We start from the raw sequence: 115,451 nt of genomic DNA, 5'->3' as shown, positions 1-115,451 counted from the left end.
GTGTAGCTACAAGCCCCAGGCTAGGCAGAACAAAGCTCAGCAGAGTTCTCAGCCTAAGGGAGCTCCACCAATGCCAACAGTGAGCGACTCTGCTGGCTTGAACAGATGAAGCAACAATAACGAATCTTATCTTGACACATCCCTATGGACATTAATCAGTCTCCTGAGCCCTGTCCTGACACTGCTCAATGAAGCAACAGCCTCTGAAAGCTTTTGCCCGGAAGGTTTGATTTGCGGAACACGATCATCTTGGGCTTCCTAGGAGGTGGAGTAAAGCATAACCCTGTTAGCTGTAACAGTGTTTTTTCTAAAGTAGCTTAGTGCCAACACATATTTGTCTGTGATGTAATTTTTTTCCATTAATAAATCTACAGACCCTGCTGGATACCACTGCTATTATGTTTGCAAAATGTTATGATGTCAGTGGAGCTCTGCTTGTTTCACATGTCTTCACAATGTGAAATACTGGCCTCCTAAGTGTAGCTTTTCCAAGGTATTTGTCTTCCACTCTCCTCCGACTAATGGATATCTCGTTAAAACTGTCAAACTTGATTTCTGGCTTGCCAGAGGCCTTAACGTTATGCTGATGTGGAGAGTTGACCCTGCGTTTTCTTTTAACACAGGCCAGGCCCTGCATTCCCCTGTCTCAGGGCTTGCCACCAATAGAAAGCTAATTACACATCCATTTTATTATGTAAAAATGGTCTATTGAGCATATCAGCAGCAGCAATTTCGACAGCTGACTGCTTGCTCTGATTCTCAGGAGTGAGATTTTACAAGATGCTTTACAAGATGGTTTAAGAGCAGCACAAAGGAAAAACTATATCTTTAGGATTTGCTCTATATGAAACTGCCTTCTTGTACACAGGATATTGGGGAATGAGTGTATATTATGCTCTTAATATAGAGCCCTTTGAAACTGGTGTGGGATACTGAGGCTTGTCTGCGTATAATTAATCGCAGTTATGACTCTCAGACAAAATGAACCTCCATTTCGTGTCACTTGTTAAAAAAAGAAATGGACATTTCAGTATTTAATTTTCAACTGCAGATGCTGTACTTTATAGAGTAGCCAAAACAGAATAGTGTATTTGAATCATTATTTCATATTTATTTATCCAATTCTATATGTATAGTATTTTTATGAGTTGGCTTATTTTCAGTCTATGAAAGGAAAAAAATTACCATAAGTGTCTGGAATGCAAGCAAAAAGAAGGATTCTTACACTACAGCATCTGTTCAATGAGTGATTTGAATTCTGACTGCAGTCACCCAGTAGCAGCTACTCTTCCAAGGTTTTTTTTCCAAGTTTTTTTTCCTCCCTTTTTAACAAAGCTCTCCCAATAGTAAGTTTTCAGACATGAATTTCTGTAGAACAAGCCTCAGCTTGGCTGTCAAGCCAAGTCTTCTCTGTAAGGCTTTCAGCCAGTAAGGCCAACAGCCTGAATGCGAATGATTGCACCAAGGAATACCTTGCAGAGGTACAATGTTGCAGCTGCACAGGTGGCTGAAATCCCTGGTTAACATGGACCTAAAAATAATGCATTACCCTGTGTCTTTAGCTAGAATTTTTCAAAGGCCGGGGGTGAATTCAAGGATAAAGGCTCAGGGAGCAAATTATATGCGGGGTCAGGAGCATGGATGGTGCTCAGCAAGGTCTTTGGGCAGTGCAGCTGGGATTGGGGAGGCTGAAGGTGGCTGGCCTGCGGGAAAGCTAGAGCCAGCAGTGCTCTGCCTGCATAGCAGAGCCAAAGTGCACTTGTAAGGACTTTGCACTGTCTTGCAGAGCAGGTACATTTTTTTTCACTTGTGTGGGTTTGGAGTAAACTTGGCTCAAAATCACAGGATGGGGCACTTTTGTTCTTACTGTAACGTGAGGAATCGTACATCTTCTGGTTGTTTCCTCTAAAGATAAATTGTACTAGACATAAGAAACCATACCAGTCCAGTACTACTCCTGAGTTACCCCCCAAAAATGATGGTTCCCAAAACAGCTGTGAGCACAGCCCAAAGGCAGCCTGTAGGGAAAAAAAAATGAGAGAGAGAGAGATGGCCACTCTAATAAAGCAGAGCTGCAGCAAAGGCAGTGTGAAGACAAGAGCTGGGCTTTAGGTTTCCTCTTGAAAGTGATGTTGAACGGGAGAAGCCCATCAGAGATGCAGTGGCTGCTGTTCAGGAGTCTGTAGATCCCAGGGCTGAGAAGAGGGTTATGCCTGAAGGGCCCAGAGGCGATGCACAGCTTTGTACCATGTCTTGCTGAGGTTTAGGTGGTAATATTTTTGAGCACGGCACTTGGCTGTGCAGGCCTTGCCCTGCACAGGAATGAAGTGGAGTCGTGCAGAGACAATAGATTCAGCACAGGCACAAATTATAAATAGTCACCTTGATGTCACTTGTGTAAAAGCAACAAATGAGAGTTAAACAGTTTTGGAAGAACAAGTAACAGAGGACATCTATACCCCTTGGGGGAAAGACAGTCTGCTAGAACTAGTGCGTGTGCATGTGTGTATAGTTTTCTTTTCCTTTCCTGAAACACCAGCCAGTTGCCTTAGCCGATAAATGCCCTCATGGGAAGGGGTGATATATTAAACTGTTTGACACATTTTCTTTTGACTGTAAGGATCATTCTTCCTTGAAAATGACCCAAATCTCAATCTTTGTATATGAAAACTTCCAGATAAACATTGGTGCGTGTGAACTGCAGGATCTGGTCTTGCTTAACAAACTGAGAAGAAACCCATAGGTAGTGGTATCACGGCACTCTCTGACTTTTAGCACGTCTTCTCTGTAATGTACAACTGCCCCTTGGTTCTGGAGGTTTTTCTTCCCTTCTAACCTTTGTGTTTACGCCTCAGAAATACATAAGACTTGGAAAAACAAAATTCTATGTATGTGAAATGCCTGTCTCAGTTTGGTTGGGCTGTGTCTGAACACTGCCAGCGATCTGGCACAGCTGTCGGGTCTCTGCTTCAAGGAGGTCTGCAGCACTGGAGCTCGGGAGACAGAGCAGGTCAGCATGAAAATTAAGCATTACCTCCTTAAAACCGGTCTGCACTCAGAGATGCTGGGGATTATCTGAGCCGGTGAGTACTGGCCTTTTACCTCTATCAAGTTTGAACATAGAGTGAAATTAGGTCGTAAAGATTAAATTTGACTTTCTGGTTTTTGTCAGTAGGGGGGTGGATTTTGCAATTCCCTTTGCTGTGACGCATCTGTGTAGCGTATTAGGTGTCCGGAGCTTGAGAGACTCATCGTTCATATTTAAGGAATGACTGTGGGTCAGCACAGAGGTACGGGGGCTGCGACAGGCATCCCGGAGCATACTTGTTCCTGTCAACGGGAATTAATCTCCCTCTCCGGCCAGCCCTGGTGTGGGTGACACTAGCAATTTGCTGAAATAAATCATGCCCGTTTTATGTGAAATTTCATTGTTGAAGAGGTTGCTGGAGGGTCAGGAGCTGGGGTAAGGCTAGAGGTAGAAGATGGGACAGCAGCGAGGGCTTCCAGCATGTTAGTCCTGGTTTCGTGACATAAAAGTGGGGACGGGAGGGGAGAGGAGAGGAGAGGGAGAGCCGGTGGGGGGCAGCCAGGCCGGGCTGGGGTGAGGAGGAGTGCTGGGGGAGGGAAGGCGAGGTAAAGTGGCGCCGAGGTGCTCAAATCTGCGCTCTCCCTTTCTGCTCCGTTGCCTTTTGAGGGGGTTGTGGAGGGATTTGCGTTGTTCCCCCTCCCCTCCGGCCAAGCCCGCGCCTCTCCCGCAGCCGCGGCCTGCCCGTCCCCCGCGGGGTGTGGGGGGAAAACGGAGGGGGGGGGGTGAATGGCGGCCGTTGCGCATGCGCGGGAGGGCGGGGTGGCGGTTGGGCGGGGGGAGGGGGGGGGGCGGTGACGGTTGGGCTCTTCACGCCGGCGCCGGCGAGCGGCAGAAGCGGTGTGAGGGCCGGGAGGCGGCGGGCGGCGGCAGCCGAGCGGGGTTAGCGGATCGCGGCTCCGCCATGGGGACGCAGGGGGCCGGGCGGAAGCGGCTGCCGAACAGGGAGCGGCTGACGGCGGAGGACGACGCGCTCAACCAGATCGCCCGCGAGGTGAGAGCCGAGCGCAGCCCCCCGCTCCTTCCCCCCCCCCCCCCCCCCACAATGCCCAACGCTCCCCTCAACCGCCCGGCTCGCGCACGCGCCGCGCACGCGCCGCGCCCCGGAGGCAACGGAAACCGCGGGGGGGGGGGGGGGGGGGGCAGGTGCTCCCGCCCGCGCCTGACAGGAGCCGCGGCGAGTCCGCTGTCAGCGCCTGCCGCAGCGCAGCCGGGCGCGGGGGTCGCTCGTCCCTCCCTCCGTTTTCCCTTTTGTTCGGCCTCGTAGGAGAGGTGGGGAGCGAGGCCGCTGCGCTCCCCGCGCGGACTCGCCTCCTTTCCCCGAGGAGGAGGCACCACGTGTAACTGCGGGGCGTGAAACGAGAAGCGACCTGCGACGGCGGATAAGCGGTTGCGAGAAGCCGAGCCGGCTTCTAGCTAGCGGCTTCTATCTCCTCATGATACATTCCGCGTGTGGCACGTGTGTGTGTGTTTAAAAAAAAAAAAAAAAGAAAGAAAGAAAAAAAAGAAAGAAAAAAAGAAAAACCACCCCTCCACCAAAAAAAAAAAAAAAAAAGAAAAAGAAAATCTACATTTTTTAAAAAACGTATTAATGGGCGCTAACTCAATTGCAGCAAGCTGCCTGCTGAGAAGCTTGAGGAGAATAAATGGCACCGGTTGAGTGAAAGTTTGCCTGCGAAACCTGAGTTTCTTTGCCCTGAACAGTGTCTCCCGCTGGTGGCTTTTCGGTGCTGTGCCCAGCTGTAAGTTAGGAGCGCTTCCGTGGGACGACGTGGGCATTTTTTAAGTGTGCGCGCTGCCCTTGGTTGGTATTTCCACAGCTTTGTAAAGCTGTGCCCTGAGGGGTTAGGGGACTTCCAGTGGTATTGCCTGCATTATAGAGGAGATCCAAGTGCAAGTCCAGCAACTCCCTGGCAAATTCATTAAATGTGAAATAAAGGTTACATTAATTTCAGAGGTGTTGATCTATTTATGATCTTAAGGTTTCACTTAAGTCTGAGGTACTTAAAGTGTTTATATATGAGAGAAACAGAGCCTAGTGCTAGCTAGTGCTGAAATACTGCTGAACTCTAGCTTTTTAGGGTAGGAAAAATTGCTTGTTTGTCTGCTCATGAGCTTGATATTAATGATTGAGAACTAGCAAATAGGCCATTTATTTAGTTATTTTTATGGAGGTGCGTATAAATGGAAAAAACATAAACCAAAAAAGCACAAAATGGGGTTGTCCATAGGCATAAATGTACAATCTAACTGGGAGTCTTTTGAAACCACTTTGCAGCACCATGTGTATGCACAAGGCTTGCTTGTATCAATATCTAATGAGTTAGATGTGCACCTCACTAGAGACTACATTGTAGTCTTTTCACTTGATCTGATTTAAGCAGTTAAGAACAGCTGATGACTGTCTTTTCCAACTTGTACTTGCTGTGCATGGCTGTAGTGGTCCACTGGAGAACACGGTGACATTGATTTGGTTTTACGTTGACTAAAACTGTTGCAGATTGCTCTGCGTTCTTCCTCCCGTCATCTTGCAAAGGGGGAGACTGACCACCCTGATCTGAGTTCAGGATAAGCTGCCCGAGGGCATCAGGTCTTCCCTGTATCTGGGCTGGCCTGACGCTAGCTGCCGCTAAAAGCAGCTGTCCTGTTCTGCTGAGGTGGGTTGTATGTGTTTGCTCCCTTCCTCGTGATGGTACTAGCACCAGTGTGATCCCAAGGAGGGTTGGCTGAGGCAGTTAACATGGCGGAAGATAAAATGCTCCTCTGAGAATGTTAAGAGATTTAATTCTCTTTTAGTTTTCTTTCCTGAATCTCAGCTGCTGCAGGATTGGATGAATATAGCATACAGCTGGTGATGAGGAAGGTAGAAGGTCTCCTTACTTTTGATGGTAACTAGCTGTTAGATTTGGGTAGTTTTTATGTCACATCCCTCAGATACTACCCCTAATGGCAGCTCTGATCTAGGATGTCTTCTGTTCATGCATCATTTTGAAAAAAAACAATTTTTTGAATATGTGCTGTGGATTAAATTCTGTGTGAGTGATTTAGACAGTGCATTGACAGAAATCAGGTTTTTGAGGCAGTGTGATGAGGAGATGCTCTCCGAGCGTTGCAAGGAATGGGCAAGTTCCTGGGAACATAGTTTGAGATAGGAGGACCAGAAATATCTCATGTCCTGGATATAAATTAGTGAGAATGAGCAATTGTACCATCTAGTAGAATTTTGAGTCATAGTATCACTCTGGGAGTTAGCTTGGGATGAGGGTATAAGTTCTGCAACTGTGTCCTGGCTGGTCTGTCATTTCGTTGGGCAAGGCATGCTAAATCTGTAACAGGAGACCTAAGTTGTTCTTTTCTTTTGCAAGTTTCTCTCCTATTTCCAGTTATCTTTAGCTTATATGCTGCTTTTCACTTTACCACAAAGTGCTTTGATACTTTAAACATTTGCTTTTTTTTTCCTGGAGACTGCATAAAGGACAACTCCATTTGATCAAAAGGCCCTCCACAAGTATGTCTTTTATCTTTTCCCTTGAGTGCTAAAACTGTGAACTGCAAAGTTCAAGGTTCAGGTTTTTCCTGTATTATTTTAACTCTTTGCGTTACTTTTTCTTGGTTTCTATGCAATTATGATTGGTTTGTAGTTTAACTGCCTGTTTTCTGCACAGGGAATCTGGGATGAGTCCTTCCATATGATCATAAGAACTCTTAAAAATGTCCAGTATCCCTTTAGCCCCTTGTAATAGTTACGCTGAGAATCCTCATGGTAAGATGGGTACAAGGATTGTTGAGATTTCAGCTCCCATGTCCCTTGTGAATGCTTTGGCAAAGCTTAGAAATGTTGCCTTCTTGTGGGTGGTTTTCACACTGCTGTTTCCTTTAGCTTTCACTGTGTATCCAGAAGCAGGGGGTGGGGGGGGCACAAGTTACTAGCAAATTCTAGGATGTTGTTTTGTCGTGTTCAGGTAGGAATCTAAAAGAGAGTCCAAATCAGGTTTTATTCGTGCAGGTACTTCTACCTTGAAGTCTCTGGCAGTAAGTTGAAACATGTGCATGTTCTCTAGCTTTAGTTTTCTTCCAGAAGAATTGTGCTTCTTTGACTCTTTCCTGTCATTATATTTTGTAATTTACAGAATATCTTGAAAAATAGACAATTTTTATTGCATGCTTCTTTGGGAAATGTTAAAACTTGAGAGACCCTCTTACACTCCTGCAATTTGAAACATGAGTTTTGTTAAACTTGCAAGCAGAATGGCTAACTGTATGTGCAGCCTTGCATGCAGTGAAGGAGAACTACTTGTACTGTGGCCAAGGCAGTCCTCACCTCTGCAGGATATGAGAACACAAGTTTAAGAGGAAGCAACTGTAAGCAAGCGGAAGGAAATTGTAAAAGTGAGGCACACTGTAGTGACAGGTTTTTAGTACTTGCATTAGTAATATTTAGCTGTAGTATTAGTATTGAAACGTTTGAGGTAATTTCTGAACTAGACTAGCTGCAAGTAGTTTATCGCCTTGTTTGGACCTCCTCAGAGCAGTGGTAGAAGGTGCAGCTGGTATAGGTCAGCTGCCCATCGGGAAGTGTAATAACATAGCACTGGATCTAGCTGTTGGTTACTGACTTGCATGGTAGTTAAATGGATGGCAATTATGTAAATACAGTTAAAGTAATACCGTGGTGTTCTGAATTGCTAACAGGCACAAATGGTTGCTGCTCAGGATTGGCTGTGTGCCTACCTAGCTTGTGTTGCTGAGACTCTTTTGTCTTTTTGTGGTTGTCGGTTCTTAGAGATGAGAGCAAAGCTGATCAATGATACGCCTCTCCGCTTTCAGACTAGTATTGATGCCAGTAGATTATTCTGTGTTTAGGTCAATGGAAACTTTCAGACTATTTTATTCCTCTCTGTGAATATGTGCCAGCAGTGTTTGCAAAATCTAGCTGTTTGGTACTCTGAGTTGCGTGCCAGCACAGCCATCAGTAATTGTGTGTGCATACTGTGCAGTCATCTGTCTGTTCTCTATGGCTAGTGCATGTGTGGTTTGGGAAGGCAGAGTGCTGGGCAATTAAACCTTGCAGGCGCTGGCTTCCTACTTTTTGCTCTTGTGGTAGAGATGGGATTGACATAATAATTTGAGATGTCATATTCTAGGGAATATTTTTTCCTAACTCTCGCTCTGCTCTTTGCTAGCTACCGTAATCATTGTGTTACATGAGTGGAAGGAATTTTACAAATACAGTGAGGAACTGTCATCTGTTTAAATAAAATGCTTCTCTTTATAGGCAGATAATATTACTTTTTTGGGGGGGGGGGACGACTAAGGAGAGCAACATCAAGGCAAACTTCTTGGTTTTATTTGGAAAGTCATTTATGTGTTGTTGGTGACATTTTGTAAACAAACGTGTTTTACACTGCACAGAAAGCCAGTCCTGGCTTATTTTATCTCTGTTCTAGAAATCTTACTCTCTTTTTCATCCAGTAGTTTACAGAGAAGAACTCTTTAAATTAAATACTAACTGAAAAGTTAGTAATTTAAGAAACATGCCATGTTCAAGTAATGGTAGAGAGTGGCCTCTGTGGTAGAGTGGCTTCTTCAGTGCTGGTATGTTGTTACTTGCCAAGTTTCAAGAACTCTGTCACCTATATATGCCCCTAAATTATTATTATTTTTTTCAGTGGCATGATTAGTTTATGGACCGTAAATTTGATGCAGTTTGATTGAGCTTTTAGTTTAAGTGTTGTCTTGTGTTCTATGTGATCCCAAAACTGTGATGTTACAGTTTACAGAGGAGCAGAATTGCAGTTGATAAGAAATAGCTCAGAATGCAGGTAAAACTAACCAACCAGTTTTTATTGGTAAAGCTGAAAAAGGCACCAAATAACTTAAAGCCTCTATTTGAGTTTCATGACTAATGAAGAGATGCTAGGGTAGCTATACGTGAAGGTTTTAAAGGCTGGCTTTTGAATTGTAGTAATAGTTTGGGGAAGAATTCTGATATATGCAACAGTTTGGATTACCTACCTAATAGAGGCGGAAACAGTTTGTTGCAACTTCAGTACTAAAACACCTAGAGCGGATGTTTATATACAGGAGCACACGCCACAAAAACTTTGTGAAACTGATGTGCAAATCAAAATACTTACTGTTTCCAAGGATGGTTGAGGTTAGGTCTGCGTGCCGTGTTATTGTAGTAGCGGAACCTTTTTGAGCGGTATTTGGCATCCGGAGTTCTATCAGAACTTTTGTGAGCCGTCTAAATGTTCCAAGAGAAGCACTTAGAAATAGTGTTTTATGTGACACCAATTGCTTTACTTATTTTTGCGTTGTATTACTCTTTTTACCTTTATGACGTTGTTAATGTGTCGGCACAATAGCGCAAATGCTCTGAAAAAGTAGATCTTTCTTCTAGAAAGGAAAGTTGGGAAGGCAAGGGATGTTCACAAGGACTTGATTCTGAGCCTAGCTGACCTAAGTATTGGAAGGATTGGTGGCCTTCATGGCAATCGCTTGCCAGTAGCACATGGAGAAGTGTTCCAAAATTAAGACCGTTCTATACAGCAGATGTGCTTTTCTTCATTGAACGTGCTCTTTTTCCTAATGTTTTACAGATATGTATCCAACAAATGGCGTTGTCTTTGTTCATAATCTTTTCCAAAGGGAATGTGTAAAAAACAACTTTGGATAGTTTAAGAAGCAAGACAAAAGCCTTGAGATCCGTATCAGTTTAGCTAAATGACTGATTGTAGCCTAGCTCCCAACTTGTCATCTGCCTCACAATATGCCTGTGCAACTACAAATAATTCGTTGTCTGTTGTTGTGTACATGCCTGGCCTGAGTCCTCTTCAGCTGTCTCCTCCCTGGCTGAGGAAACAGCTGTTTAGGAACCGTGATTCCTATTTCAGTCGAGCAAGAAACTAGTGTTAGGATTAACAACGTGGAAAGCCCAGCCTTTCTCTTTGCGAGGCCGGATGCTAAGCTTGTCTGCAGGAAGTAATGCCAATCACTGCCTCATCTAGAAGGCTATCTTTCCCAGCTGGTTGGTGAATAAAGTTGTAGCTCAAGTGCACTTGCAGTGCCTTCAACACTGTTCGTGGATTTTTTTTTTATTTTTTTTTAAATCCTTTAATTGCAAGGAGCAAATCCATGTACCTCTTCTCATAAGCCTGAAATGACACTTGTTACTCATGGGATATAGTCAAGAGAGCAGGTTGCCAGGAGCAGTGAATCTGTCCAGCTAGACATAAGCTCTCATAGGCAAGCCTTAAAATAGCACCTCTGAAGTATCAGCTGTTGTCCTGCTTCTGTTAAAATGCTTTTTGGGGGAGAAGTTGACCATTGGAATTGGGGGTGGGGGAGAGAGCACAGGGAACAATGGTAAGCCAGCTTTTACTTCAGATAGTCAGGAGGTAGCTTTGAGAGTTTTGAAATATAGGAGATGCTTCTGAGAAGGGAATATGGACATAATTGCATTGGCATTTCATCTTGGCCTCCTCTCTACTTGAGATGTTGTCCAGTACGCTTACATATCTGTCTGAATCTACTAAAGATGAATAGCTGGCTTCATGCATAGTGGAAAAATGGCTAATATTTGGGTTTTCATCACATAATAAAGATCAGGAAATGCTTAAGGGCTTCTTATGGAAAGACATCCATAACCCTCCACTCCCAAAATACTCTTATTTTCTTTTTCACCTTATTTTGGTTAGAGAACAAAAAATAAGCTATAAGTGCTTCTCAGCCAACTATGGAAAAAGTAACTGGTCTGGACACTGAAATGAGAATATTATGTCAGGTAAAAGTATGTGTACATACGTATGCATATATATAGCATCCATATGAGTAAGCTTGGTCTTCAGTTTTGCGAATTAGTATTGACCAGTTTTGGGGGAATGCATTTTTCATACCATAGGGTAATTTTGTTGTGGTGCAGCTCCTTGGTGTTTAAGATTACTGTTTTAAACTGTTTAATAAAGTAAACTTGCTACTGGTGAAGAACTACTGTATGCTTCTCCATCTGTTCTGTGGGTAGTTGCTTCTTACGTGGGAATGAGACAAGCAGCAGTGATCTCTTAAACCGACTGGTCAGATCTGCTAGAGCTTGCTTGAAGGAACTCTTAGATCACTTTGAGAATACAGAACAGCAGTGCTGCTGGCAGGTAGCAAGAAATGCAGGGCATCTCTTAAAGACCTGGCTGTAGAAGCTTTAACTTGTGAAATTAAAGCTTGGTATGGCAAAGTAAATATTACATAAAGCTATAATTCACTGTTAGTGTTTTGAAGATTGTACTTACCTAGGAAGATCTCAATTAGTTGTCAAGCAGTGCTTGCAGTGTGTAAATAACTCTGGTTAGAAGAGATCGTGAATGGCTATGTAACGTAACTTTATAAACTTGTGGAAGCACTGTTCAGGCCCTGGAAAAATTACTGAGTTCTGGAGGCTAGAAAGAGGGTACGAACATATATTTCAGAGTTTGCAAAAGAACACAGAAGTAATGTTTTCATTTTGGCGGGAATGTGGCATAACTCTAACCATCCTGACAGTTTGACATCTCTCCTTACCTACAGTACTCTCTGGCTAGACTTCAGTGCCAAACACATATCCAACGTGTATTTGGATGGATTTTTAGTTTTGTATTTAAACAGTCTTAAGTAAGCACTGTGAAGTGTGAAGGGCAAGGCTTGGGTGGTAATTCTAATGCACAAGACTAGAAAACAGTTTTATAGCCTACCAAGTTGAGAGTTTTAGATGCCAAGAATGGAGAAGATGTAAGCTGTATTTCAAATACTTCATTGTATTGGAAAGTGGATGTATGCTCAAAATGAAAACCGTTAGCAGAAGGGAGTGTATCACTAATTAAATAAAGCAGTGTTGCCAAGACAGATTTGAATTGTACTTAAGCATCTAGCCTACAGTCCTGTTCTCTGTTCCCTCATCCCCAAAATGTGTCATGTTTTCCTATAACTGAATCTCTGAAACAGTATGTTCTGCTTTAGGAAGGTGGAATTCTGTGGGTTTTTTGTTTGTTTTGTCCAGAACCTCAAACCTTCGAAAATGTTTTTTTTTATTATTATTATTATTGTCAGCCATAAAAATCAGAAAACTTTAACAAAGCTAGAATAGCTATTTCTGGTTATGGAAAGATGGATGTTTTAGGCAGTGACTATAATTGCACATAATTCCTGTGGCACAACTTCTGGTGTTAACTTTTGTTAATTTAGGGATTTGGAATACTGTTCAGTGCCCATAGAAACGAGTGTCTTAGCTAATTGCTCATTAAGAATTTCTGACCTAGGACTGTGAAGGTGATTGCTTTGTAATGTACTTCTGGTAAAATACCCTGGGTGTGATTTGAGAAGGGACGGATTTGTTTTGTTGCATCTGCTTTGCCGTTTTGTGCGCCTGCTTGCCTATGAGCCAGCTGCTTGCTGGGGGCTCTAGTTTTATCCACCTAAATGCTAGCACAGCATTTAAGAGTTGAGCTGGAGACAGTGAGGAGAGAAAAGTGATCTGCTGGTGCCAAATGCAAGCTGTGATCCAGTCTCAGAGGTGATGAGGAGGCCTGTGAATTTCCCATTGCTTCTAGCTTCTTGCAGTTTTTCTCACAACTCCTTTTCACAAGTCTTTTCTGTTGTGTGTGCAAGATGGGTTTTTTTTGTGTGTGTGTGGTACAGCTTAATCTTGACAGTATAATTGCAGATACACTGGATGCCTTCTGGTTCTTAGATGCTTTATGAGCCCCTATGATGTTTGAGTAAATATTTAGATTTTATTTTTGTGTTATATGTTTCTGCAAAGGAAATCAGAGCCTTTGGTAAACCAAAATTGCCAGGTGTGTCAACCACTTCTGCGTTCCTATTTTTGATACCGGGCAATTAGGTAGGGCAGTGCTTGTTGTCATTGGAATGCAAAGAAATACAAAAACAATAGTTAAATTTCAGAGAAACAGTTTTCTTTCCTCATAGCTGTCAGGAGGTTTGTTTTATGTGAATAAGAGTGAATTATGCTGTTTGAATACAAGTGGCTGCCAAAGAAACACACAAGATGATATCACCAGTCCTGACTTCCTCTAAAATATTTTCTCAGAAGTTGAATTTTTCTCTACCATAAAATGATTGCTTTTGCAGTCTTCAGATTCGTGTTGTATTGGACTGATGTATGTTCTCCAGACAGGAGAAAGTAGGTGTTTTTAGTTTACTGAAGGTAAAGTTTACTGAAGGATTTTGCAAAGGTGCTTTGTTTGTGCACTTGCTTGTTTAGCTGATTGATCAGTGACTTGAGTTTTAATATTGCTTGTAATGATGTGGTAATGCACCTCTCGTAGCCTCACCGGTGACTTTTTGCTGGTCATACTTGCAGTCCCATAGATGCCTTGAACATGGGAGTTTTGCTCTATGTTTTGAGAGAACTCAAAGGGGTCCTTCCTCAGTCTCTCCTCTCACATGTTTGGTGACCTTTCTCTTCACCAGCATCTGATTTGAATTTAATACTTTTTCTTTGCTACTTTTTTTTTTGAGTACTTTCCACATCTCAAAATATGCTTTCTCCTAATCTCATATTTGAATAACAAATTTAGATGAATCTGTCTCTTCTGTCAGCTTTTGCCAACCTCTTCCAGTAGACAAAATTGGAATACAGGAGCATCTGGCATGTAAAAAGCTGGCTCAGGTTTTTGAACTTGTTCCCTTAGGTCAGATGGATTTCAGGCATCCCCACTTGGGTCTTCTAATTATGGAGCATTTATCAGCCAACATACTAGGATGTCAGGAGTGTAAGGAAAGAATCTCACTGTGCTTCATGTACGTCAAAATTCCCATGCTATAGTCTCCTATCAGACTCTTCAACACATGTGTAGCTTCACATTTTTCCTTTTTTTTTTCTTTCTTTTTTTTAATGCATCTTTATCTTTGAAAGCGTATTTCAAGTGTGGCTCTTTACACTGGTGACAACGCACTACAGTCTTCAATTGGAAACACAAAATTGTGTTTACTCTTGCTGACCATGAGCAGTAAGGATAACGGTGTACAGGCTTTTTTTTGTCTGTGTAGTCACTTCTTGGTTCTCTTTGATTGCAAATTCAAAGTTGTTTTGATTGAGTTGCTAGGAAAATAGTAGAAAAGATGTCCTTTTAGAAAACAAGGTTATTTAAATTGGAATGGGCCTCTACCGCTATTGTTTTGCTTTGCAGCTATGCATTTCCCATACGCTTTTTTTCTTTAAAATAACCATTCTCTCGTATGAAATGTGTGCGTGCCAGTCTTGATTTCCTTGCTTTGCTGAGTGTGTTGCTGAGAACTAAGAGGATTTATATTGACAAATATTTTTGAGTCGACATCCGTTGAAAATTGAAGTGGGCTTTGGGGACATTCTTCTGATGCCCAAAGGTCATGCTGTTCCGTTGTCTATGAAGTCTGAAATTTAGATCTGCCCTTCTGCGCAGTGAGCACATCGAAATAGTGATGTGACCTAACCTTTACGTGAACTGTGGAGGAATCCAGGGGCTCTGGGAAGAAGTATGGTTGTATGTGGATAGAAGGGACAATATTTGTATATGTAGAGAATGCCAGTATTTTAGAAGGTTATAGAGTATTTTAAGTAATTTTCTGTACTGTATTGTCATTATTCTGGAAGAATCATTATTTGGTGAACTAGAACGAGGGGAGAAAGGTTCATTGTGTGCTGGGGAAGCACCTTTTAATTTGCTGAAGGAATGAGTATCTCTGTCAGGCTTAGTCTGGGAATTGTTCCTCTTCCAGCAGGAACGTATGTGGAAAACCAGTGTCTGTCATTGTCCAACCAAACAATCTACTAATGTAGCACAATAAAATAAAGATCGGTGGGGTTTGTAGTGGGCCATGCTCTTACAGAAGCCTGACTTCATTTTTGGGGTCCCAATCTACTAACGCAGGTATCTACATTACTCCGAGTTGTATCTCGGAGGTCGGATCCCCATGCTGAGCCTGCCCTTCAGTCTTCCCACTGCAAAATCAAGCCAATGTGCCTACCCTTCCTCTAACTTCTTGTAAACAAGCCCTCTGAGTACGATGATTCAGTGCGGCAAGCTTATCTGTAACGTTTCTAAGATTGCTTGGGCATACCTCAGGTGGAGGTTGTAAACCTGAGAGTTTTTCTTGTAATTTCTTGTAATAGGTTGAGATCCTCAGAAGGCTATTTACTTATTTATTTTGCTGCGCATTTATCCTGTTCTCTGAACACTCTTTGTTGCTGGCTGTTTTTCTAATCCAGCTGTTCCCCACCTTATGCCGATTCCTCGACGCAATCTGAATGTTAAATGAACTGTGAGACTGAGGTTGTAGCTGTTGACTAGTCTCCCTGTTAGGCGGAGGAAAAGTAGGGCCTGACTAGAGGAGGACTGCCTCTCCGTGTGTTATGGTGTCAGTAATACTGTTGATGTAGGTTCTAAGTAGTGTTCTTCGATTTCAAGAATTCCAGTAAATAGCTATTAATGTAATTTTTGTCATGCAACTAGGTTAAGTGTCTAGTTGGCTAGCAAGGGTTAGGACGCAAACGCTTCGGGTAATCCATTATAGCTCAGACCCAGTTTGGATACAGTAATCCTATCCCACCCCCACATAAAAGCTTAAAACAATGCTGCTTTTTTAGCTTTAATCTGAGCTGATGGGTTATTCAGCACCGTTGTGCTCTGTGCAAGTTGTTTGGATGTCTCCTGCCTTTCTAGTGGAATTTTTCTTAATGTGATAGAATGGGCCATAGCATGATAGCAAACATGAGTCTAATTCCTATCCACTGATCGGGTAAGAATATCTCATAGATCAAGATGTTGAATTAGTTACAGTGATGAGATACAGAGGATAGTGTGCTTTCCTTTTTAGATATTCTTTTAAAATTGCTTCAGAACTGTGCATTTTAAAAAACTTTTTTCTGTCTCTGAAATTTCCTGTGTGGTGGTGGGTGTTTCTTTTTGTGTGTGTGTGTGTGTGTGTTTTTGTTTTCCCTGTAAAATAACTGTAGAACTTGGCTTCTGTTCTTGGAGGTATGGTTACTGTTCTGTTGCAGAATATTTAAAGTCAATAATAGCATTTAAACGACAGAAAATCTGATAAAATCCAGGGTAGTAGTAGATGATAACTACACCCTTTAATGTAGGGCTGAACTAACATGAGAAGATAGTTAAGCCAGTCTTTTTAATTGGTTTCTCTGGATATTGACTCTTTTCTCAACTAACATTGGCACAACCAGTTTTTTGTCGTCTCTTTGGCCAATTTTTACAAATTGGGAATTTCAGCGTGTATTCTAAGTTTCCTGGCTCTTACATCAGAGTATAGATAGCCTGAGGGAGACTTACAGATTCTTTACAATAGAATATCCAGGTTAATCATCTCAGCAGGAAGACGATACAGTTGGAAAAACTGCACAGGAGTTGTTATTGCTAGCTACCTATCCCCTAAGGTATCTTTCATTTTTACAAATGTAACAAGGTTTCTTGTGCTAAAGAGAGATACAAACTAGCAGGAGGGCATGGGAAAAAGTGATACCTCCTTCCCCCAATATTTCTCTTTCACGCTGTAGAGGAGTGTGTGCATCTGTCTATATATATAGATACATGCACACACACTTTTCTGGTGATGTCTTGCAGAGAGCCTTTCATATAACTTGTGTACTATGCTTCTGACTTTCTCAAGTGCTTATGGTGAGTCTTGTTGTTTGCTCTTTATGGTATTCCATATGAAGTCAGTGTAGTTGAAGAGGTATTAAAAAAAAAAAAAAAAAAAAAAAAAAAAAAAAAGCACTTTGCAACTGGTAACCCTTATACTGCAATTCAACAGATCATAATGTTGTAAATACCGTAACATTTCTGACCAAATTGCTTCATTGACCCTACATCAGTCTAAAGAACAAAACTTTATCTAAATGTGTTTTCAGATGAGAAGATGCTGCCTGTGGAAAGATGTGTAGGTGATCTCTAATTTTGAATCTTAATGTTAAATATAGAAATCTACGCTTGTCATTAATTAGCTTGAAGGCAGGTAGACGTTAAGCTCTAAGGGTTTTTTGTTGATGATGTTTGTTTGATGAGGTCGAATCTTCCTGGCTTCTTGTTGCAGAAAACGGAAGTAAGTAATGAGGATGTTATTTTGTATATTAGATGTGGGTAGTTGAAAATGTTTCTTCCTTATTGAAAGCACTGTATAAATAAAGATTCTGTTCTGACTTGACACATAAATACTTGTTTTGACTTCCAGCTAGCTTTATGTGAGTTTTGAGATGATAAAAGCATAGAGTTGCTGTTCAACAAGTGTAGGCAACATATAAAATTTGAAATGTGGGAAAGGTACTATAGGAATAGAAATACGACTCATGAGCTCATGATCTACTGTATAACAGCAACCAGTTTAAGTACAGAAAGCAACAGCTATTGGAACGTGAAAGCACTGGAGCACGTTTTTGCCGTTAGGTGCCATTTTTCTATTGAGGTGATTAACAGTAAAACAGTGAACTGTTTTTTAAAGATCCCAAACCTTAGGTCAACTCTTTCTGATGAAAAGGTTTCTTAAGTGATGAAGAGAAGGAATATTTATTTTTGAATATATACTAGGAAAGTAAATTCCATAGAGTGTATATGAAAGCTTTTTCATAACTATGAATCTGTCTTGGTCTTGTTTTCTAAGGAAGTGCTGAAAGAGTACTGTAAGGTGTCCACGTTTCTGAGCTATAAGCAGTGGCTTCCATAGTACTATCACTGTTTTTTTAACGAGACTTTTTAATTATATTTTTAGAGATGGACTCTGCTCGTCTGTTGTGCCACTGTTGTGCCAATTTCTTTAAGTGAAAATGCTACATAGCATCTGAGATGAGGCTGAGGAGTAAATACCATGCTAAACGGACAGCGCTATCTAATGCTGGATAGGTATGTGCTAAAGCAGAGAACGGATATTCTGAAGACCTCACCAGCCATCATTTTTAAAAAGCGGAACAGGAAACAACACCTGTTGGCAGTGGTCAGTACATCAATTCACTTTGCTTGCGTTTCTGATGTTAAACTTCAGAAAGTTCCAAGAACTTTTACCATGGGCAGTGCAGGAAATATTGCATAGCATCCTTGCAAATCCAAGAGGTTAAATAAAACTTTCAAACTGCACCGTGGGTAATTGTGTCATACCTAGTTAGTCGCGGGTGGAAGTGTGATATATATTTGTTTCTATGTAGGATAAAAACCCTATGCTTCTATACTTAACTAAATAAATTAAGGCTTCTTGATCATAATTTTAGGGATGGTGCTCTTAAAAGGAAAAGGCGTGGGGAAATGGGAGGAAGCAAAGGCCACCGCGGGGAAAGGTCAGATGATAGTGCAGTGCAGAGGAGAAGCTGATGAGGTCTGGTGCTCTACTTCTCAGTATGCAAGATCTTAAGCGGATAACCCTCTTGGGCTAGCCAAGTATGCTTGAACTCTATAACTGCAAAAGGATTTCATATGCTGCCGTGCTCAAATCGTCAGTTTACCACTTCCAGTTGCGTGCTTTGAAATGCTTTTTATTGCCTCAGAGAAATAAAGTAATCAAATATTAAGTGACAACTGGCAGGAGACTTACCAAGGACTGGATCACTATTTCTTTTGTTTTTTTCTGTTTTATATGCACTCTGTTCTTTGCACTGTTTTGGTCATTGGAAAGGATATCTAAAGAAAGATTTCCCCCCCCCCCCCCCAAGAAAACTTGCATTCAATATTGGGCAGGCCTTAAATCAGACATAGAGTGCACCAGATAACTAGCTTATATATAGACACAACACACTTTTTCTAGCACTCTCTCTAGTGCGCTTAGCTTAACAGAATTCCATTTGAGATGCAGTAAGCAGTTACTCTGCCTGGATTTGCATGTAGATGATTACTGGGGAAAAGAGGGAAAGTCTGGCACAGCAAATAAGGGCAGTCAGGATATTTAACATCATATTTTGAATTGTTTCTTCCATAATATTATACTTACTTTAGAAATGGCTAATACAGTAGCTGCGTGTGTGTGTGTGTTGAACAGCCTACTACTTCAATTCTGTAGGATCAGGAGTGCCGTAGGCTGGAAGTGATGAGACGTCTTAGTATTGCCAAACCAGGAGAATTGTATAAATGGATTAAACTTCAAATTCTGTAGCTTCCAGTTAGTGTTCTTCTGAAGTGTGGCCCAGCTATACTGGGAGCAGCTTGAAAAGCACAAAAGTGAGATTTAGATTTGATATGACAAATGGATATTGTTCACAAAATCCTCTGTTAATTATTCATTTGAAATAACTTTTTTCTCCTGCAATAGTTTCTAGACATCTTTTTCTAATATGTTAAGCTACTTATGTTGGGTGGGAGACTGTAATAAGTATTTGTCCTGTCCCACTCCCCGCCTCCCCCGGTGATGGCTCTTGGCCAGCTTCTGCGCTCTTACTCATCAGCTCCTTGTCTTAATTCTTCTGAATTCAAACTTTTTATCTCTGAAGAGCAGAAGGAATTACTTGCACATGATTCTTACTCTGGAGTATTGTTCGTTCGTGAGATGCTGAGAATCCTTGGTTCTTGGAGGCAGTGGTGGCAGCAGGCAAGCCAGGCTCCCGAGCTGTGAGACATGGTCTCAACCAATATCAGTGCTAGCTACAAAATATACTAGCTTTTTCCTCAAGTTGCAGTGGAACAGGAGATTCTAGAAAGATTATTTGGCTGATAATGCTCAGTACAAGACCTGAAGTAGTTCATAAAACCAGAAATCAAGCTTTCCCCATAAAGGTCTCTCTTAAATGAAAGAGCTCCAAACTGGAGGTTGGCTCCAGTTTGTGCAGCAGAGTGCAGCGATAGGGTTGCAGCGTGGAGGGTTAGCTCCTCATCCACATTGGTTGCTTATACTGTGAGGTTACACTACATAAACCTGAAACCCCGAGATAAAGAAAAAACTTAGGGCTTCTAGGAAGCCTTTTTAGTTTGTCAGGCACTGCTTAATTTAGAAATGGGCTAGTTTAGGGGCACGAGAGGAAATCATGGTCATGCTATCAAATGCTTCAGTAGTTAGATATCGGAGTACTTGGCATTTGCTTTGCTTGAGTGCTTTTTAATGCTTCTGCTTTTAGAAGATAGCACGGTACTGTGCAACTGCTTTCTCATTTTCATGCATCTCATGCTAGCCTCAGCTGTCTTCATTATAATTTATGCTAAGTTTCTCAAAAGCTTTAGTCTTTTTTGTTACAGTTTAAAGAAATGCAGAAAACTACAAGAGCCTGTTTTATTCTACTGTCTGGTGGCTTTTTCTACCATAGAGTTGTTGGAAACTCCAGCAGAAAGGATAAGGATGGTCTGGAAATAGAGAGCGAGCTTTCCGCACTTGGAAGTTCACTTTGTTCTTGATGTGAGTCATACTGGCAGAGTACCATGGGAAAAGCTATGCTTCCTGGGCAGTCAAACTACACCTTTTACAACTGCAGTGCTTTTTTTTTCCCTTTTACTTATGAACAAGTTGGTGATCATGCAAAAGGGGAGGAGAAAAAGGAGAGTTGAGTCTGATGCCTTAAAATATCTCTGAGAGCAGTTGAAGTGGTGGCGCTGATTTTAGCAGGCTTGGAAATTGTGCCTCCTCTCTGGGACCTTCAGGGAGGAGGGGGTGCGAGGGGGAAGGGTCCAGCAGATCCCTCCAGTGCAGCAGACGGCTGCTGCTTCCTGCTGAGAGATGGCAAAGCTGGTGCACAAGCCTGGCCTGACCAGGCAAGCCTGGAGAGCAGAACGCCGTTACGCTTCGTTCTTTTACAATCTCCTGCTTCTTAACTCCCGAGCAGTGGCGTCTCTCACCTTGTTTTTTTTTTATTTTTTTTTTTTATTTTTTTTTTTTTATTTTTTTTTTTCCATTGCTTGAGAGAGGAAGAAACGGCTGCTCTTACCGAGGTTGCAGCCCTGCAGTGGCAATTCGTGTGGTTTAGCTAAAGTGGGTGTCGTAGGAATGAGCTTCCTGTCATAAGGGCTTGGCTCCTTGCTCTTCCCTTCTCTCTAGCTGACTCATATTTGCAATCAAATGACAAAGTTAACCCCTTAAAGAGAAATTAGTAACTTCTCAGTGAAGGCAGGAAGCAGGAAAGTTGCTTTTTCTTGTTCGTTTGCATTTTGCCGCAGCACTGGAAGCGTACTGACCGCTCCTAGGTTATTTAGGTTGAACCACGAGCTAAATCAGCCTTCCCTCTTTGGGCACAACAGACTCTGGAGGTTTGCTGCCGCACGTGCAGCTTGCTGACCAGTTTGGCATGCCGGTTTTGGAACAGATAAGTGCTCTGAGGTGCTTTTTGGGCTCCATGTAATGAGCCTTAGTGAGTGAGGCATTATGAGAAGGCCACTCTTCCTGTACAAGAGCTGCCTCTTCCTACCTGGATTTGGCAACACAGGAAGCTGAAAGTGAGGGGTTATTATTGACATGAATTGGCTAGATGATTAGCCTTGATGCTGGAAGCTGGCATTCACTTATATGCATCTAGCCTTCACGTCTCCTTCTCAGGATGGTTTTGGTCTAATATCGGTCTTTGGCATCTGAAATCCATTATAAAACGTAACTCCATCCAGTCTAATCACTTTATAAACCACAGCCCAAGATCAGGTAGAATTATGCTGGACCTACTCACTGTGAGCAATGCTTCAGTGGTTCCCCAGTGCAGCGGATGTTATACTATAATACTGCTAAATGGTAAGGTATACTTTTAGAAGCAATGTCAATTTATTATTAAAAAAAATGAAGGAAATGAGTTTTTGTGTATGGGATGTCACTGTGTGATCCCCCCCGCCCCCATTTTCTTCTAGTGAACGTTTGAAAAGTTTGCTTTGCTGGGGGAAAAAAAGGAAGAGTGAGTAGAGGAAGGAAAAAGGGGAAAGGGTTGTGTGGGGAAGAAGGAGGGAAGGAAAAGGGGGGAAAGGAAAAACAAAAGAAAAGGTTTGTTGACTTTAAACTACATAATGTTAAATGAATATTTCAGCTAAGAGAATTAGTAGAACTGATGAGTTCATGAATGACCTGAAAGAGTAGCCAGGACAAGCCAAGATAGTGGGTTTGGCTCTGTCTGTATGTAGTGCACCTTTTATCGCTGCATTTGGACTAGAGTCCTTTCATCACATCCAAGACCCTTGGCTTCCTGGCTCTTCTCCTGCCGTAGTTGTAGAGGGTTTAGGCTGTGGCTGTTTAGCTGGAATCTCAAATAGCCTTTTGAAAGGATGAACTTTAAGAGCATCCCAGTAAGGTTTGGGAGCATAACTCTCAGCTTGATCTGTTCTTCCTGTTCCCAAAGGAACTAAGCCAGATGTGGGTAACTAACGGGGGCAAATTTGTAGCTTGGTTGTTGACCTCTGCAAAAGGGCTGGAATCAGAAGTAAATTCATGCACTTACTTCTGGTAAAAAGACTGAACTGCAGTGAAAAACTACATTGGGTTTGTGCACTGTGGTCGCAGTTGGGTTTTGCCTAAGGAGGAAGGCTGGAAGCTTACCCGATTACTACTAATAAATTATGTCACTGTCACTTGCTATCTGAAGCTAGAACTTTGTCAAAAAAGACATCAACAATAACTGAGAGCTGAGAAAGCTTATGCACCTTTAAAAAGAGGGAGGGGACGCTCATTATACATGTCACGGTTCAGACTCCAGTCAAGGTTTACACAAGATTTCTCTGAAGATGTCTCCCTGCAGCCCATCATCATTACAGCTTTGATACTAGTATTATCATACTGTTGAACCAGACAGCAATTTGGCAAAACTTCTGTATGTGAGGTAATTTTGTAAAGTCTGGATGGCATAGAAAATCTGAGCCGAACAATTAAGAGCTGGACCAGCATCTGCACTACCAGTTGAGGATCTCTGTATGACCTCCCTCCTCTGAAGCTGCAGGCCCAACTATTTCTCCTCTCCCCCTTCAAAGGTAGCAGCATCTACTTTAGCTTTATGACTGGTGGCCTCCTTGCAGAGCTGGAATGCTTGCAGCTGTTTGGATGTCACCTGTGGATGACTTGTGATCTCCATCTGATGGAGAGGCTTCTAAGGCAGTAACTCTTTAGCTAGAAACTGGATTTTCTAGTTGTTACAAAAATGTCAGATGAGGTTCAGATATGTGAAAATAAGATGTATGTTAAAGGTTTAAAAATAGTGACAATTATTTTGACAGTTCATCAAGCAAAAGTCTGTTCTTATCTTCACGTGAGCTTCAGGATTTACTGGCACAGTAAAGGAAATCTAGACTCCATCAGAGCACTAAGAGTTGTCTAGAAGGATATTCATGTTTGCTTATTTGCAACTACTTACTGAATGGCATAGATCCATCATCCTCAGCAATTATCATGATGGATTATCAAATCCATTCATTTTAAAAAAAGTTACATAGAGCTTTAATTTGTACCAGTAATTGATGCTAAAGACCTCTCTGACTCTTATTAATATTAACATTCTTATAAGTATTCTCCATACATTATTAAAGGAGATCGTGTGTTATGGAGAGGTAAAGATTGTTATGGTGGTGGTGAGGAATAAAATGCTCTAGCTGTATTGTGATGAAAATGCAAAACCTAATAGAGAAAATGGAAGGTTTCTGGTAAAGATTATACTGATACTTCTGGTTTGTGGAAATAATATTGTTTGTATATTGCCATTAAAACTAATCATTTTATAGAATGTTTGTGTAATAGGGAATCTGTTACACATACTTACGCTCTGTAAATTCAACAACAGTTTTATAAGTAAAAAATAATAGTTATATTAAGCTCTCTTACACTGCCTAAACTGTAGCTTTGTAATATTCTAACATGGCAAGTCATTGCATCAAGGCTGCTTTTCGTATAATGATGTTTGTCTCAAACACTAGATTTTTGATGCTTTATGTTGTTTCTATAAATGTGACACCTCTTAATTGTCTTTCTTCCTCTATTCTTGCCGTTGGGGTAGGGTGGCTTTACCTGTCATGAAAGCTAAGGCTGTGTGTCCTTTGGCAAAAGGAGAGTGCTTTAAGCTTCCACATCTGCACATTTTCTTGTGATTCACAGGGGAGAGTGGAACTCTATTTCTAAAATCAAGATTTTATTTGGCTTTTTTCCCCCGTTCTTTCTCCCAGTGAATGGACAAGCAAGAAGTCCCTCTCCTAAAGGGTTTCGTAGCAGGACTGCTTGATGCTAATATCTTCATTCTGTGCTTGGAATTTTTGATTTTCATGAAGAGTAAGTCCCTTCTTGACATCTTGAATCTGCTCTGCTCTCCGTCCCCTTTCCCCTGTTGGAAGGGAAGGGTGAGGGTATGCTTCCCGCAGTCGGTCCCGCGCTCCAAGGTGGACAAATAAGGAAGGCTTGTGTTACATGCCGTAGCTATGAGAGTTATTTAGAGATGACTGAGTTGGTCAACAGCTGCAGCCCTCTGCTGTCGTGTGAATGGTTTGCTTTTTGCCCCACTGCTTATTTTAACGAACTCGCTCTGTGTGCAGTGTGGTCCGTAATAGAAAGCAGACTGCTATTCTGATGGCACTCACAGGACCCTCTCTACTGGGCTGCACGGGAAGGCTCAAAATGAGGCAGATGCTTGGTTTTGGTTATAAAATGTTTGAGTTTCATCTTAAAACAAAAGGAAAGGGATTGGGGAGGGATGGAGGATGAAACAGTGATTGCTTGCAGGGGAGCTGGTGTCTTTTCTGAAAGAGGCAGCTCTTGGATTTGGGCAACTTATTTGCAGCTAGGTATCCTTGCTCCCCCCTTCAACCAAGTCATGTGGCTTACTGCCTTGGATTTCCCTGCTGCTGACACTTTCTTCTGGAGTCTCTAGTTTTATTCAGGTTATATGTTAGTATAGAACATAGGAATTAGTGAAAATCTACAGGACAGGACGAAAGTAACAGAATAAACACAGCATGAGCTTATTTTAACAAAATGTCCAATGAAAGTTACCATGCTTTTCTTAGTTTCTGTCCTAATTAAGAAAAAACAATCACTTTTAGGTTAGACTTGGCTAAGAGAATTTAAAAAGCACTATCTTTTAGCTGCAGCTTCTTCAGTTAAAATTGCCTTTGCCGATACTTAAATATATGATGTATGGCATCCAAAGCCATAGCTGGCTTACAAGGAATGTATAGTGTAGCATATTTTCCTTTTACTCTGCCATAGGTTGAATATAAATCCTTAAACAGCTTACCATACCAAAAGTAAGGCTGTATAAATATCTGAGTAAATGGAAAAATAACTTTCCTCTTACCACCACACTAGAATTTAGAAGAATTGCTTAATTTTAGACTCATTTGGGACCTCTTAAATTAGTAACTATTCTGCGAACCCAAGCATCCAGATTTTAGGCAGATTTCTGGAAAAGAAAAAGACGTCGCTGGCACATGAGGGAGATGACCATTACCAAGTAGGATTTCAGAGGAAATGTCTGTCTGACGGCTTGTACTTCTAACAGCTGATACTTTTCAACCAAAAGCAAATGCCAAATTAGGCAACTTCTACGTTACTTCTTTTTTGCTCTTGCTTCTCCTTAGATTGCAGCTTTGACGTAGGGGATACTTATCTTAATCCGCTGTTTACATGCATGAGTTAGTCACCTGAGTACTTGCAATAAACTTTAAAATGCTGCTATGAGAGGGAAATAATGCCTTAGATGATAGTGGGATCTGTAAACTCTTCTCTGTAGCAATCAGGTCTGTACTGATCCCGAGGAAGAAACTTTGCAGCTGGCTTGTTTGCAGAAACACCTAGGACAACAGACACAGAAAAGCAACTGGCCTGGTAATCTTGGGCCGGTCCCTTCAAGTGGATGGAGGTTTGCTGGTGAGCAGGGGGAGGGATTTTACGCTTCCTCTGTCTAGGCGGTGTTTTTAATGGTGCTCAGAATTGTAGACCGTTGTGCTGCTCTTGCTTACCTTGGAATAATCTCAGTCTTTGGGACAGATTTACGCCTAGCAGGCCGTCTGCCAAGGCTTTTCCTGTTAATGAAATGCTAATCACCACCTACTCACTACCAACAGAGCCTACCTAAGGAAGGGGGAGTATTTTACAACTTCTTCTAATTAGGGTAATTAAGAAGAAAGTACTGGAGTTATAGACTGTAAAGATATCCTGCTCCTGTCCCTTAGTCAGTCATTTCTTCAGTTTAGATAAAGGTTAAACACACAAGTTATTTAATGTTTTATTCATCAAAATATAGGTTGTGCATTGCTAGATTTTTATCTACAAAATCTGGTGAATATGTTAGGGTAAATTTGAGATTGCTTTATTTGTTCGCACTATGAAATTACTACAAGTGGTAATCCCCTCTAAGGCTGTTTTGCCTAAATATCTTGGTCTTGCAAGGGAAGAGGAAACTTATCAGTCAGTCCTTTTGTTTTCTAAACTGATACATTACAATATTTTTGCAGTTCCCATTATCATCACCAGCACTAGTTTCATTTTTTGTTTACATTTTTTACTTTTGACATTTTAATGTTGATACTTGGATTTAAGGTGCATTTCTTATGTTATTTTTTTAAAGTAATAAGTAAGGCACCAAGATAAAAGTAATTGAGGTCTCATGAGTCCTGAGCTAGACATACGTGTGCTTTGCATTCTACCTCCACCTAGGCGTAGGTGGCTGAGGATAGTGTTGCACCTGTCCCCCAAAAGAATAGGTAGATTTGTGCAGTACTGAGGAGGAAGGGGTGAGAGTAGCTCCTGACTGACTACTGGGGTTGACTCCGTCTTCTTGTGACTTTGCACAAGTCCTGAATCTGCTCCCACTGAAGTCGGTGGGAATTATGCGGAGTATGGCAAGGCTTACAGTGTTGGAGAACTGAAATACGTTTACAGAAGAGACTGAGAAAATGAGTTTAAAAATGTATTTAGACCCTTGTGTTCACTGAACTGTTGTTGATTACTGTGAAAGAGTTGTATTTCTGTGGAAGAAAAAAAAAAAAAAAAAAGTGGAATTTAGGCCAGGGCTGCTATTCTTCCAGTGGAAGCAAGTGCATTCTGCTGTGCTTCTCAGAAGCTTTGTTACTGCACATGTTCTTTCTTTGCTTCCAGGCCTGAAGTTTAGAATAGAAACTCTCTTTCAGATGAAATCAAGCGTTCATGAAGAATTTAGCCAATATAGATTTTGCTTTGTAGGACTGAATTAGTTCTGCTGCTTCCAAGGTTGCCGATCTAATCTTCTGCTTAACAGATACGAGTGAGAGACTTCTTGTAGCACTCTAATAGCTTTTGCAAAGGATGCAAACCATTTTTTTTGTCCTGTTTGGAATATTAAATACTCCATGCATGCCTGTAAACAAATTGGCAGTGTCAGTTGACAAGTATAAAAATTAATACTAAACATCGAGTGAGAGTGAGAGGGTTCTGACTGGATTAACCAAGCTTTTGCTGGGGAACTGGGTTAGTGTGTCATGTGCCAAGATTTGCCTTGTGGATTTGCTGAAGTGATTAGCTTATAACTTGCAGAGATCCTAAAACAGTATTAAACAAAAACTCCACTTTACTGATGGTGTAGCTTTTTGTTCCTGTGTTTTTTTAAATGTATTTTTAAAAACATGCCTGAATATAGGCTCTTGATGATGTTGGCTTTGTTTGAATTTGGAAAAATTGAGGCAATGCCCATTTTTTCTAAATGTATAGCATAGTACATAGTACTATGTACTAAATACCTAGTATTCTGTGAATACACTTGCTTTCATAGAGCTTAGTAAATTCTTTCTTCAGAATGTTTTGCCCATGAGGTCTTTTGGGGCAGGTTTAGCTCAGTTGGTTAGAGCGTGGGGCTGCTAATGCCAAGGTCGTGGATTCAATCTCTGTACGGGCTACGCTGAGGGTTGGACTAGATGATCTCCAGAGGTCCCTTCCAACCTTACGATTCTATGATTCTGAAGTAGCAAGAACATTTTTGAGGCTTATTGACTATTAGTGAATTGGAAACGGTAAGCTTAAGGCTCAGATCTTTGAAAATACTTTCTTGACCCTATGTAGGTCTCAGTGACTTCAAAACCGCCTCTCACTTGCCCCTCTCTCTGCAGTTGTCTGTTTTGCTTGTTATATGGAGTTAAGCAGCAGGACAGGACAGGAGTGCTTATCTCCAGTGTGACTTGACTTACCGAAGCTCAACAGCCCAACCCACTGGTTCCTCCCTTCAACAACTAAGAATTTGATGATGAGAGCGTGGTGGAGATCCTCTGTTCTTTGGATGCTTTGGGTACATCATTCTCGTAGACTGGTGTCTTGGAGATTGAAAACTCGGCTTATAAGAACCTTCCTCCTTGGAGTTAGATACTTGTTTAAAAGATTCTCATCGTTTCCCTTCTGAGCAATTGTTGGTGACAGTGGAAAAGAGAAGAGATTCAGTGCTTTCATCCTAAAAACAAGTGAACGCTTCTCAACAGTTCCTTGGATGTAACTATTTCAGTTTCTTCTTGAAAGGGTTTTTTTGGAAAGCCAAGTAGTATGAGGATGGACCATCTCCTGGAGAGGTGGGACTGGGGATGCCTGGGAGGTCCATGCAGCATGAGTCCAATGTGATATTCTCCTAGGGTTGTTTCAGTGAACACATCTGAAGGATGAAAAGTGCAAGATCTGTATTCAGTCTAGGATGAGAGACACCAGTAGCATAAGAGGTTTAAATGTCACTCTGAAGAATGAGAGGCTAATTTAAGGAGAAAAGGCTGTTTTTATAAATAGCTTGTGCGTTAGCAAAAGCACAGTTGCATGCTGTCAATTCTGACACTCATTTAAGATAAGGGATGTAATATTCTGGTTATATTTAGCAGAACTCTGTCTTCGTACAGGCACTCGAACATTTCGAACGTTTTTATTTTCAAGGCCCTGAGCAGTATTGTGGATTGGGTGGTGCTGCAGCATTTGTACTTTGTATCACAGAGGTGTTACAAAGTTGGGATAGCAACATAGCTGAGTCCCTAAAAACAGAGTAATTCTGTATATAACTGAGGAGCATTTGTATCTTCTATACATCAAGAAATCCGGATTTGGAGGGTGATCTGGGCTGCAATTTGAGAGAGGCACAGCTTTCTAGAGTCCTGTCTTACTGTCACGTCAACAGAATGGCATTTGCTAGTAGTAAATGCATTTAGCGAAGCTAATTTTAGAACTAAAGGTCAGCACCTAAATTTGTTTTCTCTTCATTAGTCTCGCAACTGGTTCAGGTCTTAAATTTTATAATAAACAGTGCTTTATCTTCCAAAGTCCCTTTTTTTCCTCTCTGCTAGGTATGATCATGTCGAACATCTGTGTTTCCCTCTTGTGCAGTTTGACTCTTTTTTTTTTCTTTAACACTTCAGTCATATTTCCAGCACTAGATTTTCCCTTTCTTACTCTGTTTTCCTTTTGTTCCTGATCTTTTGTTTCTTTTGTTAGTTCCAGAAACACTGTTGCGCAAATCAGCTGTGTTGTCATGGGGAAGCTTTGCAGTATGGGTGTGATGAAAAATGCCTTTTTCTTTTTTTTTCTCTTTTTCTGTCTCCCCCTCTTCTTACTGAGATACCATAAGGGAACGAACAAAGAAATCATTTCCTTGCCAACCTGTGTGTTGGATAGGACAAGGAGTGATATGCAGTCCCAGTTCTCTCATTGCCCAACTACTAGATATGAAAGCTGATCAAAGCAACCGCAGACACTAATCTGTGGAGTATTGGAGTATTGGAGTATCCCTTCAAATCAATCCGAGTTCTTTTTTTTTTTTTTTTTTTTTTTGTGCCACAGACTTCTGCAGCACTGTGCATCTCCTGCAGAAAGAGAAGCACATGGTGAGTACGCCTTTGCCATCTGTCCCCTCGGCTCCGTTGACTTAGCAATGGCACTGTCATTTTTCCTCGGAGGAAAAAGCCGAGCGAGCGGGTGGGCTTGCCGCCTTGCGAACGGTGCTAGCGTCCGAAGGAGATCGGGAAAGAGGTGACTGCCCGCGGGCTGGCAGTGCAGCTTGTGAGAGGGGCCTGGGGCCTGAGGTGCGGATGCAGCAGGCGAAGAAAGCATGAAGTCCTCTAACAGCCACAGCTCTGGTCATGTAAATACTCGGATTGCACAGCCACCTCTGCGGGCTGATCCATTGATCCTCTGCGGCGAGGTTTTTACGGGACTGGTATAATCAGCTTGTTTAGAGTTCTTTCCACTTCAGTGAAACTGATGTAAGAACATGGTAGAAGCTCAATCCTGAATGTCATTAGAGGAAAATAAACCCTTCATCTGGCTTGATGGCAGTGAGGGGTGGCTATTATTTGGAGTGATGGACCAGAATTTAAAAAGGCCAAATAGCTAGTTTCTCATATTGGGCAAATGATCAATAGTGCCAACAGTAAATATGTTTAAAACTTGCAGTTTTAACACTCGCAGTGTGTGCGTCGCATCCTTTGCAGCGGGCATTTGGGTGGCAGGGCTTTCCTCTGAACTGATGTTTAAAAGTAAAACTGGGACATGATTTGCCTGCAAAACAAGTACTTGCTCTCTCTGAGCTCTATAGGATTCATCAAAGCTGTAGTGCTTTCATATCCAATGTGGAAATTAAAATGTATGAAGAAGCAGCAGCTGTGTAGCAAATGGAAAGATGTGCAACCTGAAGCCATTTCTTAAAGATCAATGTTTTGTAGATGTTCCCCACTGAAACCACTGGGCATCTCAGCTGCTGTTTGCAAATGCCAGAGGCCAGGAGCATCCTTCTCCCCACCCTTTATAGTAGTACGTGGCTGGGAGGGTGAGTGTCATCTTTGCAGGCTCTAGTAGAATAACTGGTGGCTTGACTGGCCCGGGAGCCTCGCTGCTGTCTGCGTGTCCCAGCTGCTGCTGATCCTGACCAGTGTTCAATATTTGTCTTCTGGAAAGCAGATTCTGATACGTGCTTAAAAGTAATGAGACAACTTGTTCCTCCTTCCAAACAAGACATTGCCCAAATTTTTCAGCGATCAGGTAATTTGCCCGTGTCTTGCACAGGTGAAAAACCATTTGCACTGGCGTAGCTCTGTATATATAGTTTTCTGAGCGTGCTGGTGGGCATTTGGCTCTGGAGTGATCTGTGGATGGATATTATCTGAACAACGTGATGGCGAGAGGGCAAAAACAGTATGTCATATGTAACAAATGTAAATTTAAAAATGTTTCTTAACATCCCAATTTCTAGGTACTGAGTATGCTTTTGCGAGTGATGGTGGTTGCTGGGTGACCCATTCTTGCGTGTAACACATCCTCATGTCCAGGTAGCTGCCGGCATGTTTGGTGTAGTCTCTTAGGTGTAGTGTGTCACATCACTGCTACCTAACTCTCTGAGCCCATGAGCGTCTCTGCACGTTTTGTTTGCAGCATTGGTTATGGTGGCGTTTTTGTCAGAGCTTGGACCGTTCATCATGCCTGTTTCTGTCATATAGCTGCATTTATGACAGATCTTCTCTCATTCGAGCAGGACTCGCCTGGCTTTTTCCAGCCTCGCTACTGCGGACTTCGAGTGAAGCCGGCTGTACTGACAGTGGCTCTTGTCAGAGAGCCACTAACTTAGCTGGGGAATGTCCTCTGAACAGTCGGGGTAGTTTTTGGTTGGTCCGAATTTCAAGAGCCCTGTCGAGTTAACAGCAGTGTAATTCTACACTGAAATTTCCTTTCCCCCTACATGAATGGAGCGGTGACATATGTGATTTTGTGATATCACTACCCACTGCAAAGTGGCTATTTCTTAGCTCTGCAGTGGTATGTAATCGTGCAACCCACATTTTTGTATTTTGAAGGAACTTTACATCCACAGTTGCCTAATGGGTAGTGTATTGAGCTGAATGTGTTCACATGCTGGCCAGATATTCAGCTCTTCTAGCTTCTGTCTTCCCTTTTTGCATGTGTTTTTCAGAGGATCAATGTATTGCTCTTAGTTTACTTTTTTTTTTTTTTCCTGCTTATTCCTTGCTAGCGGCTATATGAAGAGCTAGCTCTGTAGTTGGAAGACTGTATCTCCTAGATAGACTGAAGCTTGGTGACCTCAAGGTGTTTTCTAAAACCTTTCTTGGCACCTTTATCTCTGAGTATAAATAGCGCAGAAGCCTGTTCTGCAGCATTACCTAGACCTAAAGTAGCCTTAAATGCTTCTGCAAGTTAGAAATAGACTTTCTCAGATCCTTGTGGATGGAGTATGTTCAAGCTGGCTGCTATATTTACCCAGTTTCATTTCCTGACAAATTTTACTCTGTGGCTTCATGCAGGATCTGCAGATTCTGTACCAGTATTTCGAATGCACTTGTAACAAGAGACTGGTGCTGGGCTTAGAGAAGCGGTTCTGTGTTTTAGTTTATATCTAGCCATTGTAAGCAGCACTTTCACAAGTGTATTCTTACGTTATTTTAGACAATATTTTGAATAGCAGCATTTGGTGGATCTTTTGAAGAGTTGTCTGAAACGGTCGGGTAGCATTGCTTCTTTTAATGGTGTCGACTGCGAGTAGCTGAGTACGTAGGCCGTTCGTGCCCCTAAGTCTCAATCAGCAATACAGGAGGCAGCGTTGTTTTACAGCAGCTTTAAGTAAGTAGGAACAATATTCCTGGTGCGGGCGGACAGAATCTGGTTTGGAGTTTAGCAGAGTCAAACTGACCGAGTTATCTGTTTTTGCAGAGGGCCGCGAGGAATTCTTGGTGGCCTCGAGGTGCTGTTTCTCCCCCGCAGACAGTGTCTCTGGTTTCGAGGAACTCTATTGCTTTGCTGGTTAATTGGCGCTCTTGGGCCAGGCAGGGTTGCTACCTATTAAATCATCGCTGCCTCTGGTGATACAGAAGGCCCTTGAAGGTCTTCTCTCCAAATTTTAGTTGGTTTAGAAACTGGACTCTTGTAAAATCCAACTCTGTAAGATACAGCTCTAAGTGTCACTAAAGCCTTTGAGTTGTTGTAAATATTTTCCGTGAAACACTGTGAACTCTACTCAGATCTAAGAGGAAAAAATGGAAGTAACTCACCTATAACTCTTATGTATTGCTTTTTTTGTATAACCTAGAAGCCTGCTCCAGCTTTAGTAGCAAATTGTCGTGTGATCATTAATAATATTTGAAGACGACGTTCTTGAATTCTCGCTGGCAAAACGGTGAAGCAGCGCCAGGCTTGCTTCTAAACGCCGTTGTGCTGCAGCGCCGGGGCAGCCCCGGCGGTCTGAGCCCTGGGCAGGGCGGCAGGGGACAGCGTCGGGCGGCAGATTCTGGCTCTGAATAAGCTTTCGGCTGTGCCTGCTGCTTCTTTTTGGAGCTCTGAGGCACTTCTGCTTAAAAAGCACGATAGCTGCCAAAGAAATGCTGTTCTGCTCATTATTTGCTTCTGTTCTTTCGCTTTTTTTTAAGATATTCCACATTTGTGGGGGCCTGAAAAACAATACTGTGCCCCTTTCCAAACCATATTTTTCCTAATATGTTTTTCTGCTGCATCGAGTTGTGCTGAATGCAGAGGCCGATACCTTTGGAATGGCTGGTATTTAAAGAAAAAGGTTGTTGGTTTCAAAAGCATTGATAGTGATGCAGAGAGAGTGGATATAAAACACAAATTGCTGGCAAAATCGGGTTAGATAGCATTTGTGTTCTCCTGGGAGAAGAAATGTTGGGGAATCTTAACATGAACTGTAAATATCCTCTTCCCTGGTTTGCTTCAACTTTTTTTATTCTTTGCCCAGGCAGTTGAAATGCATTTAATAATTCAGCTCTCCTTTAATTTTTACCATTACCCTGTGTTCGTGCAGGGATACAGAGGAGTTTACCTTCTGCTCTGGTGTCTTACTTGATTTGTTATCCTAAGGTCAGCTTGAAGAATGCTAGTAATTTTCATCCACATCCTCAGTGACTGCGCTCAGGTAGTTAAATTCTTCTTCTTCTTTTTTTTTTTTTTTTCCCTACATTCTTGGTCATCAGTTTTTCTCTAAATTGTCATCTTTGGTTTTAAGACTTGCTTCGCTGCATGCACTTAGATATTGGATTGCTCTTTATTTTAAGAGGACTAAAGCTGTAAAAGCAAAAGCAGTTTCTTCTTACTTCAGGTACTTGTATTGCTGTCCTCTTAGAGTATAATGTATTTTTTTTTTTTTTAATAAGCAGAAAAGACTGCATCTTAGCACCTTTTGAGACTTGGCAAGTCTGTTTCAGACTGGTCAAGTATGGATACACTGACACCTCTCATATCTCTTCCCTGCCTATAGTCAGCAGTTTTGAGTTCCAGTTCATGGGCTATTGCTGTGGTCTGCCGAGAGCTGCTGTGCTGTCCTGCAAGTTGCTTCCAAAAACTAAATTTCCCCCCTTCTAAAGCCATGCTACTTTCATATCTACTCTCCTGTAAACCCAGTAAATACAAGTGTCATAGCAGTGTGAAAGATTCATATTTTTGTGTAGTTTCTTAATTGCTCTGCTTGCCTAAAGTCTCCGTACATAATACTTAGAAGAAGAAATATTTTGAAATCCTCCATTACTTCTCCTTCAAATGGAAGCATAATCCCTGATCTCTAGACAAACTGAAGCATAACAGCTTTCTGAATCGCTCATACTTAGCGGCAAAGACCTATGAAACTTCAGTGACTCGTTCTTGGCAGGAGCCACCTTGAAAATTTTTCTTTTCGACTGCAATGAGACAAACTGTTCTGACCTATTGCAAAATTGGGATGGTCCCACATTAGTGTGACTCTCAAATAACAGCAATCTACATGATACCATTATTTTAAAATGGTGCAAGATTGGAATGAGATCATTTGTCTTCGCACTGGGAGCTTCTCAGTTTCAGTCTCGTAATTGGGGTAGCAGAATTCTTGTAATGTGTTAAATAAAATTTGAGGACAATTTATTTCTGCCTCCGCTCTGACCTCTACCTCTTAGCTGTCCAAAGACTCATCACACAGCAAATTCAGAAATGTAATCCCTTTATGAAGAAGAGCAGCTCTTGCTACATTCTACCTCTTCTCTCCAGTTGACTGGAATGGCATTAGAGGTCAATTCAGATTTTTGTCTTTGCAAGTGAAAAATCCTGTTCTTAGCTCAGCCTGGCTGAGTCATGCATTCAGTTACCAAAAAAAAAACTTTTAGTGTCTTTATGAGCTACTGTTGAATACAGTTTCAAGACATTATCCACGTAGATATTCTTAGGAAAAGCTTATCGGACTGAAAAAATGTTGTTTGTATTGAGCTGCTTCTGCTCTGTTACCAGAGTAACGATATATGGCTGATTGTAGCAATGGCTCATTTTACTTTGTTCATGCAAACGTTTTGGCAAGTGGGAAGCAAAGCAGATACCTAACAAACAGGAAAGGGGAGGTACAAGTTTCTTCCATTCCAAGGCTAATCCCTAAAAGCTAAAGGAAGAACTGTCTGTGCAGGAACTCGAATACGGCTATTAAATCTTATGTCTCATATGCTTTGGCATATTTCTTTCTTTTTTTTTTTTTTTTTTTTTTTTTTTTTCCTTCCTGACTCTTTAATTTTCAGTGGTAGCTTGTTTCCCTTTGCTCTGGTGCTCTTTGTTCCATACTCATTAGGTGTTTTATCCCGGTGATGTTTTATGCGTTCTCCCCGTGTGCTTTGTGTAATCTGCAGTGTTTCCAGCTGCTAGCTCCTGTACTGTTATTCTATTGTACCTATTTGCATCCTTTCCTGATGCCCTGTAACGTTCATGACCAGGATCCAGATGTTTCCCCAGTGTCTGACCAAGCTGTTCCAGCTATTGCACATCTGATGACATCTGAAATCTGTTACTGCCTCTGTACTTCTGGGGGCTGCTTTTTGAACGGTAACTAAACCAGCAAGCAAGTGTCCTTGATTTGAGAAGTGAAACAAAACTTGATTTTGTATTTATGCCCTTTCTTAAAGCTTTACACCCTTTCCTGTCACTGGCCTGGTAGTCCTTAAAATGGTATCCGTAACCTTTGTGTTTTTTCTCTCTCTAAACTGGTAGTTTATGGATATTGTTTTGAGCAGTTACTGAGGTTTGTATCTACATTTTATTGTTGTAAATGGCGGAGTTGTGTTCAACAGCTGCCAGCTTTTCTGCAGATGAAATTTGCAGTTCAGTTTAGACTGGAGTGAGATGATATTGCTGATAGTAGAATATCGGCTGTTATTTATATTTCAACTATTTTTACACATCAGGGACAAAAACTCTGTTAATGCCCATGTGGAAAGGGTCCCAGCTCCAGAGCCTTCCCCGACCTGCGCTGATACCAGAGACAAGGGTTGAAATACTGCCCCTTGTCACAGGCTCCAGATCTAGTTATTGCGCTCACCTTCCCTGCGAGCACCGTCAAGACACATGCATTTGCTCTTTACTGACGAGTACCAAGAGCTGAGTTCGTTTTGAATTCCTGCTTCCTTGCTGACAGCTTTTCTGCTGGTATTTGTGTCCTGTGGGTGCCTGTGGGCGAGCGTGTTGTGGGAAATGCTGGCCAGTTGCAACTGTATAGCAGCAAAGTAGAAAAAACAGTGGATGAGCAAATATTAGTTGTTTTCAGAGTACAGAACCAACAAACAAAGGTGGCAAAATCACTCCAGAAGCAGTCGGGTAGGAGTTGAGATTACCACTGAGTTTTGCTGTGTGGACGATGGGACTGAGTTTTCTGGATGCAGCCATTCCGACAACGGCGGTCCAGCGCCAAGAGCCTGAAATACACTTCAGCTAATTGCTATTTGCACTACCATACTTCGTTACCAAAGCAGTGCAAATGCACTCCAGGATGAGGAGACCCCAGACGTGGCCTCAAGGGAGCCTCAACTGGGCTGTCTGACCCTGTGCCTTGCATGACCACTCGGAAGAGGCAACAAGTGGTTGTGGTGGGTGATTCCACGCTGAGGGGGACAGGGGTGCCTATCTGCCGACCTGACCCCTCCTCTGGAGAGGTTTGCTGCCTGCCAAGGGCGAGGATACAATATGTGTCCGAAAGGCTACCGAGGCTTGTTCGCTCATCAGACTACTACCCTCTGCTGCTCTTTCACGTGGGTGCTAACGATACAGAGAGCAAACTAGAGACAATCAGGGAAGACTTCAAGGCCTTGGGCATGGTGGTCAAGGGTCTGGGAGCCCAGGTGGTCTTCTCATCGGCCCTGCCGATTAGGGGAGGCATGGGAGGAGGAGTAGGAAGATTTCCCAAATCAACAACTGGCTATGCCGCTGGTGTTGGCAACAGGGTTTTGGATTCTATGACCATGGAACATGGTTTGAAGACCAACAGCTGGTGGGGAGAGATGAGATTCACCTCACCAAGTGGGGCACATTTGCCTTTGCCAACAGGTTGGCCATCCTAGTAAAGGGGGCTTTAAACTAGGTAGGAGGGGGGAAGAGGGGTGTCGTACAGAGCAGGTAGACATCAAAACACAAGTTGGGTTGGGAGGACTCCAACGGGTGCAAGCAGCTGGGGGTGTGCATTTGGGACATGGCTATGGGGGACCCAGGTATACCCTTCCTGGGAAACCTGCAGGCATGACCACCTCTTTGAAATGCCTGTACACCAATGCATGCAGCATGGGGAACAAACAGGAGGAGCTGGAGATCTGTGTGCGATCGCAGGGCCATGATCTCATTGCAGTCGGGGAGATGTGGTGGGATAGCTCACATGACTGGAGTGCTGTCATGGATGGCTATGTGCTTTTTAGGAAAGACAGGCCAGGAAGGCGAGATGGTGGAGTTGCTCTTTATGTGAGAGAGCAACTGGAATGCATCGAGCTCTGCCTAGGGATGGAGGAGGAGGAGGCAGTTAAAAGCTTATGGGTAAAGATCAAAGGGCGGGTTAGCATGGGGGACACTGTTGTGGGTGTCTACTACAGGCCACCTGACCAGGAAGAGGAAGTTGATGAGGCTTTCTACAGACAGCTGGAAATAGCATCACAATCTCAGGCCCTGGTTCTCATGGGGGACTTCAACCACCCTGACATCTGCTGGAAGAACTACACAGCAAGGCACAAACAGTCCAGGAGGCTCCTGCAATGCATTGATGATAACTTCTCGTCACAAATGGAGGAGCCTACGAGGAAGGGTGTCCTGCTGGACCTTGTCCTTACCAACAGAGAGGGACTGGTTTGAGATGTGAAGGTTAGGGGCAGACTTGGCTGCAGTGACCATGAGATGGTGGAGTTCAGGATCCTGCCAGAAGGAAGAAAGGCAACAAGCAGGATTGCAACCGTGGACTTCAGGAGAGTGGACTTTGGGCTCTTCAGAGACCTACTTGGAGGAATCTCGTGGGTTAAGGCCATAGAAGGAAGGGGGGTCCAGGAGAGCTGGCTAGTATTCAAACATCACTTCCTCCAAGCTCAAGAGTGGTGCATCCCTATGAGTAAGAAGTGCAGCAAAAAGGGCAGGAGACCTGCATGGGTGAGCAAGGAGCTCTTGGCCAAATTCAAACAAGAAGAAAGTCCACAGAATGTGGAAGAGGGGACAGGCTACTTGGAAGAATTGTAGGAATGCAGTCAGAGTATGTAGAGATGCTGTGAGGAAGGCTAAGGCCCAGTTGGAATTCAGTCTTGCAAGGGATGTCAAGGACAACAGGAAGGGCTTCTTCAAATACATCAGTAGCAAGAGGAGCACCAGGGAAAATGTGGGCCCACTACTGAATGGGGCGGGAGCCCTGGTGACAAGGGCTACAGAGAAGGCAGAATTACTGAATGCCTTCTCTGCTTCAGTGTTCACTGCTAAGTGCAGCCCTCAGGAATCCCAGAGCCTGGACATGAGGGAGAGTCTGGAGAAGGGAAGACTTTCCTTCAGTTGAGGATAGGATTAGAGATCTGGGCAGGCTAGACATCCACAAATCCATAGGCCCAGATGGGATGCACCCACGACTGCTGAGGGAGCTGGTGGATGTTGTTGCCAGGCCGCTCTCCATCATCTTTGAAAGGTCCTGGAGAACTGGAGAGGTGCCTGAGGACTGGAAGAAAGCCAATGTCACTCCAGTCTTCAAGAAGGGGGACCCAGGAAACCACAGGCCAGTCAGCCTCACCTCCATCCCTGGAAAGGTGATGGAACAGTTCCTTCTGGATGTCATCTCCAGACATACGGAGGAAAAGAAGGTGATCAGGAGTAGCCAGCATGGTGGATTCACCACGGGCAAAGCGTGCTTAACCAATCTGCTAGCCTTCTCTGATGGCATGATTGGCTAGGTAGGTGAGGGGAGAGCAGTGGACATTGTGTGCCTTGACTTCAGCAAGGCTTTTGACACTGGCTCCCAGAACATCCTGCTAGATAAGCTCAGGAAGTGTGGGTTAGATGAGTGGACAGTGAGGTGGCTTGAGAAGTGGCTGAAAGGCAGAGCTCAGAGGGTCGTCATCAGTGGCGCAGAGTCTAGTTGGAGGCCTGTGGCTAGTGGTGTCCCTCAGGGCTCAGTACTGGCTCCCATCCTGTCCAACTTCTTCATCAATGACCTGCACAAAGGGACAGAGTGCCGCCTCAGCAAGTTTGCTGATGATACCAAGCTGGGAGGAGCGGCTGGTACCCCTGGGGGCTGTGCTGCCACGCAGAGAGACCGGGACAGGCTGCAGAGCTGGGCAGAGAGGAGCCTCATGAGATTCAGCAAGAGCAAGTGCAGAGTCCTGCACCTAGGGAGAAATAACCCCAGGCAGCAGTACAAGTTGGGGGCTGACCTGCTGGAGAGCAGCTCTGCAGAGAAGGACCTGGGAGTGCTGGTGGATGACCATGAGCCAGCAATGTGTCCTTGTGGCCAAGAAGGCCAATGGTATCGTGGGGTGCATTAGGAAGAGTGTTGCCAGCAGGTGGCGGGAGATGATCCTGCCCCTCTACTCAGCCGTGGTGAGGTTTCATCTGTAGTACTGTGTCCAGTGCTGGGTTTCTCAGTATGAGAGAGACATGGAGCTACTGGAGTCCAGCCGTAGGGCTACCAAGATGGTCAGAGGACTGGAGCATCTGCCCTCTGGGGAACAGCTGTGAGAGCTGGGCCTCTTCAGCCTGGGGAAGAGAAGACTGAGAGGGGAACCTTATCAATGTGCCTAAGTACCTGAAGGGAGGGTGTCAAGGGGACGGGGACAAACTCTTTCAGTTGTCCCGTGTGGACACTGAATAAGGACAAGAGGCAATGGGCAGAAATTGAACCACACGAAGTTCCACCTGACTGTGAGGGGGAATTTCTTCACTGTGAGAGTGACAGGGCGCTGGATTTGGATTAAGCAAAAGATGCCCTATTCTGTGTATTACTCCTACATTTGTGCTGCCTGGGTGACTGTAGTGCTGGTATTATAGTGAGGATACTGCTTTTCACTCCAAAGAAATAAACTCAGCATTAAAATTATTTATATATGTATGTATGTGTGTATTCAACAAAGATTTAAGTCTTTCCTGGGGTGTACATGCTAGACTTACTGTGGGACAGGTTTTCCAAGCTCGTACCTCCTCCCTTGGGTACCTTTTGGCTCGAGTGCTATCCCTCTCTCAGTCAGGTTGCTTTAAGCCATATGAAAGCTGTGGTGAGCTTTATATGGCTTGTTACAAATGCTGTTGTAAAAAGAAATATAATACTTAAGAAGTACTCTGGAGTATAGCCATTTCATATGTACTTTTGGAAGGTCAGTTTTGTCTAAATTTTAAACAATGAAAACAGTCGCTGCAAAATGCTGCAGGTCTAATAGTGGGAAGGCTAAAAAAAAAAATCAGTGTGGTTACTTTAAAAGAGAATTTTCTTTCTTTTTTTTTATGAAGAAGTTAGGTAGAACAAATGGAAGAAACCACCAAATGCAGCTTAATACACATAAGTATTTCTGTAGATAACACTGGGAAGCTTTTGCTTTTTTTTTTTCCTTTTGCTTGATTTAAGCTCCATGAACGCCCTATTGCCTAGGTTGTATAAAATTTCTGGGTTTGCTCCTTGAGATTAAATCTACAGAGTGGTGTCCAAATTCTTCTCTGGTGGAAGCGGTCGTTTACTGACTGGAGCTATTTTGAGAGGAAAACGTTAATTGAAAAAGTGACCTAGATGTGGTTAGCTGATACTGCGTTGGTCCTCTGCCAAGTAGATGGCCTGCAGAAAACTGGTCGGGGTGTAAAGCTGTAAGATGCTTCTGCAGAGCTACCTGCCAACATCCAGTTCTTTCCTCCCTGTTTTACTTTCTGAGAGTGCAAAAATGGGATGATATTCCTAACTAGCAATGAAAGCGGTTCGGTATGCCCTGTGCATACAAATTCTGATGTTTTATTGATTCCTTTCTGTTCGTAAGCAGGGACCTTCCCATTCGCAAGGCTCTGGGGCTACAGTGCTTGTGAAAATCTCTGGTTTTAGAGGTCCACAGACCCGAAGAGTTGAGTCCTGTTAATTTTTGTTCTTGCTGAATTTTGCCTCTGAAGCTGCTTCGTGCTGTCCAGGATTTTCTAATGGGAAGAGTTTGTTTGAATTGAGGAATGTGCTTCTAGCGCTTTCGTGGACCTGTGGTAGGAGGAAAAGGGAGATCTCAAACTAGCATTCAGTTTACAGCTAAATCATCTTTATCAACTTTCCAGCTAACCAGTATGTTTCACATGAGTATGACTTTTAATATTTCCCCCCACCCCCAAAAAAGCATTGATTAGAGGAATAATTGTCTCTAAAACTGGTAGCAGGATATATGGAAATCGTTGCATGATATTGTTTTTTACAGATGTTCTTGGATCAATTCCTGATTTACTTTGGTAATCCATGCCAGCCTTATGATGGAGCCTTTAGTTATTGTTTAGATTGTATTTTCAGCAGCGGCAGTTTGTGACAGCTGCACGGCATCCTAATTTATAAAGTCGCTTGCAGCTCCCTAACTGTCTTTTAAGTTGCAGAACTGTACAAACTGTTTGCTGCAGCGTTCTACAACGTAAACATTATCCTCGTTTATGGGGAAGAAGGTCCGTGTCAACAACCAGACTTTCCAGCTTCTGATCACGTGCTTGAATCATATCTCTGAGATAGATTTCCTGGCAGAAACATAAGTAAATGTTTCTTTTTTTGTTTTTTGTTTTCTTTTTTTTTTCGTAGCGGGTGATATTCATGTGTAAATCTCTCGATAGTAGGAGGTCTCTTCCCTCCCCATCTTCCTAGTCTTTGGTTCCAGTTGTTAAGCAAGACCAGGAACGCTGACCTGTTAAATACAGATAACTCGCAGTAGTACCATAGGCGTCTCAGGGAGATGTCTGCCCTTTTGTCTGCCCTGCTCCTTTCTCTGAGCCTCTTGGGGCTTAGAGGAAAAGAAAGCTCTGGTATCCTGAGAGGCCTTTTTTTAAGTCTCAGAACACCTTGTAAGAAGATCCTTTCATGGAAAAAGCCATACCAACTGATCTCGCACCCAGCTTCAGTCACATACGGTTGCATGGGGTGGATGAGCCTCATTCAGAAGAACAGACTGCAGCATAGGGTGGTCACCTGGGGCGCTGTGATAGCTTCTTGGTGAGTTTTCCCTCTGTAGGTGTCCTTATTATCCCCTAATGTAGCAAAATTGGGCACTCTTCTCAAAGTGAATTGTTAACCTACTCTTAAGATGTTGGATAACAAGCTGCTTCAGTGTTTGCAAAGGAACTTAAGATAATAAAGATATGATCATTGCACATTTTGAGATGACCTTTTGGTTTATTCTGTGTAGTTAATGTGAAGGCCAAATATTTGACTGAAACTACAATTATTTTTAGCTGTAAGTCTGGATTGTGAGACTTGGCTTGTAACGTGGATGGGATGTTAGCTAGTTTTTTGTTGCTTGGTGAGTCGGAGAGCTTGGCAAGGTAACTATGGCACTCCTAAGTTTTCAAATACTTCTGGAGCTTTCCCAGCTCATGTCTTTAATATGGGGTAGAATTAAAGTGGAAGATCTCTGCCCTTCTGCTTGGTGGTCTTTGAAAGTACAGCTAGTGTTTCAATTTACAAAATTGCCAGTCCTGGTGAAAACAGTTAATACTACTTATAGCTCTTCCAAGCATATTAGGTTTGAAGTAGGGCCTAAGAGATGGCAGAGACTAATGTTGCGGGTAAACCAGCAGAGAAGCCTTTTCTAAAAGGTCTCTTACAAGGTCTCTCATATGCACAACTCTTAGGCGGATGTTTGTATACTCAGGTTCTGTGAGAAAATCCTTACCAAAACCATTTAACCCATCTCTTGTAGTCTGGGATTTTAAAGTTACATGGTTCTATTTATTATTATTATTAAGCAAAGAAACAGATAGCCTATGAGGGAACTATTCTTAATTTGATCTATTCCAAAATAGAATAATCATTTAACTTCTCCTATACCCCTATTTCAAAGTTCAAAAGCGGCAAGGCATTAACATACTCAATGTGAAAATATTCCTGGCAGTATTGCTTTTGAATCTGGAAGCTGAATGAAGTCCCGGAGCTGAACGATGGATGCGCCGCACACGCTCCCCAGGAGGCTCAAACCCTGCCTGCCAGCACGGCTTCGGTTCGCCCGGTTTCCGTGCAGCCGAGAAGCACTTGGGCCTTTCAGCAGTTTCCTTCCTCCCCTTGCTGCGTCACGCTCTGGCCTCAGTAGAAAATAATCTGTTGATACTGGCAGGACGTTTCAGTGATGAAAACCGGACATCGCTTCCCTAAGAAGCGTTGGGTTGTGTATATGCAAGTTCATTGCCCTGGTTACCGTTTACAAGGAGGTTTTGTTAACTTTGTCAGCCGAGCTGCAAGGATGCCAGGATGCCCGCAGCAGCCAGCAATGCTGAAGTGAGATGCACGCGTAGTTTTCTCTGCCTTCGTGACTTCAGAAGGGTGTTACTCAGTAGATTTTTTTTTTATGTAGATATTTTTGAAAATCAGAAGAATGAGATTATGAATTTTACTCAAGCCTTTTTTTTTTAATCCAGTTTTTCTTTTAGTATGGATTTTCCAGCCTTTTTCCTCCACAAAATGAGACTTGCATCATCTGTTTGCAATGTTGGTAGTAAATGTAGTATAGAGGGGTGTTACCAAAATTCTTAGAGGTGCTACTTGAAGACAATAAAGGAAATAATAGAATTTCATTTTTAGATAAGAAAGGAGGAAAAAGTGTGGAGAGGTTTATTTTGTTTATCCAAGTATTAAAGCAGAGATATGTTTCATCTACATAAATGTGTTGAGAAACGAGTTTTCCGATGGTTATGCATATTATACGTGCATTCAAAGTCTCTAGGAAATACAGACCTGCCAATGTAGATGTAATTCTAAAATGAGCTATTATGGGACTCTGAAAGTAATGAATCATGGCTTTGCATCAGTACTATTAATATAGGCTGAGTGGAAACTATCTGTCCTGTGAGTCTCAGTGCAATGCAGCTGATTTTTTTTAGGATGTTACAAAGCTGTATCTTACAGTCAAACTATGTATCATGACAAATAAATTGATATGATAATGGAAATAAATATTTGTCCAGTGTGATGAGTTATGTATGCAGGTGGTGGATAGTGTTGCGAGGTGGCTTCTGCTTTGCATAAGAGTTAGTATGGAGGGGGCAAGTTGGAGCCACTGTGCTGTATGTTGGTGTGTGTGGTTTTATTTATTTATTTATTTATTTATTTTTAATCTCTTCAGGGTTGATATTTGTCTGTAAAAGGTTGGTCTATTTTATTCATACTTGAAGCTCTACTTCCCTTCTCTCTTGACAAACTAGCTGTGGCACAACACACCCTGCAAACAAAAATACTGGGTTGGGTGTGAGCGGTTTTGGAGCCCAGGCGTCCCTGACGTGCGTTTGCATTAGCGGTGATGGTCACATACCTTGAAGACTGCCTGTTCCTTCTGTCATTTTCTCTTTCCCTTTGGACACAAACTCCTTTTGTAATGGTAGGTAAGGGGGGGGTTCGAGGCCCTTCTTGCTTGTGAGGTCGGTTTTTAGGATTTAGACCCGTGTTTGTATATGAGTGAGAGCTTGCATGTTTGCAAAGGTGAGGTGTGTTCCCCAAAGAGCGATACGGAGTCTGTGTCACCAGAGCCTCAGCTGCTGTCCCCGGCCCCGTCCTTTTCATGTCGTTCAATTTTCTTAGTACCTCCAATGAACTTGGAGCTGATCTACCAGGCTTCTGAAAGTGTAAGCTGGTTTGGTGGTGGTGGTGGTGGGTTTTTTTTCCAGCTTCTATGCTTTATTGCGAGTGGTCTTCCTACTGAAATGTCTTTCTGAATTAATGTCATTCATGTTATATCTAACGTCAGCCCTGTTCTGAATGGGGAATGGACAGACAAATATGGTGAACTGAAGTCATACTGCTTAGCAGAGCTTCAAATCTTTTGATTGTTTTTCCAATTGCAGGGGAGGGGTGACTAGATAGCTGCTCTGGTTTTGAAGAAATTCGTAGGTAGACTAATACCAGCTTTCAGATAGTGTTCTCTAACTGCTGTGAGTAATTCCCTTCTCTCCGACTCCCTGCCCTTCAAACTGCTGCTCTCGGCTTAATGATGCTCGATAGCTTTGGGTAGCAATCAAGCAAAATGCCGACACTGAGCATCGCTGGCTTCCTTGACTGTGGCTCAGCTCATCTAGCTGCAGCGCTGTATGTGCTTGCTTTTCCTTTAGCTGTGTCTAAGGATTTCAGGGCAGCGTCAGGAGGAAGGAGGGGGTAGGAGGAGAGCGTATATGCGGGTGTGGAGATAAATGCCGTTCTTGAGAAATCTGTTAGGACCCGTTAGCAAATCCAAGCAGAACGGGCCTCGCTTCCCACCAAATCGGTTCAAACACATTTAAGCGTGTGTTTTGGATGCTGTCAGCTTTGTGTTAGGGAAAAAAATGGAAGGTCGCTAGTGCTAAAACAACATGCCGCTTATGATCCTTTAGTTTGTATGAGGAAGTCTGTTGCACGTTCATGTATTTTAATCCAGTGTGAGGTGTGAAACACTCCCCCAAGTAAACCAAATAAAACAAACATCTTGGGTTCTATATTGACGTGGAAAGTAATGTTTTAAAAAGGGCAATTTTGATAATTTATACTTTGTATAGGGAGCGTTCACGTCTCTAGTGTATCTTCCTCGTGCCAAGTAGTACAAAACCTGTACAGATTTGCCAGTAAATGCAGGAGGTTTTAACTCTCCCCAACCAAGCAAACCATAACGAACTATGTGTTTTAAACCGAGAAGAAAATATGCACATGCCTTTGTGCTGGGTTACAGTGATGCTTCGGCTTCACATAACTTGCACGAATCTTCTCTCCTACCCTGTTAAAACTCCTACATGTAAGGAAAGGTACATTTTTCCTGAAGACTAACTTCAGCAGCTGACTGGTTGCTGGCCTACCTTGAGGTAAGGTGCCGTAATCCAGAAGCGCACGTGCCATCGCTGGCTGGGACTTTGAGATTCCTGCGTTGCCCGATGCAGTCTCCTGTGCCAAAGTGAGATGTTGAGCGGTCTGCAGGAATTACTGAATAACTTCACTTGGACCTAAGGACACTCGCAAAAGAAAGCGCAGGAGGGTTCTGAGCCCTTGAAGGACTTGCTCCGTATTTCACTGCGGCAGAGTGGGCCCACGTACAGCCCAGAGGCAGAATTCACCTGCGTCAACGCCCATCCCCAGACAAGCCAGCTAGCTCGGGTGGAAAGCACCGCTCAAGGACGCCGCCAGGAGGGAGGGCTTAGGCCGTCAGTGGGAAGAGAGTGAGGAGCAAGACTTCAGCAAGAGCTTGAGGCAACTGTTTTCTATATCAGGTGTTTTAGGTTGCGTAAAGACCTGTTTGCTTCTCCTTTTAGCTATTTTAAATTCTTGCTGTTTGTTGCTCTTGCTGAAGGAGGACTGTGTTTTAAACCATGTGAATAGAAAAACATTTCCTCCCTAATCATGTTTCACTGGCCTGGTTTCTGATACCAGTTTAAACCGTACCAGAGGAAGAAACAGATATTCATTAAACATAGGTTTGAATTACAGGTGTTTTATCTGTTCTGAATCTTGACTAGATGTGAAGTATGACTGTTAATGCACTAGCTAGATTACCTTGAACAGTTGTGTTTGTCTTTGCTGGTCATTCAAGTATTTTGCCATGTAGGTGTACCCGTAATATATACTGGCTAGCACACGTTTACCGAGAAGAAATTGAATACAGGGCCACAGTATATTTTTGGATCTCCAGTTATCAGCTTTCAGAGTAGCTCAAGTCTGATTTTTCTAATTAAAAAAGAAAAATGCCTTTGAGTATTGATTAGGAAATTTGTATTGATTCTTGATTAGGAAATCAACTCTCTTTCACAGGAATATAAATTCTTTTTAGATGTTTTAGTTTATATTTTCTTATGCACATCAAAGTAGATTTCAGACTGTTCAGTTCAGAAATTTCTTTTAAAGCAAAGCTGAGTCCTTTATCCTGGAATGAAAGAAAATGTGAATTAAGAGAAAAGATAACTTCTAGGCTTAATTTCTTCCAGTAATGAGTAGGTGAAAAGTTTTGCTTTAATTGCTTTGCAGCAAAGACTCAGCAAATGTGGATTATGCCAGCCAAGGAGTTCATGGATTCATCTCTTAAATCTGAGGCTCCAGATTTTTGTATAACAGGAGGACCAAGAGAAGATTAAGTGAATTTTAGGAGCGACTGGATGGTGGGGCTTTTCTTGGCTTTTCCAGGAACAACGAGACGTGGCTGGGGTCCAGGGGCTGCCACCGAATCCAGCTGAAGTATCGCTCTCCGAATGTAAAATAGCGCCAGTGCTTCAAAATTAGCTAAAATATTGTGAGCGGCATGGAAGATATTACGGGAACAGCGTGCTCTGCCAAGGTGAGCTCCGGATTCCTGAGCTCACGGAAAAAGTGAGCGCGGCTGTGGGGTGGAGGCTTTGCCGGCCGCCCGGGAAAACGCGCAGGGCTCAGTTGCTAGGTAGCAACCTGTTTTTTCTCGTGTCTGCAACCTAAGAAAAACCGGGGCCAGGAAGAGATGACTGATAGCGTTCGCTATTGTTGCTGCTGCCAAATTTCAAAGGCTTAAGTGAGCTGTTTAAGCCTCGGTAGGTCTCTATGCACCCGATGGTTTCCTCCCTGCACCGAGTTTCCTCCCTGGGCTCTTGGCTTTGTGAAGGTGGGCTGGATATGTGCGTTTGGGGTGAAATCAGAGGGATTCAGGAGTTGTCACTAATTCCTGTGGAGTCAGGATTTCTGCTCTGACTATGGATTATCTTGCTCTTAGGTAGACCTTGGAGGGTCAGCCCAGCTGGCCGGCCCGCTCTGAAGTGTGCCTGTGTGTCATTTTGAAACTCTCGGGTACTCTAATTTGTTTCTGCTACGCTAGTAATAACATGAGATGCCGCTTCCCACACCAGCATGCATCTAGTATTGATTTTAGAATAATAACTAATAGAAGCAGTAGCAAAAAAAAAAAAAAAAAAAAAAAAGCTTAAAAAAATGTAGAAAGAAAAGGATTAAGTGTGCTCTATTTTACTGCTGGTGTGTATCTGTTCAGAAGCTGGCAGCTTAAACACACAAGTAATGGGCGGAAATTTTGGTAATGCAAATATCATGCAAATTTGAGCAGATCTGTAGTTGGCTGTTGCTTCTACGTGCAGTGCTTGGAGAGGAGCCGCGTGCGTGGCTACGCGCCGCGTTGCTGTAAGAGATGCCCGTCGGCCGCCTGCGAGCCTGAGCCCTGCCCCGCTTTCCCGGCGCGCGTCCCCGAATCGCAGCAAACGAGAGCAGCTTACGGATTCCCCGGCGCCAGCAAGCGCGGCTGGAGAAAGCCGAGTTATTTGGGCTTTTCCTGGGGCTCGTGGCGCCGTGTCACCTGCGGCGTGACCACTCCCCCGGCCTCGCAGCGCTGCCTCCCACCGCGCCTCCGGAGCGGAGCCCGCAGGCGCCCGAGCGGCCGGACCGGAACGCTTTTCCTGGGATGCTAAGCAAATAAAAGCAGAAACCGAGCGGCGCGGCTCATCTGCTTGCCTTTCCACTGCGCAGCCCCGGCCGCAGCCATGCAGGCGGAAGCAGACTGCTGGAGCCCCCGAGCACAGAAGCTGGTAAGGCGAGGGAGAGGGAGGGACGAGCGATCCGCTGCTCCAGAGCTCCGCTCCTTCACCCCATCTTCCAAAGCTGGAGCACGACCTTGCGTTAACACCGTGCTTCCCTGGCTGTTTGCTCTTCGGTCAGGTCCCGTGGCGTTTAAGTCCTGCCCCCTAGCTGCGTGCGTTTGCACGTATGAAATATAAACTTTTTCCCCCCTGCTGCATAGGGACAAGAGCTTCAGTTCCACTATGTATTTTTCCGAGCCACTTTACAGAAGTCCTTGAAAGATAACCCGTATCGCTCGTGCGTGCTAAGAGTTCTTGAACGTTTTTGTCAAACTGCCGCGTTGCTCGGGTCGCTCCCCGCAGGCTCCCGCGCCGCGTGCTGTACAGCTGAGCCTGCCTGCGCCATCCGAATCCCTCAGCAAGGGTTGCAGATGCTTTGTGTATCTGCAGCGAGTGGTTTTTGGTTTGTGCGCGCTACGCTGGTAGGTAGCAAAGCGGTAGGTTACCTTCGGTGAACGTGCCGCCGTGCGCTCGGGGAGAGAGAGGCAAGGAGCCGAGCGGGACGCGGACTGGCCGATCCCTACGTGATTCCCGGGCAGGTTGTCGTATGAGTAACTGGTGCAAGGTATACTTAATCCTCGGTAAAGGAAGGTGTCTTTATTTTTCACGGTGTTTACGGAGCATTAGAAACCAAGTCAACCTGTGGCCTTGCAAGCTCCTTAGCAATAGTCATTAGTCTTATCCCCTAGATAACCTTAAATATTTCTTCTACCATTACAATAAGCAACTATGAAATACTTCTGATCTGTCTCGAGGCCAACTTAATACAAGTGCAAACAGTGTAAACTCCATAGTGTTTGGCAATATCTGTGACTAACAAAGTGGCTTTAATAGATCTTAATTTCAAGATACTTTAAAAATTGCTTAAAGTTTTTTTTTTTTTTTTTTTTTTTTTTTAAATAAAATCTGTAGCTGAAATGAAACAGCTTGCCATCTCCAAGGTGCTTATTTTCCTCCTGTGTTTTCCCCCCCTGCTAGTTTGAAATCGCGCACGAGTAGAGCAGGTGTAACCAGGTTGCGTTTGGCCGCCAAAGTGTAACTCGAGGCCGGGGGATGAACGCTAGCCTAATGCACGGGGGGGGGGGGGGAGCCTTTTTATGCGGGACGTGGCAACGTCAGCTGCGGGTGCAGACAGCACCCGCGTGGACGGCACCCTCGCTTCTGGTTGCTGAGGGGTATTTAAAGAAGGGGGCAACCGCCGAGCAGCCGTAGCTTCTCGCCTTGCCCAGGCGAGGTGAAACATCTGGCTTTCTCAGACGCAGCGGTGCTGCGGTGGTGAAGTTGGGCTCCTTAAGGCATGCTAAAGCTCTGCCGCTACCTAGAGCAGAGCTTTTTCTTTCACAGGCAAACTGGCTGTTAAACAGGGGTGTTGAGTGCCAGGCGGGTGGGCCAGGAAGAGCAGCGAGCGTTTCATGGTGCGACCACGCGCTTCGTTTGGGGCTCAGTGGCTGTAAATTTGGGGGAGCGACTGCAGCGAACGACAAAAACACTGCAGAGCATATGGTTGGAGTTTTTTAGGCAACTTAGTTATCTAATAAAGCAGTTTTTCTCAGCTGGTGTGTATTTCCACGTTCTTCTCAGCAGCACGGTTGTCTTCTCCTCCGGTTTTGCTCGCGGGGCTTTGCAGAGCCCCTTTAGGTTTTCTTGCGTGACGCGCAGCAGTGAAGCTGCGGCTGCCAGCTCTCCTCGTCAGGTGAGCAGCGCTTCATAAAAGGGAAGTTGCAAAAGCTTTTTAATGATTGCAATTAGGCCTCATATTTTATTCTTAATTTTTTTGCCAGTGCTCTGTCACTTGAGGCCTGTATTACTCACTAAGTCGATGGTGAATGCTAGATGGCTTTAAGATCTCTTCACCCTTAATTTTCAGTGGTGGTGTGTGTTCTCCATCTTGAATCCTTTGAATAATTATTTATTTTGGCAGCCTTGAGACTTTGATTTTAGCTTTTGCAATCCGATTTTTTTTTTTTTTTTTTTTTTTAACAACTTTACTGGTGGTTGCTACATCCAGCAGCACTGGGGGTCTCTCACGGGATAAGAGTATCTCTGTGTCCACCACCTCCCTTCAAGGTGACTTGGAGCTGGTCTTGGACAAGTTTATCTGCTCACACTGGAAGAAGGCCAAATTCATTCAGGCAAAGCCTGTTCTGATTTAGTCAGCAGAGAGAGAAATGTGAAATTCAAGTTGCTGTTTGCAGGCTGTGCAAGAGCTCCAGATATTTATAGCACAGAGCTGTTAATGTGAAAATAAAGCCCAAGACTTCCCAGGAGTGCGGTTTGGAAAAACTCGGACGAGTTTAGTCGTGCCCCTGCTTTTGAGGAAGGGCTGCTTCATAAATCCGATGCTCTTGCTGAAAAGCCTGCAGCTGACAAAAATATATATATATATATATATATATATATATATAATATTGCAATTTGATTTGCGCTGGATTTAGCGCCCAGGCTTTTAGTTTGACTTCTGCAATGCCCCACACCATAAAGTGCTAAATGCAGATGAATCCCTACCTTGGTCGCTGCGTCATTGAATTTCCCTGAGCTCTTGAGCGATGCCTGGTTTGTCACCCAGAGCTGCTTGCAGGATGTCAGAAGTGCTCATTCGAATGAACTAATGCTGCTGATGAAGGGGTTATGAAGAGCATACCCTGTTCATTTAATGACCAGCCTGATTATAGCAGAGGACCTTCCTGAATGCTCTCCAAAGGCTTGTGTGGAGCCTCAGCTGAGCAGGGGCTGCAAACATCGAGGTAAGATGATTGTCTTGTGCAGCTGTATATCTATTTTTGCTTCTTTTCAGGCAAAGACTTTCCTGGGCACCTGTGGATTTTCTGGAGCTATTACTTACCCCTAAGCTCTAATGGGAGGCTGCATACTGTTTCTTAAATTTATGCACTTGCTCCGGAGCAGAAGTGCCAAAGTGGGACGTATGTTGAGTAAGAAGTGTTGGTTAAGAGAGGCTTAACTATCTCACATGCGGAAACAGGATAAATTTTATTTGGAAGTATCTGGTTCATGCTTAATCATCACCTTAATGCTATCAGTACTGCCACGTAGGGAGAGACCATTGCTTATTGTATAATCGTTTCGCTCTGCAGAGAACTTGTTCTCCTTGCATGTTTGTAGCCACGGGTAATCTCGTGTTACTGCTGATTTGAAAACTCGGTTGGGAGGGATGGCCTTTCTTGCACAGAGGAGTCTGTGTCTCGGTTGGAAACCCTACAGAAACGATAACAGAAGCCTCTGGATGGTACCTGGGCACGGTGGTGACCATGTTTAAAAAAGTAATTGCCAATTTATTTGTAGGTTTGATGCAAGGTACTGGACCTTGAGGAAAGAACCAGTAGCGGCGTACAAACGTGTCGGGTGAGGTTACTGCAGATCCCAGAGCCAGGCGAGCAAGGCAGGAGGATGAGAGACGGCGGTTTCAAACTTGAAATAAGGCAGGTTCTGACTTGGCACGGAGAAAGAAAAATACAACTGAGGATGGTCGGACATCGGAGTGGGGCCCCAGAAAGGTTGTGGGACCCTCAGCCTCAGAGGCTTTCTAGACCCTGTTGGACCAAGCCCTGAGCAAGGTAGTCTGGATTTGGTTGACCCTGTTTTGAGCAGGAGGTTGGACAGGAGACCTCCCGATGTCACTTCCAGCCTGTATGATTCTTTGGTTTGATGCATTAAAAATGAGGTGTTTCAAAGTACTAATATGCTGGGTGGGATAACGTTGTGTTGACTTCTTGCAAAGGTGCCAGTATGACCTGTGCAAATTGTGGAATTTGATAACAAGTTAAAAAGCTATTTAAAAGGATCCATTGGTCTCATTTGTATTAACAGATATTTGATGCTACAAAGCCATGTGGCCATGAAAGGAAAAAGCATGTAAATAAAAAATGCAGTAGTCCCAGGATGCAAAAGATGCAAAGTGAAAAGGTATTTTTACTCTTGCATGTCTTAGAGGATTGAAAATAGGCTTTGTATAAGCAGACGGAGGGCTGCAAAGCTGAAATAGAATAAAGTAGAGACATCGCTTGTGTGGGCAGTTACAAATACGTCACTGAGAGCTGAAACGTGGTACCGTACAGATGTAAGGTCATGTACTGTGATGTTCCACAAAGAAATTTAATTTACTGCTGTTGGTACTGGTATCTAGGGAACTGCTGAGCCTTGTTTTCAAGGAGGAGCTAGAAGAATTTGCAAAACATTAATTTCATTTTTCACGTTGCTTCATTGTGTTGTTATGTTCCCTTCTGGGCAATATGTGGTTCTGTGACACAGCTAGAAAGCATCTCAATCCTTTGGCCCTTGTAATAAAGGGAAAACAGAAGGGGTAATGTGTGTGTCTGGGTGCTAAGCGTGGTAGTAGCTGCATCCAGGCACATAGTGTTCAACCAGTTATTGAAATTCATGAAGAAGATCTAATTTGAATACCAAAATAAACTTGTTCCAGTCTCTTCTGGCAGGAGGGAAGTTTTATAGGAGAGTTATGTATTGCTCAATATGTTTTGCTTATGGAGATTTCAGAGTCCTTTGATTTCCTGATGGGAAAAAATAAAGCTAATTTGCATTGATGTTGATCTTGCTTTCCTCTACATCCGTCCCGTGCTTTTTAGTGTACTCTAGTGCAATTCTCAAATATACCTGTGGAGTTAGGAAAGTTTACACTTTTCCATCTCGTGCTGTTTCTAAAGATTTACGGGTTGTGTCTCAGCTCGCGTGAACACTCCTCTGAATTGTAAGACGCCAAATGTGTTATTTAAAGCTGTATCTTCTGTTTCCGTGCATGTACGTGCGTGCTCTCTGTCTCCCAAAAAGTGCTTTAATCAGCTGGAGCCCTAGGAGCAAATTTCCCCTTCCTTTGAGTATGTCCGGCAGCACTGTAGGTTTTTTTTATTTGGATGATGGCTACTGGCGAAAGGTAATCGTTGGTATTTCGTAGCATACGAATCACATCACAACCTTCTGTGATGAACAGCGCAGAACAGTCCTCGTCTCTGAAGCTGTCCTGTATTTACGGTGGTACCTTCTGTAAGATGGATTTACAGTAGTATTTAAGTATATTTTCAGATAAACAGAACTGGATGATGTAAAATCAATACAATACTCGTTCAAATACTGTGATTTCTTGAGCGTTGGGTTAAAAAAAAAGTCCTTCCCAAAGGACATTTTAGAGTGTGTTTATATAGTGAGTGCCTTAAAGGATTTCAGACATTGCGGGTAAATTATAATACTGCTTGGCAGGGTTTCTGACTAATATTTGTCCAGTGGCAGGGCTGTGGTATTTTGGACAAACTCCCTTCCAGGTTGGCAAGTGCTACTTAATCCACAGTCACTTATAAATGTTGGTGGTAATACGTGCCTCTTATGTACAAGGCTGAGTGTGCCGTCATTTGCCTCTATAAATAATGGCCCGTGGAGATGACGAAAGCTGAATGTTTCCAGGTGCAAAAATGCAGGTGTGTGTGTGTGTGTGTATATATATATATATATATATATATTTTTTTTTTCCCAATGTCTCTCCAAGGCAGAGCCAGTTCTCTTGCAGTTCATCACTTGAATTTCAAGGAAACCAGTGCTTTGCATAAAAGCAACGTCCTCGCTTTGTCCTTTCCGCCATGGGTGTTTGACCTTCGTGAAAGACTTTCTGTTGTAGCAAGTGATTTCTAAAGCAGAAGCCACCTATGGTGTAGGAATTAAAAACTCGCGTCGTTTAAATGTATAGTATTTGCCCAACAGGGAGCTGAAACAGTCATCGAAATGAATCTGCCTGCAAAGCAGTTAAATTTTAGGGGCGATGGAATTAAGCAGAGGAAAATTTGGGAAACAACATCAGTGTTGGAGGATTTTCTTTTTTGAGGGGGGGGGATTGTGCATTTCTTGTTTTTTTGTTTTTCTTTTCTTTTTTCCTTTTTAATATAACATCACTTCCATGAACTTAATTTTTGTGCAGTGGCTATGTATTTTTCTGTTTAGTTAACTTGAGCAGCTCTGCAAGGTTCCTGCCCATGCTCAGCCTTTTTTTTTTTTTTTTTTTTTTGGAAGGTTGCAACCTCTTTTCCATTGAGTTTGGGTGAATACACTTGTTGGGGGAGGAATTACATCGTTTTGTGCTTTTTCCCTGTTCAGGCATCCTGAGCTGAGGTGCAAGCTGCTGTCCTGCTTCTCCGGATGCTCGACCTTGACGCTATTGTAGCTTTGGCTGTTAAACTGGCTATATTGCTTGCAATAAACAGTTTTAGGAGCAAGGGAGCTCAGTGTAATCCCGAAGTGGCTTGTTAGAGCGATCCCTTGTACTCTCCGCTGAGTTATTCTTAGTTGCGCTGGGTGAATTGCTCCCAATCGGCACCACACCGAACCTGGACCAGCTTTTCCTTTTCTGTACGATGTTGCCTGCTTTTTGGCCAGGCATTAAAAGCAAAATATTAAAAATGTTACTTGAAAGCATGCGCTGGCACTACCAACCCCGTTGAAATGGGGAAGTGCTGTAGATCTCACGAGAGGCCCGTTCTTGGCAGATGTCCACCATAGCAGGGTTTGGGTTTGGTCACTTGAGCTCAGCTGCTGCGTTTTCTCGGGCTGCTTCCTCCGTTGCCCCAGTCGTTTTGGGCTTAGCTGCACACAGGCGAGCGACGCGTGTCTAAATGCTGTGTTTGCGAGTGTGAGTGTGCGACGTGAGCTGCTAGGAAGTATGGTGCATGGGGTGTTTGCTGTTGGCTGGATTAAGTGATCAGTAGAAATTAATGTGCACAGCAATGGAAAAAACAACAACAAAAAAACAAGCAAAACCTGCCTCTCTTCATCAAGCTGTTTTCTCAATGCAAGTGTTTCCTCTCTATCCATGCAAATAATAATTAAAAAAGAAACACAGAGCATTTGTATATGCAACTGCTAACTGAGGGTAGTGTCTGCATGGGGGTGTATTACCTGCCTGCGAAGCATAACAAATTAGAGAAGGCAGGGCCATTGCCTGCAATAGGGAATTAACTCCTACAGATCTGTTTACAGTCTTGCCGAGTCTTGTCACCTTATTTTGCGCGCTGCTTAAGGAGAGTGTTTCACGTCGAATGGTCCAGCTCTGATTTCGTTGTTCTGTTCCCCTTTGCAGGCTGAAGCAAGGCTCGCAGCAAAGCGAGCGGCTCGGGCGGAGGCACGGGAGATCCGAATGAAAGAACTGGAGAGACAGCAGAAAGAGGTACGCTCAAGGCTTTGGGGAGGTGTTTTGACCATTCTGTTCCCTGAATGTAATCCAGGGTCCTGGAACAAAGGGTTAATCTCTGTTTTCCTGAAAAATTAATAGCCTGTGTGGAGCTGGTATTGCTCGGTTAGTTGATCATAGGGTATGAAATGGCCTGAAAAAAAGAGGGACTGTGGCAATAATTTTATCTTTGTGAACTCAATGTAATTATTCACAACAAACACTGGTAGTTACTTTGTAATTAGTGTTTTAATATTAAACTCTTTGAGATGTGCAAACTTGTATGTGCATTTGTGGTGGGGGGAGGGAGGTGTTCCTAGCACTTTATGAGAAACTTGATGAATATGGAAGAGTCCTGGCACTTCTGTAACTCTTTACTTGCAAGCTGTTTTGCTTTACTGCCACTGTGGTCAGCCCTGTTCCTGAAAACGGTGGTCCACTGTTGGCAAAAGAAATGACAGAAAAGAACTTCACCTTCTCCAAGATGTTGGAGTTAAATCCCTAGCAGAGTCTCTCCCATATCTTGGGAAAGTTGGTTGTTTTGTATTATTGGCAGAATTACATGCTAACATACAGAGGCGCAGTAGGAGATTACAGGCTTCCAGCGAAGGATTGATCTTTACTGAAATTAAAGACCCGAAAGGCTCGTTCTGCTGTTGCTTTTGACAAAAAGAAACTGTACTACACGTCCCTTCCTCCGCACCAGAAAATTGTGATCATCATTTGCATGCAAGTGTGAGAAGCTGGAAGCATGCTGTAACAATGTGGATGCAAGCACAAGTTAGCTGAGGTTGCTGAGCCAGTGATGAGGATCAAAAGGGTTTAAAATCTGTATTTGTTAATATGCATTTAATGAATGAGCACAGTAGATATAACAAGGCCAATAGCAATCATAATTTACTTCCTGGAAACAAACTTTGAAGGGAAGGAAAGAATGAAGGAAATGGGTTGAGGGGGAAGTACAAGGGAAGGACAGATGTTCATCTCTGCTTTTGGGTGCAGAGAGAAGTCCAGTTTAGCTTTGAAAGAGTGAATGAAGCTCTGGGAGCAGACCGGTGCTGGGGCAGGCTGCAATACTCACCCGGAAACGGGAGCAGAACTTGGGCAGTTTGCCCGGGCTGAGCTCTGCGCTTGGAGCGTCTCGTCTAGTCGAGGCACGCTTGGATGTGTCTTAGCGCACTGCAATTGGATGGTACAAGGTGTCATTCTAAAATACCAAATTCAGTGCGAGCTAACCCAGATAACTCATTCTAATCTGTTTCATGATTCACCAGAATATGTTATGTAATTTGGCCATACATTTATTTAGTATTTTACAAGCTTGACCATCCAGGAAACTTTTTGCCTCGCTTAATCTAAGCCTCCAGATGCGAGGTAGAGCTAGTGAGGACAGCTGCAACGAGCTTTTCATTGGCACAAGTGTCTTGCAAACTTAAGGAAAAGAAATATAAATAAAAAATATTCTAAAGTAGCAATCAGCCCAAGAGATTTGGCATCTATCCCTCCTTTGGAGGAGAACGTACTGTGATACTGGTGTCTGTACAGCTTGTTGTCTGCCATTTTCACTTTTCTTTGCAAACTTTTCAGAGTAATAAATAGCACATTTCACACAGCTGCCATGCTAAATAACCAGGATTTAAAGCACTCGCTTTATTACTTCGGAAGGCTTTTTAGAGCCAGTTACAGGAGTTAAAAAGCAATAAATAAATTTATTGCATGTGTGTGTACTTGTTCATGCTTAGAGCAATGTACATGCTCTGACAGGCTGCTTGTGCAGCATGGGTTGCTCGAGAATATAAATTGTTGATCTAGGTTAAAAGTTTCCAGATGTTACCATTACAAGCTATAAACATGGCAGTATAGCTCTCACTGGCAGCAAAGTGGTGTACTTTAATGATTGGATTTGATGACTGAAAATTGGCTCCTCTCTTTTCCACCATCTAGTATTACAGGACTTAATCTGGGCTTCATTTTCATCATCTTAAAATAATTGGGTAAATTTTAGACTGTGAGTTTACATATATGACCTAACTAATATTTTTGCTTGCTGCTACGAAAGAAATTTCAGTAAAAAAGCACAAGACTACTGAGGTTTTTGTTCTCTTGCCTGTGAATGGTTTTCTATGTAGAATGAACTGCACTTCTATTCGAAAACTATTTGGATGTCCTGTACTGTATTCTCTAGGCTATGGATGTGTGAAGACTACACCAAAGACTAGCCACAACTGCGCAGTAAAGCTCATCAGTAAGCCATGGGCAATATGCAATCTAGTACCAAGCTCCTCCTATTTTGGCAGAAATTGTTTAACGTAGCGCACGTAGCTGACAGCAGGACTTGCTGTGTAGTTGACTTTCTTTTGAAAAATCAAAGAATTGAATTCGTCTTCAGCCACGTTGCTACTCAGCTCCTTTTCTCTCAAATGGGGCATATGATTCGAGCTCTTGGCAGGCAACCTGACTGCAGGTGGCAGGGAGCAGGCTCGGAGTGATAGATTTGGTACGTTTATCTTTGCTTTGAAATGTAAGATTATCCAGGAATTGTGGTGGCAGCAGTTGACGTGAAACTATGTACTGCTATAGCCGATAGTTATCGGACGAGTTCTGGAGCAGAAATAGATGGACGTGGTGATACCAGCTTGCCACCCAGTCTCGTCTCGTGCCGGGCAGCAGAAAGAAGACATGTGTGCACATGTGTTTATGGGGAGAGGACAGTAAGCAGCAGAGCACAAGTGCAGGTTTATTGGGAAAGGAAGGTAGGCAAATGAATCATGTTCGCTGAAGCTGAGGGAAACTTTTTTTTTTTTTAGATTAATTTAGTTTTAATTAATACAACAGAGCAAGTTGAGAGTTGGCTCAGTTTTTCTGCGTAACAAATTGTTCCCTCTAGGAGTTAAAATGGAGAACAACCCCCCCCCATAGCTTGGCATAAGATATATTAAAGCCTTTACTTTAGAGAAATATTTTACAGTAGTGTCTCAAGACACTTAAAAGCTGCAGCGTTAGGGGTAATTGCGGCAAAGGTTTCATGGAGGAGGAGGAGTACCTTCTGTGTGTTCTGCTGGCAAGATTTTAAATATCTCTTTGAGGATGCACACTCAGATACCACTGCTTAAACCGATGTTAAACCTGCAGTGAGAAGAGAACGATCTCCTCCCACTCTTTAACCTGCAGAGTAAGGTTCTTAGGTGCCCGTTCACACAGCCGATGAGCCTGTGCTTTTAGTTCCAGGCAAGCTCGTTATGCTTGTCTCCCCATTTCATCTTCAACTCTGATGTTAAGGGCATAATACGAAGACCTTGGCATTGCTGTTTGGTAAATTCATCCTGCACTAGCGTGCTTATTTGCACCTAATTTTCTGCCTTTGGATTCGTATTTGAAGTAAAACACGTTACTAGTATTTTCTGCAGTGGGTTTTTTCCATGTCCGTTCTTCAAGGTTGTCCATGTAAGTGAACTAGAACCAAGGTCACGTGGCCAAAGGGCTTGCAGGCACTCTTGATGTCCCCAAGGGCCCTGGGGATTGTAACTCGGGCCACTTTCCTCCCTTGCTCGGATTTAGTGTCCGCTGTTCTGGCAGAGCTAGTGCTGGCGGTGTCCGAATTCCGGCGCGGGGAAGAATTCGGGGTGTGCATGAAGCTTATCCTGTGTCTTGCATGTCTGGCGTGAAGATGTATAGGAAGATGCAGTGTTGAAGGTATAGCTGTATTCAGCAGACTTTGAATTTCTGCCTTGTGCTGCCATCTAACTGTGCTTAACTAGCTTTTTCTGTCTAGTTTATAAGTTATTTCTATGCAAGACTGCTTCCATCAGAAAGCATCTGCCTGCAAATGTTTCCCATCTGCAACAAAACTTGCCTTCAAGTAATATTTAGCCCTAGTAAGAAGTATTTACAAGCAAGTCTGTTGTGGATGAAGCAGTGGCATGGAGAGGTGAAAAATCGAACGTTAAAGCAGCCGGCAAGTAGCTGGCACATCTAAAACGTGATGGTAGCTGGTTTCTGCATCCGGGAAAAAAGCATGCGGCGTATGCAAGAGCCAAGGCCGATAGCGGAGTCGGTGTGCATCTCAGAAGCTGTGGGAGGCTTTAATTCCTCTTAAAGGTTTTCTTAGTGAAAGGTAAGTGAGGTGATTAGTTGTGTAGGACTGCTAGTTTTAAGTGTGGGTCTTGATTATCCCCTGCACTCCTGTAGAAACAGGAGTGAGCGCTTCTAAGTGGGGCTCTGCGATTGCTCTTCCCAATTGGAGGAATCCCAACCGGTGGTAGAGGCAGCGGTCGAAAGGAGTCTGCCGTGTTTCCCAGAGTTGGCATCCAGGTTGGCCTGGGAAGTCTCAGAGGAGCAACAGAAAGCAAGGATGGCCGGAATGGAGGCTGGACGCCCTGCCTTGCCCCGACCAGCCCGAGGGCTGCTGGCAGAGCAATCCCGGGGCTGCACTCACAGAGCAGAGCCTGAGTGTTGGTATTTATTCAGCAGCAAGGCTTATCTGGGGAGGTAGGAGGGTTTTGAGACCGACGTTCGGATTTTGTCGTTGTTCTGTTGTGTTTCCCGTAGATACGAAGGTAGGATGTTCAGCAGAGAAGCGTGGAGAGTGAAATTACAATTTCCTTCTGAATTTGTGTAACCACCCAGGTAGTTTTAAGCAAGAAGAGTCTCTTGCTTTAGAAATGCTAGGAGAGGCACAAAGAAATAGTGCGTTGGAAAACGCATTTTCTGTTTTCCTGCAGCTTTTACAAAGCTGATCAGTCAAGGGCACTTCTCCCCTTCAGCAAAATGAGCTGTGTTCATGGCTTGTATCTGTGTACTGTCAAAATGCTGCGAGACGGCAACAGTTTCGTAGAGGCAACAGTATGTTCCTTAGTGCCTGCAAATGATGCAAGGATCTCTGAAAACTTACAAAACATTGCGAAAGCAACCTGCAAAGAGAATGCTTTAATTCTTCTGCTAACGCTTGTGATATACCTGCACGAAGCTTTCCAAAAGTTTCAACAAGCTGCTGCTGTCCTGTGCGATGAAGGGTGCGTGGTGTTGATGCTTTGTAACTACGTTTTGTCAGTTTGGGATGATTTCTGTCTTCCACAGAAGGAAAGATTTTTTTTTTTCCCCTGTTGTTAATGCTATTTGCTTTTATTGTGATGGTAAGTGCACAACTGTCATTCTAGGTGAATATTTGGGCAGCTGTTATTTTTAAGGAAGGGGGTGGGAAAGGCAAGAGCTCTTAGCTTGCTGTAGGATTATTTTCCTGTCCGATGTAAAGTCTCAGCTGTTGCGTGGACCTCAGTTTCCAGTGGGTGTAGAAATAGAAATGCTGCATTTTAGGTAGCCATGGAGGCCTAAAATATAAACATTGCTTTCATTTTACCTGACTTTGCAGGGTTTTGATGTGAATTATTTTTTGTGTTCATGCGTCACTGTATGTTCTGTGTAAATGACTTGTCTTATAAGATAGGTGATATAATACTGCATTGCTACTTGTTCACTCATACCAGCTTTTGTTTCCTTGTTTCTTTCCTTTCCCTTTTTTTTCCCCATAGATCTATCAAGTTCAGAAGGTAGGGCTTGGTCTCTTGCTCTCTCGTTTGCATGTGTTTGGTTTTTTCTTTTCCTTTTTTTTTTTTTCTTTTTTTCCCCCCCTCCTCACGTTGCCAGTCCTGACAGCATTTTGGAAAATGCACAGCAGGTTTTACACTTCCATGTAGTTCTCCTCGCCTCCTGGAGTCCTGCAGAGGGTGGGTAATGAAGGGGAGCGGAGAAGGTGACCCATGCAAAACGTGTCCAGTCAGACACTTAATATTATCTCTTCCGCAGACTGTCTGGCAAGGAATGAGCAAAAGAGTAGTTTGGCAAAGGAGCCATCGTATGAGAGCGCATGGTGACTCCGGGTGTCCCCGAGAGCCGTACAGCGGTTTGCGTGGTGAAGGCCAAGGGTGCTGCCCAAAAATATTTCAGGCTGGCCAAGCGTTTAGCAGGTGCCACCAGGAAGGATGGCGTTCAGGTGACTTTGTACGTGAAAAAGTCACTGGGGATGGGGTGAATTTGTAATATTATGACAAACAAAGCATATTGCCTCCCTTCCCACGTGACCTGAGCATTCAGAAATGCTCCTGTGTTGTTAGATTCATGCTCTCTTCCCCTCAGTTGAAAACCATGATCTCTTCTCCCCACCCTCCGATTACCTGCTCCTGATTCAAATGATAACTTCTATGTAGTACCTAGAAAGAGAACAACTCGGGATAGATTTTTGCAGGGAAGGAAGAAGTATATATTTCTTTAAGCCTGCTGTTTTCCACCTCACTGAATGACTACTCCCTCCCCTGAAATTTTTATTGCTTGCTGAATGATAAATGTGCCCTAAACCCAAAGCCTGTTGTGTTGTTCTGGCACGCCAGTAGCCTTAACAGCATGTTTCACTAGCTTGACCTAGCAATGCGTGCGTGCTGCTTGGAAATGCTCTTTCTAACCCCAGATGTATGGGGAGATGCCTACTGAAATCATCTGCTCTGGTATTTAATCCTGATCTCATTAGTTTGGTGACAAATACATCTTACTCTTGTTTTTATTTGTGGAGTTGACTGCGTACTGAGTGAATCAAATTAACGTCTTCCCACGGATCAACAGGCTTGTTATCAATCTCCGTTATGGGAACTAATTTAATTTAATCTTTTGGTGCGTGCGCAGCCCCGTGGGAGGCGATGCAGTTGTTTACTCCTGCTCTTCTGACGTGGATGGGAAGAAATGTGGGTTAACCTCACGACATCGTGTAGTGAGTTTGCAAGTCTAGCGAGCAAATCTGATCCAGAATTCTCTCTCAATGGTATTAATGTCATTAATTATTTAATTTTAACAGCACTTTCCAGGGTAGAAGAGAACTGGAGGCTGGCAAAGACTGAATCTAACTGAAATCCAAATGAATGGATAAGCATAATTTCTTTTAGCTTGTGCATTCGTTCATAAAAAGCCTCTTTGGGAAGAAGAGAGTAGCTGATTAGAGAAAGAAATGAGAAGTAGTTGATTTGGCAAAAGACCTGATACTTCAAATGTTAAAATGCTACCAGTGCAGTCCAGTGTGGGATGTTCTGTTTAGCAAATTATAAAATAAAAATAGTTTAATGGCAATTGCATTCGTTAACATTTTTCTTTGGAACGTTAAGCTTGTAGCCATCTAATTTTAAATGGTGGAGGAAAAGATTTGAAGTGGAACTTAACTTGTGAAGAGGTGAAGTTTGAGAACATGCAAGCCTTTTGAGAGACCCCCCCACCTGCATTTTGCAAAACTACCTTCTCTCTCTCTCTCTCTCTTTTTTTCTTTTTTTGTGTGTGTGTGTGTGTGTGTGTGTGTGTGTGTGTGTTGTGGGTGATTGAGCGGAGGGAATACTTCCGTGCCCAGCTAGGGCTGGGGTTGACTATCTGGCCAAATTGTCGTCTCGTTTTAGAGACGTGTCTGTATACTGTTTAAAACCGCACGTGCTGCATTTGTTTCCCATTTTCGAATTTGTAGGCTAACACCCTGGTTTCTACTGTTTTTCCTCCCAAGCGGGGCTCCCTCCCTTTCTCAAAGCAAGCTCCGAGCTGACAGCAGCAAGGGTGCTTGTACCACCTGGGCTGTCCACCGTGTCCTACCTGAGCAACCACGTGCGTATTCGACTTCATGACAGGCTTGCTCCTCCTCAGAGCTGTTAAGGTGGAAATGATCGTGAGATGAAAATCATCTCCTCGTTTTAATGAGGAAGAAGCCTGAAGTGGGACTAACCTGATAAGTATCAAAGAAAGTGCTTAGATGTTTCTTCAAGTTTATTAATAAATAGCGAGTGAGACTTTTAAGGGTGAAAGTAAGATACCTCGCATTAATACCATTGAGTGAGCGCTAAATATGGAATATAATTTGGAACAAGATTCCAATTTTTGATCGTTCTGCAGTTACATGAACCTCAAAATGCAAAGCTTGTTCTAAAATACATGTTACAGTTCCTTAAGCCAGACTTCCTTTTGCTGATTACTGTCTTCTAGTCTAATGATTTTTTTTTCTTCACACAAGAATGTTATGGTTATCATTATAAATGCAAACTTTTTGAGAGAAGCTTCTAAACACATGCTTGGGGTGGAAGAAAAGTCCTGTTAAACTTGCCAGTCTCTGAACAATTTGCCGTCTGGTGGAAACGCAAGTTCAGCAAGCAGTTGCAAATCCTACGCAAAGGAAATATGAACGGAGAAACAGATCAGAAGCGGCAATCTTCTAGGAAAGCGTGCCACGTTTGGCCCTAAAACGTGGAGGGCTTTCCAGCCTAGCCTGCTATGGTGAAGCACGTCCTAGAGGTGCCTCTTCTATCCCCGTTAACGATACTGTACCGCTGTCAAGGTGATTGAAATCCAAGCAAAAATAAGTCTTGTGCGGTGAAAAGGAGCTTTGAAGAGCTGCAAAGACAATGAATAAGAATGCACAGAGAATAGTTGTATTTTATTCAGCTTGTCTTGCCAGTTTGGTAAATCTGTACGGTAAACGTGATTTGACAGCGTGTTTCATCCTGAAAGTGTTGTGTGTTCAGATCCCTTCTAATGAATCTTGACTTAAGTGGGTCAGGAATTCAAGACCCGTTACGCTCTTCGCTCCTTTCCCCATAGCACTATTTGGTTTTTTTTTTTGTTTTTTTTTTTTTGTTTTTTTGTTTTGTTTTGTTTTTTGCGTCGCTGGAAAAACAAGCGGCTATTTAGTACCGCAGCCTCGCAGGTGGATGCTCCTTTCCCTTTGCAAGGAAGCTGTTTTGGGCATGTGCCGTGTTGAACGTGGGCCTCGGTGAGGTCTCCCCTGGCCCCGTGGTGTGGCTTTCCGCTGGCGCGCTCGTCTAACCCACGAGCGTGAAGCTCCGTCTCGGCTGTAGCCTGGCAATGCATGTCTCGCTGTTCGGTGTTCACTTTTCTCATCTAAACTGTTTTTTTTTCCCTCTTTTCTGTCTATAGAAATATTATGGTCTGGATACTAAATGGGGCGACATCGAGCAATGGATGGTAGGCCTTGATCAACGTAGTTACACAGCTTTTACGTGGCCAACTTTTTGTACAGTGTAGAGTTTGAAATCCCACAAAGTAGGTGTTTTCATGTAGCGGAAACGCAGATTGCAGTCTTACCACAAAGATTCTTGCGGTCTGCGTTTATACCTGAAATGCGGATTTTGCGCAGCTTAAATACTTGACGAAGGTTTGCTTAGAGCTCTCTCTCTCTTCACAAACCTCCACTTCCCCCTGGTCGCTGGAGAACTCGATTGGAATACAGTCCCGTTAAAGCCACTTACAGTACAAGGAGTTTCCTTGATTTCTTGTGGACTTTAGTGCAATTTTGCTCATTTCTAAGCCTGCTTTTAGCTGATTTTGGGGCCAGTTTTACTCATGCTTCTTCAGTTATCTTTGTCCTGGGTTGGGGGCACTCTTCAGCAGGGTGGAAAATGACTTTTGAAAGTCCCCAACTTCCTCGCGAGCCTCAACGATTACTCTGCAGAAAGCTGGTTTGGTCCATGCCCGTTTGAAAGGCTGCTGCCTTAGGGACCGACCAGCCGCTCAAGATGCTCCCTTCCCATGGATGAGCCACTAAGTTGCTTTAAATCCATATTTGATGAGCTTGGACTCAAGTAATCCCCTGCTGGGAATCTGGATGGACTGGTTTTAATGGCTATATTCAAGCTGGCTTAGAAATCAGCTCACTTGTGACAACATTAATTTTCAATATCGCAAGATTTTTTTTCCTCCCACTTTTTTCTATCACAGTTTCTAAATTCCACGTAAAATCAATCTGTTAAAACAGAATACCTCCTTCAGTGTTTCCAGTATTAACACCGTCTTTGTCCTGTAAAAGGACGCGACGGGGGCTGTGTGGTGCTGAGGGTATAAGCAGACCGCAGATGCTTTTAGTCTGGAGGAAATGGCACGCTGCATTGCACACTAGAATGACAATTGCCTTGCCAAATTATTCCAAATAAAATATTTTTCAGATTTATTTGGAAGGACTGTAAACTGGAAGCTTAATTACAAAAGCACTGTAAGTATGCTGATTCCCAGATGCAGAGAGATGCACTCAATGGTGTAATCATTTTTTGAGATACAAATAAAGAAGTCACTGCATACAGTTTTCTGCAAATTTAATAAAAGCGTATAGAAGGCTAAAATGGAAGGGGGCAAAGCTGGGGTCACAAATGAAGGTATTTATTTATTTTATCTTTTTTATTTCTTTCCTGATTTGACATAACGTTATCTTCCATTATTTGGTTTAAACCTTACCGATTCCTAAACATTACTGAAGTTTCATTGTGTCTTTCTGAATGTGCTGTGTTGGTGTATCTGTCCTTTCGACGCTTCATTCTTTGTTTTTCTCTGCTGCCTTGGTAGGAAGACAGTGAGCGTTATTCCCGTAGAGCCCGAAGAAATGCCTCGGTTAGTATTTACCTTTACTTGTTGCTTGGAGTTAGACACTTTACATTAAGAAAACAAGTGTATAAGAGCAGTTTCTTTCTGAAAGAAGTAGCAACCCCTCCCCCCCCCCCCCCAAGAATAAGGATTAAAAAAGAAACCCCAGAAATAAAAACAAACCTGCTTCATGCCTTCTCTGCGCTCTCCCCAGCCAGACAAAATGGGCTGGGGAACTTCTGCAAGTGTCCAGGATTAAAGAGGTGGAGGGTGGGAGGTGGAAATGACCTGCTGGGAATATTTAAAGTTCAATTATTCACACTGTGAGCCAAAAACATGGCAGGGAAGACCTAAGCAAGCTTGTAGTTCATCCTATAGTACAATGCTTGATGGTGGTTCTTGGGCACTGTATGATTTCATTTACTTTCTATTTATAATTTAATGCGATTATTTTTAAAGGCATTTATCCTATAATTTTTTCCTCTGTCTCATCAAAGCCATTTGCATGTACTTTGCTGCCTGTTGTTTGTGCTCTTTTCATTGTTCCCTTGTCTTTACACTTTCTTTTGATAGGCTTCGGATGAAGATGAGCGCATGTCTGTGGGTAGCCGTGGAAGCCTGAGGGTTAGTAAATTGTACAATTAAAGTCTGCATGCGTGTTTAATGAAGTTGTTGTCCTCCATTACCACCAGATTGGTTAGCATCTTCTTTTTAGTGTTCTGATAACTTCTTCCCTCCAAGTTCTTGTTGTTTTCCAGGTTGAAGGCTTATGCTTTTCTCACGTATGTTTAGGCCAATAATTTTTTCAGTGAGGGGAATTGTCAAGTTTGCAGATGCCATTGAGGAACACAAGCAGAGCATGCAACTTCATAGATCTCCTCCTGATAAAGGCTCTTCTCAGTTACTCCTGCAGGAAGTACTTAGCTGTGTAAACCGACGTTTTGCTATTTCTTGTATGCACCCATGTAAGGTGATGCACCTTGTAAGGTTCCCATCTGATTACTGATACTGAGATTTTGGGAAGCCCTAGCCACTCTGCGATCAATGTTCATCAGCTCAGGAAACCAGAAGCAAACGATCTGTGCAAGGATAGGTCTTCGAGCACTTTGGCAGCACAGGTCAACCCCTTCCTCAAAGCTACGCAGAAGTATTTGAAACTCGTCTACAGACTCGCGTTTTGAGGAGGGGTTAGTAGAGCACAGCGTGTCACAGCTCACCAGTGCTAATCTGTAGAAAATCTTCAAACAGTTTTTTTCTTAAACTACTGGTACAGCATTTGTCCAGATAATACACATGTGCAGTAATCCTAACTCCCCTCTAGCACAGACATAATCCCCTCCTGTTAATTGTGAAGATAGTTGAAGCAGTTTAGTTCTTTAACATCTGATGCTGTTGTCTCAGCGTGTGCTGATAGTCCGCTGAAGATGACCAGAGATCGTTGCTGCTGAGGTTCACGGAGAAGCGTTCAGCTAACACCACAACGGAAATGGTCAATACTGGACTAGGGAGGAAGCACTCTGACTCTGAATCAGCTGTGACTAGTTTAGGTTATGGAGGCATTTGTACCTGAAATGGTTGTGTTTCATTGGGGGGGGGGTTTGGTTTTTTTAAACTAATGTTGCTGGGTTTAATTTGGTTATCAGTAGCACTAGTTATGTGGTACAAAGCTGGATTATTGGTCATGCTTTTATAAAACAAGCATGGCCTGTATCTTTCATAGTGAGATCTTTTTCTTGATTTCTGTCTTCTATGGAGATTTCACATCGTAGAAGTATTTTAATTTTTCTTTTGAAATATCTAGATCAGAATTTTTTTTTTCCTTCCCTGACAAAGTATCCCCAGAAGAACAGGGTTGAGTGACCCTGTGGATGTGTTTATGAAAGTATTCCAGAGGGAATGATGTCTGTGAATACTTCTGGCAGTGTAACCATCAGCCTGGACTAGAGAACCACCTGAGATGTTGGTTAGACCAGGCTGGCTGACTGGTTTAAGCTGCGTGGCTGTGACTACACCATAAGCAGCAGCCTAGGGAGTTGGTATAATGTTAGTGTGAGTGTATTTGTGCCTCCTGCAGGCCCACTTTCAGCTGCAATGACCGAGCATCCGTAACACCCTTTCTGTGGCTTGTTCCGAAGCTATTGAAAACGTCCTGCCTCTCTCGTTTTGGAAATTCCCCTTGCTCGATTCTTTTTCGTGCGAAGGGAAGCTCTCAGCGGCCAGAGTGTGAGACGGCCATGCATCTCTTCAGTCTCTTTTTTACTGCGAGCTTCTTTGGTCTCCTATCTCAGTGGGCTGCTGTCTCGTACTGTTGTGTTATTACTCACAGGTGATAGCTTGTACCTGTTTTCTTGGTGTCTCTGCTAGCCAAAATTCCTGACTTTTGGCTTTGTGCAAGAAATCCAGCGTTATCAAAATTATTTAGCTGAGATTTACATCTCTCTGCCTTCCCTCCCCCCCCCCCGCTTCCCATCGTTTCCTTTTTGTTTTCCTTTTGTATTCTGATTTTTCTTTCCTCTCATGCCTTGACAGTCTCACCTGGAATACGCCAGCGCCTATCCAGTGGTGAGAATAGCCCGAAAGTTGCAGTGGATGTTTAAAAACTAATTGTGAAGGGGAAACTAACACTGTCATAACTGATCTAAGATAAGGAATGATCTGAAATGATCCTGATGGTATTTTGAGGTCTCTGACATAAAGGCCCTATTTTATCGCCTACTGCTCTGACGCATATATCCAGCTCAGATGAGAAGCACCCAGTGACTAGGGAGATCTAAACCAGGTCTAATTCATAGTTATCATAGGACAGAATAGCACAACTAGTATTTTCCCTCTCTCTGTTAGTCTGCTCATCCTCTGACCAGGTACGTCTACATTTATTTCAGCATGAAGCTGGAAAGGTATAAACCCCTCACGCTCACTTTGAATAGGTCTAGCAAAGGTAGCAGGACAAGCATGCTGCCTACCAACGATGCAGCTCGTATCTTCAGCTTTCATCTTTACTTTGAAAGATAAAAATCAAACTCTGTCGCTAATAATAAGACTACACAGTATGGTCACCGCATATATTGGAAGACTCTTGGAAGAACAGAAAGGGCATGGAGGGGGAATGGAGGCTGAGACTTTACACGCTCGGTTTTGAAAATTTACTCATGCTGTTAACAGTGCTCGCTTGTGACAGCGCTGTGTCGGAACAGAGCTCTGCTTGTTCCTGCAAGAGGCCAAATACGGTTGCACTTCTTTTATGAAGCTACTGAACGACTATCGCTTTTATTTCACTGAAACGGCTTTTATTTCTTCCTCAGTATTTAGAAAAGCAAGCTGCGGAGAGCAGTTTTACAGACTATAGTTTTCTCACCCTCTTCATTCCCTGCTTTATTTCAAATTAGGAATGCAATGAATCTATTTGTGAGTGACCTATATACAGAAATAGTTCAAACACATTTGGATTTTGCATGGATGTATTGATGTAGTAAGTATAGACAGCTGGTAGCTCTATTAATTGACTTAACCCAGCAAGCATGAATAATGTTAACTGTGGCTACTAAATTTAACAGTGCTATCATCGCTTTTAGAAATGTTCTTTAATAACTAGTCATTTGAGTTTGATGTGATTTGATTTTTTTTTTTTTCATGTGTGCTTACTGAGCCATGTTCTGTAGAGCTGGAGAAGTATTGGACTGATATTTTTGCATGTTGATACGCATGCCTGCCTATAGATGGGTGCACATAAATTCGTTGATCTTCTTTCATCCTGCATTCTTAATCTCACTGCAGGCTGGATTAGAGAATGAGAGGACCAAAAGGAAGAGCTACTCCAAAGCAGTATGTATCTTGGCTGTCTGTTTTAGAGAGGTTTTTACATGCAAAACCATTGTGTGATGGGACTGGAGAATATTTGCAAGTATATTGGCTCTGAGAGCTAACCAGCCAAACTGTGTCAAGGATGCAGTGTAACTCTCTGGACTTGTTGGGTGTGTGTTTAAAAAAAAAAAAAAAAAAAAAAAGAAAAGAAAAAAAAAAAGAGTATCCCTTCCTTTGCAAAATGTAGTATAATCCAGTGGTGTTGTGGATAAAGAGTATCTGGAAAACCTCAAAACCTAACTTGAGTTTTAACATTACACAGAAATAGATAAAAAGGATGGAATTTACATAGCAAAGGCTGCGTTCCTTTATGTAAGGAGTAGTACTGTTTTACATGTGTCAAAGTAATGGGTTAGTACTGATCTGTAACAACACAAGTAGCTAGAGCACAAGTAACGTGCTTTTTTTTTTAAAAAAAAAAAAAAAAGCTTGTTTCTTCTGTTTCTTCTAGCTAAGAAAGCTAAGAAGCTTTAAATAGGGGGAAAAATTCCAGGGTAGAGGGAGCTTGCTTAAATGCCTTCCTTGTCTCAACATCAGTAGCATCTTGTGTGGGAAACAGAGCCTGGGATTACTTTCAGGTTGGAATGCCGAGTTAAGTATTCAGAGCAATGCATGGCATGTTGCAAACGGCAGTGCTTCCATCCGAGGAGATGCTATATGTTGAGATGATGAAATGCTAAAGAATTTTGTATCTCCAAAGGAGATTAACGTTAATCGGGAAAGTTACCAGTACCCGTATCGATAGGGCACTTCTTAGCACGTGGGAAAGCCAGACCTGAATGAAAGGTAAAGAATAACGAGCTTTAACGCCTCGGGCACTTGAGCTGAAGTCTCATGGGGAGCGATTGCAGGGATGAAGGAGCACACAGAGTGGGCAGAGTCGTGAGCTGTCGCTGCAGGGAGGAAGGGTACAAGTCACCCTGAGAGGTTGCAGTGGCTGGGCTGGGAGTTCACCAGTAAATTGGTTCTCAGTACCTGAGAAGCAGAAATCAGATGTGTGACTGAGAACAAGTGTGAAGGAGCAGCATTAGCTTTTAAGGATGAAATCAGTCCAAGGCACAAAGTGTTACAAGCATAAATGGACCTAACAGCAATGAGAAGGCTTTCGACATCCATTAGATGCAAGAGGGAAACGCAAAAGAATATGGTCAGTTATATCGCTATGAAGGGAGAACAAGTAAAATCTGAATATTTCAGCCTCCCCAGTGTGCCGTCTTGTTTGCTTCTCCATTCATAAAGATTATGAGCAGCTGGTAAACATTTTAATGTAGCACAGAACAAAGCTCAGCAAGATCTGGTGAAATGCGCCCTACAGAACTCAAAGAACGGTCTGAAATGCTACGTCTGAGGCGTTTGCTTTTGAGAAGGTGAGCCGGAGAGGTCCCTGGGGACGGGGACACAGTCCTCCTAGTGGTCTGGACTATGGAGCTTGAAGTCTAAAAGATACTAAGGTAAACTAAAAAAAATGTGTTTAGAAGTGCCTCAGAGATACAGTGAGAAATAGTTCATCTGGATTAGCAGAAAATGAACCATGTCAGTTCAACTTAATTGCCCTAGTTAGGCAAGATAATTCTTTTAAGTGCATAAAAGAAAAGCATGAGACCTTAACTACAAGGTTTTGGGGGAGTTTCCACAAGACATTCTTATATGAAACCTTGGTCAAGATCAAGTCCTTGTAAAATAATGCACAATCAGTTGAAAAATAACTCTGTTAGAATAAGATACAGTTTATGGAGAGGCTCTCGACTGGTCTGTTCCCCTCCAAGACAGCATCGACTGCTTCGAAAGGAGAAACCGGTTCTGCAGGAGTCTGTTGCTAGTTGTCTGACTACCTGGAGCGAAGGAGATCTCACGCAAGGTTAGAATGAAAATGCTGGTGACAGTAGGAGGCCGTTTGCCAGAACGGAGTAACAGTGGAAACAAATGAGGACTGGTACATTTAATGAAAGGGGAAAACTTAAATATGCTAATGCAAACATAAGGAATTCTGTGCAGGAATAATTCAGAAAGGGATTTGAGGTAATTGCTGAAACTTAACAAACTGTTGAAAAAAGACTAACTTAATTCTTCGGAGTAGTAGCAAAAGAAGTAATTGGTTTACACGGAGCTGTTGAGGCTGCAGCTGGAGTGTTGTCTTCAGCTCCTGAAGAATCCCCCTAACCATTCTTGAGCAAAGTGTTAGAGTATATGTTTTTGCTTGAAAATCAGTTGCAATTCAGGCTATCAGTTACTTGAAAATTGATTCAGGTTGGCTTTAGTGGATTTGCGTTTCAGGAACGCATTAAAATTTAGACTTTAAATTTTTATTTTTTTAATTAAATTTCCACTCCCAAAACAGGAGGATTCTCTGCATTAAAGCAAACCTCATCATGTAGTGATGCTAACATGGTGAATTGATTGAAAAGTCTGAGCTTTTAGTGGTATCGGTGTAGGTGATTTTTAAGGGTCTGTCATCTCAACTTCAAATGATTTGTTTCCAGACTAAAAACAGCCTACACCATAGTGATTTTAAATTTCATCTTTGACCCTGCTGCCCTAGGGCCTTGAAGTATCTCCCCCTGCATATGAATTGCTGACTCTGAGTGTCCTTTTTCTTTCAGAGAACACCTATTTGTGTCACTGTTGAACGTGGTAGCAGACAGCTGAACAGATTAAAATCTCTTATTAACCTTTGGATTGCCATACAAAATACTTGCATGTGACAGATGGTCACTGTTCTAGATTTAGCTGGGAAAAGCCAGATAGAAGAGGTTTCCTACAGCATTACACGTTTGCTAAATTGAATTTCTTAAGGAAAAAAAATGCAATTATGTTTTTTGCAAGCAAGACTATCCTTGACATTTTTGGCTGGTTTACGGGTAGAGACAGACCCAAAAATGTTCTTATTCTTAAGGTTTTCCTATGGGCTGTTTGAAATTAGGACCTACTTCTGCACTTGTATTCCTGATGTATCTTTGAAAAGTGCCATCTCTGTCTTTGCTCTTCATACATGATGACTCTTACTACAGTGCTCTTTTGGGTTTGCTTCAGTTTTTTCTCCCCTTTTCTTTTTTTCTTCTCTTTCCTTTCCTTCCATAACAGACCAATGGTTACGAGGAAGACGTGTATGGATCATCCCAGAGTAGAAAATCTAGCAGGGTTAGTAGCTGCTTTATATTCATATAAAAACTATTGCTGCCTTTAATAGGATTAAAGCTAATTAGCAGATTCCTTTCCATGGTAAAGCAAGTTTTTCCTGTCTTGCACGTTGTGGCTTTGCAGTTTGTTGTATGCAGAGATGCAGCAATAAGCTATTAAAAAAGAAAAAAAAAGTCCCTGTGTGGGAAAGGAAGTCTGTGAATGTGATGCCAGTAGAACTTGGAAGGCAGAGTCCCTTAAGCTTGTTATCAGAATTGGGTAAAAGTTAAATTATAATGAGAAATACTTTGCTGGAAGCTAGCCTGGGGGATTTCCACGGTTCCAGGTAACACAGTGACTGTTTTCTAGTCTGTGCAACACTTACTCAAATATTCAAACATTGAAACTGCCAGTCCTCACACATCATTTAGTCCATGTCTTCACATCTGCCCGTGTAGAGTGGTCTTTGGCTTTTGAAGTTTGCATAATTAAATATTTTTCCTTTATAAACTGCATCCTGGAGTTGCTGGAAACTCCTACAGAGCTGAATGGCTTGTGAAAGCGTTACCACTAAAACTAGGTGATATTACCATTGATTCACTGTATTTCTAGAAAGGGAGGAGAGATGCGGAGCTCTTTAGGAGCGGTCGTTGCCGCCCACGCTTGCAAAGGTATTAAACGTTGCCTGGGAGGCCTGGCACACGTGTCCGTGGCCCCCCGTACCAGCACGGGGCTGGCGGCAGAAGACAGCACGGAAATCATTCACGGAGCAGGGGGGGAATGCAAGGAGGTGGCGTTTCCTCCCTCACCGCCGGCCGCGCTCCCGGCGGGGCTTGGCGCGGCTGCGTCCGGCCCCGGCCACGCGGAGCAACTGGTTTATCGCGTTTGAGAAGCGACCTCGTGAGCTGATGATGAGATTGGTGTCCCGTTTCCGCTAGTCACCGCCAGCGCTCAGTCGGACTAGGCAGGTTTTATGTTTTCTTAATTCCTTTGGCTTCGTAAGATGTGTGATTTCTTGGAATACAGATTTCCAGGCTGCACCGAAAACAGCTCGAGTTTTGGAAGTTAAATATCCATGTGCGTTCGAAACAGCCGTTTAAGAGTCCTTCCCAGGATATTGTTGCCTGTTCTACTTAGGCATGTAGTATGCCTACAGATGCTCTTCCTAAAGCCTTGGGGAAGCCATAATACTGAGCTCCGTTCGGTATTATAAACATCCTGCTGCTTTCAGATGGCCTGCGCTCTGCTAAGCTGCGTTTGGTGGCTTCGTGTTAACGCGCTTGCGAAGCAGAAATTCCTAGAGATAATATGCTACAGCAGAAAATCTGAGCTGACATCCTCTACTCCAGCACAGGTGCCCCGGGGAACAAACAGAGATGTTATCTATAAAAGCAGATTAAATAATATAGACTTAAAACCTCTCTTTACTTTCTGAAATACTATCAGAGTTGTTAAATCGTCGCTCTTGCTATCTAACTTGGAGTTGAATTTAGATCTCCCCTCTCTTACTGGGTGGAGCAAAAGTGGAAGCTTGGTAAACGTTGGCTAGATACTAGGCATGACTCTGCATGAGAGAGAGGTTTAATTTACGCGTACTGCTTTCTTACCAGTAGAATTTTTCTTTACAGTCAGTCTTGCTGTAGCTGACTGTGGCCTGTTCTCTTTTCCTGACCAGCACCCAAACAGTTTTGGTCCCTGGTGGTGGTCTGTTTCTCACAGCCCAGTTGGCACCTTCTGATACCCTTTGCAAGCCTGGGTTGTGGGTAGAGCTTGTAGGGCATAAAGAATTTCCTGGGATTCCTCCTAAGGCTAAGAATTGTAATTTCTCCAGGAGCAAGTAGAGGAAAAGACAGAGAAGGATAAAAATATAATTCCCACATCTGAGTCTATAACCATCCAGAAGGTCTTCTGTCTTTTAGAAAAGTCTTATAAAGCAAAACTGCTCAGCACCAAAAGTCCTCCCTGCCTTGAAGCACACGCTACTTTTAAGCAATCCCAGTCTGGGCAGTACTGGGAGTGACGGACTTGTCTTACGTGGCCAAACTGCTGCATGCTTTGCCTAGCAAACCTGCCTGCCTTAGCCTTCCCAGGCTGCATGTGCTGCTCTCAGTTAGTGAATGAGTCAGGCCTGGGCTGGAACCATCATCTTGAAGGAGCCCGTGGAGATGCAGATGAACCGTCAGAGATACCCCTGTGCGCAGGTGGGCTGTTTTGATGTGAACTGACTTCCCTGGGGAGGCTCTCACAAGAAAGGTAAAAACAAATCCTACCGGTACGCTATGCACGCTATTCCTGGTCACGCTCTCGGATTCACAACGCTACAGAAAGCGTTCAAGGGCCGGGATAGATGTAAAAACGCTTTATGGATTCAGGTAAGAATACAGATTCAGGTAACAAGCTAAAGTAAGATGCCTTTTTATAAAATGCAGGTGAAAGCACTGTTTGCACCCTCTCCCTCTGAGCCATTTGGAGGTCTAGCTAAAGCAGCTCTGGGTAAAGAAGCACTTTGTCCTTCCATCTCTACCAAAATGTTTTGCAAACAGAAAAATACCACTTATCACTGGGACATACCACATTGCATCCAGTCTGGTACTTCCAAGTTTACTTTCCTCTTTGCCCTAAAATTAAATTATTGGAACTGTAGTGCTAATTAGGAGAAGTCTAGTCAGGTGTTGGTGAGGGGAGGATAGCTTGGCAACTGTTTTTTGAACGCCCTGGGAATGTTTCCTCTAACCGCTGAGTTGCAGCACTCACTGGCACATTCCCACGCGTTCCCTCTCCTTCCAAGTAGCGAGACTTCCAGGTGTGGGAACCGGCAGCAGACCAGGCTGGTTTAACACCGAGCCTTAAACCTTCTACCCGAGCTGAAGAGAGAGAGATCGGGGGCCAAAGGCCTCCAGATACAAAATTCAAATGGGAGACGTGGAAGCCAGCTGCCTTTCTGACCAGTAGGTTTTCCTGTGCTTGACGGGCACCGGCAAGGGGGAGCCGATACATCGCCTGCCTGGTGGGACTGCATGGGCAAAGGACTAAACCCCGTGAGGCAGGAGGCTGCTCCCCTGGGTATGGAGCTGTGGCGCGGCTGTTCTGCGCTTGAGCCTGGAAGATGGATTCGTTTTCATTGGAAAACAAGTCAAACGGGTATTTTGCCTGTAGGACACTATACGTGTAAGGTAAAAGGCCTTTCACTCTTTTAAAAGGGCTCAACTTTAGAAATGGAAAGGGCACACAATTTTCACACACCGTCATATCTTTAAGCTAGTTTCCTTAATGCAATTATGTTACCTCATTTTTCCCATCTACAATCACCTTGGATTCTTGCTGTTTGTAAGCACCTAATTTACTGTTTCTTTTCCATTTAAATCAATTAAGAAACTCATCCATATTACTAAGCTGAGTTCTCAAGGTTATGTTTTTTTTTTTTCTTTGTTATTAATGCAGGCTTCGTATTACTCTGATCTTGGTCTGCACAACAGTGGCTATGCTTCCACGTCTCAACCTTCTTCCCAAAATGGAAATTGGGTCTGTTGCCCTCCGGTTTTACCTGGCCTGCACTCCTTGCCCTGCCCTCCTTTGGATAAAACAGCCTCCTGTGTTATAGGAATGAATAATTTGGGCCAATTTTCAAAAGTCTCTATAGCTCTCTAGTTGAATTTGAGAAAGCAAAAAAGAAAAGCAAAGCCCCAGCTTTTTGTTAATTGTTGGAGTGAGCAGTGGAAAACTATTTTAAAAAGGGCACAAATAGTTTTCCTTTGCTGCTCCTCCCTTTCCTACAGTTACCTCATTCGCTACTGACCTAAGTTGGTCTGGGAAAACATGCAAAAATCTTGATTAACCAAAGTTCTTCCTTCTACTTGATGATTTTCTACTCGCCTTGTCAATCTAGCAAGGCCGAGCTTGCCCAAAACGATACTGCGAGCGAGTAATTCATGCCAGAAGAAAACTCCTACAGCTTTCGAGCGGTCCGGGAGGTTGGCTTGTCCTCTGCGCGTGCCCCGAGCTCGGCCCGCGTGCCGGCAGCAGCTCGAGGGCGCTACGCGTGGCGTGCTCGTGGGAACGCGGCGCCCTGAGCGTGCACCTATTGCACCTAGCTGTGCCCCGCGCGGGGTTTTGCGTGTGCTCTCTGAACTCACTCGCTGCATCCTCTGAATAAGGATTACTAACGGCAAAGGCGTTTGGTTTGTGATGCTCTGACTTAATAATTTTTCCCCCTTATGTTTTATTTTATACTGAAATACACAAGATACCTTATAGCTATGTAGAGCACTCAAAATACCCTGAACCATTCTGTCTTCGGTTGAGCGCTTCAACCTGGCTTTGGTTGAAGCGAGGAGAAGCAGCCCTTCTCGCTGCTCACTCCACATGCGCGTGTTTGAGACAATAACAACATTAACAACCTAAAATTAAATGATATTGTTTTGCTTCTGCATGGTGTGGTTTCCTCCCTTCCTGTAGGAAATACGTGTGCGTCTGCTTTCTATTCCCAGTCCGTGGGAGCTGAGATCTAATGCTTTCACGCCACAGATGATCTTCTAGCTTAATAACCTCCAAAAGTCCTTACCGAGATGGTTAATTCTGCTATAGGCACCTTTTTTGTGTTTCTTTTTATTTTCTTCTATGCAAAAAGGTTTTGTGCTTGTCTTCCTCAGCCCTCCTTGCTGTACAGCGATGCCCTGCCAGCCAGAAGTTACAGGGTTTGTCGTCCTAACGTCCTAACCACAAACACAGAAGCTGCTCGCTTTCGGCCGTGCATCTGTTGTCTCTCGCCTGCGTGGTTCCCGCTGGATCCGTGTCTCGCTCACCGTGGTGTCCCCTTAGAGTCTGATCCTGTTGAATGCATGCGTGCGATGCTCAAATTTTACTGGTCCTTCCTCTTGGAAGCTCATGGAGTAGTGATGCTGCTGCAGGCATCTGTCTGGATGAGGACAAGGGTCTTTGTTTTGGTGCCAGAGCAGCCAGAGAGAGGCAACATCAGTTCTAACTGGTTGCGTAGTAGTAAAAAGCTAAAATTTTGTGGCCAAATTCCCCTGTTCCTGTTTTTAAACTGTAAAATGAGCTTGTGGCAGATTTTGTTTTCAAGCACTCTAAGATAGTTTCCTGCTCCCCCCGTGCTTTCTGGGGGGAACATGTAAATATGCTAAACTGGAGCTAGATGGGTGTCTTAGAATATGCATCCTCCTCCTTTCACCATACCTTGGTAAACTGGCTTTTAAGCAAAATTCATCAAAATGTTTCTCCCGTCCTTCGTCAGGACTAAAATAAATAAATAAATAAATAAATAAAACTAAACAGATGTGAACAGTTGAAGAATTGATGTAGCCACTTTGGTTATAGGTAACGTAAAACGTTGAATTGAACATTGGAAGAAATATTAGAAATGCATGACTGCGATGGATTTGAGTGGTGGTGATGGGGGGGGCGGGGTGTGGAGGGAGGTTAATTTGGTTTTTGCACGTGCCTTACGGACTTTCCCAGCTCAGTGAATTTGAGTTGTGCTAGTTCTTCACTTGCATGATGCTTGTGACTGTTCCCAGGAGATGTCGCTGTGCTTTGTGCGTGCTACTCGTTCCTGTGTGTCCTTCACGCTGCACCTTGTGACTTGGTAACGCTCCAGCCCGAAAGCAGAAGCTGGGTCCACCAGGCCTGTGCTGACTCTGTCTTTTAATCGTAGGCATCCGGGTATGACGAGAGCGTTTACAGTGGGAGTCGTCGGTGTAGTGCCTCTAGTTCTCGTGCCGTAAGACGTTTTCCGTGTTTCCCTGTTGTCTTGTCTCTGTCCTCCGGTAACCTGTTTTCAGCAGAGCGCAGTCCTTCTCGGACTGAGGAACATGGAAAAAATTGTGGTGGAAGATTGGTAGCTGGTGCTCCGTGCGGAGCTGCAAGCGCTGCTTCCACGAGTTTCTCTGGAGTAAAAAGCACTGATTTATTTGCTGTTGTAATGCTGTCTTTGGGCATGCATTGCCCTCGAGGGGAGGGGAATTCAGCTCTGCCTTTTAGCTTAGTTTATAGATAAAATACTTTGGAAAGACCCCACGTAAAATCCCTTCCCTCTCTGGGAATTGATTTTTTTTTTTTTTTTTTTTTTTGAGAAGCAAGATTAATGTAGTTAAAAAAAAAAAAATCACTTCCCCGCTGTTACCACATTGGCACTTAAAGCATAAAGTACACTAATTGTGCTGAGCGTCTTGTTGCTACTGATCTCCTGCTTCGGATCGCTTCTGGTTTCGCCGCGGTCTCTCCGCGCATCCTTGTAAAAACGCAGCGGGAAGGATCGGCTCGGCCGATCGGGCCTGCCGCTCGTGCCGTGCCGAGCTGGTTGGCGGTCCCCGGAGCCTGTGGCGCTCTCCCCTCCAGAAGGATGTGCCGTTTGGGTAGGTGTCAACACAGGATGGTTTTGGAGGACGGCAGACAAGTGAATGCAGAAGATGAGGCTGAGCCAGGCTTAGTCCCAGCTGACTGACCAAATGCCCCACGCTCGAATATCCTGCCGTGCAATATGTACAAAGCACCTATGGAATAAATAGGTACCAGGAAACATTAGTATTGGACTGCTCGGTAGGGTGGTTTTTAAATAAAAATTTCAGGTTTATTCCATATCCTTTTTATGTTAAGCATAAAACATCGCTGATGTTTATCAGTGATGGCTCCAGGCTCCTCTGCCAGGACTGCACAACAAGAAAAGCCTGAATTTTTACATCAGATTATTATTACTATTCAGGAATTGAAGTGGCTGTGTTTGAAAATAGCTGTAAACTTTATGGAAGCCAGTTCTAAATTTGGCTTATTTTTGTCTGTGAAATGGAAGCACGAAGCCGACGTCGCTTTAGGCAAGACATCTAAAGACGTGGCTTGGTCATGTGCCGGGAGTGTAATGCTTTAGAGTTAGAAATTAAGCTTCTGGTTGTATTGTAGCTGGGGTTATTTCTCCCTGTTATAACTTTTTTTTTTTTTTTTTTTTTTTTTTTTACTGTAAGCTTATGCTTTTTTATTTGCCTATTTAAAAAAAAAATTAAAAAAAGCTCACAAAGGTCTTCTGTAAGGTAGTTTGAGCTGCTGGAAAGAGCAGTTGCTTCTGCTCGTTCCTGTCCTCGAATGCCGCTTTCCTTGCGTCGCTATAGACTTTTGCACCTGAAAGTCGGTGCAACCGATCTAGGCTCCAAACTTTAGAGAACTGCTGGAGCTGGTTTTAAAAAACAGGAAGGAAAAGGAGAGAAGAAACCTTGGTTGGCCTCAAAACCCAGGTCACTGCTACCCAGCAGGGGTGCGAGCTTCTGCCGGGAGCCTTCGGCGGCGGCATCGCCACGGTTTGCTGCGATAAGTGTCTCAACAAGTAGATAGGGAAGAGTTCCTAAAATCGTTAAAATGGAAAGGTGGGGGCCTTTTATATTTTTTTTTTTTTATTTTTTCCCCTTCAGCAAAGAGCAAAATAAATGTGACAGTCGAAACAGCCTCTCTGCAAAGGTTGCATCCGCAATTTCCTTGCAGTGGTGGCAATAGAAAGAAAAAAAAAAAAAAAAAAAAAGGTCCGAGTAAACGTCAGATGACTTTTAATCGGCGTGTGTTCTGAACGTATTTGGAAAAAACTCCCTTTCACGTGTATGCTTGTGTGTTTTTTTCTATAAAACACGTAAACATGTGACAGCATAGAGCTGCCGTTCTGGAATCTGTGGGAAAAGAGAAGGAAATAATTCTGGAATTGATACGCCGAAAAAGTTTTAGTTCTGTTTCCCAGACGCTTAAAGCGGGGAATGAAGGTGAAAAGCTTTAAGCGCGTTATATCCTCCGGTGATAAGCAGTAGAGACACGTTCTTTGTCAGCAACAAGTCAGCCCTGCGCGTTCTGCATCACCGGCTGGGTATCCGCTTTTAAGGACCAAATCTTTCTCTGGCAGGAGATGAGGGCAGCAGGTGCTGGAAAAGCAGGAGGGATATTCAGTCTCTGAGATGGTTCCAGTTTTTACTTTACTCACCACTTAGCTAAGCGCTTATTTTGGCTGGTTCTTGCCTCGACTTACGGAGCACGGATTTATTTTACGCGCGCACGGTGTTGGGGGGGAAAAAGCAGGAAGGAAACTCCGTGGAGTGGTGGGGTTGCACCGTTTGTATAGAGATGAAGGTTCCTTGGTTGTGACCGGTCTCGTAAGATATTTAAATAAAACGTTAGTCTGTCTGTCCTGCCGTTCTAAGAAGGGAATCAAAACTCTGCTCAGTCCGTCCCCTGGGATTGCTGCTTGCCTTGATCTGTAAATTAATACCTCAAATACCTATTCTCTGACTTTAATTGCTCTTCCTTCGTCCCGGTGCATGGAACCATTTTTGTAACTAACTTCAGATACTCCGATTCCTCTGTCGCTTCCCTTCCACTTCTAATTCTTTTCTCTTCTCTCTGCTTGCTGTTCTCGGTCAATCTGCGGCAGCCTTCAGAGTACAGCTGCTACCTCGGCTCAGGATCCCGGGCGTCTTCAAGAGCCAGCTCTGCTCGGGCCAGTCCAGTGGTGAGCTCCTCTATTTCTTTTTCTTTTTACTTAAGCTGTTTCATTCCTGTTCTTCAAGGTCTCTTTTTTGTACGCAGAGGTCGCTGTCTCTTTGCTATGATCTTAACTGGATGTGCAGAGCAGTGCTTAAAACAAGGAAGAGGGAAGAGAACGGGGTGAGAAATTACCAAAAAAAGGGGGAGGAGGTTGGAGAAAAAAGAAAGAAAAGGAGGGAGAAAAAAAAAATAAAAGCATTGCCACACAAACCTGAAGCACACTTCTTTTTCATTGCCATAAAAACTGCAAAACTAGGCTTAAGGCACATTGGCAAGGGTACTGTGAAAAAGCACTAGTGTTTGTTGATGCAAGCGCTGCATCTGCTTTGGTTAGAAACCCCGAATCTCACTGTAGTTACCAGTATGTTGAATTTCCCCCCCATTCAGATGTATTTTGATGTTGAGTTGCTGCAAGTTTGCCAAACTGCTGCATTCTGTATTGCAGAGGAATAGAAAACTGGCCAGAGATTGTATTTGGATGTATTTGCTGGATTGCAGACAAGTGGGCGCTTGATCTTTGGTGTTGTGAAATAACTGCTTTGGGGGAACTCCTGAGCAGCTGTGGCCGAACCAGACTTGAATGCTAAAGATTTTTCCAACTTACTGTAGCTGACCAAGGCAAAACTTTTCTTTTTTCAGCCTGTCTTTTACTGATTGAAACTAATTGCCTCATTTTTTTCTTTCAATGGCATCCGCTGCTTTCTCTTTAATTATTCCAGCTAATCCTTTACAACTCTGAATTTATTTCCTTATTGATTTCAGAGCAAGGGTGCCTGTAGCAAAGTGCAGTAGCTCACTTTTCAGGGGAAACGTGCGCCCTACAGTAGCCTCATGTATAACAAAGTTAATTTTTCCTAGAGAGCGGTTTTGAAGCGTTCCACCGAGTTTCGGTAAGCTGCCTTCGCTACCAGCAAGCGTTCCTTGCAGCAACGTTTCCACGTGCCAGTTCTCTTGGGACCTATCGCTTACTGCCTACCGCATCCCCAGGATAGGAAGCGATGAGGAGGGGGATACCGTAAATTAACACATGTAATATGCTTCTCCAGTCATAACATCCTCTTGCCTTGGTTGCTTAGCTGAGGAGCTGAAACTTAAATGCTGTAAATGTTGCCTTAAGGAGTAATTAAGGAGAAGTCAACAGGGTGAGATGAGCTTTTGGAGCGCTCCTTTTCAATAAATACACGTAGTCTGCGGTAACAAATCACTTTATATCTGATGTCCCGTCCATGCCCACCAAAACACAGCTTGCGATTTGCAAACCTGTGCGCGTCGCTGGCATTTTCGCCCGCGGTGAGAACGGCACGGTAGGTCTGCGTGGCGGCGGTGAGCCTTCTGGTGGCTGGGCCAGCCCTCCGGGCGCGCGCAGCAATCCGCGAAAGACGCTGAATAAATTTGCTCGAGCCAAAGAAAGGGGAACTGATAGAAAAGAGCAGGGGGGAAATTCCAGACGTGAGCCTGCGCTCAAGTGTCGGCGTTCCTTAAAGGAAACGGTACGCTGACTTTTTAAGTGACTCTTCAGGAATTTTGTCAGATGCCGTATGACAGCTAGTGAGCTGTAAGTTAATCAGTATTTTTAATTAGTTCCTGACTCTGAGGGAACTGTGAGTTCTTGCAGTGTGTAACTGCTATTAGTAACACTTGCCTTAAATCATGTTTCAATTATTCCCAAAGCCAAAAATAATTAGATTAACCAGGGATTCCAACCAAGCTCTTTGAGACTCAGGTACCTACTAGCTTCCATTATGTGTTTTTCATAAGCAGTCCGAGACATAAGCAGTGCAAGTTGCTTATGGCGGTAACAAAATGCAGCTTGCCCCTCCCGGGAGCTATAGGGCACTGTTGTCTTTTAATTCTCCACTTAGGTTTTGGACTGTTTGGATGTGAGTGGGTGGAGGTGGTTAGCTGCGCCAGCAAAGAAATTGGAGAGATGCCCAGCTGAATCTTGGCTGCAAGGAGACAGCAGGCATTTTATTATTATTTTATTTATTTTTTTGGTTTTTTAATCGGTGGTTTATTGCAGGGCATGAAGCACTTCCGTTGTTTTTGTAGCCTTCAAGAGGTGAGAGTCGGTGCTGCAGCGAGTCTGAAGGCACCGCTGTAGCTTTGCCTCTCCTGTAAGGTAGTACAAGCCTTGCTGCCCGGGGTGGTCTGCCTGGCTCCAGGCTTCGCTGCAAGATTTCAAATTACAGTGCTGGGTGAATCCAGCATCTCGTGATGGCTTCTCTTTCTTTCTCTGCCGTATTACACGATGCCTTTTCCTGCAACTCGCAGTGAGGAACCTCTTGCTTTGCCTTCTAATAGGGGATTTGAGGCATTTCCAGTTGCGCGCTCCATCTTGGCAGTAGGATGGTGAATTAGAGCCGTGCCTTCTCAGTTAGCGCAGCAGTTTATCGCTTCCACTCGCGCTGTCCTGAAATGTCGCCTGCCTGGATTTCCTCAAGGAAGGAGAAAAATCCCTTTGGGCAACCACAAATAGCTTGCAGCCTCACTTCTGGCAGTCCTTGTGCTTACGAGAGGTAAAGGGTGGTTGGTTGTTGGGGTCTGTGCAAGCAGTTTATTGCTAACCTCTAAAAATGAATTGCTCTTGCCCTTAATACATCAAGCCATATGCGTTTTTGATTCTGCTTTTAATATACTTGGCCATGTGTGCACTTACTTAATCCCAAGCTTACTTTTCAAAAGGCTGGCAGAAGCCTGGGACTGTTGCATTGAAAAGCTGAGTCTGACAGCTTACAAAATCCAGGTATTGTAATTAAAAAAAAAAAAAAAAAAAAAAAAAAACATGAATGGTTAAGACTGAAAGTGTATATGATTTTCTTACATATGCAGGCATTATTAGGCAGAAACCCAACGTGGAATTGTTCCCAAGCCTGCTTAAATATCAGGAAAAAACATACTGTGAAGGGAGAGCCACTCGGTTTAACTTCCTCAGCTGAAAGGTCCTTGCAGCCTGTAAGTCTTTTCTCAGAAATGTTGCCCCCCTCTATCACTGTCCGTCAAACATCGTGCAGGGAGCTGCCGCAGCTCGTACCTGCCCGGCACGGCCTTGCGAGCCTGCGCTCTCCTGTGTTGTGATGGTTGTAATACAGTAACTATCAGGAGGATGCTCAAACACAACATGTAAATATTTGCTCGTCTTTGCATTTTTAAGGCTTGAATATATCAGCATCAGGTTTCTTGATTGATTTTTTTTTTGATGTTGTGAATAGCCATATTTTTCCCCGCAGTCCCTACCAGTAATTTTCTGCTGCCCTTGCAGTTATTGCAGATACGCAAATATGTCGTGTTTAATATAAGCCAGTAGGGAAAGGCAGTATTTGGAGCAGATTCAGAATGTTGTAGCGTTTATCCGGGGAGTTTCATAGCAAAGAAAGACAAAATAACAGGAGAGGGCCCATCTTGTTGTTCTGCATTTCGGACTAACACTCCCCCTTGTCGCGGGCCCTCGTGCAACCCCGCGGCACCTCCCTCTTCCTCCATGGCAGGCCTGCGAAACGCAGGACCGCGAAGGCGAGCGCGGTTCGGAGGATGCGCGCGGGCCTCGGGCCGTGAAGCAACGCAGAGCCGCGGGTCGCGTTCCTTGCTGGAAGAAGCTTGTAATGCTCTCGCCAGAAATGCAACGAAATCCATAGCAATTTTCCTGGTCGCCGTTCGCTGCGTGCTCAAGCTTTGCTTTCTCTCCTTTACGCTTCAGAGATTTATGTTACGCTTGTATCCGAGCCTGCCACTGATAGCGTCTGCATTTGCTGCAGGCCTCTAGGGGAGAGGATTTGCTGCAGTGCTACCTTGCGTTTCAGATGCTGGCAAGTTTGCTCAAGCAATGAGGTTTGGCATAACACCCTTTCCTTAGTGAGGATACTCCTGACAAATCCACTTTAGAGCTGACCAAGTTCAGCGGTGTTTTCCGCTGCTGGCTTTTTAAAGGCTTAATGCGAATCGCTAGCGTTAAGGTGGCTCCGGTGATTGGAAAAACACGCAGGGATTCTTGGGGATGCTGTGTGCCCCAGCCCAGCTGATCGAACTAATAATCTTATAATTGTATCAGCTGTTACGTTGACTGCAGTGCTGCTCTTTTTTAATGCTAGTGTTTGTAGATACTATTCCTCATTCAGTGCTACCTACTGCAAGAATTGTTCCTTGCCGTGGGCCGTTTCGCCATCTCAAAATGCACTGTGCTACTTTAAGAACAGGAAACGATCTTAATTTGATTTGTCACAGCCAAGACCTTGCTTTTTATAAGGACGCTGATCCAAGTGCGTGATCCTAGACGGAGCTGAACAGCGATCAGTCACGTGTTGAATATGCAAGAGCTGCTCTTTGGGTACCTGAACACGCCGCACAGCGCTGTCTAGCAGCCAGCGTTTCCGCTCCGGCTTGCTCTGCAGCCTCGCCTGGGAGCTTCCCCGTTCTTCCGACGGCGCAAACGCACCGAATCAGCGTCTCTCTCCGCTCGCAGCGGAAGGGTCCCGGGCTGCTCAGGTCTCATCAGGGAGCCCCTGAACGCACCGTGACGGGGCTGCTGGCGGCTCCGATTTTAGCCCGGCTATTCGCCGCTGGCAGCCGACCTCGCGGGTTCGCCTGCTGGCTGGCGCAGGAGTAGAGCAATGCTTTTTCAAGCTTTGCGCTACGCTGTTTTTATTATCTATGCAAAATAGGCAATATTTCCATATAGAGACTGGTGGGATCACTTTGCTCTTGCAAAGCTTCCCGCTGCAGTAAGCCTGGCACGTTTGTACCGGGGCTCTGGTTTTCTTCCGAAATAACTCTTGAGAGGAGGCTGCGCTCTGAACCCATAAAAAGTGGCCCGTTCCCTTTGCAAAAGATCTCCACGCTGGACTTCTGAAAATCACTTCCTTTTTCCTCCCTCCTTATACTCTCCAGCATGAATTGGCCAGATGATTGGTGAAGAGAAAGGAAATCTGTGAGTAGAGACATACCCACACCTCTGTAGAAATGAAAAATGAGGTGATATTCTGGAAACTAAAGGCCTTGTACCGTTAAGTGAATTCCTCTTTATATCTTCTTTGCTAGCAAGTGTCCTATATTTTTTTGGGGGGGGGGGGAGGGGGATTTCAAAGACCAGTGAATTTGCACACGAGGCTACACTGAGTGTAGGAAGGACGCTTTTGTAGGTAGCACTGCGAAAGGTAAGTATTTTTGGCAAGAAGTTTGTCTAACTTCAGACAAAACTCAACATTTTCCCCCAGAATTTTCTCTGTTTGGTTTCTTTCTGGATCAAGTGTCCAAGGGCTTATAGGAAGGAGCCGGTGAAAAGGCTGCAGACCTGGAGTTCCCTCTGGTGGCTGCCTGCTGCTGGAGAGAACCGTTTCTCTTTTAAAGCACTGAGTATATTATTGTAAAGCAGAATCCAAACTGTGTCCTCTCCTCAGCTTCAGAGAGTTGTTGAAGATTGTCTGCAATAAGCACGCAGCAAGTTTGCCACGTGTGGTTATGAGGGCTCCGCCGAGAAATAGCTACCAAATGCATATCCTTCACCGCATATTTTTCCAGTGTTTTCCCCTTTCTAAATGGAAACTTTTATTTGACTGTTTTTATGCATCATTAAAACAATATTGAAGTTTGCTCCTTTATCTTATTAAAACCTGAGGTTGCACATTCTTTTTAAGAAATCAAGACTACTTTCTGGGATTCATCTGTCACCCAGAAAGACAGTATGTTTAGTTCTACCCTGACCTTACAACGTAGATTTTGCAAAAGGCTGCCCATAAATTCCTGCAGACGATTTGGGTTTGTCTGCGTGCGCTAATCTGTGGTAGCACACCAATATTTGCAGTGCCACAACCTTCTTGTTCAACAACAGCGTAGTGTTTGCCTTGGCTAGAAAGCTGCCAAATCCACCCCTTGGAGCGGACTGGCATGTTTTTTCTTATTCCACCCAAATTAGGAGGATATTTAAAAATAAATACATTGTCCATTAATAACTATTTGCATTTGCTGCCTCTGATAAGGCTACACGTAGTGCTTTAAATCGGACATATTTTACTTCGAAGTCTGAGGTTTAAATTTTCTTAGTGCTAATCGTTGGGAATTTATTCTATGTATGAAATACACTGTCAAATAATTTGTGTTTTTCCTCCTCTCAACAGCAAGTTGAAGCAGCCTGAAACACTTGATTTTAAATTTCCATTTTTGGGTAGCCGGATACTTTGCTCAGTTTCAGAACAGTAAAAAGTGGATAGGACTGTTCCCATCAAGGAAACAAAACTCTCCCCAGGCTGTGTGTTGTTTTCCCAGTTTTTAAGTCCTGCTCTGTAACTGTCTTTTGAACGCACAGGTATTTTCTCAGCTCCTAAATTTTCTGTGCTCTTAAACGCTACTTCTGATTTGGTTTTTTTTGAGAGGAGTTTGGGGAGGATCTGTCTTCTGAATCGGTAAATGCCGGTGAGCTACTGCAGTCCTCGACAGGCTGTTTATTTAGACTTTGGACCAGGGCCCTGGTGTTTTTACCTGAGGATGAATTTATGTATTCTCAGCCGTACTTGGGATCTTTGCTTGAAGTCGGATCTCCTTTTGTCATGAGCGGAGAACACTTTTCTGAGGTTGTAAGCTTCAGATATCTATCTTTTCCTCTTCTTTCCCCCCTCTCTTTTCGGGAGCAAGGCAGAAGGACCGCAAACCTTTCAGTCTGGCTTGGTACCTTGCTTTTTTGGAAAGGGAGAGGGACTTACAGCTAGGCTTTGGAGGTGCTTTATTTTGCCTTTGGTCCATTGCAGTCGAGCTTCAAGGAGCTCTCTTGGTCTTGGCAATCTACTGCTCTTTCAGTTAAAAACTTAACAACCTCTCTGCTCAAAATTGCTGCTTTGGGTTGGTTTGAGGAGTGGTTTTTAAATTGCTCTAAAATAAAAAGCAGATGTAAATGTCATTTGAATGTTTGAAACAGTATCTTGTAGAATTTGGAAAAAAATATGTTCCTCTAACTTACCCGATAAACCCTATAGAGTTTCATCAATATGTATATTCCACTTAAAATCATGAACTGCTCAGGTACTACTAAAGAAACTTGAGCTGGGCTGTTCAGACTTTCAGCCCCAGATGCCAGCCTGGATGCTGCTGTTTTAAGTGAACTTGTCCTTTGAGTGGAAGAAAGTTGCTAATGAAGAGCCCTTAAAGGTTTAAGAATTGCATTTCTGATACCTTACTGTAGTTCTCTATTATCTAATAATTCCTTCTACATCTTTGTTTTACAGATTGAGGAAAGGCCAGAAAAAGACTTTGAGAAGGTAAGCAAAATCTTATGAATTATTCTGATAATAGCAATTTCTTCACATTCTTTTTGGTAGGTAAAACTCACACTGAACTTACAGAAATATCTTATAAAATCTATTGAGGGGCAAACCTTCAAATTATTGGAGCCTTCTACTGCTACTATTTTCAAGGCAAACCTTGGTCAATCAGCGGTTAAGTAGTTGATCTTCAGCAGCACTTAACTGACACTGCTTTAGGCCAAGCTATGTGAATATTGGTTTTGTTTAGTAGGTTTTAATTGCGACGTTATGCAATAATAAAAAAAAAAAAAACAAGGGAAGATGCTGCAGTAGTGAGAAATTGCCTTTTCTCTGCAAAGCCCTCAGTACACTAGAACAGTTAATGAGGCTACTGCTGCAGAGTACGTAGATGTGAATGAAAGGAGAAGAACTTGAGGTGCTGTCAAAAGCACCTACATAATTTAATAATACAAGTTTAGAAAATGCTATCTGCCAAGATGATACTAGCTCTTGAAGGCTCTGTCTAATTTACAGTTAATAATTAGAAGCCAAGCCATACGAACTCCTGTTAGAGATACAGCAGTGTTTAAATACACCAGATCAGTCTCTTGTCATTAGTTTCCCATGTTAAAACTTGATCTTTTGATTTTCTTCTTAGAGGGCTAGCTTTTAATCAAGTTTGCGTAAGCCAGAAGTGCAAGGTTTCTCCTTCTGGCCTGCTGTTAAACCTTCCCTTGCTAAGGGAGCTTGCAGGTGTTGAGGAACTGTGTGTGTTCTTCTGGGTTTGCTGTTAACACTGCTTTGTGGTGTCTTACGTGGCACTGGAGACTGATAGAAATTAAAATGATGTAAAAGCCACAGATTTGTTTCTGGTTGTATTAGACACCTAGATGACTACAATTGCTGTCAGCTGTTTTCCTCCTGATTTGATTTGGGACTGCCAAAGTTGCACAGACACATTCCAACTCCCATCAGGAATTACCTGCAGCTTTTTGAAAGTATAAAACTTGCTGTTGGAAGCCGTTTTTTGGTTTTGTTTTGGCTGTTTTTTGCCTTGCTGAAAGGCAAGACTGAACACCTAATGCTGATCCATCTGCTCTACTGGAGTATGACTCATGGTGCCGAAGACACAAATGTTATTTTATCTTTATAAGTAGTTTCACACTGTGTATTGCATGTATTAAAAATAAAATAATATCGCAAAAAAAAAAAAAAGGTTGTAACCATTTTTAATTGTGTGTGATTCTAGGGAGTTCGTACTGCCTCGAGTTTATCAGCAGCTACCCTAGCTTCACTAGGTGGGACTTCTTCGCGGAGAGGCAGTGGGGACACCTCCATCTCAGCTGATACAGAGGCATCAATTAGAGAAATAAAGGTGAGAAATATTTACGAAGAGCACGTGTTGCTAGGAATCTTTTTGTTACTTTGGTCAGAATGGTTTTGTGCCTTGCATTATTTTTTCTAATTAGTAAATAAGCTGTAAGATTATTTAAAAGGAGCGTTGCTGTTCCCGTCGTTGTGTGTGGCAAGCGGCGATAAGAATTAGGACTGACGGTGCTAACGGTAACTAGAACTGCCTGCCGCACTGGTATTAAAGCGCTGGCTTCCTTTGGGTCCCTTAGCAAAAAATAACTGGCTTGTTTCCCCCTCTTGGCAGCCGTGACAAAATGAATTATATGCTGTAAAAGAATAGAGAACAGCTTTATATACTGCTGGAAACTGCTGGACTTTATATACTGTGGTGTGCTGCAGGAAGTCTTGGGGAAAGTTCTACGACCTATGGCAGTAGAACAGACTGATCGTAGTAGACACGTCTCCTACTAATCTGTGGAAATACAGCGATACGAGGCTGGAAACGATGCAAGAAGCACTGCACACTTATTGGAGGCTAATTTGAGGGGAAACTTCCAACTTGGGGGGGAATATTTCCTAGCTAGTTCCTGATTCCGTGTTTAGGCACATCTGAATAGCAAACAGCTATTCAATCCAGTGTTCCCGCCGCTGAGTGAAAGTCTGGGTGGTTGATAGCTGGATTTTTTTAAGCTAGTTTTTAATGCTCTGAAGGCTATTTTAAAACTGAGACTATGCATTCTGGTAATTTCATGCATTACAGTTTATAAGTTCACAAGACTGTGAAACATGGCTCATAATTAAATTTCGCGTGGCTTTTTCATACAATACTGTCTACATCTCTAGTACAACCTGTATTTTTCATGCTTGCTTTGACAGTTATTACCTTTTATTATCAGAATATCTCAGACATGGCAATAATCTGCTTCCAAGCAAGCTCTAGCAGAGAAATGTCAAGTTTACAGTTAGTGACAGGGAGAGACGGGCTTTGTGGCTAGGGCGCGTGACTGCTGGAGGCTTGGAAGCTGCATCTGCATCTTGTCCGTACTGCTGAAGATTGAATTTTTCCAATCAAACAAAGCAGAGTTGATATAAACTTCTAGCCAAGGAATTTTGTTCCCTGCAAGCGTTCGGGCTAGGATCGGGCCGCTCAACCTGAGCGGTGGAAATAGTTAAATGAGAACTTTGAACACTTGCTTCTCCGAATCAGCTGTATTTACTGCCCCTTAGTTGCTGCAACATCACTCACCTTTCTCACCATTTCTCTCAGGATATCTATGAGTTAAAGGACCAGATTCAGGATGTAGAAGGCAAATACATGCAGGGCCTGAAAGAATTGAAGGTACTGGTTTGCTGTAGCCTGGAAGTGTGATAATTAACACCAGCTAAACATTCAGAGAGTCAGTGTGAGAACTGGAATGGACCTTGCATGCTTTTCTTCTGGGAGGGGCTGTAAATTGTGTGAAAACGCGTTCCATCGGCCAGAAGGGGATCTGTTCTGATGTCCACTGGTTGTGGTGAGAAATGCATCTGAATCTTAACTCAAAGGCTGCTGATTACCCTTGCATGTCTTATTTGATGTTTTGAGAAGGCAGTCACTTTACTAACAAATTTAAGTTACTATTAAAAATTATATATATATTTTTTAATAACTGTATAATTCAGGAAACTTCCCCAAATAGGAAATGAATTAAAACTTGTGGCCTACAGTGCTATGAAAACTTGGAGTTTATAAGGTTGTATGTGTGTTTGCGTTTTGTTTTGGTAATGTCCAGCCTGCCTTTGGAAAGTTGTGCATGTGGAGGCGAAGGCTGTCACGTAAACCCCGTACGCAGCGCTCTGAACAGCCCTTAAACGATTCCTTTACCTGTTGCCCGAAGGATGAACGCTCCCAGCAGCGGCACCGAGGAAGCACTTACCACCCTCGTGAAATTGTACAATAATTTTGGTGCGGCAATGTATGCATTAGCGTAGCACCCTGCAATAAATGAGCAGCCACATCAGCTGCATTTCCTAACGCGGCAGTCTTGCAAAGATACGGGTAGACATCCAGGCAGATGATGCCACGAGTATCAACATGAACTGTTGCCTCTGCTTTTGATATGCTCAGTGCCACGACATGTGAGCTTTGTCTTAAGTGAGTTGTAAATGGAAAAAGAATAGTCTGGGCCTTTTTTTTTTTTTTTTTCCCGAAAAGTTTCTTTTTTATCTTTTTTTTTCCCCCCTGATTGGGGTTGTAGCAAAATAATCCCACTGCAAAGAAAATATAGTTAGGTTTTTTTCAGTTGGTGTCCCTTAGGGTGCCTTTTGTGCTGATTTGTACCTAAGCTGCATCCAGTTGCAGTGACCCTCTTTAATTCTGGCTTTGCTTTTGGTATAGAAAACGGTGCTTTGTGTCAAGTCCGTAGTCCAGCATGTGATGGAACTTGATGCTAATAAAACGAAATTTAGCAGACTGAAGGAGTGGTTCAGCCATCTTAAACTCTTACTTACATGTACTTCCCTTCCAGCTAATTCCTGCAGTTTAATCATACAGCTGTTTTCAAATCCTGCCTGCTTTTGTTTGGTATTTCTCGTACTCAGGCTGGAAAGTGCACTAAAACACCATTTGTGTTTGGAACCAATTCATGTCCTTAAAGACAAATTCTCTTACTTGTTCATAGAAATCTAAACTAAACTGATTCACATCTTATTTTTGCTATCATGTCACCATGATTGTCCCCAATTCTGTTTATTAAACTGGTAAAAATGCCATGCTGGTGGAAGTATATGAAACTCACTTATGCTCTAGCTGTAATTCTAATATTGCTCTTACTTCAAGGGAAAGTGCTTGACCTGTAAACTAAAATATTGACAAGGGTATCCTTCTTGTTTGCATATTTGCACTGATTTTTTGAGTCTCTTGTTTCTGTATTAAAATCCCATACTGAAAAGTCTGGTTGTGCAACATGGGAAATGATCCTGATCCTTATTTTAGCTATTGTATGTTGTTATAAATACTTCAGTAACTCTTATCTTCAGGTTGAATTCATAGGAGGAATTTTCTTTCTTACCAAGAAAATTTATAAAGAGGGAATATAGAGTGTGTTACAGAAACCTAATGAAAAACGATGCATCAGGTCCCAGAAGCTACAATTTTTTCTTGGACAATTCTAATTCCTGAGTCGGTAGGTTTAGTTGCTCCTGCCCGCCATTGCAAAGAGCCATGAAATTTGTATGAAGTGGCTGGTAAACTGCCTTAATTTAAAGCCTAGCTCATTAGGGCATTATAAAATCAAGGCCAGTTTACTTTTTTTAAAAAAGGGGGGGGGGGGGGAATCCAACCTGTCACCTTCAGCAGCTGATTTGAGCTGCCAGTGTGCAGGGGGAGGAGGGAGAAAGAAGAGAGAGCTCTGCGAAAGCAGCAGCTTGAACAGCAGAGGAAAGGACCCGTTTTATCCATCTTCAGGTAAGGTCCTTTGCGTAGGAGCAGAAGTCTTGTGAAAGCACCGGGGAGGTGTCTCACCTCGACCCGGTTGCTGTGGCGTTAGCACCGGTTGCGGCAGGCGTAAGCAGCCATGCTTGTGGTTCAGTGCTTCTTGTTCAAGGTCTGGTTCGGCAAAGTGGCTTTTCTGCTTGAGCTCTAACTGTGGTTGCTTTTCCTTTGCAGGACTCGCTGGCAGAAGTTGAAGAGAAATATAAAAAGGCCATGGTGTCAAACGCGCAGCTAGACAACGAGAAAACTAACTTCATGTACCAAGTAGACACCCTGAAGGATGCGCTGCTAGAGCTGGAAGAGCAGCTGGCGGAATCCAGGAGGCAGTATGAAGAAAAAAGCAAAGTACGTGTATAGATATGGCATGCTATTGAGCAGAGAGAGACTTTATTATTATTAATTTTTCTCTTTTTGGTCAAATAGAGGCCTTTGAGAGGAGGCAATTAAACTCCGGTTCAGTTCCTTTTATAAAATAAGTTACCGTTTTAGTTGCTGCTGTTTCACTTGCTTTAATGGGATCTTACGTGCCTGTTCGGTTGCATAAATGGAAATGCTCCTCACCTTCACTCTTTGCAAAACAGCTCCTAATTAAATGTTTTGCATGTAAGATCAGTATAGCCTAGCATATCATTTTATTCTGCATCTTTAAAGCAAATTCAGTTCATACTTACAGGAGTCCATACTTCTGGAGGATTCCCTTTGAGTGTGTTTTCTCCCCGCTGCCCTGGAGTATTTGATGCACAAAGTTCTGTTCAGAAGGCCCACAGGAGAGTTGTGCAGTTCTTATATTAAGGCAGCTATGTCGCAGAGTATTGAATTAAGCTTATATGAATTCAGCATCTTGACACTAATGAATTGGTGTTTATTAATAAACTCAGGGTTTGTGTTAGCTTTTCAGAACTAATTCTTTATCTTGGGGTGCTTTATGATAATGTGCTTCAGGACTATGAAGTTAGTAAGACTTTGCTATAAAAGCTATTCACTGTCAGGCTGCTGCTCTACTTGTGAAACTGGCTAAGTGATGCCTGTTACTTCCAAATTTGATGCAATAATAGCTTCTTGGAGAAAGAAAGATAAGATAAAAATTGGGAGTCTTGTGGGACTGCGATTAGAAGACTACTAAGGGCAGAAGGCTATTAGAGGACTATTAAGGGTAGTATTGCAGTAAGAATTTTCTTTCTGTGGTTAGACATTTCATGGGCTGCATATTTTCAGTCAAAAAAAAGCTCATAAATATTTCTTTATCTTTAGGAATTTGAGAGGGAAAAGCACGCTCATAGCATATTGCAGTTTCAGTTCAAGGAAATGAAAGAAGCTTTGAAGCAAAGAGAGGAAATGCTTGCAGTAAGTAACTTCATTGTTTTTAATGGCTTCTTTGATTGATGTGCTCATAGCAGAAGCTGTGTAGAAAGGTGAGGGATGGAGAATCTCATTCCCTGTTCAAAATTCTCACCTCAAGAAATATGAGTGGTTCAGGACTGACTAACTGAAACAGTATTTTATCACAAATATTATCCTGCAGTTGGACTTTTTTGCATTGTCCACAAATACAAAATAAACTGCATTTTGCGTAAGCGTGTGCAGATATGAAGAAAACAGATGGTGCTATCTTAACTTTTTCTCATCCAGTTGATCGTATTATTGCTACATTAAAGACGTGTAGGTTTTTGGAGGTCAGGGACTATGAAACTGTGCATGTAGATACTCTTCTCTCTTAATGCCTGACTTTTTTCATTCTTTGGCATCACTGCAGTCTTGACTCTCTTTGTTAACCTATTACCTGCTTTCTGTCTTCTTGTTTTGCTCCTGTCTCTCAGGAAATCCAACAGCTGCAACAGAAACAGCAGAGCTATGTCAGGGAAATTTCTGATCTTCAGGAGACAATAGAGTGGAAAGACAAAAAAATAGGGGTAGGACTGTCAACTCCTGATACATGTTCAGAGTGGCACTGTCGTTCTTCAGCTGATGCTGCTTTTGCAAAACCTCATGAATAAAACCTTCCTTAGTGCCTTTGCATGGTGTGGCTATCTCATATTACCAGCAAACTTAGCAGATAGCACATTTTGTCTTTGGCCAGTATGATAAAACCCAAGAAAAACTTATCAACTGGTCTGATTTCAAAACCTAGTAATCTTTTACTGTGGTGCACCATATGTATATGCCATATTGAGAAAGGAAGTGCTCTTTAATAAAAAAAAAAAAAAAAAAAAAAAGGACTGCTGAGAATGCAATCCCATCAGTATGGAATTTTTGCTTTTTCAGATTTAGCCTGTGGACTGAGCAAAACCTGGGATGTGCTAAAGAAGTAATAGACTTATTTATGGGCTATTGAGATGAAAGTAGTTGTTTCTCCCTTGCTCTGCCCACCCTGCACACTCCCCTGTAAAAACCAAATGGAAACCCACTGGAAAAAAAAAATGGTTTTCTTTTTGGACAACAAGCACTGAAAGACTTAATATAGAAGGGGGAGGAAATCTGGCATATCATCCATGCAGATGATGTCCAATAACTTCTAGCTATTTGAAACTCAGGCAAAATTATTTGTTTTTGCTACAGTTCTGGTATTTCTATACAAATACGTGAATAGGAGGGTCCAATGGCAAAATATGCATATGCATATGGTTCACCCCAAAGTCTAAAGATGAACTACTGACAGTTTCAAATTAATTGAAGCATGCTGCACCCATGATGATAACCCATGGAATTAACAGACTGTTAAGATCTGCCAGGCCTATTTTCATGCTCTTCTGTTAATACATGGGACTTGCATTGTTTCTTCAAGTTATAAGTTAAAGTAATATGAATATAAATTAACTTGCCTAGCAGATAAGAATGAAGAGTGGATCCTCATTTGCCCATGTTACTGAACCCTGATGAAGGACTGGGCTCTGAATGCCTGTAATAGGAATTCCTGGGATTGACTGATTGCTGAATAGGTTGTGCCTTTCTTGGATTTGAAGTTTATCTGTGTGTGTGTGTGTGTGCGTGCGTGCGCCTGAGTCCTTTAATCTGTAAGTTTTACCTTCTTCATACATGCCACTTCATGAGTCTCCAAATATCTTAAATCTGTTCATTCTTGTTTACACTTACTTTTCACTTGTTTCCTTTCCTTTCTTCACATCTCCTCGCCCTCTGTCTGTGTTGGGAACTCAGGCTTTAGAGAGGCAGAAAGATTTCTTTGATTCCATAAGGAGTGAGCGGGATGACCTTAGAGATGAAGTGGTTGTGCTGAAGGAGCAACTGAAGGTATGCAAGAGGAATAAAAGAGACTTGTAGCTAAAGCAGTTCCATGTTCAACTGCTGACCCTTCCCTCTTGTACGTTTTGGGAGAAAGTCTGATTCTAGCTTGATAACAAGAACTGTGTTTTGATGCCGCCTTGAAGTTGCCGTTTCGAGAATTATCTAATGAAGTCCGTATCTCTGATACGTGATTGTGAGCTCTTAGTGTAGACTGTAGCGTTCAGTACTCAATACCTGCTTTTGTAGGAGATTCTTCTACAAGGAGCAGTTTAAATGGCTGTTTTATATACATATATATATTTTCTAATCTATTTCATATGCTTATTGTGATGATGGCTAAACTAAGAACTACTGTAATAGTCTGTGTTCTTCTGACTTCTAGCCTTTTTTAATGGAATGATTGAGGCAATCATTTTTGCAAAATTTCAAGGACAAGAACATCAGAATACTCTTACGCTTTTTAACAGCAGGCTTTAAAGCACTGCTTTTACTTTTCCACAGAAACATGGAATAATCCCAGACTCTGAAGTAGCCACCAATGGGGAGACATCAGATATCCTTGATAATGAAGGACACTTGGATTCTTCCAAAACTGTTCAAGGCACAGCTCGGGCACTGAAGACAACAGGGGATGGGACATTAGGTAAGTGCTTATATGCTTTTTTATCTTTCTATCTGTCCATTCATTCATTCATTCATTCATCTTTGCTTGGAGATTGGGCATTTGTTAGTTGGACAATTAACACATCACGCAGCATGCTACTTGTTGAGTCACTTCCTATGCATTTTCTGCTTAATATTTATTATCATTTCAAGTATATCGTGCAGTTTCCTCAAAAGGAATCTTTCTCATTCAAGGAGACAAAGGATGAGAATTCTCATATATATTACAGATAAGTAGCAATCATTTAGATCACTATTTAAAGCTTCAACTTGAAAACCGTCCAGGAATCATCCTGCTTTTGTTTGATATTTTTAGCATATACCTTAAAGAATCAGAGTAAAAGCATTTTAGCTTAATCTATAAAAACCAGTATACAAGTTGGTTCTTCTGTATCTGAGAACTGTAAATGTCTGCTGAACATAGTGCTGGGCACTGTAAAAACACAGTAATACATGAATTTTTCATTCTTGATATCTAGTATTATTGAGCAGTTAATATAAAAATTTCAACATTTGCTTGTTGTAACAGGATTAGTGCTATTGAACTCTAATAATATAATTCTGTGAGATGGATAGTGTCAAGAAGGAGAAATCTGGTTGGCAAAAACTTTCCTCTTAGGTAGTGATGAATGACCACTAGATGAACTCGCTTTATTTTTATTACACTAATGAAAGGAAAGGAAAGGAAATAATTGACTTTTGTTGTTGCTGTTCAAAATCGCCACGCTAGCAAATAGCAGTAGGCAGCCAACTGTTGCAGGTGAAAGTTATCTTGCTTTTAGCTGTTGGCTGCTCTTTCCTTACTCAGTTTTTGTGGAAACTATTTGGAACATCAAAAACAAGGTAAGGGTATATTTTGTAATGTCTTGAATGTAACGTACTTTCATTAACTCTCCTTACTGTTTCTGTAGAAACAGGCATAACACAGACCTAAACACTAATTGTTGAAACCAAGAACACTGTCTTAATAGTTTTTTGCTCCTAAATATAAATAGGCAGAAACACTGTTTATTTAAAAAATAAAAAAGTCCCATTCCTTTTGGGTGGATAAAGTGGCTCTAAAGGGCACTGACCAAGTACCTGAGCTCTGGTGGTTATCTGAAACAGCTGAAACATTTGCTTGCCAATCAGATTTTACTTTCACAGTGTTTGTAGTACACACTGATAATTGTTCTTGATAGTTAGGAATAAAATATTATTGAATACTGCATGATTACTTCATTGCAATGACATCAGACACTTGTGTGCACATTGCATTAGGGTTAAAGTTGCAGAGAATATTGCTGAGAACAAATCATCTTTACTGTTACAGTGTTTTATCTGCAGATATTACTGTTAAATTGCACTGCTTGAAACAAAGTTCTTCTCATCTACAAAAGCTGTACTTCACGCAGCCTAGAGCATAAATGTTTTACTTTACCAAAACACAAGCCAGCACCAGAGACAGTTCTTGCTTTGAGAGGGTGGTGGTGGTGGTGGTGAACTTCACTGATCAGAAAAAACCCAAGCCCTTACTAATTCAATTGCTGCTTTGCCTCACGTAATTGGCAAAAGCTGATCTTTTATTAACCTATTCTTTGATTCATTCTCTTTCGGGCTTTAAGTGGGGAGGTAAGTGCTGTGGTGTGGTCCCTTCAACTTTCTCAATGGTCTTTTAGGCAAAGCCAATGAAGTGGACATGAAAAATGAGATTTTGGAGGATGTGGGGAAAAGAGAAATCTTGCAGAATACTGTGCAGGAGGAACACAAAGAGGAGTCTGAGGAGCAGGAAAGAAAGACATTGCATGCTGATGAAAATGCAAAGGCAGAAAAAAACATTGAAGAAAATGATGCCATGCCAACAGTGATGTTAACAAATGGTAGGCTTACAGAACAAATTCAAAGCGATCCAGAACATGTATCAGGGAATGTTTCTTCAAATAATGACAGTGATGCAGATGATCTGGGAAGGGAAACAGAATCAACAGGTATTAGCATAGAATACCAACAGCCTGTTAGTAAGGAAGCTGAACACAGTGACTTAAATCAAAGGATAAATCAGAATTCAGATGTGGGCTTGCTGCAAGGTCAGGTTTTTGAGACTCCTCAGGAAATGCCTAGTGACTTAGGTACAGACCATAAATTAGAAAAAGCTGCAGCAGAACAGAAAGGAGAGGATTTGAAAGCTAGCGATGTGGTGGGTGGTAGTGAAATGTATCAGAAAGTTGACACCAGGAGTAGCAGCAGTGAGCTGGTTTCTGATCAGTCAGGGCCTCCAGAGGTTGCAGTAGCAGGCTCGTTTAGCGAAGAGCCAAGTACGGAGAGTCACACTGAGAGACTCCAGCACTCAGAAGAAAGCACTGAAGAGAAAGTTGTGAATGTCTTGGAGAGAGAGCTGGTTGGAGGCGAAGAGTGTACGGATAGGAGAATCGATGAAAGAGGAAGTGGTGGAGCTGAAGAAGAAAATGAGATTGGGAGCGCAGTTCAGGATCAGACAAGGAAAACAGACTCTGCAGATATGGAGGGGAAGGAGTCACGTGAAAGTGGTGCCCCAGCAGCTGTGAGCGAAAAGGAAGATGGAGTTGCTCAGACACAAATTCAACCAATTTCTTCAGAGGCTGGTCACACAGTATCATTAGAGGAACAAAAAATGCAAGATAGAACAGAACGTGAAGAGGTTATGACTGAGAAGGACAGACCGAAGGAAGTATTGATGGACATATTGGAAGCATGTTCAGATTCTGCAGGAAGAGGCAAGCGAGAGAATGCATCAGCAGAGTCTGTAGACTGTATTGCTGAGGGAGAAGGAAGTGTACTGCAGCACGCGGAGCCAGGCAAGGACATCATGAAAGAAACGGTAAGTCAGGAAAGCAGGTCAGACCCGGGTCTTTCAGACTGCAACGTTCAGGAAGCAGAAGTGGAAATACAGGATGAGTCTAGGAAAAGAAAGGAAAGTAAAACTGAATGGGTAGAAGATTTAAAACCAAACATAGAAATTCAAACAACTCAGTGTAGTCAAGAAACATCTGATACAGTGGGAGAGAAAAATATTTCTATAGAAGCTGAAGTTCAGAAAGGAGTTAAACAAGAGGACGCTGAATCTAGACAGGAGTCAACTGAAGGTCTTAGTGTTACTGCAGAGAACGAAGTTGATGAAGAAGCATTGAAAGAAACGGAGAAACAGCTGGAGCTTACAGACCACCATTGCGATGGATTTGCTTCTGAGGCAGATGCAGATAATTCTTTGCAGGAAACTACAAAACCATCAGAGCACTTTGTTCAAGGCAACACAGAATCCAAAGAACAAAACCCAGAGCTAGAAAATGTATGTGAGTGTACAAAGAAAGACAAAGATAAAAATCAGAAGGTTCAAGGGATTGAAGAGGATAAAAATCAAGGAATAGAAGAGCAAGGTGAGGCAAAGGAAGCTTTAGCAGAGGAAAAGGTGGACTCTCTTGCACAGAAAGCTGAGCTGGGTGCAAATGTTAGTGAACAAGTTAAATTGGAGAGTCAAGCAGAGGAGGGTGTGAAAAATGATGGCGATGCGTTTGACTTTGAGGAACCAAAACAGATACTGGAAACTGATGAAAAATGTGATGGAGAGAGAGCTGATATCCAGAAAGGAGAAGCACACGGTGTGATCGGGGAAGTTGCCCCAAATGAAGAAACTGGGGAAGGCAGAGGCAATGTAGAAACTGAAGATGACAGCCTACAGCATGAAAAAGAGAGTGAGATGGAAGAAACAAGGTATTTGCAAGGGAAAACATCTTCACAGAAAACTGAGGAGAAGGCTGATGCACTGGAAGACAGGAGCAAAGCATCAGACTCTAACAATCTGAAAAAAATGCCAGATGAAAATGTTTTGGAAGAGGATTTGGAAAGCACTGGCAATAACAGAGAGGAAAGCAAAGAGGATTTGCAAAGTGGTAGGAGGGGTAAGGGTAAGTCTAAAGAAGACTGCACAATATCGTGAGTTGAGAATCTCAGGCTAAGTTAGCTCTGTGCCATTTGTTCGGTTGCGGGACAGAAGCATGCACTTTGCACAAGAAATCAGCCTTTAGGAATAGTTCACATAATAAATGTCAGGTTCCATAAGTGGTAATGATGCATGTTTTAAGTTATTTACTGCCATACCTAGCCACCAGAAAATCACACATGTAGGCTTGGGTTTGCTCTCTTAGATGAAAAGCTTTATCAACAAGAGAGCAAGCTTCACAAATGAATTATTCACACTGTCTTGCAATTAAAGTACTCTTGGTGTGGATAACTTCTACTGAAAAACTTTTATATGAAACTCTTACTTTCTGACCTAGAATAAAGATAGATGTCTTGAATGTACTTATGTACATTAGATCTACAGTAAGTACAGTAATACTTCATCAAGGAACTCGGAACTGTTGTAACACTGTGATCTAATGTGGAAACTTGTTTGTGATTGATTAAAGCTTAGGAACCAAATTTTTTACTATGCAAAAAGATAATCTCATTCCATTTTGTGTTATATTTCTGATACAAACGTGTTCCAAAATGCAGTATACCAGATGAGCTGCCAAAACATAGTTAGGTCACTGTTAGGAATCTTGCTTAGTCTGCACACTTTGAAGGAACAGTATACAATTTGGAGAAATTGTAACATACAGGTCTTAGTCTGCTGAAAGGAATAAATATATATGTTTACTTAATTTAGGCACTTTGCACCGCAGTAAGCCTTTAACACCATGTCTCACATGGTGGGCTGCTTTTATTTTTTCTTTTTTTTTTTTTCTTTTTTTCCCCTTTAAGTGTCAATACGCACTGTGATGTGTGCTTAGGTTTGCTATCAAGTACTGTCTAGCTATGAACATATAAAATATCTGTTTTTTCTGGAAGATTTTATTTTATTTCTGTACTGCATTATATTTTTTGCAAAACATGATTTTGAAAGATTTTTTTTTTTAATCTCTGAAAAACTATTTCTTCTTCCTTTTTGGGAAAGAGGAGAATTCTGAATGTCTTAATTTTTACTGAATATCAGACCAAAGATGATAATTATGTATACTGGCCCTCATGCCTTTTTGAAAAGCTGAATTGTTTTGAATTGCTGGCATAAATTAGACACTTCAACAGGTTGGTGTATGTTGTCTTGCATCTTTTATACTGCTTTGGAGGAAGTGTGTGTTTTGCATAATTAAAAATTCTTTTAAAGTTGTTTTAAGCAATGAATATCTGAAGGGAATGCAGACTGAAGAGCTGGGAGGAGGCTTTTAGCAAGATGTATTTCTGCTGATGTTACAAAGTGGGAGTGCAAACAGACTGCAAAACATGAAGATGTATACCAAACTGTACTGAGCTGTATATAATTGAAATAAACATATTTTATACTTCAAAATGTCTGTCCAGAGCACTGTTTACAAACCTGCACAAATATTTAAATAAATTTGTAATATTTCAAAAATATTTTCAGTAGAAACGTGATGTATAAGGAGTCTTCTGCTACCATTAGGGAGGGTAAGTTTCTAAGTCTGCAGCTTTTATCGTAGTGACATTTATTACTTTGTGCCGTATAGACGGTAGAGTTCTCTTGCTAGGAAAGGGCAGTCTTGGGGTTTGAACGCCTTGAATATGAGATTGCACCAGTAACTGTAAACTTCTAATTTTGATACGGCTTCTTTCCAACTTACAACGGCTTCAGTATGGTTTCTGTAAGTATAAGCAGTTGTTTACATTAAGAGTTTATATTAAGTGCTAATCTAAAATGTCATAGAACTTAAAAGCATCTCTTACTGTGTAGCAGTGTTTAAATAAATATTTGTCTTTGCCAGACTCGCAACTGTAATGCAGTTCAATGGTGAATGTATTTTAAATGTATTTACATTTAAAATGTTAAATACACTTAAATATTCAGTGAAACATGCTTGCCAGGCTTTACCCATACTTGCAGATGGATGTAAAAGCAACTTCTAGGTACACGCTAGCATTTCCTATATTTATATTTTTCATATGAATTTAACAGTTTCTAACCAAAGTGCTTCTGGATAGTGGTGAGGGAATTCATGTTGAGCTATTTTTAACTTTTCACTTCAAAAAACAAAACACCTTTTTATAGCCAAGTCAGAGAAAGGGAGAGAATGACAACTCAAGTGTTAACTGTTCATGCACATGCATTTACCCCATAGTTACCGGCTTCTCTCTCGGTGAAACTAAGGTAGGAGCAACAACATGGACAGTTGATGAAAACTAGCTAATGTACTATAAATCCACCCTTGTGCATTAGCTGCTTGGCAGCTCTGTTGGCCGTTGATCCCCGACTTCTGCAGCTGGGCAAGACCGCAGAGGAGAAGGTCTTTGGGGTCTTGAACTCTTCAGCTCTTGCTTGGGTATATGGACATCACGGGAGAGGGAGGAGCGCTGCCAGGCAAATCATCCTGAAAAGCAAGGGACTTCCTAGGTGTTATTTTCAAAATATAATAAATCTTACGTGGCGGCTGGCATATGGGTGAAATGTGTACCATTGGTGCGGGGAGGAGGAAGAGGATGGTGATGCTGGAATTTTATTATTGTTATTATTTTACCATTATTGCATTGATTTTTATATACCTATAAAATGCATGGGTTGGCATTTTCCCTCTACTAGCTTAACAGATACAAGAAAAGATTTAACTTGTCCCTTTTGTTGGTTTTGGCTTTCAGCAAAGTAACAAATTCACAGCCCTTCCCTGGAGTCTAAAACGAAGCCGAGAAGCCAGCAAGTAGCCTAGAATGAGGAAGGTGACTTGCTGCTACCGTACCCGCTTTCCTTTTGCGCGGGGCAGCGAGTGCCACGCGGCGCGTGAGATGCGGACGGTGGGGGGTTCAGTGCTGACCCTGAAAGAGGAAACCTTGAGGAGCCCCGGGGGGACCTCAGGGCAGCTCAGCTGCGTGTGTCCGAGCGCCTCCGGCCAGCTTCTCGCGGCAGCGCTCTCTTAGGCGCCTTTGCGCATATAGGCCGTGAGTCGGCGCAGCGAGGGGGCGAGGAATCACGTTACCAAAGTCAAATTTCAAAGGGAGACGAATTTCACACTGTAATTATTCACTCTAGTATCGTTCTGTGTGAAATAGAGATAATGACTGTTTTAGAGGAGAAGTGTAATTAGCTTCTCTCTGTGCTAATTTGGTAGATTGCTCATTTCTGCTCATGGGTGTAGAACTCCTCAGGTCCTCAGTTTGTTGGAAAAACATCTCCTTTTACCTACAAAAGCAAGGAGGCTTTGCAGAGATGGGGATTTTAGCAAACTAACATCTTTTTTATTTTTTTTTTCTTCTGTGGTCTTGTATAACCTCCTGCCAGCACCTCATCTGTCCCAGTGGGGTGCACAGAAGTCGGTAATGAGGGAGAAGCGATGGCGAGATCCTATTTGAAGGCTCTCCCCAAACTCCTAACGTCAGCCCTGCAAAGAAAGGGGCTGGGGAAGGCGATGTGCCTCCCTGCAGGGCACTGCGAGAGGTGTCCCTTCATCAGGCAGGCATACTTCATCCCACGGCAGTGGTGGGGCTAATAGAAGTTATTTATCTTTGTGCCCGACTAAGTTCTTTTTAGGATTAAGGTGGATCACTCGGCCCCTTTGGAGTCTATAAGTTTGGGCTAATTTTATGTCGGCTTACAGCTTCTCTTCTGTATCGCTCCTCGTTCCCTTTCCTAATTCTAAGTAACGTCACTTCTTGATCTTTGCTGACACGCGATACCCAACTCTACCTTCAGCCTGGACATAAATAACCTTTTAGGGTTTGCTTTCTTCATGGGCCTTTATTTTTCTTCTCTTTCATCTTTTCATGGAATTTCTGTTCTCAGCGCCCCTTCCTAGCTGCCGTATATAGATACGTGAAACTGCTTTATTATTTTGTAGCGTTTTATGCTTGAAGATTTTTGTTTTATCTGCAAAGATTACAAAACATGGGGGGTTCTTTTCGTGTCAATGTTCAGACGTAACAGCGTTGGGTGTGTTACAAATGGCTCAAAAATATGGATAGGACTTAAGGTTCAAAACGAATGCACAGAACTGCTGACCTGGAGCGTCATTCTAAGATCTGTACTTGGGTGTCGCAGCGGAAACCAAGGTAAAGGTTGTATTCCACCCTCCAGGGTCGTTGCTGGTATGTTGGAAATTGTGAGGGGGGTGACTTACCACATCATTGCTAGCTAATGGATTGTAGCTGTCTGCCATTATAGAGGAGCTTTCACTGGAAAACTTTGTTTTCTCCGTGCTTTAATTCAGTTTACACTCTTTATTCCCTGTATTAGTGTGTTAACAGGAAGAAAAGGGTAAGCCTCAAGACTTTGGCCTGTTCAGGCAATGAACAAGGACTACAGTATTTGTATTTTTAAAACTTTTTGAAAATACGGTCTTAGTCTCTGAACCTGAAAATCCTTTATGGCTCTAAGAATTTAGCTGATTTCAAACAAACAAACAAAACCCTCACCAGCCTGTAATCTGTAATGTCAATTGCCTGGCCTCGGTTTGCAAAAAGTCCCTTTTCTTGAGTCGCCTTTGGATTTTAACATTTCCATAACTAGCAGGCCAGACCTTAGATGTTGAGCTCTGGATGTTTCTTGGCTTGGTTCTGCACCGGTGAGCGCTCGCTAGCAAGGTAGCGGGACTAAATAAAACTACAAGAAGCATCCGTGGCAAAAGCATGCAGTAAGAGCTGTCTGAAGTCAGATATATTCTTAAAGAGTACTTGAATGCCATGTTCCAGAGTGTTTCTGTTGAGGTGTACCTGAACAAACTCAGGTTGTAAATAAGGTAAAGTAACTTCAGCAACAGGAAAATTCAAGTTTTGTTGCGTACAGCACCGGCTAAAATGCTTTCACATTTTGTATCGTGGAATAGGGAAGACAAAATGAGTGATTTGTTTACTCATTTCCATTTCTTTTTTCTAGTTGTCTCAGTTCTGTAGTATGTACTTATTAAGAAAAATCACATACACATACGTGCTCATCTCTAGCGCTTCCACGTTCAAGTCTAACACGACAGTTGACCTGGTTTGCCTATCACCTATTGCATGTTTGACTGGGAGAATTTACTATGAAGGATTAAAGAGCATATTAAGCATATTAAAGAGTAAATATTTTACCAGGCTGCTTCTTTGAAAACAAACAAAGATAATGACATGGGCAAATCTTTTACTAGTGTCGCAGTACAGGAATTGCTGCAAAGTAGCATTGCCACGCTGCCGAGTAAAAGAAGTGAAAACGCTAAGAATGTGCTTAGATATGTTTATAGGTGTTTTACAGTATTTTTGTAATGTTGAACTGTAAAGACTTGTGAGATTTTGTGTTGCAGTTGCGTTTGACCCTAGAGTTCTTGCATGCTAACCTAACGTAGAAGATTAGCCTCTTTGCATGCAGCTGGGCGCTGCTACTGCCGTGACAAGCATGCTCTGTGAGAATGGCCCAACCTCCCCTGGCTGCCACCCCCTCCCCGTCCCGCCTGTGGTACGTGCATAAACTTCATCATTAGTTTCACTAACCTTAAGTCCTTCTCGTGCGAGACAGACTCTGAAATGTGCAGCTCAATTAAATCAGCACTGAACTTTCAGTTTTCTCTTTCAGACAGGCTGAGAAAACTCATTGATGAACGAGAATCCTTACTCGAGCAGGTAATCTCAGGAAAACTGAAGTGCTGAACGTTCACTAAACTGTAAGAATAGTAGAGGTTGAAAGAAAATCTATATACTGCTAACAAACAGCATAGGATATATGTGTCACTGCCTTTCAGCTGTGTGCTGAGGACTTGCTGTCTTGCTTGCCATTTTATTCTTCCTGGGGAACTTTTTTTCCCCTGTGCATCAACCCAGGATACAGTGCAAGAAAGATCTGACCCAATGCACCTATTTCACTTTGCTAGCCAGTCGCATTCGGTGCTCCGACAATGATACACTGCTTTCCTTAGCATATAATTATAATCATTGCTGGTACCATGATATTCTGGAATGGATATAATGCTTAGGAAAAAATTGAGTTCTGTTTCTCTGCAAGGGGCTGTAGCCTTTCAAGGAATTTACCATTTATGGAGTAGATCCTGCCCTTGAGACTTAATGCACAAGCACACGCAGTCCTGGGTTTTTAAGAATGTTTTATGTGAATGTGACTATGCCTACAGAGCATTTATTGCCTTTCTATAAAACACTCTCTTCCTTCACTTGTTATTCTTGGTCCAGAATTTATGCATTAGTAAATGACACTTAACGTATGATGAGACATTTGCTGGGAAATTATTCTATGATAGAATTTTTTGAGGAATTTAGGTAATTTTTTTCTGTTTCACAGCACTCAAGTAAATTTGAGTATTGAGGCACAATTTTACCTTGCCTGTTTTCCAGCATGCAGAGTTTACTGGAAGGCTTGATTTGATGTATTTTTTTTTTGTTTTTGCTCTGAAGACAGAAAATAACCAACTACTTTGTTTTTTTCAGATTAAAAAATTAAAGGGACAACTGGAAGAAAAGCAAAAGAATGGCAAGATGGAGAATATGCAGTCTGAAGATGAAGTTCTGGAAAATGGGACAGATATGCACATGATTGACCTTCAAAGTGAGCTGCATTTTGATTTTAAAAGAACTTGTGTGTCCTGCATGTGAATGAGAGAATATATCTATACCCTGAACACGTGACTCTAAGTAAAAATGAGTCTTCAATTCTAAGCGAGCTTCAAATTGAGAGCCATGCACTTCTGCTAGAGGTGAGGGGCAGATTATCCTTTGTTTGAACAAGCTTCCAAGTGGAAATCTCCCTTATGTTCCCCAGGAGAGCCCCAGTACGTGAGTTCTCTGTCACACCTGGTTAATTCTGCTTTCGGACTGGTCCTAAGGGGACTGGGTGAGACAGTGAACAGCTCCCTGACTGCAGGGCACTGAGTGGGTTTAGCTGCTGGCTTTAATGTGGAAGGAAACTTTTTACCATGGTAGAGAGCACTTGCTACACAGCTGCTGCCCTAGGTGGATTACTGTTAGCACTAGAAGTTTGATAGACTTGTTGGACACTGTCCAGATTTGTCCTGACATCTCTGATAAATCTGCACTTTTTTTAGGAGATGCCAACAGGCAGATCAGTGATCTCAAATTTAAACTAGCAAAGTCTGAGCAAGAGATAACAGCATTGGAGCAGAATGTAAGTTTTTGTTTCGTTCTATTTGTTTAGTCGTGGTACGAATGCAAAGAGCAAAGTATATTTTGTTATATGATAGGTGAAATCTTGATTACCATGATTTCCCTTACTATGAAAAGAAACAGAACTGGAGCATCAGGGCTCTTCCCCTTAAGTCATAAGGACTAACATGGTTTCATTTATCTGCAGGGAAAAAGGGAGCGCAGTATTCACCTTTTGAACAAAAAATGATCAAAGACAAATGAGCATTAACTTTATAAACTCTGAAGAGTATTTTCTTACGCTAGCTACCTGCAAGTTATAAATGACTCCTGGCATTTTATGCCTATATGGATTGTACACAAGACTGTTCAGTTGTTATGGTTTGCTCTTGTCCTAAGTGCAAGACTTTTGCTGAGATAATTGGCTTAAATACTTAAGTCAATGGGCTGTATTTTTTGTTGTCAGAAGCACATTAAATATGGATATGCACAGGAGGTCTGGAGTAAGTAATCATAGCCAAACTTCTTCAGCATTTTTTTTCTCAAAATATGCCCTTATTTTATCAAAGGAAATCTAGCAACTCTCACTAGTTATTGCTAAACTACCAGTGGAAGAGGAAAGATTCAGTAATTCCTTGTACAACTTTTAAATAAAAATTTGCCTTTCACTTAGGTAATACGATTGGAAGGTCAAGTAGCCCGATATAAAACTGCTGCTGAAAATGCTGAAAGAGTAGAAGATGAACTAAAAGCAGAGAAACGCAAACTACAAAGAGAGGTAACTCTAAATGTAAATTATCATAGGCTAGCAGTCAGCTTTCACCATGACGGGGGAGGCCTGTCTCTATTCTGCATTCTAGAGTAGGAATTACCGTTCTTAGTAGAATGAAGAATAAAAGTCTGGTTTTTTATTGTCTTTATTTGTTTAATGGTTTGACCAGACTGTTAGCACTCAGACTGGAATAATGTTCACAACTGTGAACTCTTGCTGCTGTTCTACCATTCTCTGCTAAGCTCATTTTTAATGCCTTGCTTTGTACCAGAGTTGATTCTCTGGAGCAAACCTAAGTACTTCTGGTACAAATTTAATGCAGAAGCAGTCTTCAGATGCTGAGTTTGCAAGTTAGTTTACCACTATGAAGTGTAAATGTTCACTTGGTTCCACATTCATCATGCTGAGTAATTTCTTTCTGTACTTTGCTACCCTTGTCCTTTGTTGTATCTCAAGGCTCATTACTTTGGATGCTATAAATTCTGGGTTTGTAAATAAAAAAATCTTGGTCTTTTGAGAAAGTGTAAGTCAGAAATTACAGTAGTAGAAGGCTGGAAATACGGCCGTAAAGTTGACTTGGGCACTTCATAATTTAAACACAGTGCTACACCTTGCTTTGCTTAACAGGATTTTGAACTTTACGGCTTGAGTCTACTCTTCTAGCTTGTCTGCTTGCTTGTCAAGTAAGACACGCTCCCCTTAAGACACTGGGGCAGATGCTATCCTTCATGAATATCTGGAAATATGAAGGAACTGAGATGAGGGAATGTAATTTCTGGTCCCTGTTTCAAGGGTGTAGTGGGTGTGTGGCTTTTTTGTTTTTGTTTTTTTTTTAATAACCAAGGATTGTTTGGATATTTTGCATTAAATGGTCTTTAAATTAGAGCTTGGAATTCATGTTGTTAATTTGTGGTGAGTGCCCTAGCAGCTACATTAGAGGTTTCATTTTCCTGAACTAATGAGTCTTGAAATCTCTTCACAGAGTGTAATGGCTTCAATCAAAAATGAGTCATTTTAAGCAGTTTTTAGCCTGCTGCCTAGGGCTCTCTCACAGAGGGTGGCAGGGCCCAAGGCTGAAATGGTATCATATGCTGATCTCTAGCCTGCAGGGTTGCTGTAGCTTCTAGGTTATTTGTTCTACCTCTCTTTAGTCTTTCTTTCTCTAAAACGTGATCCTTGATTTTTTGTTGTTGTTGGCTTTTTGGGGGGTGGTTGGGGTTGGTTGGTGTTTTGGGGTTGGTTGGGAGGTTTTGTGGGGGTTTTTTTGTTGTTTTGTTTTTTTTCCCCCAAAGGATCAGCCTAACTACAGGCAACTCCTAAATCAAGGGAAGCCTCGGAGACTCCTGAGATTCAAAGTATATTTGTCTTGTGGTGTCATTGACCCCTTTATCAGTACAGTGATTTCTGTAGATGCCACTCTGTGCAGTCCAACTCTCTCCCCCTCCCTTTCGTTGGTGGATTTTATAGGAAACTGAGGCACCTCAGTGAAGGCTGTGGATGTCGTTCCAGGAACCACACACTTAAAAAGGCGGGTATTGTGACAGGCATATGTCATTGAGCAGATATTCCTGAGCATCCGTGCCCCTGAAGTCAAGGCAAAGTCCAAGCCATATGTTCAACATTCTGTAAATAGCTGACATTCTTGGCACCATGCTTAGAAAATATCTTCTGTGGCCTTCAAAGCAAGCACATAGGCAGTTATGCAATGTTCGCTGTTAACTCAGCGTTTTCAACTACTTTATCTTGAGAGGAACTTCCAGCAACGTGGAAATCCGATAGGTTTAGTGTTGGTAAATGCAAGCACTGCTTTATCTTTGGAAAGGAAAACTGCTTCCTAAATTATGTTTTTTCTGCTTTCCTCCTTCAGCTTCGTTCAGCATTGGATAAAACTGAAGAGCTTGAAGTCAGCAATGGTCATCTAGTAAAACGCTTGGAGAAGATGAAAGCCAACCGGAGTGCTTTACTGTCTCAGCAATAAGCACCACCTTTTAATGGGAACTGCTACTTGACGGAATCAGAACAACGTTGCAGATGCTTCTGTCTTTCGCTGTTTGGGACGCTTCGTGTCATGCCTTCTGAGAACAGACAATCCTCACATTTGCTATGTGCCACCCAGCTGTGGTTCTCTCTACGCAGATTCAAACCTACTGCACTATGTTCATAGGAGTAGCTGATCCAAATGGCTGTGCCTATGGGTGCTCTTCTACACAGTACTTTGGGGACGTTTGAAGTACAATATCCATATAGAAGCACATAGGGCGTCGTGCGAGTTCTCCATCCAGAAGGCACAGCAGCCTTTTATTGCCATTTAAAATGGCATTCAAAGAAAACATTTTAACTGGACTGGAATTTTGTGTCTTGCTGAGAATTAGAAAAAACACTGTAAGTTTTGGACTTTCTCATGACAGTATCTGCAGTTTAGTGACTACAGTAGAGTTATTTCATACTAGGCTTTTCATTTACAAATCACTGTGGAACCACAAGCCATTACAAAGCAAAGCTCCTTCAATGGAAACCATGGAAGAAGATGGTCTTGGAAGCAAAAGTGACCTTAAATGACTTTGCCAATAAAACAAAGGTGTTTGGAGGGATTTTTGCACCAGTCCAATCATAAGACTATTTTATTTCAGGGTAAATAGGCAATAGTTCATTGAATTACACATTTTATTTGTATTATTTAATCCCTGTTCTTGAAATTGAAGCAAACTACTTTTAAAGGATGTAAAGTTGCAGTAATAAACCAGCATAAGGGCCATGTTTTAAGAATAGTGGATTTTGCACTTACATCACTTCACTGCATTTGTCAAAGCAAGTGCTATTTGTTTAAACAAAGCATGTATTGGGTTTTTTACATCAGAAACTATCTACTGGTTCATGAAGTATTAGGAAACTGTTCCTCTACAAAATACAGTTAAAAAGTAACTAATAAGTAAAGAAGCACTTTAGAAAATACTGCTACCTATGTTTTTCTCCAAATGCAGATATAGCAAATTATTTCGCTTTAAGGTCCGTGTAAAGGTTTTCTACTTTTCATGAAAAAGTGTAACCAATTAAAGGGTTACAGGCAGTTTATCTATTAATACACAATTAGCACTACAGCTCTGATTTATTGGGAATGATTCTGAATGTACTACTCAAGAATAGCAGTCATTAGAAGATTCAAGCTGTCTTTTCCCCTCCAGCCCTAACAGAAAGCTTGCTAGTAATGTAGATGACCAGTCCCTTAAAAATCTGTTCCCACTGTAAAATAGCATATCCCGTTTGACAGGAGTAGTTTTCTGTGGATGATTGCTGCCTCAAAAGATACGGCTCTGTTAAACCAAATCCAGATTGAGGAGACCATTTCTTCTTAACCTGGTCTTTGGACTTTCTGGTCCAGATCTTTCCCTAGTCTCTTCCTCATAGATTAGAGGTTAGGTTATAAAACGCTGCTATTTTCAAAGTACGGGGATTGCTGGTCTCTTCGTGGAGCACCTCCACAAATTAAATGAACCAAAAACAGTAAGTGAATGTGTTTCTCTAGTTTGCCTAGAAGAAAACACCATCCTTTTTCATCTCTTCTGAATGCGCCCTGATACTTAGGAATGAAGTATTGAAATAAATATTCTGGGGAAAGGATGAAGAATTTTTTCATGACCCCAGGGAAATAAGTATGTTCCCATTCATCAAATGTAGTGAGACATGGGGATTAACAGAATCCTTTAAATGAAATTTCCACACCAGCTAAGGTTTTGGGATTCTTCTTTTTTTCTTTGGTTTTTGAGAGGAACATTCAGGTGTAGAGCCAGGTTTCTTGTGGAATACCTCAAAATAGTTGTGGATACCAATTTACAATTTTCTGTGATTGATGCATAATTTCTGGTGTACAAAGCCTCTGGGGCCTACAAATTGAATTAAGAGTTTTTAAAAGGGAAAATAAATGTATTCAATGCAACATCTTATTTACTGATGATAAGGTGTATGATTGCCACTAGGCATCTTTTTATTTGTAGTAGTGTAAACTGTCTCTTCTGGCTAGAATCAGGAGAAAGAAAAACAACAACAGTAATTGTTGGTCCAAAAAGCTGAAAAAAGATACTTTGCTCACCAAGAAGTGATGTTTATTATTTAAGTAGCTTGCATCTAACACCCCATAAGCATTAACCTCATGACAAACATCAAATGTGTATTTCGACCTGGATATGCTCTTTCATAGAAATCTGTGTGTGTGATAAAATAGCTGAATCTTGAAGCCCCCTAACTTTCAGTATAACTTAGCTTTAGAATAATAGGAGAAAAAAGTACCGGTTGGTTTAATTCGAACTGTTTTATTTTTTTCCTGTGAAGAATGTACAACAACAGGGCTTTGAATGGTAGTAATAGCACATGCCCCAGTCCTTTTAATAAACTCCAAATGGGAGAGCCTCTGAACCCAGCCTGCTGCCTCCAACAGTGGGACTAAGTGGATGTGAGCTTGATAAGAAACAGCTCCTTGTGGAACCAGGATGAGTTCTCCTACAATTTGTGTTTAAAAATGCTGTCCTTTGTTTTATTTTTAAATGTTAAATAATTCTATCATTTTGAAAATGGAATGTTACCCATTTTTTTTTTAAAACAAATCTGCCAAGAGACTTGGAGATCCAAGTGTGGAACTGGAAATCCATTAGCAGAACTCGCCAATAAAAGTGTCGCTTGTTTGGGTAGTTTTTATGGAGTGGTCTGTCACGACAATGTTGTTGGGGAAAACATCTACTGGAAAATACAGACTTTTGGGCGATACTGGTATAACAGGCTTATTTCCTTTTTTAATGTATCACTGGGGACACACAGACTTGAGTAACGTGTTTTTTCTCACTAAAATGTGCAAGTGCAAGGGCTTGTGGGACTCTAAGGTGTAAAAAAAAAAAAAAAAAAAAAATACTCCCAAATGTTAACTGTTTCTAAAGGGTTTTTGTTTTGAGGGGATTGAAATTTTGGGGCAGAGGCGTATTCAGATTGCCACAGACAAACCTGAAGGCCTCAAACCTTTATTTTTTACTGCCCTTTTTTTAGTACTCCTGCCGATCAGATGCTGGAAATGCAGCCTGCCTGAAGGGCTCCCAATGGTATTACTAACAGGATGGGTTCTCCACTTGCTTAAATTATTGTAAACCCTCAAAGTAATTTCTTCACGAAGAGCCGCAACACCATTCATCAAAAACTTCTAAACTTCAGCGTTAAATTTCCTCTTGCACTGATGATGATGGTCATTGTCACGCACCATTCTTCTTTATTTCCTCTCCCCTTTAAAAATGTTTTAAGCAATTGATACAGGGGCTTGTTTGGGAGGTGGGGGTTTTTACAGGCAGCTAAGTGATGTCCTGCATGCTTTGAAATGCAAACATGTTAAGATTTACTTTAAGCCTATGCTGAGGGTATCCAGTGGGTATAGCAAAAATTGGTATTTACGAGGTGTCCCCTCTCACAGGAGCATCATTTCCCAATTTACACGGGATCGCTAATGCCTGTAACGCACTAGCTCAAGCTAAAACCACCTAGCTGCTCACAGACGTTAATGACTGTAAAAGACGGGATCCCGGGGCCCTCAGCAGCTGTCGCCCACCCGCGGCGTTCGTGGCTGTGCGTGGCGGGGCGGGGCAGCGCCGCCCCCTCGTGAA

At 42.6% G+C, this 115,451-nt stretch overlaps 1 protein-coding gene across 15 annotated transcripts; it reads left to right on the top strand.

Annotated features, from left to right (window-relative positions):
- The first annotated feature begins 3,889 nt into the window (after positions 1-3,889).
- On the top strand, positions 3,890-114,497 carry LRRFIP1 (LRR binding FLII interacting protein 1). Of its 15 annotated transcripts, XM_062579478.1 has the most exons (26): positions 3,890-4,079; positions 56,025-56,111; positions 61,643-61,660; positions 65,064-65,111; positions 66,483-66,527; positions 67,074-67,124; positions 69,030-69,062; positions 70,275-70,322; positions 73,443-73,499; positions 76,920-77,000; positions 78,128-78,172; positions 79,150-79,215; positions 81,895-81,972; positions 89,216-89,248; positions 90,483-90,608; positions 91,854-91,925; positions 94,233-94,403; positions 95,310-95,402; positions 95,876-95,968; positions 97,212-97,304; positions 97,800-97,941; positions 107,509-107,555; positions 108,372-108,489; positions 108,986-109,065; positions 109,717-109,821; positions 111,683-114,497. In XM_062579478.1, exons 1-26 carry the CDS (start codon positions 3,990-3,992, stop codon positions 111,791-111,793), a joined length of 2,031 nt encoding a protein of 676 aa, XP_062435462.1. In that variant the 5' UTR covers positions 3,890-3,989; the 3' UTR covers positions 111,794-114,497. The 15 variants fall into 15 exon arrangements, 14 of the variants coding, with proteins under 14 accessions (XP_062435462.1, XP_062435448.1, XP_062435453.1 ...); XR_009958861.1 differs by lacking the exon at positions 108,986-109,065 and having other exon boundaries at positions 111,683-111,769; XM_062579468.1 differs by lacking the exons at positions 3,890-4,079; positions 107,509-107,555; positions 108,372-108,489; ... (1 more) ...; positions 109,717-109,821; positions 111,683-114,497 and adding exons at positions 47,591-47,655; positions 48,437-48,880; positions 99,620-103,308.
- The last annotated feature ends 954 nt before the right edge of the window (positions 114,498-115,451 follow it).

This window comes from Rhea pennata, chromosome 6 (genome assembly GCF_028389875.1).
Source record: "Rhea pennata isolate bPtePen1 chromosome 6, bPtePen1.pri, whole genome shotgun sequence".
Lineage (NCBI taxonomy): Eukaryota > Metazoa > Chordata > Aves > Rheiformes > Rheidae > Rhea > Rhea pennata.
The sequence above is the reverse complement of the archived record's forward strand: the minus strand, read 5'-3'. Positions and strand labels throughout refer to the sequence as shown.

Excerpts from the sequence above, each read along its gene's own strand:
- LRRFIP1 (XM_062579464.1), top strand. The coding sequence starts at position 3,990 with ATGGGGACGCAGGGGGCCGGGCGGAAGCGGCTGCCGAACAGGGAGCGG. Across the intron at positions 4,080-56,024 it reads TCAACCAGATCGCCCGCGAG|GCTGAAGCAAGGCTCGCAGC; the intron begins GTGAGAGCCGAG and ends TCCCCTTTGCAG. Across the intron at positions 95,403-95,875 it reads AAAGAGAGGAAATGCTTGCA|GAAATCCAACAGCTGCAACA; the intron begins GTAAGTAACTTC and ends CCTGTCTCTCAG.